The sequence below is a fragment of the Podarcis cretensis genome, assembly GCF_951804945.1.
Source record: "Podarcis cretensis genome assembly, chromosome: 16".
Taxonomy (NCBI): domain Eukaryota; kingdom Metazoa; phylum Chordata; class Lepidosauria; order Squamata; family Lacertidae; genus Podarcis; species Podarcis cretensis.
The window spans coordinates 31226590-31370768 of record NC_137186.1 but is presented as its reverse complement, the minus strand read 5'-3'; the positions used below and the strand labels follow the sequence as shown (position 1 = coordinate 31370768).

General features: G+C 45.7%; 2 protein-coding genes across 4 annotated transcripts in view; both read right to left on the bottom strand.

The window, feature by feature from the left end:
- The window catches only part of SEPTIN5 (septin 5), a gene marked incomplete at its 3' end in the record, with an annotated part of 86307 nt that extends 23328 nt beyond the window's left edge, over positions 1 to 62979 (bottom strand). Inside the window, exons 1-3 of one of the 3 annotated variants that reach the window (XM_079956962.1) lie at positions 62745 to 62979; positions 62528 to 62538; positions 2311 to 2346 (exon numbers count right to left, since the gene is read on the bottom strand). In XM_079956962.1, the coding sequence (XP_079813088.1) occupies positions 2311 to 2346; positions 62528 to 62538; positions 62745 to 62787 (90 nt within the window). In that variant the 5' untranslated portion in view covers positions 62788 to 62979. Of the gene's footprint in view, positions 1 to 2310; positions 2347 to 8401; positions 8643 to 62527; positions 62539 to 62744 lie in introns of those variants that run through there. The other 2 variants (XM_079956963.1, XM_079956961.1) reach the window with 2 other exon arrangements.
- Positions 62980 to 75845: 12866 nt separating this feature from the next.
- Positions 75846 to 136910, bottom strand: LOC307204903 (septin-2). The gene is made up of 13 exons (XM_079957042.1): positions 136778 to 136910; positions 127577 to 127628; positions 126694 to 126793; positions 123179 to 123265; positions 117292 to 117415; positions 111066 to 111200; positions 109662 to 109779; positions 104699 to 104800; positions 104304 to 104449; positions 102821 to 102904; positions 100173 to 100230; positions 87584 to 87675; positions 75846 to 77109 (listed from the first exon to the last, which is right to left on the bottom strand). The coding sequence occupies exons 2-12, from the start codon at positions 127601 to 127603 to the stop codon at positions 87607 to 87609; spliced, it is 1050 nt and encodes a 349-aa protein (XP_079813168.1). The 5' UTR covers positions 127604 to 127628; positions 136778 to 136910; the 3' UTR covers positions 75846 to 77109; positions 87584 to 87606.
- Positions 136911 to 144179: the final 7269 nt, after the last annotated feature.

Sequence of the window (144179 nt, the reverse complement as noted above, 5' to 3'; positions counted from 1 at the left end):
ATCGACCCTGAGCTTCTACAGCTGCCACCCGCCATGAACCACCATTGGCAGGATTGGCAGCAACAGTAGCTGGTACATTATGGTATTTTACTCTCTTGTTAGTTATGCTGTTTTTATTTTATATTTGATTTCCTTTAGTAATGTTTTATTTTGAAATGTTTAAGGTATTTCTTTTGTTAAATGTGCATTCTGTGCAGCAGTCGATCTCCTTTGTAATGCTTTATTTTGAAATCTTCAGGATAACATTTGAGCGTCCTGTTGAATGCTCTGAATGTATACTTTATATCTGTTATATTCTGGATTGTTTTATTTGATGTTTTAATGCATTGTAAACTGCTTTGAGCTTTTTCTTAAAAATGTAAAGTGGTCTTGAAATGAAATTCATGATAAGCTGAGGTCAGGGTTGGGGACTCTCTGTTGAGGCAACTGCCTCATCAGGGATACACCCAGGAGCGGCTGAGAAATGTAGGGCTGATGGACATGCCTTTTCAAAACTTGTAGTTGTATTTTTGACAATGAAGAGTGAGTTTCTCACCCTGGACATTCCTTGCCTGACAAGCGCTGTGTCACATTCCATGAGACCTGGCAGAACATGGTTCTTAGTACTACAGAGATACTGACTTCCTGGATATATTAATTAGAAATATTAATCTACATGATTAATCTACATGATTAAATTTTAAACGCCAGTGAAAATAATTAAAAGGAAGATGGGTCACAGGGCTGGTCATTTCTCAGTGTCTTCCGAAGTAGAACATTAGATGGATGGTGGAAGGACAAGCGCTTTCTTAATGAAATACTCGCTGCACTGCCAAGCTTGGAAGAAAGATGGATTAATCCTGATTCTCTATTTCCACAATAGAATGGTGGCTTGCAGCTGATGAATGAGAAGTTAAAGTGTTTCTTTAAGTAGATGTTTTAAGCGAGTGCAGAGTTTAAAGAAGTCTCCGGGGTCGAGCAAGATGAAAAGTCATTCGCAGAATTGGCAACTGGGTGAATGAGGTTTTTTTTGGGGGGGGGTTGAGGCTGCTATCCAAAGAACTAGATCTGCAAATGAAAGGATGTCCACTTGTGCAATGGCATTTGACTTCCTTCTGCTCTCCCTACACAAGCCCCCCTCCCCAAATATGCTCTAGAGTATTGGGGAACACACACACCCCCAAACAGATTTAGGGGGTGGGCAGCAAGAAGAGAGGGAGGAGAAGTTTGTTTATTTATTTATGAAACCATTTGTAGACTGCTATATCAGAAAAATATACATAAATATACACAAAAAAATATACATAAAAGCATATAGTAAAAGCATAAAACAGTTAAAAATAAAGCAAAACAGTTAAATGGAAATGTCAATAAACCATTGTTGTGTTATTGCACAAAGGCCTTGCACTAGTGGTTCCACACTATTAGATTCTGCCCTAAATTTGAAGATTCAGATCAGGACTACAAAAGGTTAAAGCCCCCTAACCACCCACCCGCCCCCCACATAACACAGCAGGGTCCTGATGTGGGTTACACACACACATTTGTCATTTACATTGTAAAGGCCTTTAATAATACAGTGGTGCCCTGCAAGACGAACGCCTCGCAAGACGGAAAACCCGCTAGACGAAAGGGTTTTCCGTTTTGGAGGCGCTTCGCAAAACGAATTTCCCTATGGGCTTGCTTCGCAAGACGAAAATGTCTTGCGAGTTCCTGCGGGTTTTTTTTCCTCCCCCCCCCCTTTTTCTAAGCCCCTAAGCCGCTTATCAGCTGATCCAATAAGCCGATAAGCCGCTAAAAGCCGCTAATAGCGCTAATCCGCTAAGCCGTCAATGGGCTTGCTTCGCAAGACGAAAAAACCGCTAGACGAAGAGAATCGCGGAACGGATTCTTTTCGTCTTGCGAGGCACCACTGTAGCTGTTTTCCTTTTAAGAATTGCCATCCTACTCATTTCTCCAAACAGATTCAAGACGATTAACCAAACACTACTGAAAAATGACCAAAGCCAACATAATCCCTTTAAAAAGGCCCGGAATGCATTCAAATTAATGTCAACAACGGTTTTACTTTATTTATTTTTTATATCAAGTTTGCCTCATTTTGCCCTTTGTATAAGTTCATATATGGAACACTTTCCCCTTTGTTGGCTCTAAGGATGGATGGACCCAACAAACTATCCTTTGAGGGGGGTGGAGTTTTGGTGATTAAAGTGGCATCATGTGTGGTGCAAATATGGGCTAAAAGTCCTTTTCTGGTTGGGTTTTTAAATGGGAAATCCCAAAAACATCTGCATGGAAACACACTGTTTTTTTAAAAAAAGAAGTACTCACAAGGTGATCCGAGGGTTGTAGGTTGCCTCCATTCCTCTAAAAGTAAAAAAACGAAAAATTCCTTTTAAAACTTCTAAAAATAAAGTGCCCAGCCACCCACAGTCTGAGATGCAAAGACACAGGGCATCCTGCTGCAAATTGCACACACAGCAAGCTCCCCATAGGGACGTGGGACTTGGTACCCTTCCTGCGCTATTAGGAGGAGTTATGAAGAAAAGCAACACTGTCCCACAGTTCCTGCTTCAACAGAAGGAACCCGCTGAGCTAGAACCCAGGCACCCGGTCCTCAAGAGTTTCAGATAACTGGTCTGTGTGGGGAGGGAGCAGGGGTGTGTCCACACAAGTCCGGCCCTCAACATCCCTGCACACACCAGCTCCATGGCAGACCTTTGATTATAGTCAACACTAGTCAACCTGTGCTTCAGAGAGCCTCACACCATCAACATAAGAACAGCTCTGCTGGATCGAGCCAATGGCCCATCTAGACCAGAGTATCCTGTTCTCACAGCAGCCAACCAAACGCTTATTATGGGAGGTCCACACGCTGTACCCAATGCTCAGAGTAGACTCATTGAAACTGATGCACATAACTCTTTTTCTACCCAGAATTCACATTTGGGTTTACTATTTCTTCAGAATATAAGAACGCAAACGAAGACACCAGAGCCAGCTCAAGACATTTTGGCACCACAAAATGGCGCCCCCTGCCTCCTTCCCTGCCAGGGACGAAGGGGTGAGTTAAGATCTACATCAGGAAGAAGAGAGGGGGAATAAAGATCTATGTCGGGAACGAGGGTGGGAGACGTAGGAGCGACTGAGATTCCTTCAGCTCCCCCAATAAAATATCTGAGGGGGCCAAGGCCCCTCAAAGTTGATGGGAATTGCCTTTTAAACGGTGTAGGTGTGTGTTTTGAGATTGATTACTTGGGACGGGGCATACCTCCCACCCCCAATATTTTATTTAAGTTGGCGGGAGGAGGCCTGCAGTGCCTCCTATTCACCAAGAGACTGCTGTAGAGGCAGCTTTGGAGGCAGGATCTGCTGCCTCTGTGGATCTCACCACCCAAAGTAATCCACCCCATCTTGTCTCATGGGTGGCACTGATACATCACCCAGGCCTACTTGTGAGTCCCAGCAACTGGTAATTAGAAGCAATCTGCCTCTGACAGGGCACGAGGGCTAAAATGTGAAGCTCAAACCCACCCAGCCCTCCATGATTACATTGGCTCCAGAACGAGGCAGACCACTTCCTGTTGGCCAGGGGTGACAGGCCAGGAGATTCGTGGGCCTGCTTGTGCCAATGGAATTCCAGCTCTACTCAGCAAGGCACCCTCTGAATACCCCATTCATTGCTCGTGGTAAATCTAAAGAGGTCCTCCCAGCTGCTTTCTGCTCTTGATACACACAGAGGCTTCTTTCTCCCAAGCAGAACCACCTCCATCCTCATTTAAGAACTGCTATTCCAACATCTTCTCAACCCAGTTTTTGCCGTCCATCTTTTCTTCTCCCTCCCTGGTCCCAAAGTTTGAGGAACACAAACAAAGGGACTTGGCAAACAGACACTACAGATGGATCTAACAATTGCATTAAAAAAAAAAAACCCTGAGTCAAAAAGAAGAACCTGTGGAGCCCAGTTGAACCCTTGGCTGTGGGTTAAGAGGCTGCCTAAGGCAGAATCGAAACAGTAGTCCATTAAGGGGCAGGGTAGGTGGCGCTGTGGGTTAAAGCCTCAGCGCCTAGGGCTTGCCGATCGAAAGGTCGGCGGTTCGAATCCCTGCGGCGGGGTGCGGGGTCCCAGCGCCTGCCAACCTAGCAGTTCGAAAGCACCTCCGGGTGCAAGTAGATAAATAGGGACCGCTTACCAGCGGGAAGGTAAACGGCGTTTCCGTGTGCGGCTCTGGCTCGCCAGAGCAGCGATGTCACACTGGCCACGTGACCCGGAAGTGTCTCCGGACAGCGCTGGCCCCTGGCCTCTTGAGTGAGATGGGCGCACAACCCCAGAGTCTGTCAAGACTGGCCCGTACGGGCAGGGGTACCTTTACCTTTACCTTTACCTTTAGAAGGTCCCAGCCTTGATTCCAAGCTAGGAATGCCCCAGGCCTGAAACCCTGGAGAACTGCTGCCAGCCAGTGTGTAGACAATGTGAAGCTAGATGGACCAATAGTCTGGCCTTCCTGTGCTCCTGTCAGCATCTCCAGGATTTCAGCAGGACCCCTTCCCAGGCCTACCGAGAGACACTGGGCATTGAAACCTGGGTCCATTTTGCTTGCGAAACATAATAAATACGGTAATGATAATGGTAATGATAATGATAATGATAAATTTTATTTATACCCCACCCTCCCCAGGCTCAGGGTGGCTAACACCAGTAAAATTACAGTAAAAACATAATGGGGGGGGGACCAATTTAAAATACGGCTTAAAATGCTATTTAAAATGCAGCCTCATTTTAAAAGTGGCCCATAGATCCAAAACCATAAGGAGAGGGAAACGTAAGAGTCAGACTGAGTCCAAACCAAAGGCCAGGCGGAACAGCTCTGTCTTGCAGGTCCTGCGAAAAGATGTCAAGTCCCACAGGGCCCTAGTCTCTTGTGACAGAGCGTTCCACCAAGTCGGGGCCAGTACTGAAAAGGCCCTGGTCCTAGTTGCAACATATACTCTAACATGGGTCTTTTGCTTTTGCTTAGAACATGGGTAGGCAAACTAAGGCCTGGGGGCTGGATCTGGCCCAATCGCCTTCTAAATCTGGTCTGAGGACGGTCCGGGAATCAGTGTGTTTTTACACGAGTAGAATGTGTCCTTTTATTTAAAATGCATCTCTGGGTTATTTGTGGGGCATAGGAATTCGTTCATTCCCCCCCCCCAAAAAAAAAAATAGTCCAGCCCCCCATCAGGTCTGAGGGACAGTGGACCCCAGTAGACAGAGGTCCCCAATCCTGCCCTGTTGCAATCCCTCTAGCCTAATGTGGTTTGATTCAATAGCACCATCAACAGATGTATCACAAATGTATCTGAAGCCCACTAAGAACACATGAGGAGTCCTGCTGGATGAGAGCAAGCAGATCCAGTCCAAACGCTTGTTCCCCATAGTAGACAGAACCAGATGCCTCTGGTACTACTGATGTTGCTCTCCTGCAGTTGGCGTTCAGAGCCATCCCGCCTCTGAACATGGCAGGCATCAGTTGACGTGTTCTCTTCATGAATTTGTCTAATCCGTGGATATCTACTATCAGAAGCAGCGTGCTCCTGCATAAAGCTGTACCTCAGTTCTCGAATGTAATCCATTCCAAAAGACCATTTGAAAACCGAGAGGCAAAGGGCTGTCAGCAAATTCAATTGAGAAAATTGAAAAATTGAAAATTCTGTGTCCAGGGCAGCTGTTTACCAGCTCCATCTGGTACACAGGCTGAGACCCTACCTGCCTGCTGACTGTCTCGCCAGAGTGGTGCATGCTCTAGTTATCTCCTGCTTGCGTCTCCACCCCCATCATCCAGCCCGGACACTGAGGTCCAGCTCCAAGGGCCTTCTGGCGGTTCCCTCACTGCGAGAAGTGAGGTTACAGGGAACCAGGCAGAGGGCCTTCATGGTGGTGGTGCCTGCCCTGTGGAACGCCCTCCCAGCAGATGTCAAGGCAATAAACAACTATTTTACTTTTAAAAGACAACTGTTTAGGGAAGTTTTTAATGTCTCATGCTGTATTGTTTTTAATATTCAGTTGGAAGCTGCCCAGAGTGGCTGGGGAAACCCAGCGAGATGGGCATGGTATAAATTAATTATTATTATTATTATTATTATTATTATTATTATTATTATTATTTTAAAAAATATGCAGCGGAAGCCATTCAACTTCCGAGGCATGTTTGAAAATGGAAGCATTTGCTTCCGGGTTTTTGACGTCCGGGTTCCAAAATGTTCATCAATGAAAACGTTCAAAAACCGAGGTAGTACTGTACCAGTTTTTCTCGAAACTACAGGAGGGCAGAGTGTTCTTGCATTCAGGACCTGCTTACAAGCTTCCCATGGGGGCATCTGCTTGGCCACTATGAGAAAAGGATGCTGGACTAGATAGGCCACTGACTTGATCCAGCAGGTTGTTCTTATGTTCTTCAGAGAGGGAGCTTGTGGCCCTCTAGGTGTTGTTGGACTACAACTGCCATCATCCCTTGCATCACTGACCCTGTTTGCTGAGGCTGATGGGAGATGTAGTCGAAGGACATCTGAGGACCAGAGGCTCCAGGCCCCTTTGAAAGCCTTCTAAGATGAACTGGTGGTTTACCACCAAATCTAGTGGCAGCAAATTCCACAAAATTAATTGCATGTTATAAAAATAAACATAAAAAGGAAGGAGACTCCATAAACTCTCTAGCCACAGCACCACCAAAGAATGCCATAAAACAGTTAGGCGTTAACTTTTATGGGCTTGGAAGGACGGACAGCAGAGGAAAGTTCGTCTCCTGCTGGGACAATACCAGTCAGTGCATAAACTGAATAGGGGGAGGGTCCTAGCTCAGTGGAAGAGCATCTGCTTTGAATGCAGAAGGTCCTGGGTTCAATCCCCAGCATCTCTAGGTAAACCCCTGCTTTAAATCCTGAAGAGCTGCTGCCAGTCAATGTAAAGGTAAAGGTAAAAAAAGAGGTAAAGGACCCCTGGATGGTTAAGTCCAGTCAAAGGTGACGATGGGATGCAGCGTTCATCTTACTTCAGGCTGAAGGAGCCAGCGTTTGTCCACAGACAGCTTTCCGGGTCATGTGACCAGCAGGACTAAACCGCTTCTGGCACAACGGGATACCGTGATGAGTGCCAGAGCGCACAGAAATGCCATTTACCTTCCTGCTGCAGTGGTACCTATTTATCTACTTGCACTGGCGTGCTTTCGGACTGCTGGGTTGGCAGGAGCTGGAACAGAGCAATGGGAGCAGCATGGGGATTCGAACCGCCGACCTTCTGATTGGCAAGCCCAAGAGGCTCAGTGGTTTAGACCACAGCGCTACTCGTGTCCCTGCCAGTCAGGGTAGACGGTACTGAACTAGGTGGACCTGTGGTCTGACTCAGTACAAGCCAGGTCCTGTGAATTAATGCAGGGGATATTAAGGAGCCTTTGCCCCCTTTGTCACACTGCCTACTTCTTCCTTTCTTCTCAAAGCTTTGGACGGCAGGCAATAGAAGAGGAAGCCTTCCCAAGAGGCCCAGAATGCAAATTCTACCTCCCTGCCATCTGTCTCGGACAGGGTACTGTTGGGAGGGGCATCTCCCCTGAAAGGCAAGCTTTGGAAATGAAAATTCAGAAGTAACGAAATAGTAACAGATTGTGGCTCCAGCCTTCGCCTGGGCACTGATCCTCAACTCAGGCCTGACTCTGGCTGGCTCCCTCTGTCGGGCGCAATAGCATCCTAGGCTAAAAAGAAAGGGCAGGAAATTTATTCACTGTCTTCCCCTGAATTCCCTGCCCAAAGCAAAATTGTCTTCATCATGTGCATCTTGCAGTTTGACTCGGCATGACGGAGGACATCCATGTCTAGAGTTAGCATAAAAGCAGACTCCCTGGGCACACGCACCCCAAATGACCCCCTACTGAATCAGAAACTCACACATCACAGTCCCCCAGCTGTCTGCACACCGGAGGTCCAGCGACTGGGCGCTGATCGGTCCAAAGTGGGTCAAACGCTGGGTGCCCAAGACACACATGCAAATGTGTGTTCACGCAAACATATTGTCTGATGAAATGGTACCCTATCCAAGACGTCAGCCCCAAATCAGACACCCCAAAAAAGCAGCATGTGTACATCAGTGTGTTTTCCTTCTGGCCTTCACTGATGTGAGCGGCAGCAATGGGAGAACAGCATAGAAAACAGGCTGGTGTGTTGGTTTTTTTGTGGCTTGCATTTTATATAACCCACCGCAGCCTCTCGCAGATTCTGGCCCCCTCTTCCCCTCCCCTGATCTCTCACACTCTGCCTTCGCCTCCTTACCGGCTTCCTCCTATTCCTCTCTTCTGTGGCTAACTGCTTCTCCTCAGGCACCATTCTTGTGCACCCACCCCCTCCTCCTTCTCTCCAGCTCTCGGCTATTACTATAAATATACCCTTGTACCTTCAGCTTGGCTGAGTGGCTTCGCTGGGTCTGGGTCCTGGGAGAAAGCAGCCGCTCAACTAATCGCTCCTGAATAATGATTGAATCCATAATAACCAACGGCAGGCCAGACCGGGAGTCACCATGGGCCAAGCGGGAGAAAAAGCCCAGCCCATGCACTCCCTCCCAGCGTTGACTAAATCCATAAGGCTGCCACCCCCGCCCACACACGGGGAGAGAGAGAGAGAGAGAGAGAGAGAGAGAGAGAGAGAGAGAGGCAGCCCGAGCCTTTTCTGCAAGGCAACCACCAGCTGGCTAGAATTTCCTGTGTTGCTGTTGCCGCCTTGCTCACAGGAGGGTGGAATAAATATCAGACAACAAAGGCAGTGGCTGCCATGTGGGGAGCAGCAGCTCCGTGGGTGACAGTTTCCTCAGACAGTAGCAGCAGCATGGCGTAATGGTCGGAACAGGTCTGACTCGGTTCTGAGGCAGCGTCCTACCCTGGAGATGAAGAATCCTCTTCATCGCTTCGACTGGTGAACCAGAAGCTCTAAGAAGGAAGGAGGGTGATAGGTTGATGGGCCTCCAAACTTTCTCCCGTGGTGGAACTCAAGGCAGTGAGAGCCACAGCGCTGAGATCAGGAGATAAACATAAGGACATAAGAGCCTGGTGGACCAGGCCAACAGTCCCTGTCGTCCAACGCCCTGTTCTCTCTTCTTTTAATACAAATTTATTTATTTGGTTTTTCAAATTAAAGTTTTGCAGAGATATTTGTTGTTGTTGTTGTTTAGTTGTTTAGTCGTGTCCGACTCTTCGTGACCCCCTGGACCAGAGCACGCCAGGCACTCCTGTCTTCTACTGCCTCCCGCAGTTTGGTCAGACTCATGTTTGTAGCTTCGAGAACACTGTCCAACCGTCTTGTCCATGGGACTCTCAAGAGTCTCCTCCAGCACCATAATGCAAAAGCATCAATTCTTCGGCGATCAGCCTTCTTGATGGTCCAGCTCTCACTTCCATACATCACTACTAGGAAAACTATGGCTTTAACTATACGGACCTTTGTTGGCAAGGTGATGTCTTTGCAGAGATATATCAAACATAAATCATAAAAACAAGATTCCAAGGAATCTCCTGGACTTCCATCTTCCCCTTTGTGGGTCCAATTATTAATCATTTCCTCCCGCATCTTTTATGATAATCCAAATCTTTTACATCTCCAATGTGTCCAGAATTCACCATTAAACTGCAAGCATTATTCCAATCCTACTAACAATTTTAACTGTTTACAATGGTCTTTAAGATAAGTTATAATTTCCCCCATTCCTTATTAAAATTTTGGTCTTCCTGATTTCTGATTCTTCCGGTCATTTTTTGCCATTTCGGCATAATCCATCAACTTGATCTGCCATTCTTCTCTGGTCTGGACTTTATCTTCTTTCCATCTCTGGGCCAATAACATCCTTGCAGCCGTGGTCACATGCATAGTCTTTTCTGCTCCCTTGGGATTTCGGCACCTAAAATCCCTAAAAGGAACACCCTGTTCTCACAGTGGCCAACTAAATGCCCGTGGGAAACTCGCAAGCAAGATTCAAGCACAAGAGCCCTCTTCCCTCCCTTCCAGCAACTTGAATTCAGAAGCATCGTTGCTTCCAACTGCAGAGCGGAGCCATTGTGGCTAGGAGCCATTTTCCTCCATGAATCTGTCTAATCCTCTTTTAAAGCCAACTAAGTTGTGGCCATCACTGCCTCCTGTAGGAGGGACTACCATAAGTTGTGCTGCATGAAATGCTTCCTTTCATCTTTCCTGAATCTTCCAACGTTCAGCTCCATTGGATGCCTTTGAGTGTTATTAGAAATGTTGGCACTGACCTTTTAAGCCCTAAACGGCCTCAGTCCAGTATACCTGAAGGAGCTTCTCCACCTGCATCGTTCTGCCCAGACACTGAGGCCCAGTGCCGAGGGCCTTCTGGCGGTTCCCTCACTGCCAGAAGCCAAGTTACAGGGAACCAGGCAGAGGGCCTTCTCGGTAGTGGCGCCCTCCCTGTGGAACGCCCTCCCACCAGATATCAAAGAGAAGAACAACTACCAGACTTTTAGAAGACATCTGAAGGCAGCCCTGTCTAGGGAAGCTTTTAATGTTTAACAGACCACTGTATTTTAATACTTTGTTGGAAGCAGCCCAGAGTGGCTGGGGAAACCCAGCCAGATGGGCGGGGTATAAATAATAAATTATTATTATTATTATTGTTGTTGTTGTTGTTGTTGTTGTTGTTGTTGTTGTTGAACTTTCTCTAGCCACTTCCTCTATTCCATGCACAACTTCTCTTGTGACCTCTTGCTTGCCTTTAAAGGCATGTCCCCAATGCTGCAGGCTTTCCTCATAAGGGAAGGAAGCTGCAGAGATGTGTTGGCTACTTCCCCATGGCTCGTAGGGTCAGATCTGGCCCACAGCTTAGCTACCCCAGCTTTGAGAAACACTTGCCAGCACAAAGGCAAAGCCAGGAGGTGTTGTCTCAAAGCAGGGAGAGCAGCCCTACAACTTGAGTTCTGCTCAAAGGGAGAGCATCTTGGTTAGGAAACCAAGCACACGCCCTTGAACATTTTGCAAAATGAAAACAAGGGCACGCTTGTTAACGCCCTTAGTCTCATGCTACATACTGTTTTGCAGGCCCCACCCTCTCCATTGCTACATGTCAAAGACTCCTTGCAACATCCCTCCCATTTGCAGTAGCCCCTTTCCTTCCTCCACCAATACAAAAGCCAAGAGAGACATGGTTCCTTAGATTACATGATAACCTGGGAAAATGTCATGGTCCAACAATGTTATCAACGTTTCAAAACATGCCTCAGCACTGCATGGCACATTAGGGTTCCTGTATACACATCTACCAACATCATTCCCTTGATATTCAACATGTTGGTGCTGACCTTTAAAGCCCTAAATGGCCTTGGCCCAGTATACCTGAAGGAGCGTCTCCACCCCCATCGATTAGCCCAGACACTGAGGTCCAGCTCCAAGGGCCTTCTGGCGGTTCCCTCACTGCGAGAAGTGAGGTTACAGGGAACTAGGCAAAGGGCCTTCTCGGTAGTGGCCCCTGCCTGTGGAACGCCCTCCCTTCAGATGTCAAGGAAATAAACAAATATATGACTTTTAGAAAACAGCTAAAGGCAGCCCTGTTTAGGGACGTTTTTAAGGACTGATATTTTTATTATGCTTTTAGATATGTTGTAAGCCACCCAGAGTGGCTGGGGAAACCCAGCCAGATGAGCAGGGTATAAACACTGGCAGAGGAAGAGGAGTGCGGGGAGAGCTCACCGCCCCCGGCAACGCGATCCCGGTGGGGTGCCATCGCAGCTGCCCCCCGCCTGCTCTGGGCGCCACGCCCCCGCATGTGGCACGTCATGCCCCTGGGACGCTTGCCAGACCTGCTCCTGCCTGCTCTCCGCCCCCCGGTGCCAGAGCATGAAGCTCCACCACTGGGTATAAATAATAAAATTGTTGTTGTTGTTGTTGTTACTGACAGGAATAGACTAATCTGTCAGTTTCATTTTCTCTCCGTTTCTCATTTTTCCATTCTTAAATACAGTGGTCCATATTTCCTCATCAGTTTGCAAAGTAAAATAAATACAGAATACAGAACTTTAGTGTGAACTAATATACACATTTTTGCAAAGCAATCCCTCCTTATAGATTTTTGTATACTATTTGAATGCATCTATTCATGTGAATATATGCACCTCTATGCACACTTCCCCCTGGTACATGCATTTCTGTACACATCACTTCGCTGAAGAACTGCATTGCAAAATTCAGAGAAGTTGTGAATCTCATCCACTTTGCTCAATAACTTTTGCGTCCAGATTTTTGCTTTCTGAAATATGGCAGCCCTAAAGAAGCGAACACCAGTGAATTCTGCTCCTGTTTCCATTTTCATCAGGGTTCTGCAACATCTCTAAGAGGAAGCGAGTTTTACACAAAGAAGAAGTCTGTTTGCAAAGCAGGCCAAGGTTAGAGCTGCAACAGCATGCTCACGCCAGAGCAAGAATTTCATTAGGTTATAAATCTAAAAGGGCTCAGGCAGCTGTTCTAATACATCTGTAAATGTCTTTCATCAACTAATCTGCTTTGGGATGTAGTTGTGGACCTCCAAGGCACTTGCCATTTGGCTGATTGGTAACCTGGCCAAATCGCAGCCTGTAAATTCTCCTTGAAATATGACAGGAGCTTTCATAACACCATCTATTGTCCAAAGCAAACAACATAAGCACATCCCCTCCCAGCCTGGCCACACCAACGTATGGAAAAGAGACACAGAGAGGAGGTGAAAAGAGAACAGACTAAATAAGATACACAACCAAACAATGTTAGAAACTGAGATATATAAGGTAAAGGTAAAGGGACCCCTGACCATTAGGGCCAGTCGTGACTGACTCTGGGGTTGCAGCGCTCATCTCGCTTTATTGGCCGAGGCAGCTGGCGTACAGCTTCCGGTCATGTGGCCAGCATGACTAAGCCGCTTCTGGCAAACCAGAGCAGCGCACGGAAACGCCATTTACCTTCCCGTCGGAGCGGTACCTATTTATCTACTTGCACTTTGGCGTGCTTTCAAACTGCTAGGTTGGCAGGAGCAGGGACCGAGCAACGGGAGCTCACCCTGTTGTGGGGATTCGAACTGCCGACCTTCTGATCAGCAAGTCCTAGGCTCTGTGGTTTAACCCACAGCGCCATATAAACTAGGTGCCAAATGGCTCCTTAAACCAGGGTTGCAGCCGCCCAAACAGAATGTTGAGTTGCCATTTTGGGGCCAGACGGCTTGAAATGGCAAAACATGAATTTTTGTTGTTGTTCCTGAAATACATTCTGATTGTGCAGATAAAATATAACTGATAGGATTCCAAGGGACAGGTTGTTAGTATGTGAAAAGAGACAAGATACAAGGAACCCCAGGCAGACACCTTCAGATGGTGGAGATGTCAGGCGCCATCATGGCACCCAGGCACATGCCGAATTTCTGCAACCACTGCAACCAACACTGCAACCAACCACAGGGAGTAATGAATATCCAGCTTGCACTGGTACATTGTGGGAAATAAGAACATGAGAAGAGCTTCCTGGATCAAACCAATGCTCCATCACAGCCTAGCACCCTGTTCTCACAGTGGCCAACCAGATGTCTCTGGGAAGCTTACAAGCAAGACAGCGCTCTCCCACCTGAATTTTCCAGACACAGGTATTCATACGGCCTCCAACAGTGGAGGTAGAAGAAGAGTTTGGACTTGATATCCCGCCTTTCACTCCCCTTAAGGAGTCTCAAAGCGGCTAACAATCTCCTTTCCCTTCTTCCCCCACAACAAACACTCTGTGAGGTGAGTGGGGCTGAGAGACTTCAGAGAAGTGTGACTGGCCCAAGGTCACCCAGCAGCTGCATGTGGAGGAGCGGGGAATCGAACCCGGTTCACCCAGATTACGAGTCTACAGCTCTTAACCACTACACCACGCTGGCTCCCATAAATACATACATATCATGGCTTGTAGGCACTGAGAACCTTGACCTTTATGAATTTGCCGGCTCCTCTTTCAAAGTCACCTAAGATGGTGGCCTCTTGTGGGATCTAGTTCCATATGTGTTGTGCGAATAAGTCCCTCCTTGGGTCTGTCCTGAATCTGCCAACAGAATGGCCAAAGGCTACTGAGCTCTCTGTCCTGCTGTCCCCAAATGCAAAACACAAATCACAAACTCACCTCCTACCCACTGAGGTGAGAGCTTGTTGGGAAAAGCAGGACCCAGTCAGTGGCACCTCTCTGGGGCGCTTGGGGCCAAGCAATGGCCCACTGCTGGTGCGCCATAGACCAAGGACTTTGATGGGGAGTCTGCCCTGGGTATGGTCTAGGTCAGTGTTTCTCAACCTGTGGGTCCCCAGATGTTGTTGGACTACAACTCCCATCATTCCTAGCCAGCATGATCAGTGGTCAGCGATGATGGGAGTTGTAGTCCAACATCTGGGGACCCACAGGCTGAGAACCGCTAGTCTAGGTGCTTTGACAATCAACTCCTCTTCCCAGGGAACTCAGGGAATCGTAGCTCTGTGAGGAGAACCATTCTCTCCTCCCTTAACAAACTGTACTTCCCAAGTTTCTTTGGGAGGACTGACAAAATGGTACAGGGTGCTTTAAATGCAGAGTGTGGGTGTGGGCCTAGTTACTGTATTTTCCACTCTATAGGGCGCACTTTTTCCCCTCCAAAATTTAAGAGGAAATGTGTGTGCGTCCTATGGAGCGAATGCAGGCTCCTTGGCTTCAGCGATGGCAACATGAAGCCTCCAAAGCACAGAGGGAGCGCTCCCTCCGCGCTCCGGAGGCTTCGCGTTGCTTTCGCTGAAGCCTGGAGAGCGAGAGGGGTCAGTGCACACCGACCCCTCTCGCTCTCCAGGCTTCAGGGAGCCTTTGGAGCACAGCGGGAACTCGCACTGCGCTCCAAAGGCTTCAGGTTCCTTTTGCTGAAGCCGGGAGAGCAAGACTCTCCTGGCCTCAGCAGAGAGCTACGCAGCGCTCCTTCAGCAAAGCGGGGGGAGAAATGGAAAGGGCTCCATTTCTCCTGCCACTTCGCTGAAGGAGAGCTGAGCAGAGAGGGGGAGAATTTTTTTTCCCCTGTTCTCCCCCTCCTATGGTCCGGTGCGTCCTATAGAGCGAAAAATACGGTAACTGGTGACCTGACTGAGGATGGGCTGAAGAACACAGCATCTCCTAAGCCAGGTGATCCTATAGCACACTGCAGCAAATCCCAGCTTCCAGGGATTTCTGATACTTGTACAAACTTTAGGATTGAAGCGAATTTCTTGTAATTCAAGCAAGCTGTTTGGTGCTGTGAATCAGGAGAGGGTAATTATGTGATGCAACAGCTGTCATGCAAAAGGAAGTTCCTGTGTCTTGGAACACTTCCCAGCTCCCTTCTCCTTTCCTACTTCTGAACAGCCGCTCTAGCTCCATAAAAAAAGGTCTATTTTTAACCTCCCTGATGATGTGTTGTCAGGAAAGACCATTTTGCCGGCGTTTTGGCTTTCTCTCCTTCCGACGCCTTCGACCCTGTCTCCATTCACAACTTTTGAAATCCGGCTTTCGTAAGAGATGGCTTCCCAGGAGTCGAGAGCGATGGGTCCCTCTAATAGCAAGCGGGGGTGGTGAGTGCCGATGGACATGGAGGCAGAACATGTTTGATGATAAACCAGAGGGCCGTATCAAGCAGGCTGCGAGGGAGGGAGGGAGGGGAAACACCTGAGATCAAAATCAAAACACCAATGATCTCTAAAGCCAGGAGGCAAAACCTCCCCGCTAAAAATAAAAACAGCCCAACAGGACTGAGTATTCTCAAGAGCCACAAGTTGGAAAAGGAAAGTGGAAAAATGGGAGGGTGTAGGAATGGAATATTCTGGGAAAGGGGCATGGCTAGCTGGCTGGCAGAAACCCTGAGCAGGAATACTCCCATAAAGTGTTATGCAATATATCAGAGCATTTCATGTTGGTTTCATTTGTGACATACCCAGAATACTGCAGTTGTTGGCAGTGTCTGGGCAGAAATCAGCAAAAATGGCTGGGAAGATTCGGACGTCGGACGTATGGCAACCCAACTTTGCCCGAAAAAGCTCAACAGCTTTTGTGTACAGATTTTCACTTTTTGAAATACAGTCGTACCTTGGAAGTCGAACGGAATCCATTCCAGAATTCTCTTTGACTTCCAAAACGTTCAGAAACCAAAGTGTGGCTTCTGATTGGCTGTAGGAAGCTCCTGCAGCCAATCGGATGCTGCGGAAGCCCCATCAGACGTTCAGCTTCCAAAAACAGTTCGCAAACCAGAACAGTCACTTACGGGTTTGCAGCATCGGGAGCCAAAACTTTCGAGAAATAAGCTGTTTCAAAACTAAGGGTACGACTGTACGGCAACCCTATGACATCTAAACATCACAACCGCTATGTTCCCAATTTGTGGACAGTGAATTTGGCAGAAACAGTGGCTCTGGTTAATGCTGCTGTCATCAAATCAATATCTAGTGTGGTGGCATCTACACTTTGTAACTCCTTGCCAATTTCTCAATTCAATCAGTTTGAAGACCACTTTATATTTATATTGACATCAGGCTTTTGGGGCACCGGCTTAAAACATTTCTGTTCACACAAGCTTCTCCAGACACATGGTTGTTGGCACATTTTAATCTATTGTTGTTAAAAAAAATTAAATGTTTTTAATTTTTAAAATTGTTTTATTGATAATTTTAATATTTCTTGTAAACCGCTCTGTATCAAAACCTCCAAGCAAAATATAGGTAAAGGTAAAGGGACCCCGGACCATTAGATCGAGTCGCGGACGACTCTGGGGTTGCAGAGCTCATCTTGCTTTATTGGGCGAGGGAGCCGGTGTACAGCTTCCGGGTCATGTGGCCAGCATGACTAAGCCGCTTCTGGCAAAACCAGAGCTGCGCATGGAAACGCCATTTACCTTCCTGCTGGACTGGTACCTATTTATCTACTTGCACTTTGACGTGCTTTTGAACTGCTAGGTTGGCAGGAGCAGGGACCGAGCAACAGGAGCTCACCCCATTGCGGGGATTCGAACCACCGACCTTCTGATCGGCAAGCCGTAGGCTCTGTGGTTTAACCCACAGCACCACCCGCGTCCCATGAAATATAAATTTTGTTAAAGAAAACAAATATGGTTTTCCAGACCTCTCCTTGAAGGGAGGCTCGAAAGGTGGTGACAAAAGAGAGGGCCTTTTAAGTTGTGGCTCCCCATCCACTAGAGACTGCCACCTGTGCTTGCATTCCTCGCCAACCCCATCTGACCCCCACCAAACCCAACACCCCTCCCTTCACATCTCACCCAAGCTCTCTTCCCCTCACTCTCTCTCTTCCCCCTTCCCCCTTCCCCCTTAAAGCCCCCACAGCTTATTCAAGCCCTGCCCCCATGTCCTCACAGTTCATCCCTGTTCATCCTCCATCCCTGATCTATTCGAAACTGTTGTTTAAAACCGCCATTTTAAAGCCTGCCTTCCCACTTTCTCCCCCGCCCAACTTCACACAAATCCCAGATCGTGATGCAGCACTACAAATCCTCCAGTGGGGGGCTATGTGACGACAGCCTTACAGTTTTTTATATATAGGAAGATATGTAGGATAAAGTTTGGAGGTGTTGTAGAAAAATGTTGATGCTTTATGTGCATTTTTCTATGGGATGATGTATTTATGCTTATGGTTTTTAAACGTTAAGTTGCTTGGAAGCCTGTCAGGTAAACAAAGGACTAATAAATTTAATAAATAATTTTGTTAAAAATGTAAAGGGGTAAGATGACTGCACTGCATCTCCCCGAATGACCTTAGGCTACAAAGAACACTGCATTATTTTTATTTTTATTTTTATCCCAGCTGCTTTTGCCCCACTTGGTACCAAGCTGATTCCATCTCGTGCATCAGATAATTCTCTCTAAGGGAGCCCTTTGTCCACCAAGTCAGCAGCTGCCTCAAATGGAGCGGGAACAATCCAGGCATTCTGCCCCAGCTATCTTAAAAGGACATTCACTTCCTTTGAGTGCGAAACAAACCAGTGGGTGTGTCCAGCAGTTATTTTCTTTTCGGTCCGAAGTTATTGGGTTGTAGTCAATGCTAGTCCTACTCAGAGTAGACCCGCTGAAATCAAGGGGCCTAACCTAGTCACGCTCATGACTTTCAGTGGGTCTACTCTGCATAGTCATAAAGACTACGTTGTTCCTCCATGGTTAGAGGCAGTGAGGCTTCTGAGGGAATTACAGGTAGGCAGTGTGCTCTTGTGCCAAGAATTGTAAGTTGGAAGGAATTCAGAGTGTCATCTAATCCAAGGCACTGAAATGCCGGAGTCTATGGTTCTCTGTTCCTATTTTGGCAAAGTAGTAATCATAAATAAATAAGAATAAAAATGTGCACCCCAACCACCGAGACCATTCCATTGTAACTATCCAACCTCCCAAAATTTCAACACCTCTCATGATGGTTTGACCCCTTTCCGTTTTAACAGTACAAATTCTACAAACAGCCTCCATATCTCCTCAAAATCATTTCTCCTGCATATTCCCCATCTTACCTTAATGGCGCATGTCAATTTATCATTCATAGCTATATCCCACCCCTCTTTACACCATTCTTCCATTTGATATTCTGCTTGCCCCTTCCACTTCCTATCTATAACAATTTGTGCAGCTGTCAATAAATTTGTAAGCAAGTCCTCCATAGCCTGCGAACCTTCCACCCCATCATAAATTGATAATAATGCTACCTCTGAACTTTTGGTCAGCTTTAACCCAGTGATTTCTGTTATCTCCTCAAAAACCCTTTGCCAAAATAATTGTACATATTTACATCCCCACCACATGTGAACATAATTCCCTGTTTCCTGGCATTCCCCTCCTCCCTGGTTATGTTATTATACTTATTGTTGAAGATATCGTATACATCCCAGCATACTAAGGGGCTGTTTGTGGTTCTCAACCCTTTTTTGCTTAAAGGTAAAGGTAAAGGGACCCCTGACCATTAGGTCCAGTTGTGGCCGACTCTGGGGTTGAGGTGCTCATCTCGCTTTAATGGCCGAGGGAGCCAGCGTACAGCTTCCGGGTCATGTGGCCAGCATGACTAAGCCGCTTCTGGCGAACAGAAATGCCGTTTACCTTCCCGCCGGAGCGGTACCTATTTATCTACTTGCACTTTGACGTGCTTTCGAACTGCTAGGTTGGCAGGAGCAGGGACCAAGCAACGGGAGCTCACCCCGTTGTGGGGATTCGAATCGCTGACCTTCTAATCGGCAAGTCCTAAGCTCTGTGTTTTAACCCACAGCGCCACCCGAGTCCCAATTTTTTTTATTTATTTTTTTGCTTAACCCCCCCCCCCAAATCTGTTGCAGTAGAACCGCCATCCGCTCTCCCTGCCCCCACACAAAATGAGAAAGAGAAGAGAGGCGAAACTAGTAATTCATTTAACGGTTGCCACATTTCGAATTACAAAACTTCCCAAAGGGAGGTAGAAAACCTCCAGTTTTAAACAGACCAGCTGATGATGAAAGAGAAGATATATAAGCATACAGCACAGGCGTTCTCTGCACAACAACATCTACCAACCAGGAAATTGGATAAGGAAATGACACACTAACCAGGGGCTCACATCAACCACTGGCTGATGACTTCTCAGGCAGACAGGCCTTCTCACCTCCCAAAATGTCACTTTTAATACTAGACTCTGGTGCTCATCCCAAGAAGCAACCAATGAGCTTTAGCCCTGTGCAAATTAAAAACCCTCTCCCTTTTTGCAGAATTCTGTTCTTCCACTAGAGGGGTGCACCGGACTGCAATACAGGCAGCTAACACCTCCCCATCCTTTGTCAATCTTCCGTCTACTAAATTAGCCAGACCTTTGTTTGATTGTTTTCCAGACAGGGTTCTGTGGAAGGCTCCCCAGGATGGTCTGTGAAACATTGTCATTCTGGGTGAAATACTTATTACCACATTTTTCTTCAGTTTCTTGGTTTGCATGGGGCAGGGAGAATAGAGGGCTCAGCTTCTGCAGGATATCATGACCACACAACAAGGGTCCCTTAACCAAAAGAAGAAGAAAAGGGATTGAGAACCAAAACAATACAACTGAATTTTGTTAGCAGGATGTTTGGAATTAATAACTTTGTGGAAGAGCACTTTAGGGAAGAGAAACGTTTGTCCTGGAATATGTCCACAAATGGTGGCAATGAATCTTACTTGCCTTGGATGGCAGAGAGCGGGGCACATGTAAAAACTTCAGAAGGTCACAAGGCTTGAAGGTGACATACTGCACAAAGGCGATATTCACATACCGTCCAACATTTTCAGATCAAAAATCAGGAAGCGCATATTCTGGGATGTACTCTCAGGCAGGTCACGTGACCCACGCCACGATCTCAGCCCCAAAAAGTGCTTTGGGGGGGGCACAATCTCACATGGTACCAGAAACTACACATTTGGGGGTGATTTTGTTTCGACGTGAGAGTTCATGAGATTGTGGAACCCAAAATGGCCACCGCGATCTCGCACGAAAAAAATGGGAAGCCCCCTTTTTCTGGGACACTCATGGCTTCCCTCAAGGGGGTGCAGTTTTTAAGGGTGCTGAGAGTTGTTAGGGAGACAGACCCCTGTGAAGAGGGACTGGGGGGGGGTTAAGCCACTCTGGGAATTGTAGCTCTGAGAGAGGATTAAGGGTCTCTTAACAACTCCCAGCAACCTTAAGCACCCTGAATCCATTGGGCGGAGTCATGACTGTTCAAAGTGGTATCATACTGCTTTATATGGCTAGTGTTGATGAGGCTAAAGAAAATCTGTCGCTCCATCCACTTTCTACCTCAGACTGTAGACTTTGGGCCAAAAATATTCCCCATCCCCGACACATGAGGAGGGGGCATTGCAATCCAATATTGCAGGAACACCAGAAGCCCAGAGTGGCAAGGGCAACCAAGTCAGATTGGCAGGGTGCAAATGAATTATTATTATTATTATTATTATTATTATTATTATTATTATAGCTGCTTTATCCTGAACCAAGCCATTGTTCCATCTAGCCAGGGCCCCCATGAGCCCTTGAAAGATGTTGGTACCCCCCTGTATATCTAATTCAAAATATAAACAATAATAAAATGTAAAAAAAAAATCCTGAAATGAAGCAAAACCTACACCAAAATGGAAAAAAACATTTGTTTTTGTATACTTCCACTTTATTTATATTTGAAAATAAATTCTCCTTCTTTTTCTAATTGCAAAGTCTTTGATCAGATCTTCAAAAGCAGGCTTCCTCAAACTTGGCCCTCCAGATGTTTCGAGATTACAATTCCCATCATCTTTGACCACTGGTCCTGCTAGCTAGGGATCATGGGAGTTGTAGGCCAAAAGCATCTGAAAGGCCAAGTTTGAGGAAGCCTGCTCAAAAGTAATCTTGCATAACACATCTGCATCTATACTTAGTGGAGAGGAAGTAGCCAACCTGCCTTGTTGCATAGTTGTTCTGTTGGGATTTTTAATATACTTCAACTGAGAAAATGAAAGCTCAGCTGAGTGATTTGTGACCATTAATGTTAAAAATCCAGCAACGGGGAATTTCTGCAGTGCCCTCCTTTCCCTGATGCCCAAAGCACATGCTTATTTTGCTTAATGGTTAATCCAGCCTTGCATCTCATCCTATATTATCTATACAGACTGGCAGCAGTTCCCCAGGGTTCCAGACATGGTCCTCTCCCAGGTGGGGATTCAACCTGCGCTCTTTTGCCTGCTTTGCCACTAAACTACAGTGGTGCCCCGCAAGACGAACGCCTCGCAAGACGGAAAACCCGCTAGACGAAAGGGTTTTCCGTTTTGGAGGCGCTTCGCAAAACGAATTTCCCTATGGGCTTGCTTCGCAAGATGAAAATGTCTTGCGAGCTCCTGCGGGTTTCCCCCCCTTTTCCCCCCCTTTTCCTAAGCTGCTAAGCCGCTTAACAGCTGATCGCTAAAAGCCGCTAAACCGCTAATAGCGCTAATCTGCTAAGCTGTCAATGGGCCTGCTTCGCAAGACGAAAAAACCGCTATACGAAGAGCCTCACGGAACGGATTAATTTCGTCTTGCGAGGCACCACTGTACTGCCCTTTCCCCGTAGCTCCTCTGACAGTGGTTCAGTGGCTGGCCCAGTGCTGGGTTTACATACAGTGGTACCCCTGGTTTCGAACGGGATCCGTTCTGGAGCCCCGTTCGCAACCTGAGCAGAACGCAACCCGTGTCTGCGCATCTGCACGTTGGATTTGCCACTTCAGTGCATGCGCATGACGTCATTTTGAGCATCTGTACATGCGCGAGCGGCGCAACCTGGAAGTAACCCTTTCTGATACTACCGGGTCGCCGGGGGACACAACCTGAAAAGATTTAACCCGAAGCGTCTTTAACCCGAGGTATGACTGTATAAGCTAAACAAGCTATAGCTTAGGGCCCCACTCTCTTGGGGGCCCCCAAAAAAGTTAAAGGGGAAAAACTGGATGTACATTTCCAAAATATAAGATAAAAAACAAATAATATTAAACCCACATACAGCAACAGTGTTTTGTGTTGTGTAGGCTCCTATGATGTCAGTAATGGGCCCCGCCTGCTAGCCTGCTCCCTAAAATATCACTGGTAATTATTTCACTATTAATATACTTCTTAATTGTATTTCACTATTAATATACTTCTTCTTAATTGTATTTCAGTTCAACAATTACTTTGATAAAATACATATTTTGTTATGTGCAAATAGCTTTAGATACCTGTTAGGTCCATAAATTACCATATAGCATATATTCAACACAAAAAACAGCAACAATTTGTTGTTGACAAAGGACAGCAGGACATATAAAGGGCCCCATTACCTTCAGTAGCTTAGGGCCTCATCAAACCTAAATCCAGCCCTGGGCTGGCCCAAGGCAAGTCATGTACAGTGGTACCTCTGGTTACGTACTTAAATTGTTCCAGAGGTCCGTACTTAACCTGAAACTGTTCTTAACCTGAAGCACCACTTAAGCTAATGGGGCCTCCTGCTGCCACCGCGCCGCCGGAGCACGATTTCTGTTCTCATCCTGAAGCAAAGTTATTAACCCGGGGTACTATTTCTGGGTTAGCGGAGTCTGTAACCTGAAGCATATGTAACCTGAGGTACCACTGTATTCCAATTTCCACGGTGGAGATGCAAAATAGAGTTGGGTTTTTCCCCCCCTCAAGGACTCTACAAGAGTTGGCCTCCCTCCAGCTGAAGCTGCCCATGACCTCGAGGGGAACAAAATTTTGGTATGAAGTGACAAGTATTATGTTCCTGAGCCAGCAATATCAAAGCAGCCGAACGACAACAAAAAGACATGCACACCGAGGCCCGGACACATAATACAAATGTGGATCCTCCTTTCCGATCCAGGGCAAAATGAAAACAACCGCCCTTTTGTCTTCTATCCTTGGCAGAGTGAAATCAAAGGAGCCTGGAAGCGCTTTGTCTCCATCTGACATGTTGAGTGCAGACATGTTTGGGAGGCAGTTTTATGAAAGGGTGAATTATTTTACCCAAACGAGCCGTCGGTCAGCTGAACTGTACACTTGAGGCCCTCAGTGCTGGGAGCACAAGCCTTATATTGAATCTTTCAGGCTCTTGGGTCCAGGGCAGGGCTGTAGCTCAGTGCCAGAGCACGTCACATTGCACACAGAAGGTCCCAGGTTCAAATCTCGGCATCTCCAGGTAGGGCTGCGAACGTCCTCTGCCTGAACCCCTCAGAGATCTACAATTTCCAGAGTGTTTTATCAGTCAATGCCTCTTCCCAGAGAATTCTGGGATTTGTAGCGCTTTAAGAAGAATAGAGTTTTCCTAACAACTCTCAACACTCTTAAGAAATTACATTTCCCAAAGGGAATAGCTCTGACTGTTTAAAGTGGCATGATGATGCTTCAAATGTATGGTGTGCCATTTTGAATAGCATCATTGTTTTCTAACATAAATCTCTCACGTTTCTTCCGCCATGTACTCGTTGCAGCCCACATGCTCTTAGGGTTAATCAATAAATAAATCTGAACTAGACTGGTGAAAATTTAAGGAACTTTGGAATAGTAAACAGAAGACAATTAAATACAGTCTTTCTGCCATTTTTATGAGAAAGTATGGCATCTTAAAAAGCAGAGACATCACCTTGCCAACAAAGGTCCGTATAGTTAAAGCTATGGTTTTCCCAGTAGTGATGTATGGAAGTGAGAGCTGGACCATAAAGAAGGCTGATCGCCAAAGAATTTATGCTTTTGAATTATGGTGCTGGAGGAGACTCTTGAGAGTCCCGTGGACTGCAAGAAGATCAAACCTCTCCATTCTGAAGGAAATCAGCCCTGAGTGCTCACTGGAAGGACAGATCCTGAAGCTGAGGCTCCAATACCTTGGCCACCTCGTGAGAAGAGAAGACTCCCTGGAAAAGACCCTGATGTTGGGAAAGATTGAGGGCACAAGGAGAAGGGGACGACAGAGGACGAGATGGTTGGACAGTGTTCTCGAAGCTACCAGCATGAGTCTGACCAAACTGCGGGATGCAGTGGAAGACAGGAATGCCTGGCATGCTCTGGTCCATGGGGTCACGAAGAGTCATGAGCGGCTGTGTATCTGAAGAAGTGTGCATGCACACGAAAGCTCATACCAAGAACTAACTTAGTTGGTCTTTAAGGTTGTTTTGACTATGGCAGACCAACACGGCTACCTATCTGTACTTAATATTATTTTAAATGGGATTTAGACAAGGATTTACCCACAGGTTATTTTTAATAACATTATGTTATTCTATTTCCCAGGAGTTGCATTCTCTTAATCTCCAAATGAAATACTTTTTAAAGATAATGATAAAGGCAACCAAAAAGGGGAAGGTCTGTGCCTTCCTTCTTGTCGCACTTAACATACAAAAAAAACCAAACCGACGAGTGTGTCGCTCCCATGGCAACCATTTGCTTGTTCCCAATCTCAGCGTGTGCCTCTTATTTGGCAACCGTGCCTCACACTCCTCCTAAAGAACTAAGCCCTTGACACTGCCAACAGATGTCAAAGGCTTTGGATTGGGCTCCCTCGTTCTGCGTTACACCAGCGACCCTGTTTGCCCTCCAGAAAGGTCCACTGAAGGCTCAAAAGGAAGATGGCACCTGCCACCTCTCCAGAGTCGCCTCAGTGTCAGCATGGCACTGCCAGTTTCCCTGGGTGCTGGGTGGGCATGCTTGGCACACAACTCTAGAGCTAGCAATGACCAGACATAAGCCACATTTGCACCGTATGTTGGACTTCCCCCAAAAGAATTCTGGGAGCTGTAGTTTGTTAAGGGTGCTGAGAGTTGTCAAGAGACCCCTGTATTTCCCTCACAGAGCTACAATTCCAGAGCACCCTCGGAAGAGGGGTTGGTTGTTAAACCATAAGGGTTTGGGGTGAGTCTACGCCAGGGGTCAGCAAACTTTTTCAGCAGGGGGCCGGTCCACTGTCCCTCAGACCTTGTGGGGGGCCAGACTATATTTTGAAGAAAAAAGTATGAACAAATTCCTATGCCCCACAAATAACCCAGAGATGCATTTTAAATAAAAGGGCACATTCTGCTCATGTAAAAACACCAGGCAGGCCCCACAAATAACCAGAGGTGCATTTTAAATAAAAGGGCACATTCTACTCATGTAAAAACAAGCTGATTCCCGGACCATCCACGGGCCGGATTTAGAAGGCAATTGGGCCAGATCCGGCCCCCAGGCCTTAGTTTGCCTACCCATGGTCTACGTCTTCTCCATCTCTTTTTCTTTCTTCGCCTGAGCTGCAACGGAAATCATCCTTCTTTCTCAACGCCAGAATTTCACAACTCTGCCAAGTCTGTTGCTCAAGCCTGCTTCATTTGGGGTCAAGAAAGTTCTCTTTCTCAGTATTCATGGTTCCTCTTTCATCCGAGCATCATCTATGCAAATAGCTATCTGAATTCTCCTCGGGTAACCAAAACAGCAGGGCCCATCCACGGGAGGAAGGTTTCGGCAGGCTTGGGGAACAAGAGCCCAAGGTTTCTAGAAGCACAAAAACTATTTTTCCAGGGGTGGGAGTGCAACTAAGCAGGAAAGCGACTCCTGAACAGCCCAATGGCTGCAGTGCAGGTCCAGTTGGCGTGGAACTGTGACAGACGTTTGGAGTGGTGGAGGCAACGGAATGGAGTATCCTGAAAGAGGGTGGTGACTGACCATTGCAACAGCAGGTCAGGAAATGCAACAGCTGTATACTGTCTGTACTTTGTTATATAATAAAAAAAAAAGTTTGTGAGCAGCCTGAAGGACTTCATTGATCAACAAAAGAGAAATGTCATAAATAATTCTTTCAATTAAATAGGAAAGGGTGTGATCTACAGCCCCCCCCCCAAAAAAAAGTTATTATCAATGGTCTTAGTATTAGATTTGTAAGTTGCTCTGGGTCACTTTTGTGAGTAAAGCAATTAATAAATATTATTGATAATAATAATACCGGAGGCCTTTACAGTCTGTAAAAAAAGGGCTGAAAATGGACTTGATTCCAATACACATATAATTAGTAGAAGAAGAGCTACCAGATGGAACTAGTTTAAGGAAGCTCATTTCCTAACAGCTAAGCAGCCTAGAAATTCCAATTCTTCAATGTACAAATATTCAGCAGAGGCAGAACATAAAAACATCATGGCTGGCAGACAATGATAGCTTTAAACTCCATGAATCTGTCAAATTCTGTTTAGAAGAGCTGTGGTGAATCAGGCCAATGCCGTCTCTAGTCCAACACCCTGTTCTTACAGTGGCCAACCAGATAAGGAGGCCACAAACAGGACTTGGAGGCAGCCCCTCTTGCCCCTCGTGATTCCCAGCAACTGTTAATCAGGGGTCTACTGCCTCCGATAGGGGAGTTGGAACATCGCCGCCCTTGTGGCTGCTAGCTGTCAGTAACCTTCTCCTCCAGGAATTTGTTTCCCCCTTGTTTTGGAAGCCATCCAAGACGGCAGCCACAGTGACATACCGTGGATGCGAATTCCATCATTTAACTCTGCACTGTGTGAAAAGGTCTGTCCTTCTGTCTGTCCCCAGTCTTCCAACGTTTAGGTTCCTTGTATGGCAAGTTCCAGTGATTTGAGAGAGGCGTTTCCAGAATTATAGGGACAGAACTACCAATTTTATTTTATTTTTTGTATATGTATTATTATTATTTTTGTATATTACAGTGGTACCTCAGGTTAAGTACTTAATTCGTTCCGGAGGTCCGTACTTAACCTGATACTGTTCTTAACCTGAAGCACCACTTTAGCTAATGGGGCCTCCTGCTGCTGCTGCACCGCCGGAGCCCGATTTCTGTTCTCATCCTGAAGCAAAGTTCTTAACCTGAAGCACTATTTCTGAGTTAGCCGAGTCTGTAACCTGAAGCGTCTGTAACCTGAAGCGCATGTAACCTGAGGTACCACTGTATATATAATTGTATATATATAATTGTATAGAAATTGTATATATATATATATCATTGTATAGAAACTTATTCATGTATGCAACTACAGCAGCAAGAATGTTACTTGCCCAAAAATGAAAATAAGAAGATGTCTGAGATGTTTTGGTTGGGATGTGAGTGAGGAGAGGAAAAGAATTTGGTTCAGTTCACATTCCAAGGTGAACCTACCTAACAGACCATTTCTGAAACAACACAATCTGAAGCACAGCCATCCTTCAATGTTTGCTCTTCCCTGGATTTGCAGTGCAGTTCTCAACCCAAGTAACGGGTGCAACAATGCATCTACTGGGGTAAATTGTGCCTAAAAAGGCATATATTCATGACAATAACATACAAAAACGTGCTGTGTTAGGGGGAATTGCGTGCAAACAGGAGATTATTGGGGAAAATGCACCTAAAAATGCTGATTAATTTTCATGAGGACCTTTAAAAAAAAAATGCAGACTGATGTGGAAATGTGGAGAATCTCAGATCGCAGACATCCTGCCTCCAGCCCAGCCCATGCAGACAGAGGTTATTATGTGCAAGCAATAAATAAATCTGTATTTAGGCAAGGAGCCTAAATACATGCCTTGAAGCAAAGTATTTCAGAGGAGGCCTGCGACATACCCTCCAACATTTCTCTGAAGAAAATAGGGGCATCCTAAATAATAATCCTAAACGGCATTTCTGTGTGCTGCGCTGGTGCAGGCTCGCCAGAGCAGCTTCGTCACGCTGGCCACATGACCCGGAAGTGTCTTTGGACAGCGCTGGCCCCCGGCCTCTTAAGCGAGATGGGTGCGCAACCCCAGAGTCAGTCACGACTGGCCCGTATGGGCAGGGGTACCTTTACCTTTAAATAATAATAATAATAATAATAATAATAATAATAATAATAATGGTAATAACAATAATATTTATACCCCGCCCATCTGACTGGGTTGCCCCAGCCACTCTGGGCAGCTTCCAATATATATATATAACATAATACAGGGCTGCCATACGTCAAGAATTTCCTGGAAATAGCCGGTATTTGTCTGTTGAAAATAGTGTCTGGTCAGAATTTTCAAAAATCCAGGCATATGGCAGCCCATATTGGAAGTGTTGATTTTTTGGTGAATTTTCCAGAAAAATAGCTTTTAAAAGCGCAACAGGTTTGCGCGCACACACACACACACACAAAGCTTTGGTGTCCGGCCTTTCACTTTTTGAAGCATGGCAACCCTAACATTAAAAAACATTAAGCATTAAAAAACTTCCCTAAACTGGGCTGCCTTCAAATATCTTCTCAAGGTTATATAGTTACTTATCCCCTTGGCTTGGGGGTCGGATATTTGCACACCCCAGATATTGCTCTGATGAAAATAGGGACATCCTAAGGCAAAAACGGACACGGGTGGCGCTGTGGGTTAAACCACAGAGCCTAGGTCTTGCTGATCAGAAGGTCGGCAGTTCAAATCCCTGTGACGGGGTGAGCTCCCGTTGCTCAGTCCCTGCACCTGCCAACCTAGCAGTTCAAAAGCACGCCAGTGCAAGTAGATAAATAGGTACCGCTCTGGTGGGAAGGTAAACGGCGTTTCTGTGCGCTGCTCTGGTTCGCCAGAAGCGGCTTAGTCATGCTGGCCACATGAGCTGTACGCCGGCTCCCTCGGTCAATAAAGCGAGATGAGCGCCGCAACCCCAGAGTCGGCTATGACTGGACCTAATGGTCGGGGGTCCCTTTACCTTTAAGGAAAAAACTGGACATTCCAGGAACAAATCAGAATACTGTTGTGGGCAGAAGGATGCAATGGAATTTCTGGAATCCTGATTTGTAGCCCTCCACTCTGCAATGTTTTGTTGTGGGTCTCACTTGTAAGAATGCAAGAGCAGCTCCACCGGCCCATCTAGTCCAGCATCCTGTTCTCACAGTGGCCAGTTAGATGCTTATGGGATGCCTGAAAGCAGGACCTGGCTGCTACAGCAACTCTTCCCACGTTGCTGGGGATTGCGAGGCATACTGCCTCCGACAGAGCACAGCTACGTTATCCCGTTTCTGTGGGGCAACTGGGGGAGTGGGCTGTTACCTCCACGCTCTGCTTGCCAGTTTCCCAGAAGCATCTGGCTTTCCACTGTGGGAAACAGGATGCGGGACTTAATGGCAATTTGGCGTGGTCCAGCCAGGCTCGTCTAATATTCAAAATTCCTAATGCAAGCTGAGTTGCATGAGAAAGCGAGCTCACCACAGCCTCAAGAGCCCCTCAAGAGTTAGCACATGAATCAATCTTTTCACATCGAGAGAGTGTGGGTGTGAGGACGCATCGGTTTAACACATTTATATCCTGTCGTTCTCCCGTCACAAGTGGGCTCTGCAACAAAATGTTGCAGTATGACAAAATAACAAAAATAAAAACAAACAACAGCAAACACAACAGCAAACAAACAAACAAAACTGTAAATAAAAACAATATCAAATCCATAAAACGGGATTCTCCGAATCCCATGACTTTCCTCCCCTGGTTCCTTAATTTTCTTTTTCAGATGCATATCATTTCTACTCCAAATTATTCTTCTCCCTCACATTTCTTACATTATTTCTAAAATTACAAGTGTTCTTAAAATCCTGCCAGTGTATTAACCCGTTTACAATACTTTTGTAAGTACATAACAAACATTTCCCATTCTTTTTTAAATTTCTTGTCCTCTTCGTTTCTGAGCTTTCCATTTAATTTAGTCCATTTAAAAATAAAAATAAAATGTTGCAGCATGAAGTGCTGAAGTTCTGCATTCTAGGCACTGCATACTATTCCCATACCTCCATTTTAAACTTTTTCTTTCTCCTCCTGCTTAAGCCCCATGAAATCCGCGCTTCCATCTCCATTCCCCCAACAAACACCTCTCAAGGCCCCAAAATATATGATCTGACTGGCGTCAAGAGCATGAACAAAGTCTGCATGCAACTCTGGAAACTCAGAAGTCAAATTTTCTTTAGCGGGCCTTCTAGGTGCAGGAAATTGTCAACAGAGCAGAAGGGAAACATAAGCGCTTGCACACTTTCCAAAGATCTCATGTTGCACAACTTATTTTACCCGTTTTTGCCAAGGAAGAAAAAGAGACCTTTCAGAACGTCGCTTGGTCTGCCTGCTATAATTATTACTTTAATCTGGTTCAGCAAGGCCAGTGAAGTTCATAGCTCCCGGGTTCAGAATACAGATCTGTCCAGCTTGAAACACCCGGTTACATACAGTGTGAACAGAGTGCCATTTTCCTGAAACAGTTCTCCAGTGTCGTGGACTGGCTGGACACAGAGGGATGGTGGAGGCACTAGCTGGGCCACCCCCCGAGGGACGAAGGCTCAGAGCCCGGGGGTTGGTGGTGCGACAAGGATGAGTGGTCAGAGGGAGAAGAGGGAAGGAGAAGACTGGGAGTATCAGAAGTGGCAACAAGGTTTAGTGAGCAGGAAGTGGCTGTGGCAGAGAGACCTCCAGAATCAGAGGCAGAAGTGGAAGCAGAAGAAGAGGGAGGCCAAGAAACAGAGAGGAGTCAGGCTGGTGAAGAAGCCAGGGGGGTCTCCCCCTCCTGCTGCAATCAGCTCCCTTTCCACCAGCCTGCCAGAACCAGAAGAGGTATGAAGAAGGAGGAGCAGTGGCAGGTGCTCTGGCAGAGTCTCAGATTGCTTGGGAAGGACCCAGGAGATGAGGAGGCTTAGGCAGCTGTGGGAAGGTCTGGACCTTCATGTCATGAAATTCTACTTAGTATTGATCCAGAGTAGATTCCAATGTATATTTAGCAGAGTAACAACTTAAACAAGTTGCAGGATTCCCATGTATTTCATCCAGCAGAACTTTACCGCTACTGAAGGCAAATGAGCATAATGGTCACAAACCCAATACATTCAGGATTGGCACTGCCCATAAGAAATCCAGTTGCAGCAGACTTAACTTAAACTTACAATAACTTAAAATAAGTCTAAATCTTAACACTAAGCATACTGTGTACAGAACACCACACCAGAAGGAAAAGAGATAGAAAGAGAACGTGAAACCCAGGCTCCTTCTGGTCCTACTTTTATAGTCAGCATGACCTTGATAACAGAACCAGTTTAAACCAGCTGTACTCGGCTTCTCTGAAGGAATAACCAAAAAATATTGAACCTTCTGCTTGCTTCTTTCACACAGAGAAGCTTCCAGAAACTTCCAGAACCCTCTTGAAATAAGAATAGGAAAGATCTCTACACATCAGATCAATACTTTCTGCACTAAGAAATGCAAACTGACACTTCAGTCCCCACAACTGCCTCATCGGCACAAGATCTTCTGGGAAGAGTTGCTGTGCTCATTCGGCCTGGCACTGCTGAGCAGCTTTGTTTTGCCTAATAAAGAGTTAACACCACATACTCCATGTGATTTATTGCTGGCCGGCCCCTGGCATCCAGCTCAGAACCTCAAAAAAGAATTCATGCCCTGTCCACGTTCAGCAGACACAATGCCCTTTGTAGGTGCAAGTGAAAAAAACATTTGTTAATGCTACCCCCAACTCTCAGTGATCACTGTGTAGACTACAGGAGATGGCTACTTCAGCATTCTCCTCCCCCAAAAAGAAAATGCATCACCAAACAAAAGAGAGCACAGATTTGCCTGTGCTAATGTGGGGAGAGAAATGGACATTTGGAAATAATCAGTGTGATTAATAAAAGGTAAAGGTAAAGAGACCCCTGACCATTAGGTCCAGTCATGACTGACTCTGGGGTTGCGGCGCTCATCTCGCTTTAATGGCCGAGGGAGCTGCCGTACAGCTTCCAGGTCATGTGGCCAGCATGACTAAGCCGCTTCTGGCGAACCAGAGCAGCGCACGGAAACACCATTTACCTTCCCGCCGGAGTGGTAACTATTTATCTACTTGCACTTTGACGTATTTTCGAACTGCTAGGTTGGCAGGAGCAGGGACCGAGAAACGGGAGCTCACCCTGTCGCGGGGATTCGAACCGCCGACCTTCTGATAGGCAAGTCCTAGGCTCTGTGGTTTAATCTACAGTGCCACCCGCATCCCATATAGTGTGATTTATACAGAACTGCAAAACTTATAGTGGGAAATACTACAATAATGGGGAATACTACAATAGTGGGGAAGACTATGTCCAGGTGACCTGCTCAGTCTGCTGACCGGGTGCCGCTTTGGTTAGGGGTCCTCAGGGCTTTTTTTCAGCCAGAACCCACCGGAACTCAGTTTTGGCACCTCTCAGGGGGATACCCTTGCCATTACAGTCGTACCTTGGGTCCCGAATGCCTTGCGAGTCAAATGTTTTGGCTCCCGAATGCCGCAATCCCAGAATGTTTTGGAAGTCGAATGGACTTCCGGAACAGATTCCTTTCGACTTCTGAGGTACCAATGTATAAGAGAACAAGGGAGGTGTCCATGGTGAATTCTAGCACCTCTTTTTCTATAAAAATAGCACTGCAAGTCCCTTATCTTAGATCCACTAGTTTCTAGAAACAACACAATTCTTTGGTTCTTTTACCAGTGTCGCACCTTGCCTGAACCCCCTGCGATATTGACCTTGGACTGCCGCCTGACTTTGTCTGTGGACCACATTTGGACAAGCATATTATCAAGGCAGGGACATGGGTGGCGCTGTGGGTTAAACGACAGAGCCTAGGACTTGCCGATCAGAAGGTCGGCAGTTCAAATCCCCGTGACAGGGTGAGCTCCTGTTGCTCGGTCCCTGCTCCTGCCAACCTAGTAGTTCGAAAGCACGTCAAAGTGCAAGTAGATAAATAGGTACCACTCCAGCGGGAAGGTAAATGGTGTTTCCGTGTGCTGCTCTGGTTCGCCAGAAGAGGCTTAGTCATGCTGGCCACATGACTCGGAAGCTGTATGCCAGCTCCCTCAGCCAATAAAGCGAGATGAGCGGCGCAACCCCAGAGTCGTCTGCGACTGGACTTAAAGATCAGGGGTCCCTTTACCTTTACAGTTATTGTCAAGGCATCTATGGCAACAGCTCGCCTCTCCAAAACAGTATGGGAGAATGTGATGCTAATGGACAATACCAATATGAAGGTCTACCAGGTTTGCGTGCTGAGCATGCTACTTTATAGTAGTGAGATGCAGGCATAATACACCCCCCAGGAGCGATGCCCCAGCCAACATGACCAGTGGCTGAGGATCATGGGAATCAGAGTCCAACAACATCTTGGAGGGCCACAGATAAGCCACATCAGAAGAGGAAACAGCAGAGTTCGTGGAAGGGTCATCTTTGAAATAATTGCTTTTGATTTCCCAAAAAATCTGAAGAAAGACGTTGAACTCGGAACGCCCGGGAGGCGAGGCGACGATTGCATGGCAGAAAAAGGATATGACAGCCACACAAGACAAAGACAAAAGCCACATCCAGCATGAGAGATAGAGAAATAGAGAGGGTGAGATGCAGTCCAAGAAAACGGTGTGTGCCAGATTATGTTTTGCTAAATGGCAGCCCTGATGGGGAAGAGGGAAAGATTCAGAAGTCAGCACACTGCTGGAAGGAACAGCCCCGTAAGTGTGCATAATTAGGGAAAGATCTCTCCATGGCACCTGCGTCAGAGAGACGGTTGTATCCAAAGCGACAGAATCAGGCTAGCTAGGAGGAAATAAAAAGGGCGTCAATCACGGCATGTCAGTTTGGGGCACAATCCTGTAGCAGTTGAGGGGCTTTTTTGCTAACAGGGTGCAAATCACCACTAAGGTTTTTCTTAAAGTTTCTTCATGATACAATATAGGAAACTGATGTAAGTAAAAAATAAAAAACAGCTTCAAAAAGTAAAAAATAAAATAAAAATAGAGTAAGCAGTCCTCTCTTAATGGCAGCTCTCGCCACCCACAGAAGATTGTATCCCCTCGCAGGTCTTATCTGGGATGTTTCCTTTCTCCTCTCAGTCTCTCACCATGGGGGACCAGTATTTTCCTGCCTCCCACTAAGGCCCCTCCATCAGTCATTTACCACCCCCATGAGTGTACAATCCCTAGACCCTAATAAAGGCCCTGAGCAGAAGTCACCAAAGAAAGAAAAGAAGAGGAGGGGGAAAAAAGAAGAAAAAGAAAGAAGCAAGAAATCAGAGAAACTAAAAGAAAAATAAAATTCAAAGCACAATTCAAAGTGTTGGTGCTGACCTTTAAAGCCCTAAACAGCCTTGGCCCAATATACCTGAAGGAGCATCCACCCCCATCATTCAGCCCGGACACTGAGGACCAGCACCAAGGGCCTTCTGGCAGTTCCCTCATTGCGAGAAGTGAGGTTGCAGGGAACCAGGCAGAGGGCATTCTCGGTAGTGGCACCTGCCTTGTGGAACGCTCTCCAATCAGATGTCAAGGAAATGAACAACTATCTGACTTTTAGAAGACATCTGAAGGCAGCCCTGTTTAGGGAAGTTTTTAATGTTTGAAGTTTTATTCTGTTTAATATTCTGTTGGGAGTCAACCAGTGTGACTGGGGGAACCCAGTCTGATGGGTGGGGTATAAATAAATTATTATTATTATTATTATTATTATTATTATTATTAATGATAAAGAAAAAAGCAAAATCTGGGAGTTATAGCTCTGGTAGAGGAACTGGCGATCTCCAAATAACTCCTGGGCTCTTTAACCAACTACAGCTTTGGGTGTTTTAAGTGGGTTGCCACATTCCCAAAAGTGAAAATCCAGACAAAGGGGTTTTTGTTTGTTTGTTTTGTTTTTTGGCAGGGGGAGGAGTTGTTGAGCTGGGGAGGCCCAGCCAGATGGGCAGGGTACAAGTAATAAGTAATAAGTACAAGTAATAAATTATTATTATTATTATTATTATTATTACTATTATTATTATTATTTCTATTAAGGGTTTTTTTGCAGGTGGAGGAGTTGTTGAGCTTTTGTTTGTTTGTTCTTTTGGGAAACATCTCCCAGAAAAATATAAGTTTTGGGGCTTTGGGGGGATTTATAATGCATTTTTAAAAAGAAAAATCACACTCCTTGCCATACGTCCAGGTTTCTCTGGACATTTTGCCGATTCAGCAAAAACCCGCCCAGATGCCCTTTTGCAGCCCAGATGTGTCCGGCAAGACCCAGACGTATAGCATCCCTCGGTATGAGCCCACTTTAAATGTCCAGAGCAGATGGGCCTGTGGGCTGCAGTTTCCCAACCCCATCTTAAACCACCCCTGAGAGATGGAAAATGAAGCCAGCCACACTCCCCACTTCTCCCTTCCTCCCGCCTGCCACAACAAGTCCATAAACAAACATCTCCAAGTCCAAAATGCACATGGCACAACATAGTTTGAGGCAAAACATGCCCGTTCTGAGTGTGTCAAAAGTTTTCCCTGGCTGAGTAACAGAGAAGCCATGTAATGGCTGATGGGTCTAGAGTTTGAGCCTTCTTGGCAAGTGTCAAAACACACACGCCCCTTTGCTATATATTTTGGCTCTCCCCCTACCCAGGATGTAAATGGCTGCGTTCAGATTCAAGTCCACACCCTGGCTGCTGGAACATCTTAAGAAACATTCAGTTTGCCTTCCTTATTGGAAAAACAAAGTTAGCAAGGTGCTGCAGACTTTGAAAGAGTCTTTTCTGTGCCTTTTCCAGCTTTTGTTGATGGATTGGCCAAAACTGTACCAGTATTCCCCATAAGGTTGCACCATAGCTTGTCTCTCCCGCTAAGAGGGAGCTCAGGGTACTGAGTGCCAACAGCTACATAGCTAAGACAGAGCCACAATGCGGAGAGGGAGGCTCAGGCAAGGAGCAAGGTTTGTGTAAGAATTTGAAAAACCGTTGGTAGGGGAAACCTCACAACAGCCCAGTGAGGACCGAGCACTTAAAGCGGTCACATAATGCCACTGCTTTTGGAGGAGGGAGAAATGGGACATCCTGGAAGCTGACGTGGTTGGCATCTCGAACCACAGCACTTCACGCTGCAACATTTTGCTGCAGATCTGACTTGTATTTTACAAGTTCCCTAGCCTGGATTTGCCCAATTGTAGGGGGTCGTTAATTAGAGTTAGGAGTGTCCGCTGGTAGAGTTTTGGGTGGCGTTAGGAGCTTTGAGCACCTCCATGCCGGGGGCGGGAGGGAGGGAGGAGAAATTTGATTGCGTTTGCTTCAAAAGGTAAACCTTCATAATCTGTACTTCTTGGAAAAAATATTTGAGCCAAGAAAAAGCCAAATTTGCAAATCTGAATTTTTGCTGTGCAGTTCTCCAGCCAAGCAATGTGTACACGAACTCAGGTACTAGGATAAAGTGTGCATAAAGGTGCATAAAGGTAAAGGTAAAGGTACCCCTGCCCGTACGGGCCAGTCTTGACAGACTCTGGGGTTGTGCGCCCATCTCACTTAAGAGGCCAGGGGCCAGCGCTGTCCGGAGACACTTCCGGGTCACGTGGCCAGCGTGACATCGCTGCTCTGGCCAGAGCCAGAGCCAGAGCCAGCGCCGCACACGGAAACACCGTTTACCTTCCCGCTGGTAAGCGGTCCCTATTTATCTACTTGCACCCGGAGGTGCTTTCGAACTGCTAGGTTGGCAGGCGCTGGGACCGAGCAGCGGGAGCGCACCCCGCCGCAGGGATTCGAACCGCCGACCTTTCGATCGGCAAGCCCTAGGCGCTGAGGCTTTAACCCACAGCGCCACCTGCGTCTTATAAAGGTGCATATATTTATGCAAATAACATGCAAATATATGTTGCTATTAGGGAGAATTGTAACATGTGTGTATACAGAGCCAGAATGGTGCAGAGGTGTTGGACTAGGACCTGGAAAACCAGGGTTTCAAATCCCCACTCAGCCACGAAACTCACTGCCTCTCAGCTTAACCTACCTCACAGGGTTGTTGTGAGGGTTAAATGGGGAGGAGGAAAGCTATGCATAGCCATCTCAAGAGAAGGTGGGATTGAAATAAAAAAATAAAAATATTAGTCACTTAGAGGCCATTGTGGCATGCGAGCAGTATATGAATCTAACAATTAAAAATGACAGAAGAAGAAATTTGCACTCAGATGCTGTTGCATTTCTGTGGGGACTTTAAAAAATAATAATCTCAAACTGTTACAGACATGCAAAGAACTTAATTTGAGACTAGAAGAATGAGAAACCAAAATGGACTGGCAAGCAGCTCTTCAAGATTTCAGGTAGGTAACATTTCAAGGTGCTGAATCTGGGACTTTCTGAACGCAAGGCAGATGCTCTATCCTTACGGTCTTCAAGCAAAAACATTTTGGAGGTCCCGGGCCACAGAGAGGTTAGGCTGGCCTCAACCAGAGCCAGGGCTTTTTCAGCTGTGGCTCCAATCTGGAAGAATGCTCTGTCACAAGAGACTAGGGCCCTGCGGGACTTGACATCTTTCCGCAGGGCCTGCAAGACAGAGCTGTTCCACCAGGCCTTTGGTCAGGGCACAGCCTGACCCCCTCCTTTGGCAATCCTCACAGAACTCTAGTCCAATGGTTGTCATTAATTTGATTTGTACAGATTTTATAATGAAATGATTTTAGAATGTTGTGTTATTTTACTGTTGTTAGCCGCTCTGAGCCCGGCTTCGGCTGGGGAGGGCGGGATATAAATAAAAAATAATAATAATTATTATTATTATTATTATTATTATTATTATTATTATTATCCCTGGGGTTGCCAGGTGAGGAGCACCCCAGACCTTGAGATTTCAAGCCCAAATCTGAGACCTAGGGGCAGGCCCTGGTGATGTCATGGGGGGGCGGGCCCTGGCAGTTCTTCCTCTGTGCTTCCTCCCACCATTGACCCTGGGAGACGGAGGTTAATTGGGAGAGGAGAGGTATATGCAATACAGGCGTTCCCTCCACTTACGCGTGATCAACTTGTGTGCGACGGCGTATACATGCCGGGAAATAAAGAAACAGTAGATTTAAACCAGGAAATGATAGGAGAGAGCGGCAGAGACCTTGTGAAGAGACCCTCCCCAGAGCCCGAAGAGGACATAAGTGAGGGTGGAGGAACCCCTGAAGAGACTGGAGGTGCACAGGGGCTTTGTTTTCGTTGCTCAGGCTCCCCGTCTAACAACTGACGCATGCAACAGCTGCCACTTTTCTACGAGGCCAGCCCCAGAGCTTCAACTCTAGTTGAGAGGAGAGTAGCATGGAAAAAGATTGGGGGAGAGAGCTGGAGAGCAGGAGACGAGTGTCTAGAGGCTTTCTAGAGTGCTCCCCACTCACGCAATTTTCGCTTATGGTCATGGGGTCCCGAAACATAACCGCTGTGTAAGTCGGAGGGGTGCCTGTAATTTGCAGCCAGCTCCTGCCAGGATGATGCCTGTCAGCTGCATGCATAGTCTTTAATATAAGGAATAATAATAAAGAATAATAATTTATTACTTATACCCTGCCCATCTGGCTAGGCCTCCTCAGCCACTCTGGGTGGCTCCCAACAGAATACTAAAAACACGATAAAACATCAAACATTAAAAACTTCCCAATACAGGGCTGCCTTCAGATGTCTTACAAAAGTCAGTTAGTTCTTTATTTCCTTGACATCTAATGGGACGATGTTCCACAGGGCGGGCGCCACCACCGAGAAGGCCCTCTGCCTGGTTCCCTGCAACATCACTTATCCCAGGGAGGGAACCGCCAGGAGGCCTTCAGAGCTGGATCTCAGTGTCCGGGCTGAACGATGGGGGTGGAGACGCTCCTTCAGGTTTACTGGGCCGAGGCTGTTTAGGGTTTTAAAGGTCAGCACCAACACTTTGAATTGTGTTCGGAAAGGTACTGGGAGCCAATGCAGGTCTTTCAAGACCGGTGTTATGTGGTCTCCCTGCCACCGGGACTGGCAGTCCTAATCACTTAGCTATTTGCCCATCCCTAAGTGGGAATATGTGCCGCCACCCGTAGAGTCTTTTATTCCTCCCATCTATACACAAAGACTTAAAACAGCGCCTGGGCCCACCGCTATAGTTGTTTACCAAGTAAACGATCCCGCTATGTCCTGACATCTCCCCTCGATGGAGCAGCCAGGAAGCATCAGGGGGGAGAGAGGTTTGGAGAAGAGAAAGAGAGAGAGCCCATCAGCAATTCAAATCGAGCCTCGCAATTAAAAGTCCTGGTACTGGCTGGAGCCTGCAAGCAGCTGCCCAAAAGGACAAGGCCTCCAGCCTTAAAACAGGAAAGCCTTTCACTCGCTGCCAGTGTGGGACGGCTTAAAATAATACTGCCACACAGCATCTTGATGGCATGCAGCCCTGCTCAGTGACACACACCGAGCAAGGGGGGGGGGGGAGACAGCCGAAGAGATGAGGAAAGCTGGGATCTTTCTTTCTTTTTTCCTCTACTGGGCTTTGTTTATTTAAACAGTTTTTATATGCGGAGTCAAAGCTCGGGAGCTTTCCCAGAGCCTGAGTGCGCATGGTGGAAGGGCGGAGGTTTCATCAAAGCTGCAGAGGGAGGGAGGGAGGGAGGCTTGTTTTCAAAAGATGACAACATCCCCGCCAGTCTTCCGAAGGCAAAAACAGTGACACGCTCGGAACGCCCTGATCCTCATACTGAGCGTCGCTGCTCAAGCCTCACCCTTCACTGTCCTACACTGCTGAGGGCTCTACCCTGCATTTGTTTAGGGTTCTTTAAGCTATGGCTCCTCCTCTTGAAAAGAAAAAAGGATGAGGATACTAGTCCTCATCGTACTAAGTAAAGGGTAAAATAAATAAACAAAAAGGGACGTGGGTGGCGCTGTGGTGTAAACCACAGAGCCTAGGGCTTGCCGATCGGAAGGTCGGTGGTTCGAATCCCTGCAACAGGGTGAGCTCCTGTTGCTCTGTCCCAGCTCCTGCCAACCTAGCAGTTCGAAAGCACATCAAAATGTAGGTAGATAAATAGGTACCGCTCCGGCGGGAAGGTAAATAACTTTTCCGTGCACTGCTCTGGTTCGCCAGAAGCGGCTTAGTCATGCTAGCCACATGACCCGGAAGCTGTCTGTGGACAAACACCGGCTCTCTCAGCCTATAGAGCGAGATGAGTGTACAACCCCAGAGTCATCTGCGACTGGACCTAATGGTCAGGGGTACCTTTACCTAAATAAACAAAGGGGAGAACATTGCAGTCCAAACTCGTAGGGACATACAGATGTGCGTCACATCACTGGTCCATCTAACCAGGAGACTTACAGACCCTGGGGAGCTGCACGCCCCTGCCTCCCATAAAGGGTAGGGAGGCCAACCTGACCCCATCCATCTGTCAGTGAAAGAGGAGCTGCTTCGCTGCTCGCTTTCCTCTTCCCTCCCCAGTCCTCTTTCCTTTCATGAGTTCTGCATGGGGCTACCCTTTAAGGCAGTCCTGGAACTGCAGGTAGGGCAAAATGCTGCCACCAGAGTATTGGCTGGCATCTTGGTGTGGTGTCATAAAGCACTTATTTTACAGTGTCAGAACTGGCTACCTGTATGCTCCTGGGCCCAATTCAGGGTATTGATGCCCTGAACAATTTAGGACCCAGATACCTGGGGGTGGGCCTTTCCCTGTATCAGCCAGTCCAGGCTTTTAGATCTGCAGAGGGAGTCCTTATTTTTGACCCACTGCTTTGTTTACCATATTTTTCGCTCTATAGGACGCACTTTTTCCCCTCCAAAAATTGAGGGGAAATGTGTGTGCGTCCTATGGAGCGAATGCAGGCTCCTTGGCTTCAGCAATAGCAACGCAAAGCCTCCGAAGCGCAGAGGGAGCGCTCCCTCCTCACTCCGGAGGCTTCGCGTTGCTTTCGCTGAAGCCTGGAGAGCGAGAGGGGTCGGTGCGCACCAACCCCTCTTGCTCTCCAGGCTTCAGGGATAGCCGCCTGAAACCTTTGGAGCGCAGCGGGAACTCACGCTGCGCTCCAAAGGCTTTGGGTTCCTTTTGCTGAAGCTTGGAGAGCAAGACTCTCCTGGCTTCAGCAGAGAGGGAGAGCTGCGCAGCGCCCCTTCAGCCAAGCGGGAGGAGAAATGGAAGGGGCTCCGTTTCTCCTGCCGCTTCGCTGAAGGGGTGCTGAGCAGAGAGGGGGAGAATTTTTTTTTCTTGTTCTCCCCCTCTAAAACAAAGTGCTTCCTATGGTCGGGTGCGTCCTATAGAGCAAAAAATACGGTACTTGCTCAAGTTGTCTCTGAGCAGTTTGAGCATTCCTTCCAGATCTGTTTGCACAAAGCTTACATGGAGGTTAGATTATATCCGGTCTTTACTGAGCCTTCGATCTCATTTTCTTCTGAGGTGCTTGTAGGACAATGAGCATGGCTCCTGATTTTGACTGCGGAGTGTTTATAAAACTTCCCACTTGTCATTTTCCCGTTGCTTTCCAAACTGAGTATTTTCTTAAGAAGTGGCTGTGTTGGGAGAGATCTCTGCTTTGCTCTTGAATTCCTTCCGCCAGATAGTGACAGTTCGGAGACAACTCAAACATTGCTTGCTGGGTGTGAGGACACAAGATTCCCGAGACTCTGGAGATGCTCACAGATGCTTACATTACTGATGAGCTTCCGTCGCTTAATTAAAGCACATCTGTTCTCTCAGGCTTTTGGAGGGCTTAGCTTTCCGAGGGTGGCTTGTGTGATTTATGGGTGATGCCGATTTGTGTCTCAGCTGCCATTTTGTTTTAAACGCTGTGTTTTATTTCTGGGATGGAGACACAGCCCTCTGGTACTCCATCTGCAGTGAATGGCAGCCTACAAAATTTATAACTGCAAGAACATTATAAAAAGGAAGGACATTAAAGTCCGCAGGACTTACAGCCCCTCCAAGTGTCCCTATTTTCCAGGGACAGTCCTAGATTTACAGAAGCCATCCCAGTTTCTCATTTGATCCCGGAATGTCCCACTTTTCCTTAGGACATCCATATTTTCATCAGAGAAATGTTGGAGGGTAGGGAGTTATGCGACCCCTGAGCCAAGGAGATAAGTAACACACAACCTTTAGAAGACAACTGAAGGCAGCCCTTTATTGGGAAGTTTTATAATGTTAAATGTTTTATTATGTTTTTATTTATGTTGGAAGCTGCCCAGAGTGGCTGGGACAACCCAGTGAGATGGATGGGGAATTATTATTACTATTACTATTACTATTACTATTACTATTACTATTACTATTACTATTGAATAGGGTGTCCCTATGTTAATGAGAGAAATGTTAGAGGGTATACATTTACTCTAAGGTAATTGTTGATCGAAAGGTTGGCGGTTCGAATCCCCACAACGGGGTGAGCTCTCGTTGTTCGGTCCCAGCTCCTGCCAGCCTAGCAGTTCAAAAGCACATCAGTGCAAGTAGATAAATAGGTACCACTCTGACAGGAAGGTAAACGGCATTTCCATACACTGCTCTGATTTCACCAGAAGTGGCTTAGTCATGCTGGCCACATGACCCAGAAAATCTATCTGCGGAAACAGACAAACGTTAGCTCCCTCGGCCTTTAAAGCGAGATGAGCGCCGCAACCTCAGAGTTGTTCACGACTGGACTTAATTGTCAGGGGTCCCTTTACCTTTACCTAATTGTGTAGTGAAGGCTATAGCAGGACTCTATACCAAACTTAAAAATGGAAAGCATAATGCATATGGTCAACAAAAGACGTTTAAAGACTCTCTCAAGGCAAATCTAAAAAAAAGTAGTATAAACACCGACAACTGGGAAACACTGGCCTGCGAGCGCTCCAATTGGAGAACAGCCTTTACCAAAGGTGTCATGTTTTTGAAGACGCTCGAACTCAGGACGAAAGGGAAAAACGTGCTATGAGGAAGGTATGCTTGGCAAACCCTCACCGTGATCAACTCGCGCCCGGAAACCTATGTCCTCACTATGGAAGGATGTGTGGATCCAGAATTGGTCTCCACAGTCACTTACGGACTCACTGCTAAGACCGTGTTTATGGAAGACAATCTTACTTGGCTACAAGTGATCGACAAAGAAGAAGAGGAATAGCAGGAATGGGGACACTCAGGCCTAAAGTCCATGTGTGGTCCTCCATATATTTCTATCTGGCCCTCAAGACTCCCCACAGCCGCATCCCTCTTTGTACTCTTCTTGGGTGTTTCTGCCCAGTCAGGATGTGTCCCCAAACTCTGATAATGCAGGATGGTGTGTAGAAACTCGCCAAGCATCCAAAGGCAAAATTTTCACTTGATTTCCCTCCCACCTTTGCCTCTGGCCACCGTTGGTATGTGGCCCCTGCAAGGCTGCCCAGACAGTTGTGTGGCCCTCAGACTGAAGAAGTTTTACCTCCCTCAGAGTAGAGGCTTAATCCATTTGTACTGTTGAGTCCATTTAACAGTTTGGGAGGATTACTTCTATACCTGCTTACAACAGCAGGCACCGGGGCTTACTTCTGAGTAGACATGCCTAGGGTTGTACTGTGCCTCTTTCTGAAGGCATTTTGAAGTAATAATATTAATTCTCACCCAGGTTATATTCCAGCCAGCCCCGAGCCGTTGTAATAGGGTGGGTAGACACTCTCAGAGGCACTACATTTCATTCTCAAAATTTCTGTTTGGAAAAACTGGAATATAATTGCCTGCCTTACCAGTAGAACTGAGTGAGGATTAGCACTCAGCGCTTTAATAACTGCTGATGAAAAGAGGATGTATTATAGTCACCTTCTTCAGAGGCATCATCTCCACCTGTCATCACAAACTTGCCTAAAGCGTGAGCAAGATTAAAATTAAGAGTCAGAGCTGATTCAGTGAATCTGTCCATTTTCATGCCTCACTTTTCCTGTCTGAAATTCAGTTTCTGCATCAGGTTTTTTTAAAGCCCACATGAACATTTTCCTGAATTTTAGGGTACATTTCCCCTAATATATCCATTTTTTCTGCAAGCAACTCCCCCCCCCTCTCTCTCTCTCTCTCAGCATTTACATTTCTATCCCACCTTTCCAATGAGTTCAGGGTGGCATCCATGGTTTTCCTCCTCACCATTTTTATATGCACAACAACCTTGCGAGGTAAGCTTAGGCTGGGAGTCTGTGACTGGTCTGTGACTGGCCCAAGGTCACCAAGCCACTTTTATGGCTGAGTGGAGATTCGAACCCTGGTCTCCCTAGTCCTAGTCCAGCACTTTAAATGCTGCACCACACATAATCCATATCTGTACATTATTTGCACTAGTATGTGCATTTGTGTGTTCACTTTCTCCCAAACAGGGGTGGCAACTGGAATAAAGGATTGTGGGGGTCCAGGTAAGCCCCGCCCTTCTTAATCAATCACATGATGCAGTGCACACACATCCGTTGAATGGCGACGCCCATCAATTTGGGGGTGGGGCCTCAAATACTTTATTGTGGGGGCCAAAGCCAGAGTTCTCTGGTAGGGCTGAGCAATATCTGGTTTTCAACATCACAATATATCACCAGCTAAACATTGTGATATACTGTTATATCAAAATGTCTGAAATCAGGATGGAGCTCTGTAGAAGCATTGGCTGGCATCAAGGTTTTTCCCACATTGCGATTTTATGCATAGAACCAGTGTCGGATTTACATATAAGCTAAACATGCTATAGCTTAGGGCCTCACTCTCTTGGGGGCCCAAAAAAATTTCAAAAGGGAAAAAACCTGGATGTACATTTCCAAAATATAGGATAAAAAACAAATAAAATAAAACCTACATACAGCAACCTATTAGGTCCATAAATTACCATATAGCATATATTCAACACAAAAAACAGCAACAATGTGTTGTTGACAAAAGACAGCTGGACGTGTAAAGGACCCCATTACCGTCAGTACCTTAGGGCCTCATGAAACCTAAATCTGGCCGTGCACAGAACATATACACAGCCATGATTCGCGATACAGTGCCAGGTCGATAATTATGACACCAATAACCCGATATGGATTTCAAAACGGTTTGGGGTGATATATTGCCCAGCCCTATTCCCCGGAGTGGATTGCTAAACCACAGTGAGGATTGGAGAAAACAGTTTCCCTTGAAGTTCAACAGCACGAAACAGAACTCGCCCACCATTCTCTTGAAATTGAAACTCCTTATGGTTCCTGCATGCTTAGCTTTGGAGCATACAGAATTCCTTCTCAGTGTCCTTCTGCAGAGTGACCTTAGGAGCCAATCCTCAGTGGATGATTCACCTCCTTTCATGCTTATTGGCTCCAATCAGGGCAAAGGGGAGGGAGAGACTTTTCAGTGGCTAAAGTGCTCCCTTTTGTGCTAACTTGTGGTTCTAGGATGCTGGACACAGGACCCCTGCTACAGAAATAGTAAGGGGTCTTCAGGCCACTAGAACCCCAAACCACTACACCTTGGATTCCCAGGCCTGACCTAAAGGACCTAAAGGGACCCCTGACCATTAGGTCCAGTTGCGGACAACTCTGGGGTTGCGACACTCATCTTGCTTTACTGGCCCAGGTGGCCTCTGTACAGCTTCCGGGTCATGTGGCCAGCACGACTAAGCCACTTCTGACGAACCAGAGCAGCACATGGAAACGCCCTTTACCTTCCCGCCAGAGTGGTACCTATTTATCTACTTGCACTTTGACGTACTTTTGAATTGCTAGGTTGGCAGGAACAGGGACTGAGCAACGGGAGCTCACCCCATTGAGGGGATTCGAACCGCTGACCTCCTGATCGGCAAGCCCTAGGCTTTGTGGTTTAGACCACAGCGCCACCCGCCTCCCTTAGGCCTGACCTATTATATGTTATTGTGTGAAACCAAACCTTTGCCTCTGGGAAAACTAACCAGTGGAAGAAAAACCAGGAGGACCTCTCTGAACCAAGATTTTGCTGGAATTGTATTTCCACTCCTTTGCCTTAAATTTCTCTTTGGGATGCTTGTTCAGTTCATGCCTTACCTGTTCTACCAGACCTAGAAACTCAGAACAATACTCTTTCAGGCTACAATCACACCCTTCACTTTGTTACTCCCACAAAGTTTCAGGTCACCTCCACACCCAAAATCCATCCCCAAAACAAAGTTTCCTTCAAGTTGGGCAAACAGGGTTTCACCTGCTCTAAAGGCACCATCTAAGCCTTATATAGTTCACTCAACAACCATATATCATTGATTCATTTGGTTTATCCGTCTGCAGTCAGGTTCTCACCCTGGCTAATCAAATCCTTCAGCTTCCAGCTACCCTCTAAGACAGGGATGGGGAAACTGTTCTGGCATCTCATGACTGACAGGTCAAAACCCAGGCACGCAGCTGTCAGGCACGTGGGAATCGCAGCACAAGAAGTATCTCCTCCCCCCCCCATTGCCCACCACAAAAGGATATTCCAAACATTGAGCAAGCATATTCCCCTGGTTATCAGCTGGCCTTTACCAAAGACAGAGCCTTTAGTGTGGCAGGCCCTGCCCTGTGGGACTCCTTGCTACTAGAAGTTTGTCAGGAGTCCTCCCCGTTTTCTCTTAGCTATCTTCTAAAGATTGTTCTGTGAAAATAACTTTTGTAATAGCACGCCAAACGCTGTTGCAGACCTTACTCTGACTGCATAGTTCTGTATCCACTACATGCTTTCTATAACTCAATAAAAAATCATTTACCAAGCAAAAATTGTCCTGCCCACACAGGCCTTTGGATTGTGAAGTTTTATCAGCTGGTGTTATTGTTGTTGTGCTCTGTTGTTTATAAACACAATCAAATCTTGCTTCTCGAACACTTTGGCACACATACATTTCGGTTCCCGAACACCACAAACCCAGAAGTGAGTGTTCCAGTTTGCGAACGTTTTTCGGAAGCCAAACGTCCGACACGGCTTCCGGTTGACTGCAGGAACCTCCTGCAGTCAATTGGAAGCCGCGCCTTGGTTTTTGAATGGTTTCGGGAGTCGAACAGACTCCCAGAACGGATTAAGTTCGAGAACCAAGGTACCACTGTATTTAAATAAATTAAAAAATAGATTTCAAACTCATTTATTTATTTATTTCTACACTGCCCTTCATCCAAGAATCACAGGGCCATCCACAGTATAATAACACAGAAATACATACCATAGTAACAAACAAAAAGAACACCTCTCTCCACCAACAGTTTAAAAGGCTGCAGATTGTTCAATTAGCCCAAGGCCTGGTTGCAGAGGAATATTCTTTCCTGGCACCTAAAGATATGTAGTGAAGGTGCCAGGTGAGCCTCCCTGGGGAGAGCATGCCACAAACAGGGAGCCACCACAGAAAAGGCCCCGCTCTCGTGTTGCCACACTCCAGACTTCTCACAGAGGAGGCACAGGCCCTGAAGAAGGGCCTCAGTTGATGATTGCAGGGCCTGGGTTGGTTTATATGGGGAGAGGTTGTCCTTGAGGTATTGTGGCCCTGAGCTGCTTCATACTGCAAGCTTGAGGGCAGGCAATGGTCATTATTCTTGGTATTTGCAATTGGTGTCTTTTCTTAGCGGCAGGAGCAGGCTAAGTGCTTTAGAGACATTAAAATGTGCCCCAGTTCTATGCAGAGCACAACCCTGAGATCAGCAAAGATAAAATTTATCCTCAGACCCTGAAAATAGCAGAGCCATCGCTGAGACTATGGTTGGGAAGTTGTCAGGAAGCAAGTTAGAGAACCTGACCAGAGGTTTTCAGCTCTCGACGTGCTGAATCTTGCTCTCGTGCCATTAAGATGACAAGCCATGTGAATCGCATTAGGACATCTTTGACAGTTGAGGGACATTTGCAAAACCACCCTTCCAAGAAGAATGTGCAACAGTAAACAGGCAGCACTTTTCTTTCTTTTACTCTCCCTCCCTTTGCTTCGAAGCTAAACATAGTGCTGACATTTTTAAAAAAGCAAAGAACACACAGACCACATTACTGACCACAGGGGAATTACTCTGTGTACTGAGGAACTCCCTGTCAACATGTACACACACACACACACATGCTGATGGGTTTTGAATTGTAGATGTTGGATGGGACCCCAAGGGTCATCTAGTCCAACCCCCCACAATGCAGGATAAACATGAGTTTCTATTTTGTTCTTTTGCAAATTTATAATCCGCACTTAGTACAACGTATAACTATAAAGCCAACGAAAGATTCCCCAAACCTCACCCAGCTGTCAAGTAACTGAGTTCACTGATGTTTTCAACTGACAGGTGGGAGGACAGGGTTCAATCCTGCACTGGCTGTGCGATCTTGATCCCAGCGAAAAACAGGATCCTGAAGCCAAGGCAGCAAGGTTTAATCGCTACTCATCATCTGAGAAGGGATTAAAGCCCTGTGCAAAAGCACCCTTTGAAGCCACTCTCCTGAGAGAGCTACTTCAAAAAAGCTTTAGCAAAGGCTTTGAGACAGCGCCTCTGCTCCCATTTGCTCAAACAGGACTGCGGAAACCGTCTTAAAGCTGGTTGCCAAACCGCTCTCAGAAACAACCTTTCCCCACCCCACCCATTTTAAAAATTGGGGGGAAGTCTCGAGATTTAGAGAAATCTCATTTTACGGATATGTATTTGGTATTGTAATAAATTTATACATGCATCTTAAAAAGCAGAGACATCACCTTGCCAACAAAGGTCTGTATAGTTAAAGCTATGGTTTTCCCAGTAGTGATGTATGGAAGTGAGAGCTGGACCATAAAGAAGGCTGATCGCTGAAGAATTGATGCTTTTGAATTATGGTGCTGGAGGAGACTCTTGAGAGTCCCATGGACTGCAAGAAGATCAAACCTATCCATTCTGAAGGAAACCAGCCCTGAGTGCTCACTGGAAGGACAGATCCTGAAGCTGAGGCTCCAATACTTTGGCCACCTGATGAGAAGAGAAGACTCCTTGGAAAAGATCCTGATGTTGGGAAAGATGGAGGGCACAAGGAGAAGGGGACGACAGAGGACGAGATGGTTGGACAATGTTCTCGAAGCTACCAGCATGAGTTTGACCAAACTGCGTGAGGCAGTGGAAGACAGGAGTGCCTGGCGTGCTCTGGTCCAGGGGGTCACGAAGAGTCGGACATGACTAAATGACTAAACAACAACAAAATCAAATAAAAATGTGTTTGTTTGTTTTTTTAAAAAAAAGGAATAAATGTATAAACGGGCAAGCATTTTGCCTGGACCCACCCTCTTTGAAAGGATGTTTACAAAAGGCTACTTGAAAGTGACAGCAATCACAGCTTCAAATAGATGAATCACTTGACATCACTATGACACCAAGTGACTGACAAATGAGCAGCCCTGCCCACTTGTCCATTTTGGCCCAATAGGGGTGGGGAAGATAAAGATCTCGCCCTCCAGCCAGGAAACAATCCCCACCTCTGAATGTAGACCATACTTTGCTCAATGGACCAATAGTCTGACTCAGTATAAGGCAGAATTCTACGTTCCCCCTAAATGTATGCATCTGAAATTGCTGGAGTGGACAGAACGGGGAGAGGCAAATAATGGAAAATCCAATTAGGGTAAAAAGTACTTAGAGTTTATATTCTGCAAACGGTTGGGTCCCATGTCAACAACACAGGGCATGGACAGAAAGCTTCTTCCCCCTCCCTGCGGGCCGTTTTATCCATTTGTCGGATTAATAATTCAAGTGGCTCCACGATGCTGTTGGCAAGGCTTTGATGAGCAGGCCTCCAGCCGCTGGGACATGCATTTCCTGACCTCCTTTTTGCCACCGACTCAAAGGCAGCAGAGGACAGATATTGTTGAGGTGCATTTTCCACGGGGGGGGGGGGGGGGGAAGCCTTCCCATGTGTCTCGAACAGGCCATCTGGCCAACGACAGGGGCTCCTGCCGCAGAGCCGCTTGGACAGATGTGCAGAAGGAGGTGAAGCTGGCCGAGGCTGAAAACCTTCTGACCTACACCTGACCCAGCCTGGCTAATATCCCAACTGTTGTCTTGTTCTGAGAGGCAGCACAGATAGGCAGGCTGCATTTGGGCACAAGGAAGCCAAACAGGCAGTTTTCCAAGAGAGAAGGAAGATGCATTTTTTCTTTACTTTTTGGTGTTCCTCTCTGACCTAGAAGCAGATGAAGAAGCAGCAGCAGTAGCTTTGAGCTTTGGGAAGGGCCGGTAGCCAAATCGTCTGACCGGGTAGAAGGCAGATTCTTGTGACAGGCTTTTCCCCAGAGCTTTTCAGAGCTAACAGATGACTTCTCTGTGGCCAGAGTCCAAAGACCTACTTCGTACAAATATTCAGGAGTTTTCACAGGCCCGGGCCAAGCAGGGGCTGGAGAGGGCATATGCCCCAAGCAGGTTATGGGGGCAGCAAAACAGCATGTAATATCAAAAGCTGCTAGGAGACTAGACACCCCAAAGTGTCTCTATTTTCCAGGGACAACCCCAGATTTCTAATTTAATCCCGGAATGTCCCACTGTTGCTTAGGACATGCATATTTTCGTCAGAGAAATGTTGGAGGGTATGGAGTTATGTGACGCCCCCAAAGCCAAGGAGATGAGTAAACTATGCAACCTTTAGAAGACACCTGAAGGCAATCCTGTATAGGGAAGTTTTATAATGTTTAATGTTTTATTGAAGACAGGAGTGCCTGGCGTGCTCTGGTCCATGGGATCACAAAGAGTCAGACACACTAAACGACTAAACAACAAACAACAATGTTTTATTATGTTTTTATATATGTTGGAAGTTGCCCAGAGTGGCTGGGGCTACTCAGTCAGATGGGTGGGCTATACATGGAATAATAATAATAATAATAATAATAATAATAATAATAATAATAATAATAGGACATCCCTATTTTTATTCAGTGCCGGATTTACGTATAAGCTAAACAAGCTATAGCTTAGGGCCCTGCTCCCTTGGGGGCCCCCAAAAAAATTAAAGGGGAAAAAACTGGTTGTAAATTTCCAAAATGTAAGATAAAAAAACAAATAAAATAAAACCTACATACAGCAACAGTGCTTTGTGTTGTGTAGGCTCCTATGATGTAAGTAAATGGACAAAAGTATAAAGATTCACAAAATGTTTAGGGGTATGCGTATCCCTGAGGGGACGCAGGTGGCGCTGTGGGTTAAAGCCTCAGCGCCTAGGACTTGCCGATCGAAAGGTCGGCGGTTCGAATCCCTGCGGCGGGGTGCGCTCCCGCTGCTCGGTCCCAGCGCCTGCCAACCTAGCAGTTCTAAAGCACCTCCGGGTGCAAGTAGATAAATAGGGACCGCTTACCAGCGGGAAGGTAAACGGCGTTTCCATGTGCGGCTCTGGCTCGCCAGAGCAGCGATGTCACGCTGGCCACGTGACCCGGAAGTGTCTCCGGACAGCGCTGGCCCCTGGCCTCTTAAGTGAGATGGGCGCACAACCCCAGAGTCTGTCAAGACTGGCCCGTATGGGCAGGGGTACCTTTACCTTTACCTTTATGCGTATCCCTGCATACCCCCAGAAAAAAGCACTGGGTAGATAGATACAACATCATCTAAGCTCCCCACAAACAATTCAGAATGGATGCTCCTTAAACAGTCAACATCATCTAATCTCTTTGCAAACAAATCAGAATAAATGCCCATGGAACAGGTTATCTGGAAGCACCAGTGAAATCAGACGACTTTAACTTCCAGCCTCTACCTCTTCAACCAGCTGCTTCCAAACCTCTAGTCATCTTCTCCTCTGCCGCTAATATTGCCACTAATAATAAATCAAGTTCCTTTGTCTAGTATAAGGGGGGGCAGTTTTCAGTCTCCTTGCATGTAAAGGTTTGTTCCAAGCTGACTTCTGACACCTTCTGACACCTAAACACAACCGTAATCTTTGCCCACTGAAAAGGGAGCAATGTATTTATCACATTACTGGGGAATCCTGAGGTAAACAGTTGGAAGCTTGTCCAAGCACAGCACATCTGTTGTGGCTTTCTGTCTCACATCTGCTGCTTCTAGGCCAGTCACTTGAAGAATGCAGAGTCCAGAGAGAAAAGAAATCCTAATAACTACTTGCCTCTGTGGGGAGGGAAATCGCCACTTGGGGTTGCCACAAAAAATACCCTCTACCCTGGAATACTCTCACCTGCTGCCCAGCGTCTGAGGACAACCAAGAGGGTCCCCCCTCTGCTGATGTTTACACCGAAGAGGATCTGTAGGGAAGGAGGGGATGTTGCAGATATTTGAGGCTTAAGTCATTTAAGGCTTTAAACACTAGTGTGAGTACCTTTAAAAGGTAAAGGGACCCCTTACTGTTAGGTCCAGTCATGGACGACTCTGGGGTTGCGGCGCTCATCTTGCTTTACTGGACAAGGGAGCCGGCGTACAACTTCCAGGTGATGTGGCCAGCATGACTAAGCTGCTTCTGGCGAACCAGAGCAGCGCACGGAAATGCCGTTTACCTTCCCACTGGAGCGGTACCTATTTATCTACTTGCACTTTGACGTGCTTTTGAACTGCTAGGTTGGCAGGAGCTGGGACCGAGCAACGGGAGCTCACCCCGTCATGGGGATTCAAACCACCGACCTTCTGATCAGCAAGCCCTAGGCTCTGTGGTTTAACCCACAGCGCCACCCATGTCCCTTGTGAGTACCTTTAGGGCTGCCATATTTCGAAAAGTAAAAACAAGGACACTTTTTCCGAAGACCCCAATGTTGTTGAGCCAAAAAAACCGTGATTTTTTGATTGACTTGCATAAGATCCAAGACAAAGCACTGCCTTTCAGAAATTTCCCCCTGACATCAATTCCGCTTTTGAAATCCCAGTAATGTCTGGGAAAATCTGTGCGTGTGGCAGCCCTAGTACTTCAGACTGAGCCCCCAAACAAACTGGCAAATGGTAAATATGCGCCCTGGAACACTGTTCCCCTTAGGTTTTTGCACTTCTTTGAATTTCGCAATATATTTCCCAGTTTTAAAATGCACACAAAATCAGCATCGTAGGTTATAATGTGTACAAAAATCACATATTTTAGAATACAATGCATTCCGTTTACTGTTCAGGGCACCACAACTTAAGAAGGATATCGACAAGCTGGTCTGGAAACCAAGAGCTTTATGATGAACAGTTGAAGAAGTTGGGCGCGTTTAGCCTGGAAAGAAGACTAAGAGATGGCCACGATCAACACCTTCAAATATCTGAAGGCCTGCCACATAGACAATGGAGCAAGATTGTTTTCTGCTGCTCTAGATGGGAGGACCCCAACCAATGGATTCCAGTTATAAGAAAGGAGATCGCGAGTAAACATTAGAAAGAACTTTCTGGAAGTCAAAGCTGTTCAACAGTGGAACGGACTACCTCAGAAGGTGATGGACTTTCCTTCTTGGGAGAGGGATTCTTTGGCTGTGATTCCTGGACTGGAGGGGGTTGGACCAGTTTGCCTTGGGTCCCTTCCAACTCTACAATTTTGTGATACAAAACTTGTAAAAAGATATGTTCCAAAACAATGCAAATGTCTGTAGTCTGTAGGCATATGATACATGTGGAAAAAACAACTGGACTGATCTATTCCATTCCTGTTTGAGGCCCAGTCCTCAAGAACAGTTTCACAGCATTTACTCCCAAGGTAGCACACAGGAAGATAGGACCACATGGGATCCACTCAAGGATAAAACTGGCTGGGAATCTTTCTTCTTCTTCTTTTTTACAAAAAGGTAACTCTGAAGTAGGGGAGAAATAAGATTCAGTTTGTCTGTAAATTGAACCTATCTAAATCACACCTAAATCACAACCAGCCTCTTAATTTTTCAAATAATGTGTACTGTAAGTAATGCATACAAAAATACATACAGCATATTGAAGGAAACTGCTTTGCGAAAATGTGCATATTGGGCAAAAATTGCACCAAACATGTATATATATCAGCAGAAATTAGCAGAAATATATTAGCACTAAAGTGCTGGTGAATTTCATGATAACTTTCTCTTTAGAAAAATGCAAACTCAGAGGTGCCTTAAAATGTCCTCCCACCTAATCCTAAATCAAATCCCACTGGGGGTAAAACTCGGAAAGCAATAATATTTAATGACCTTAGAAAAATAAAAAGGTGGTACTTCATTACTCATTCATCATTTTTATAAGTTTTCTCCATGTGTCTAATTGTTCAAAAGTGTGCGCCCTGTTAATTTAGCAAGAGATAAAGCATTTCAATGAGCCACTGATGATATCATTAAATAAAATAAAAAGCAGAAGATAACTACGTTAATATTTACATTAACAGTACTACAATCCAGAAAAACCCAAGGATCGATCCCTGCATTTCTTTAGCCTATAATACCATTCTTGAGATAAGCCATATCACAGACGGTTCCCCAGATGGTCTGTGCAAAAGGCAATCCTTTGATGGCATGAGTCATCGTTACAAAGAGTGGGTAGATCTTGCAAAAAGGGGTGGAAAAGAAGTCTCTCCAAATATAGAGACAGCCCTGTGTCTAATCAGGTGCAGGAAAATGGGACAAGCTGATAGTCAGAAGTTCAAGGCTAATTGGGAAAACGAGATCTACTGCATATTTCAGATGCCCACAAAAGACACACGCCAAGACAACAAAGCTTGTATGGCAGAGATTGTGGAAGCAGACATTGCCTCCTGACAACTCCGAAATTTAAATAAATGTTACTCTCCTTGACATTATTTTCAGTCATTTTTTATACAGTCATACCTCATGTTACGTCTGCTTCATGTTACATTCTTTCAGGATACGTCCTGCGGCGACCCAGAAGTACCAGAAAGGGTTACTTCCGGGTTTTTGCCACTCGCGCATGCGCAAACGCGCAAAATGACATCACGCACATGCGCAGAAGTGGCGAATCGCAACCCACCTGTGCGCAGACACGCCGCTGCAGGTTGCGCTCTTTTCATGTTGCGAACGGGCCTCCAGAACGGATCCCGTTCTCTGCCGAAGCACAACAGACTAGCTGCCCGTTCAAAAAGGAGTGGTGCCCTCTCTGGGCATACCAAAGCCCCATCTGCACTATACATTTAAAGCAGTATCATACCACTCTAAGCAGCCCACCCAAGGAATCCTGGGAAGTGTAGTTTCTTAAGGGCGCTGAGAGGTGTTAAGAGACCCAAATGACCCTTCAGAGAGCGAAAATTCTCAGAGTGGTTTCACAGTCAATCCCTCTTCCCAGAGAAATCTGGGTATTATTGCTCTGTGAGGGGAAGAGGGGGGTCTCCTAACGACTCTCAGCACCCGTAACAAATCACAGTTCCCAGGATTCTCTGGGGGAAGTCAAGACTGTTTAAAGTGGCGGGGTGGTATGGATGAGGCCTTTCTCCGATGCTGTTGATGGGACAGAGTCTTCTGTGGCACTTGAGGGCAAGTCAGCCTGTGGAGGGCAGGGCAGGTGGGACACACAGCTTGGGATGTCCAGCACTTAGCCAAATCTATCTAGATTTATGTCTGTAAGATCAGTGGTGCTTCTTTCAAAGAAAAGGCTTTTAATACTGCAGTGCAGTATCTGAATTTTAATAGACCTGTTTTTTAAAAAAATATTTTATATGGTTTTAATTTTCTTCTATTTCAACAGTGGCATTTTCAGCTATTGTCTTTTATGGGTTTCCAGCGTTCTGTATTTTATCCAGGTTGTCTTAACTTTGGTAAGCCACCTTGAGTTCCAGACTAGGGAAAAGGCAAAATATTATTGATAATAATAATAATAGGATGGTTGTTATTCCAGCCCTTTCAATATCCAGGCACTATGCAGATGATAGATGATAGATAGATAGATGATAGATAGATAGATGATAGATAGATAGATAGATAGATAGATAGATAGATAGATAGATAGATAGACAGATGATAGATGATAGATGATAGATAGATGATAGATAGATGATAGATAGATAGATAGATAGATAGATAGATATAGATGATAGATGATAGAGATAGATAGATAGATAGATAGATGATAGATAGATAGATAGATAGATATAGATAGATATAGAGATAGATAGATAGATAGATAGATAGATAGATAGATAGATAGATAGATAGATAGATAGATAGATAGATAGATAGATAGATATAGATGATAGATAGATAGATAGATAGATAGATAGATAGATAGATAGATAGATAGATATAGATGATAGATAGATGATAGATGATAGAGATAGATAGATAGATAGATAGATAGATAGATAGATAGATAGATGATAGAGAGATAGAGAGATAGATAGAGAGAGAGAGAGAGAGATGATAGATAGATTTGCCTTTAAATGCAAACTGAATCTAATTTCTTCTTCATCCCAGAGGCGCCAACTTGCTCCCAAGACTGAGGGGAGCTAATGGAGTGAAAGCAAGCTATGAATACAATCCAGTTAGGGCAAAATGAGCATTATTATTATTATTATTATTATTATTATTATTATTATTAAATTATTATTATTGTGTGGGTCTGCCCTCCATTTACAGTCTTATTGCACTAAGCCCTCTCTATTTTCTGCCACTCTCTTCTGGTACTAATTGGTCATCCTTTTCCTAAATTATAAAGCTGCAATGCTTTGGGTCCCATACCTTTACCTCTTGCTATGCCTCCTTTAGCTCCTTTATTTCCCCAGGCTACAGGAAGAGGCATAACTTGACTCCAATTGATGGGGACCACAGAGTGGGCTTATGGGTTTCAATAAGGCCTCTCCCTGAACACTGGCGGAGGAAGAGGGGGGCAGTGGGGGCGGATCGCCCCAGGTGCCATCAATGGGGGTGGGTGACAAAATGCAACTCGACGCTTTCCATATCCCGCCCTTGTGGGGGGGGGGACCCTGCCTTGCCTCATGAGCAGCAGCACAGCTTCAAGCGTGGCCACACACACACACAACACTGAAGGGGGTGGCATTAGGCGCACTGCCCTCCTGCCTGTGACTCCCAAGTCTACCCCGGGCCGTCGGGGAAAGGCAGGGAGCTGCACTGCTTTGCCGATGGCCTTCCCCCTTCTTTTTGACAGCTTGGGGGAGGCTTGGGAGTCGCAGGCAGGTGGCGCACCATTGCCCCATGCGCTCCCAGGCTGCTGGAGGGGGGCAGGGCACGGCTTTCTTTGATGGGGGGTTGGAGAGAGGAAGGGGGAATTTCAATGTGGGGTGGAGGTGACAAAGAAATTCTGCCCTGGGTTCCACCTGACCTTACTACACCACTGCCCCTGACTTTTGCCTACGCAATGTGAGCATGGCACATTAATCTGCCCAGCAATTTTGCACAATCTCAGGGTGTGTTCCTATTGCCACTTACTCTGCTTCCAGTCCGACTGGAAAACTGGGCAGAGGAAGCCCTAATTTGAACATACTCTTTAACAGTCACCGCACATGCGCAGATGAGCACACATGCGCAGGTGACAGCTCAGTGAATAGGAGCAGGGAAACCCAGTATGCATGACATTTCAGGGCACCCCTGCCCTCTCTCAGATATGAACAACACCATGCAAATTCAGCTTGAAACGCAGCGGGGGAGAAATGACCTTGCAGCATTTCGAGCTGCTAATATTAACGTGCCGTCATGCTCCCTAATTGCCACACAGACAGGTAGTCACACTTATTATTGTGCACTGTTTCTTCCTTGAAGTGCATCTTGAAAGAGTACAGATGCCGGGTGTTGCCTAGCTACAAGACTGGATGCAGATGCAGAAAAATGCCTTCTGTCTCCAGCAATGCTGCTAAACCTATTCTTATCCCACCAAGGCTTTGTGTTTCTCTGTGACTTACTAGCTCAATCCCATTGTGCGTGCCTAGTTGACAGAGGGCCAGTTCTCAAGTTACACCTGTATAAGCAGAATTAGTGGTGACCTTTCTTTTCTCCCCGAAGGCACACAGGACGGAGGCACACAGGACAGCAGTTCTGAAAAATGCAAGGTCTCCATATTGTTCTGAAAAACAACAGATCTCTCAGCAAAACATCTTGGGGTAATATTGGCATTTGATGTGCTGACCTTTATGGCAGAGTCAGGGAACCTTTCTTCTGTGTAGGACCATTGAGCCAATGGTGTGCAGACATCACAAGATTGTAAAGATCTCTGCAAGCCACACAGTCTCTGTGGGTTTCATGAAATTAAGGTTCTTGTGCAGCCTGTGGGTTGCAGGTTCCTTACCCCATTGGTCAAATCCAACATGGCAGACATATTGAGGGTGTGCCTAACTGAACGTTAGTTGCAAACATAGGTTTCGTTTTCCCCCCCAGGCTTTTGAGGAGGGGGGATTTACAGCAGCGGAGGTCCCAACCCTTTCCCATCCACTATTAACTCTAAGTTGCCCCATCTCAAGAAGTCTCCTTTGCAAAGTTCCCGAAGTGCATTTAGCAAGATACATATGCTTTTGGAAGAAGAAGAAGAGGAGGAGGAGGAGGAGTTTGGATTTGATATCCCGCCTTTCACTCCCTTTAAGGAGTCTCAAAGCAGCTAACATTCTCCTTTCCCTTCCTCCCCCACAACAAACACTCTGTGAGGTGAGTGGGGCTGAGAGACTTCAAAGAAGTGTGACTGACCCAAGCTCACCCAGCAGCTGCATGTGGAGGAGCGGAGATGCGAACCCGGTTCCCCAGATTACGAGTCCACTGCTCTTAACCACTACACCACACTGACTCTCCACTACACCACACTGGAATTCTAATGGAGGGCAGGAGAGAGATTTATGTAGAAGAAGCAATAATGATAGCATCATCAATTGGTTTGTCTGACTCAGAATTGTTTATTCCATGGGTGGCCAACATTATCCCCTTGAGATGTTGATGGACTACAACTCCCATCAACCTCACCCAACATGGCCAATGGTCAGGGGTGAAGGAAACTGTAGTCCAGCAACACCTGGAGGACCACAGGTTCCCCATCCCTGCTCTAAAGCAACCTTCTCCATCCTAGTGTCCTCCATTGACCATGGAGTCCAATGACATCTGAAGGATAGCATGTTGGCTACTCCTGGTATATAGGATAGCTATCTATCTTGGTTGTGCCTAAAATGAAGAAGGCAGTTACTTTGGGAGCATGTGTGCCTTTAATTGACTTATTTATCCCAGCACATAATTTGAGAATTACTGTGCCAAGAACATGGCAGCAGCCCAGCTAGATCAGACAGAAAGGGCCCAACTTGTCCAGCATTCCAATCTCCACTATGGCCAGGTAGTCACTCCTGGGAATATAGGGTGTTGCTATAAAAGGTAAAGGTAAAGGACCCCTGGACAGTTAAGTCCAGTCAAAGGCGACTAGGGGCTTGCGGCACTCATTTTGCTTCAGGCCTAGGGAGCCAGCATTTGTCCACAGACAGCTTTCCGGGTCATGTGGCCAGCAGGACTAAACCACTTCTGGTGCAATGGGACACCGTGACAGAAACCAGAGCGCACGGAAACGCCATTCACCTTCGTGCCACAGTGGTACCTATTTATCTACTTGCACTTTTTGGCATGCTTTCGAACTGCTAGGTTGGCAGGAGCTGGGAGGGAGCAACAGGAGCTCACTCCGTTGCAGGGATTTGAACCACCAACCTTCCAATTGGCAAGCCCAAGAGGCTCAGTGGTTTAGACCACAGCGCCACCCACGTCCCTGGTGTTGCTATATGCCAAGTCAGACTAGTGGGCCACCTATCTCAGTATTGTCTACAACCTTTTTTATTTTTTCATAAGGGCCACGCAAGCTTATAGCAGGTCAGACTATTCATCCACCTAACCCAGTATTATCTACCCTAGTGACAGTCAACGTGTTGTCCTGAAGATGCTTTGGACTACAACTCCCATCATCATCATCATCATCCCTGATCATTGGCCATACTGGCTAGTGCTGGTGGGAACTGTAGTCCAACATCTGGAGAGCACTGCCTACCCCGGTCTACCCTGGCTGACAGTGGCTCTCCGATTCCCCCAGTGGTGCCAGGGATTGGACCCAGCCATAGGAAGCTGCCTTCATACCAAATCAGACATTTGGTCCACGTACTGCAAGAAGATCAAACCTCTCCATTCTGAAGGAAATCAGCCCTGAGTGCTCACTGGAAGGACAGATCCTGAAGCTGAGACTCCAATACTTTGGCCACCTCATGAAAAGAGAAGACTCCCTGGGAAGGACCCTGATGTTGGGAAAGATGGAGGGCACAAGGAGAAGGGGATGACAGAGGACAAGATGGCTGGACAGTGTTCTCAAAGCTAGCAGCATGAGTTTGACCAAACTGTGGGAGGCAGTGGAAGACAGGAGTCCCTGGCGTGCTCTGGTCCAGGGGGTCACGGAGAGTCGGACATGACTAAATGACTAAACAACAACAACAACAACAAGCTCAGCATTCTTCACCAGGCATGGACAACCTGTTCCCCCACCCAGATATGGTTATACTCCAGCTTCCATGATCCTTGGCCATTGGCCATGCTGCGTGAAACTGATGGGAGTTGGAGTCCAGAAAGACCAGGAATTCCAGATCTTGATATCGATCATGCTGGAAGAACCTCAGGCCTCTCTATCCAGTCCCTCAGGCTTCTCCCCTGGCCATCTTCCTTGGGCTGTGCCCTCCACAACAGCTGGTTCTGGTGCCTGCAAGCCATGCCTTCAGTGAAGATCTTCCTTTGCAGCTTGAGTTCAAGCCAAGCCGCAAAGGAAGAAATGAAAAAAGGGGAGAATGCACGGTCAGGATTCTTTCCTTTGAAGTCAGGTCCCCGAAGACCAGGGTCACAGCTCCTCTGGTTGGTTCCAAAATCAACTGCTCTAAAGCAGAGTCATTTAGCATCTCTTAGAAAGTTCGCCTCTTGACTGGAACAAGCGATTGCCCCAGTCTAGGAGAAGGGAATTGAAGTCACCCCTTTCTCTGCCCCCTAGATTTCATCCTCCTTCTCTCAAGAAAGTGCAATGGCTCAGTGGCTCAGCACACAGAAAGTCCCAGATTCAATGAGCATCAGCAAAGCCACCACTTCAAGTCTGCACTTATCTGCTGTCAGAAATGATTAATAACCAGGAGAGTTGAAGCATCACCCCATTCACTCCCTAGGCCAATTGTGACGGTAATTGCAGAATAAACTATCTTCTCTCTCTCTCTCTCTCTCTCTCTCTCTCTGTGTGTGTGTGTGTGTGTGTGTGTGTGTGTGACACACACAGTCCGGTTTGTAATACCAAATACAAGCTTTTCTTTTCTTGCAATTCCTTTAACCTCTGGATTTTCTGTCCCACCAAACCTTGAACACCAAGCCAAGAGACATTAATTCAACTCTTCCTGTATCTCCATTGAGAATGATTCATGATACTGGAAGGCCAAGCCAGTCTCAGTTCACTCCCTGGGCTGATGCTAAAGCTTAATCACCAGGAACAAAAAAATCTTTCTCATTAAATACACAGAGAGACACACTCCCAGGCTTCGGTTCATCCTAGAACGCCGAATAACAAACCCACATTTTAAAAGGCATGCAGATAGATCAGCCACACACACCAAACACACACATACACCATTTTCTGCTAGATGCTAGAAATACAAAGGCGCAAACGAAATCACAGATAAACAAGTCTTCCTCAGTGGCGTAACGTGGGGGGTGCAGGGGGGGCCGGCCGCACCAGGCGCAACATCTGGGGGTTAGGGTTAGGGGGCGCAAATCCACGGGTTAGGGGGCGCAAATTACTTGTCTTGCCCCGGGTGCTCACAACCCACGCTACGCCACTGGTCTTCCTTGATGCATTCTGGTTACATCAGCCCTTCCAAGCTCATGCAAACAGGCACACATCTCCAGAGAGATGTGTGCCAAAAGGATGCTGAAGAGGTGTGGACCACAGCAAGGAAGGGAAGTATCAAAAAGAAAAGCAACAACAGCATGCTTTTAATGTCAAAAGAAGGATCCCAGAGAAACGTGGGCTGACTGTGACATCTCCACCTGCCTGGCCTGTGGTCCTAAGTCTAGATGCATTCCAGTCCCATCATCCCTGGCCAATTGGCATGATGGTGGATGGAGCCCAAAAACATGCTGGAGAGGTCACAGATTTCCCAATCGTGCCCTAAAGCACCACGAGGTCAACCAAGTGAGGTTGTCTGACCATCCACTGGGTGTGGAGCCTTGCTTCAAAACACACGAAACCCACAACGCCATCGCCAGCATCACACAGAGAGTGGATGCCACCAGAATCCATCATGGGATTTTTCTTCCAGCCATTAAAGAGGAAACAGAGCTCCTTTTTCTCCTCCCTGCCTTCCCCAGTGTCAGCTACCGACACAGGCAGACTGGTAGCAAAATACACACACAAACACGTACAATGAACCTTCCACAAGTCCCTCAAGATTAGGGGCTGACAAAGAGGATGAAGGGGGTGGGGGAGGGGTGGAGAATAGGTTCTTCATTAAAGCAGCAAAGAAAAGGGATGCGCCTCTTTTTCGGGGGAGGCGCCCTGATTTGATACCATCATTTGGGGACAAAAAGAGCCACAACCGAGAAAATAAAATAATAATAATAAAATCAGCCTCACCTGTTTTTCTTCTGCAAAGGGACACGTTGGGAAGCGGCAAGAGATGTCCAGGAGGGGATCGGAGAGGAGGGGAATAAAACGGGAAGGCATTAGCAACGTCCAGCATCAGTCCCAGTAATAATTAATAATAATAATAATAATAATAATAATAATAATAATAATAATAATAATAATAATATAGATGCATGAATGCAAACGCACCCATTAGGAGCCTTACCTGGGTTGACCAGCTTGCTTTTGTATCGTATGGCCGTGCTCATCTTTTCTCTCCTAAGGGATCAGAGGGGATTGCACCAGATGTAGCTTCCTCCGGAGAGGCGAGCCACCCTCTTTTCCGATCTGCTGCTCTCCGTCCGGTCCTCCCTCCTGACTACAAAAAGGTCTCTCTCTCTCTCTCTCTCTCTCTATCTGCATGCGCCTGTCAGCCAGAATCTGCTGCTGCCGCCGCTGCTGCTGCTGCATTAGAGAGGCTGGCCGAGGGAGAAAAATTAAAAAAGGAAGGCGGGGCAGGATGCGGCCCAGCCCTGCCCACAGCCCTCAGCCAATCAGAGCCTCGCCCTGAGCCACCCTATCTGCATCCTCCGCCTCCTTTTCCAGCCTGCAAGCGAGTGGCCAGGGCTGGCCGTGTCTAGAGCATCCTCCGTTCTCCCTTCTGTTATTAGTATTACTCTTTCGCAGACATCAGATGGAAAAGGAGGGGGGGTAAGCGAGGAGCATGGCTCTGGGCCTCCCTTCCAAGTTGGAAGCCCTCAAGCAGCTCGCAAGGAAACAGGTCTTCTGCATGTGTGCGTGTCTAGATGTTGGGTGGTGATAGATAATAAAGTGTGTGTCTGCGTTATATGTGTTTTTATGACACATACATGCATGCCAGTGTGGAGTAATGGTTAAAGTGCTAGGACATTGGGACGCGGGTGGCGCTGTGGGTTAAACCACAGAGCCTAGGGCTTGCCGATCAGAAGGTTGGCGGTTCGAATCCCCACGACAGGGTGAGCTCCCGTTGCTCAGTGCCTGCTCCTGCCAGCCTAGCAGTTCAAAAGCACATCAAAGTGCAAGTAGATAAACAGGTACCGCTCCAGCGGGAAGGTAAACAGTGTTTCCCTGCGCTGCTCTGGTTCGCCAGAAGTGGCTTAGTCCTGCTGGCCACATGACCCAGAAGCTGTACACCGGCTCCCTCGGCCAATAAAGTGAGATGAGTGCTGCAACCCCTGAGTTGTCTGCGACTGGACCTAATGATCAGGGGTCCCTTTACCTTTATCTAGGACATTGAGAGGTTGGGGTTCAAATTCGCAGCCAGCCACGAAGCCCACTGGGTGACTTTTGGGTCAGTTACCCTTGCACAGCCCGAACTGCCTCACAAGGTTGTTGTGAGGGTAAAATGAAGAGGGAGAGAAGTGTGCATACCACCTTGGCCTCTCTGGAGTGGATAGGCTGGATATAAATGTAAGAATAAACAAATAAACTGCTTTTTGGTAAACCGCTCTGAGGTTGTTTCTACAATTGAGCGGTATATGGATTTTATTAAGTAAAAAAAAAGGCAGTGTAAGCCTGTGCACGATTTTTAAAGCATCGCAAGTCTGTTCTGAATGTTTGAGAGATGATGTGTCAGTCACTAAAACCATCTATTTACTACAGTGACAGACAAAGCAGACATTATGGTCTTGAAGGCAGAAGCCGAGGCTTTAATATCTCTGTTTTGCTAGTCATTGTAATTCTCTCTCTCTCTCTCTCTCTCTCTCTCTCTCTCTCTCTCTGTGTGTGTGTGTGTGTGTGTGTGTACAAGAACTCAAGATACACAGAAATGTATGGAAGTTTATTTTGAGGGGGGAAATATTGATATTAGAATATAAGAGGATCAGTAAACGAGTAAAGAAACTAACTGATTGCAACAGCCTTATGTAGCAGGGTTGCCTGGGAGTAAGTTTCTCTGAATTCAATGAGGCTTACTTCAAAGTAGACATAAAAATGCTCACAGTGTTTGCATATTAATATGATTATTAAAGTTAATTCATCAATTGCCTTTTAAACCACTGTTTCAAGGTGATTTGCATCTCTCTCCTTTCTTTGGCGATCCCTCGTAGCCGAGTAAGATTATCATGAACACGGTCTTACCTATGAGTCCATAAGTGACTGTGGAGGCCTATTCTGGATCTACACATCCTTCCACAGTGGGGACATAGGTTTTTCAGGTGGGAGTTTATCACGGTAAGGGTTTTCCAAATGTGCCTTCCTGTTAGCACCTTTCTCCCTTTCGTCCTGAGTTCAAGCATCTTCAAAGCCCATGACACCTTTGGTAAAGGCTGTTATCCAATTGGAGCGCTCGCAGGCCAGTGTTTCCCAGTTGTCGGTGTCTACACTACATTTTTGAAGATTTGCCTTTAAACCTCTTTTGTTGGCCACCAGCATTACACTTTCCATTTTTAAGTTTGGAATAGAGTACAGTAGTTGCTTTGGAAGACGATAATCAGGCATCCGCACAACATGACCAGTTGATGCTGAAGAATCATTGCTTCGACACTGGTGCTAAAAGGCTCTCCTAGTCACTGAAGACACCTGTTCCTCCAGTGACAGAGTTGCATCTAAGAGCATCTCCTCACTACACACCTGGCAGAGTGTGACCCCATCCAAGGTCACTTACCTTCCTCTGACCAGTACAACATGCTTGCTGGACAGCAGCACTAAAACAGCCCTAGAAGACCAATGTGTGTAACCTAGATGAGTTGTAGGTGACATTTTCAAAGAAAAAATACATGCTTGAGACTAAGTCATAGAGTTGACCCATTGAAATTAATGAAACTGAGTTAGTCACACTCATCAGTTTCAATGGGTCTACTCTGAGTAGGACTAGCATTGGATACAACTCAGAGGTGCCTGAACTTGTTAGGAAGTGGAACAGAGCCTTTATGGGCATCCACATTGGAAATAAAACTATTTCCCCCTGGAAATAAACTATTTTCCCCAACCAAACCCTCCATCAAATTAGCAAGGGTTGGTTTCTCCACCTTGGGCAATCTTGCAAATGGCCTATTGGGTTTCAATTGCTTGCATAGGAAAGGGAGATTCTGGCAAAAGAAAAGTATATTTGGAAAGGGACTCGACTGGCGAGCTTGCTCCTAGGACAAGTCTTGAAGATTTAATATTCCCACACACCCCCACTCCGGTGTAACAAGAGTGGAGGCTGGGAATCCAGCATCCCTGTACAACTGTGCTCTCCTGGACACATGGCATGCCAAGTCTATTTTTAAGGCTGGCAGCTTAATCATTTCTAAATCTCAAGCTTGGAAAGGAATTTGCCGCCTCCTCCTCAAACCTGTATTTGCCGAGTGTCGGCAGTGTTGACTGGAGCCGTACAGAACAGCGGGTCTTTTGTACAATTCACCTTGTGGGGGGCGGGTGTTTGACAGCCCACAGCACAGGTTGGGTCGAAGTTTACATCAGCGATCTGTTGGTAGATCATCTGGGTACCTGCAGGAGATCACCAGGGGTTGCTGTTTCAGCAATAGCAACAAATCCACTCTCCTGCACCTAAATTAGATTTCTGAAATGAAGAAGGCTTGCGGGTAACCAGGAGAGGATATTTGTGTGTCTGCATTTTTAAGGACTGTGAGCTCAGCTCTGGTACTGAAAATGAGATTGCTAGGCTCAAGATGTGCTCAGAAGCACCCTGTTCTTTAATTCTAACCAGTGGGGACCAGAGCTGATTGGGAATCGTAGGGCAGATGTCCGGGTGCCTGTTAGTGGGTGGAGCCAAGGAAATGGGGGGTGGAGCCAACTAATTCTGGTTTTGTCCCTATCCTCTCTGCTGAGTTCTATAAAGGCGAACCTGAGACCAAGGAGAATTCCCTAATGCAGGGGTAGGCAACCTAAGGCCCAGGGGCCGGATGCGGCCCAATCGCCTTCTCAATCCGGCCCACGAACAGTCTGGGAATCAGTGTGTTTTTACATGTGTCCTTTTATTTAAAATGCATCTCTGGGTTATTTGTAGGGCCTGCCTGGAGTTTTTACATGAGTAGAATGTGTGCTTTTATTTCAAATGCATCTCTGGGTTATTTGTGGAGCATAGGAATTCGTTCATTTCCCCCCACAAAAAATATAGTCCGGCCCACCACATGGTCTGAGGGATGGTGGACCGGCCCACAGCTGAAAAAGGTTGCTGACCCCTGCCCTAATGGATTGACCTCTACTGATTCTAGCTGACTTCCTTTTGCAGTCCTCTCTGATTGGTAGGTCTTGGAGCTGTAGTAAAAAGGGAAAAGGAAAGTAGATCTACGAAACCTGTGGTGTGCACATCCCTGGCCTGCAGGACTCAGCCAGCCAGTTCTGCGTTTTAAAACTGGATAGTGCTGTTTTCTGTTTATGAAAACAAGGGTAGGCCTGGGATAGCTCAGTCGATAAAGCATGAGACTCTAAATCACAGGGTTGTGGGTTCAAACCTCAAGCTGGGCTAAAGATTCCTGACCCTAATGGTCCCTTCCCACTATATGATTCTATCAGGCACTCAGAACACTTTCCAAGTCACATGTAGGCGCCATGACCCTCAAACCAGAACTAATAACAGTTCCAGGGGAGGGTGGAAAATGAACTGGTCACATCATGGAGAATCCTGTCAGCCTATTTTGAATCTAAGGCTGCTGCAGTTCTGCACATGCTTGCCAAGGAGGAAGCCCTACGGAAGAAGAAGAAGAAGAAGAAGAAGAAGAAGAAGAAGAAGAAGAAGAAGAGTCCCAAATCAAGAGCCGAGCACTTTGCTTTGCATGCAAAAGGTCCCAGTTCAATCTCCAGGAAAGACTGGGAAGGAGCCCTGTCCAAAACCCTAACAATAATTGAGCTTCTTGGGTCGCAGCTCAGCGGCAGGGCATCTGATTTTCACAACAGAATCATCACAGAATTGTAGAGTTGGAAGGGACCCCGAGGGTCATCTAGTCCAACCCCCTGAACCCACAACCCTGAGATTAAGAGTCTGGTGCTCTATCAGCTGAGCTATTTTCATGCAGAAGATCCCTCAGCATCTCCGGGAAGGGCAGGGAGAGAGACACCTGTCTGAAACCCTGAAGAGTCACTGTCGGTCAGTGTAGACAATATTGAGCTGGATGGACTGACTCTGAATCAGACAGCATCACAGGGACCTAAATACCTGAATGATTTATTATAATTATGCGTTTTCTGAGTTCTGACCCAGAAGACCTTTGTGAAAGGGCAAGGCTGAATAAGTTGGGATGCGGGTGGCGCTGTGGGTTAAACCACAGAGCCTAGGACTTGCCAATCAGAAGGTCAGCGGTTCGAATCCCCACGACAGGTGAGCTCCCATTGTTCGGTCCCAGCTCCTGCCCACCTAACAGTTTGAAAGCACATCAGAGTGCAAGTAGATAAATAGGTACCACTCAGGTGGGAAGGTAAACGGCGTTTCCGTGCGCTGCTCTGGTCTGCCAGAAGCGGCTTAGTCATGCTGGCCACATGACCTGGAAGCTGTACGCCGGCTCCCTCGGCAAATAAAACGAGATGAGCGCCACAACCCCAGAGTCGGCCACGACTGGACCTAATGGTCAGGGGTCCCTTTACCTTAGGCTGAATAATCAACTGTTACTTAAAAGAAATTAAAAAAAGGGTTTGGGGGTGTTAGGGGAGGGTAGTACCTCTGGTGGGTGACATGTCCTGCTCCTTCTATGGTACTTTGTCCACCTTTGGTCCCCACCCTGCACTCAGATCTCACCTGTGGCTCCTACAAGCTGTAAACACACAACAGTGGCCACACCCTAGGAATGGCTTTGACTGGCCGGCTAAATCAGGTGAGGGTAACCCTCAGTGAGTTAGGGATTTCCCCAGCATGCAAAGACAGGCTCCAGTACGTTTCCGAGCACAATTCAAAGCGTTGGTGCTGACCTTTAAAGACCTAAACAGCCTCGGTCTAGTATACCTGAAGGAGCATCTCCACCTCCATCATTCTGCCTGGACACTGAGGTCCAGCGCCGAGGGCCTTCTGGCGGTTCCCTCGCTGCAAGAAGCAAAGCTACAGGGAACCAGGCAGAGGGCCTTCTTGGCAGTGGCACCCGCCCTGTGGAACGCCCTCCCATCAGATGTCAGAGATAAACAACTATCTAACATTTAGAAGACATCTGAAGGCAGCCCTGTTCAGGGAAGGTTTTAATGTGTGACATTTTAATGTATTTTTAATCTTTGTTGGAAGCTGCCCAGAGTGGCTGGGGAAACCCAGCCAGATGGGCGGGGCACAAATAATAAATTATTATTATTATTATTATTATTATTATTATTATTATTATATACTTATATTCATGCAGGATATTCATGGTGTGTTCGAGTGGTTGTTGCCATAATCAAATACCACCTTTTTGAAGTGATGCAGTGATTACCGCAGGCCTTCTTCCGTCACCTCTTCCACATAAAATGCTTCCCTCACGACGACGCAAAGAAGAAAAGCTCAGAAAGTTGGCCACTGGCCTGTCGCAACAAATGCATGTAACCAAAGCTGCTTGGAAACCTCTCGAGTTCTCGGTTCAACTCAGTCAATGGGGGAGGGGTGGGAAAGAAGAAATGGAGTCTATATCGGCATGATTTTTTAAAGGCCAGACAACCGCAAAGCCGTTTGAGTCTCTGCTGCGCAACAAAAGGCAACCTCACCGAGTCAGATCCATACATTGTTTGACAGCCTGCCACCAAAAATTTAAGTCGGATACAGACTACATGGATAATTCAAAGCTTGTTCAGGAGACTGTGTCATGGTGGGTTTCCTCCTAGCAAAACACCACAGAAAAAGAGGCCTGCTGCCTGGATCCAACCAAGGGTTCCTCTAGTACAGGCATGGCCAAACATGGCCCTCCAGCTGTTTTGGGACTACAACTCCCATCATCCCAAGCCAACAGGACCAGTGGTCAGGGATGATGGGAATTGTAGTCCCAAAACAGCTGGAGGGCCAAGTTTGGACATTCCTGCTCTAGTACGGGACAGGTAAAGATAATGGGACCCCTGACCGTTAAGTCCAGTCACGGACGACTCTAGGGTTGCGGCGCTCATCTCGCTTCATTGGCCGAGGGAGCCGGCGTACAGCTTCCAGGTCATGTGGCCAGCATGACTAAGCCGCTTCTGGCGAACCAGAGCAGCGCACGGAAACGCCGTTTACCTTCCCGCCAGAGTGGTACCTATTTATCTACTTGCATTTTGACGTGCTTTTGAACTGCTAGGTTGGCAGGAGCTGGGACCGAGCAACAGGAGCTCACCCCGTTGCGGGGATTCGAACCGTCGACCTTCTGATTGGCAAGCCCTAGACGCTGTGATTTGGACCACAGTGCCACCCGCTCTAGTACAGGACAGAGGGAGAGGTAATTTGCAGCTCTTGACTTAATCTCAGAAGACGTCTGCAAGAGATCATTTCAGAGCTATCCTTCCCTCTCTTGGCAGCCTGCTAGATGGGGAGTGGGAGGGCTAAAAGAGAGGGAGAAAGGGATTGTCCCACCCACTTTTTTCTCTAGTCCCACCCACTTTGGCTTTGGTCCTGCCCACTGCTGGTTTTAGTCCCGCCCACCACTAGCATGTGTCTCCAGAGAGAGAGAAAGGCTCCTCCTCCACCACCAGATGCTGGTGAAGCAGATGCTCCCAGGATGCTTTGGGGGAAGTCATGTGACATGGACTGGCTGGATGCAGAGGAGTGGTGGACGTGGGAGGCACCAGCTGGGAGCCCCCAAGGGAAGACAGCTCCGAGTCGGGGGGGGGGGTTGGATGGCGATGAGTGGTCAGTGGGATCAGACTGGGAACAGGTGGTGTCAGAAGGTGAAGAGGCAACAGGAATGAACAGGAAGAGGCTGGGGCAGAGAGCAAGCCAGAATCAGAGGATGGTCAAGAGGCGGAGTGGAGGCTGGCTGCTGAAGAAGACAGGGAATCTCCCCCTCCTGCTGTGACCAGCTCCCCTCTCCACTGGTCTCCCAGAACACACAGAGAGATGAAGAGGGCGGAGCAACGAGAGACAAGACAAAGGAGCTTCAGATTGCTGGGGAAGGACCTGGGCATGGAGCCTTAGAGAGCAGTGAGAAGGCAGGGACCTTCAGTCCTTGCAACTGCCTCATTGGGGCAAGATCAGGCTTCCTCAACCTCGGCCCTCCAGATGTTTTTGGCCTACAACTCCCATGATCCCTAGCTAGCAGGACCAGTGGTCAGGGATGGTGGGAATTGTAGTCTCAAAACATCTGGAGGGCCAAGGTTGAGGAAGCCTGGGCAAGACCTACTGGGAAGATTTGCTGCGATCACTAGGTCTGTTTGGGGTTCTTTGAGTTCACTGACACTAGAAATTTTATTGCTGACCTGCCCCTGACTCCAGCTCCTGACATGCTTTTTTAAAGTGCTATGATACTGCTCTGAATGCATAGTGTGGATGTGGGCCTTCAGATAGAGGCTGCAAATCCTGTGAGTTAGACCTGGGCTACATTTGCACTGGCTCAGCAGTGCCTGGGCTATTTCACCACCAACGGCACAACGGGGGAAGAAAATCTCATCCCCTTCTCTCTTCCCTGCCAACACCACCAGCACCAAGCAGAATCAGAGCACTCAGGAAACAAGTCTATGGGAAGCTTAGAAGAGTTTACATTACTGTGAAGAAAATGACAGCTCATTTCCTCATCAGTGATAGTCCACGGTTTTAATCTACATATCTTTCTTGCCTTTATGGACCCTTTTGATTCAGACCCTGGCTGAAGTTCTTCCCTTATAAGGCTGCAGGCACGCCATACATTTAAAGCACATCCCTCCTCCCCGAAGAACTGCGGGAACTATAGTTTACCCCTCACAGAGGCTACAATCCCCAACACCCTTAAGAAATTACTGTCCTGTTTTCTTTGCAGGAGGGGAATGTGCTTTGAATGTATGGTGCATATGCAACCTAAGAAATGGATTCCCCATTGACATTCCCTGGGATTTTAGGGAACTATTTGTATGCTCAGTGTTTAGGTAATCAAAGACAGTGACTTGTTTATTTTCCCATCAGCAATCCATGCCGAAGATCAACCCAAACTACCACATCAGTTTCAATTTCTAGATGGAGCCAACACCCTGCAAGGGTTTCCCCCATGAAAACACAGTAAGACAACTGTATTCCTTATGCACATTTATTTGGGAGAAAGCTCTGGTGAATACAGACTTGCTCCAGAACACGGGATTGGGCTGCAGCAAAACTACAGAAGGGTGCCATCACTTCCAAAATGAGCAGGGGAGAGCAATTGCCTTGCATATCCCATTTCCAGGGATGGCTGGTGCCCATTTGGACTGGTGGGAAGCAAGGCCAGGGAGCCCAATGGCAGGTGGAGCAAGAGGCAGAGCCAACCATTTCTGGTTTTGGCCCCATATTCCTCCTCTTTGCTGAGTTCTACAACGCTGAGACTTTAGAGGAAGAAGCAACCCTCTGGGCAGGTTGTAAGGAAGGTGGCAAGACAGGTGGGGGCTGGCTGAGGTGGGTGGGGCAGAGCCCAATTTGCCTCAAGGACCAGCCCCAGCTGCCTACTTCTAGACTTCCTAGAGGCATCTGCTTGGCCAGTTGTAGGGGGAGACGATGCTGGACTAGCTTAAGGTTACCAGATTTCTTTCAATGAATCCGGGGACACTTTAAATACAGTGGTACCTCAGGTTAAGTACTTAATTCGTTCCGGATGTTCGTACTTAACCTGAAACTGTTCTTAACCTGAAGCACCACTTTAGCTAATGGGGCCTCCTGCTGCGGCCGCGCCACTGGAGCCCGATTTCTGTTCTTATCCTGAAGCAAAATTCTTAACCTGAAGCACTATTTCTGGGTTAGCGGAGTCTGTAACCTGAAGCGTATGTAACCCGAGGTACCACTGTAAAGACATACATACATACATACATACATACATACATACATACTTCACATTCCGGACATTGATGCTGCAGCGATGGTGGTGGCAGAGGGGTGGCTCATACCTCCTTTCTCCATGAGCCTGGGCAGCCCCTGAGTTATTGGTTCTTTGGTGGTGGTGGTGGGGAAGCGGTGCGCGGCGGATCAGGCATGGAAGGCCGAGGAGGGCCGAGAGCGGCGGCGGCAGCGAGGCTCGGGCAGCGCAATGCCTCCCTTCCCATCAGAGCAGCCCCAATCCCATTCCTACCTTTGTGCAAGCAGGAGGGGGCGGAGATCCCTCAGCTGGGAAGGGAGGCTTCCCATTGCCTAACGGAGAGATCCCTGCCCCTTCTGCTTGCACGCAAGCTCCGATAGGCAGCGTGAAGCCTCCCTTCACAGCTGAGAGATCCCTGCCCCACTCCTGCTTGCACACAAGTAGGAGTTCGGAGGCTGCTCCGATAGGCAGCATGAAGCCTCCATTCACTGCTTAGTTGCTGGGGTCAGGGAAGGTGGAGGCAGCCCAGAAGCTGCATCTTAGAACCCCTGAACCACCATCATATGGGGTCTTCTGAGCAGCTCCTGAAGCCAGCCAGAGCCAACTGCTCCGGGCTGCTGAGACTGCTGCTGCTATGTTTCCCGGGGACATTGGATGAAATCTGGGAACATTCCGGGGATGGAATTTGTCCAGGGACTTATTTGCAAATCTGGGGACTGTCCCCGGGAGACGGGGACATCTGCTAAAACTAAACTAGATTGACACTTAGCCTGATCCAGCCAAGTTCTTATACGAATCAGTCCCAGTGACTTTCAAGTCAGAATTAGGTTGCTGCAAAGCTGCACAGGAGTCTCTTTCTTGCGATTATATAAGAATGATAATAGGATTTAAGGTGGGTTTGTTTTTACACATTTGTGTTTTATTTTGATCAAGGTTCACCAACGTTTTTGCTAACCGGTGAAAGAGTTGTGGATGCCATACACACAACTGTGCATACTTGGGGGATGCGGGTGGCACTGTGGTCTAAACCACTGAGGCTTTTGGGCTTGCCGATTAGAAGGTCAGCAGTTTGAATCCACGCGATGGAGTGAGCTTCCATTGCTCTGTCCCAGCTCCTGCCAACCTAGCAGTTCAAAAGCATGCCAGTGCAAGTAGATAAATAGGTACTGCTGCGGGGGGAAGGTAAATGGCATTTCCGTGCGCTCTGGTTTCCGTCATGGTGTCCCATTGTGCCAGAAGCAGTTTAGTCCTGCTGGCCACATATCCCGGAAAGCTGTCTGTGGACAAACGCCAGCTCCCTCAGCCTGAAAGCAAGATGAGTGCCACAACCCCATAGTTGCCTTTGACTGAACTTAACCATCCATGGGTCCCTTAAAAAGGTAAAGGTAAAGGACCCCTGACAATTAAGTCCAGTCACAAACAACTCTGGGGTTGCAGCGCTCATCTCGCTTTACAGGCCGAGGGAGCTGGCATTTGTCTGCAGACAGTTTTTCTGGGTCATGTGGCCAGCATGACTACACCGCTTCTGGGGCATTGGAACACCAAAACCAGAGCAGAGCACGGAAACGCCGTTCACCTTCCTGCCAGAGCTGTACCTATTTATCTACTTGCACTTTTTGGCGTGCTTTCGTTTTGTGTTTTTTTTTTTTAATGATTTTTATTCGTTTTTCAAACAGATAACAAAAACAATACAAAACAATATAATTTCCAACCCATCGTTTCGTACCCTTCTTTCTTTTGACTTCCCCATACCTCCCCATCCCTGCATCCTTGTTTAATGGTTCTTTAGCAACCCTTAGGTCCATTATCTTAATTCCTTTTCATAAAAGTTCCTTTAGTTTTTTTGATTACTGCTGCGATTCTTTACCTCTTACCCCCTGACATCTTAACATTCCTCAATTTTACAATTATTTTTAAGGTATATTTTAAATTTCTTCCAGTCCTCTTCCACTGTCTCTTTCCCCTGGTCACGGATTCTGCCCGTCATCTTGGCCAGTCCCATAAAGTCAATCACCTTTGTTTGCCATTCTTCCAGAGTAGGTAGTTCTTGCGTCTTCCAATACTTTGCCAGTAGAATTCTTGCTGCTATAGTGGCGTACATAAAAAAAATCCTATCCTTCCTTAACACCACTTGGCCAACCATGCCCAAAAGAAAAGCCTCTGGTTTCTTAGGAAAAGTCCACTTAAGGACCTTCTTAATTTCATTATAGATCATTTCCCAGAAAGCTTTAACCTTTGGGCAGGTCCACCAAAGGTGGTAGAAAGTGCCTTCAGACTCATTACATTTCCAACACTTATTATTAGGCAAATGGTAAATTTTTGCAAGCTTGACTGGGGTCATGTACCACCGATAGATCATTTTCATAATATTTTCTTTTAAAGCATTACATGCAGTAAATTTGATACCGGTGGTCCATAACTGTTCCCAGTCAGCAAACATAATATCATGACCAATATCTTGTGCCCATTTAATCATTGCTGATTTCACCGTTTCATCCTGTGTATTCCATTTCAACAGCAAGTTGTACATTTTTGATAAGTTCTTAGTATTGGATTCCAACAGTTCTGTTTCTAATTTTGACTTCTCTTTCTGAAATCCTATTTTCCTGTCCTGTTTAAATGTCTCATTTATCTGATGGTAATGCAACCAATCTCGAACCTTAGGCTTTAGTTTCTCATAACTCTGAAGTTTCACCCTTTCACCATCATATTCTAGAATCTCATGATATTTTGGCCATTTAGAGTCCATATTAAGCTTTTTTACTTCCCTAGCTTCCATTGGTGACACCCACCTAGGGGTTTTACTTTCCAGCAGATTTTTTGGCGTGCTTTCAAACTGCTAGGTTGGCAGGAGCTGGGACAGAGCAATGGGAGCTCACCCCGTTGCGGGGATTTGAACCACTGACCTTCCGATCGGCAAGCCCAAGAGGCTCAGTGGTTTAGACCACAGCACCACCAGCATCCCTAGGGGTCGCTTTGATACTTGAACACCCCACACTCATGCCTAACCAGTTCCTGGAAACTGCAGGAGAGGAGAGTACAGTACTCTTGTGTTTGGGTCCTGCTTGCACGTTCCCCACAGTCATCTGATTGGCCGCTGTAAGAACAGCATCCTGGCCTAGATGGGCCATTCTCCAGCAGGCTCTTCTTATGTTTTTACTAGCATTGTGTTTTCATTCTCCACCCCCACCCCACCAACCAAATTTTGGGGGAGCAGGGTCAGTGACTTTCCTGGAGACTGCGGCTGGAGAGGGAAGAGGGGTAGGTATCCTGTGGTCCTCCAGATGTGGCTAAACTTCAACACCCATCTGCCCCAGCCAACATGGACAGTGGTCAGGGGTGATGGGAGTTGTACTCCAACCACAACTGGAGGGCTACAGGTCCCCCATCCCCGGGTCTTTACAGATACAGCCGACGTATTTTGTTTAGTGAACCAAAATAGAAGGATTTTAAAAAACCACACGCTTTACCTCCCCTCGTGTCTGTTCAATTTATTACAAAACTGCAAAGGGGCGTTTAGTGTCATGATACAATATAAAATAACTGTGAAAATACCGTTGTTCTTTCAACCGAGGACAAACAAAACCTGTTCCGATAGAAAAGGTTGCTAAATTAGTACCTGAAAAATTCAAGGCGGATCTTCTAGGAGGCCTCTGAGAATATTTGGCATGTTAAGACATTTGCATGATTTTAAGGCATCGCGGGTAAAAGGATGGCTCATCCTCGCCCATCACTTTAGTGTTTTGTACCGTTTATTTGTATTTTTATAATAATAATAATAATAATAAAACCAGGAAGCACCAAGGGGAATTCTACCCCAGAGAGCCAAAGCACAGGTGACAACACAGCCTTCACTGACCTAGCGCCTGCCAGATGTTTTGCACTACAATTCCCACTAACCCATTGGCTCGGGCTGGTGGAAACTGTACGCCAACACATCTGGAGGGTGTTAGGTTGGCAAAGACTGGCTTACAGAGACAGACATCTTTTTTAGTGAGAGAAGAATCTTGGTCCCATATGCACTTAAAGTAGCATCATTCCATTTTAAACAGTCATGAGTCCCCCCAAAGAATCCTGGGAACTGCGGTTTGTTAAGGGGACCAAGAGTTATTAGGAGACTCCTATTCTCAGCACTCTTAACAAACTACACATCCCAGCATTCTTTGGAGGAAGCCGTGACTGTTTAAAAGTGGGGTGGTACTGCTTTAAACATACAGTGCGGACGGGGCTGTTGTAAACTAGCAACAAATTACACAATGGTTACACAAAGCCTAAACAAAATGTAGTTAGGAGACTGCAGACATTTATGGTAAACAGGTCACCGTGTCTTTTAGTAAGAAAGTTGCCACACACAAAAAAAAAGGTATCATGTTAGCCTAGCTAAACAAAATGAAACATGGTTCATCAACCTACTCTCAAAGCCTACAGCATATAAGATGGCATATTTGCTTTTGAATTAAAAAAAAAGGAGAAAGGGAAAGATAAGGAAAAGTAAGTCCCACATTATAAGCACGAGCATATTATTACCAACAGGGTGATATAAGCAACATGATTAAGGAGAGGTATATATATATGTATACGGGGAGAAGAGAAGCTGATTTCCAATATGATCTTCAAGACCGCCAGCTGCTCCTTGTAGCATCCAGCCCTGCGTCCAGGCATGATCCATTGGCGTTTCACTAGTGTCACCGTTCAGTTTCAGATAAAGCACTGACCCATTTTAAGAGCATTGAGTAGCCACTGTAAGAAAAAGAAGAAAAGGCCATAGACTTCCTTCCACAGGTAGATCACCCTGTGTAAACGAACACAGCACAGATCCATTCTATTGAAAGAAACAGAAAACTTTCCCATGGACACAATTCCCTGGTATTGGCTTTCGTGCTCTCAATGCAGGACATGCCCTCCCCGCTGAAATATTAGAGCTCCCATCAACCAGTGTTGGCATGCCGCCGGCTTCAGAAGACTCACCTGTTTACTCAAGCATTTCCCTGAACAGAACCTGCAATTTTACGGTTTTGACAGTTTAAACATTTTTTTTTATTTTTACTCTTTGTTTTATTGTAATTTTAATTAAGGATAGGTTAATCCCCTGATGGATTTGTAATTGTGTATTTTAATTATGTGTTGACTTAATTATGTATTGATTTGATTGTGCAATGATTTCATAGTTGCAAACTACTTAGCAGCCATTCTGGCATCTGAATTAAATAATAATAGCAGTTACTAAACATCCGAGCAGTTCAAACATACAAAGTTTTGCACATGCTGTCTGCCTCCAAATCATGCGAATGATACCAGTGTGTGTGTGGTGTTTTGTGTGTGGGTATGCGTAAGCTGTCTTGAGTCCCAGTCTGGGAAAAAGGCAGGATATTATCTGTTATTGTTATTATATTGTCAATTTAGCCCTTTCAAGAGTTAGGCACCACACACGTTTTTATTTTTATTTTAAGAAGGGGAGGAACCTGGAAAAAAAACCCTATCCTGCAAATTTCCTGGAAGCAGACTAAAATTAAGGGAATGCTACCTAAATTTGCTCCAGGGCAGATTACATTTTATTAGACACAATCCAGAAGCAGCAGCATCTTGTTTTTCCAGTTTCTTTGAGAAAGTGCCAGTTGTGCTGGGTTAGGCACTGTGTCCTAATTGAAAAACAGGGCAAGAGCAAAATGGGAAACGAGGAATCTGAGTCCAGAGATCTTTGGCAAGGGAATTAGGCCAGGGAGGGTCTGAAGAACCGTAAAAAGAGAGGGCAGGGCTGCAGACCCACCCTCCCCTCACCCCGGGACTATCTCAGGTTTCCACTTTGAATTCCCAGATTTGAAAACGTCAGCCTTTTTATCCTTCTACTTGGGGAGATATTTTTTTTTTAAAAGCAGGCTGGCCATATTCTGCTAAATTACTCACAAAGGCATAGTGCAGTTAGAGAACTTTAAGCCAGGGGTGGGGAATGTCAGGCCCAGGGCCCAAATGCAGCCATCCAGGCCGTAGAGCTTTAACCAAGCCATACCCTGTTTCCCCCAGACCCTCAATGGCCCTGCTTCACACATTCTGGGGGTGATGAGCATTTTAGTCTGCAACATCTGGACTGCACGCTCCTACCCCTGACCTAAACCACTGCTGTTGCTGTTTCGAAGGACCTTTGCAACAGTACACTGTGGGCTCAGCAGCTGCAACCAGCTCTAAATTCTGCTCACTGTTAATGTTGCAGTCCTGCCTTGACACAGTTGGTTTCCTCGGAAAAGTCATATTTTTAAATCAGACGTTATACACTGACAGATAAGTGCTGGAACGGCAAAGTTAACAGGTTGACAACTGAACACGCCTTTATTTATTGCAGAGGGCATAAAAGGACAGGAAGCAGCTGTCAAGCTCTGCTCCTCCATGCCTGGATCCAGCCCCAGTTTAGACTCCTCCTAGCTACCAATTGCCATGGCGGAGGTAATCAGAGGGAGAAGCTGTAGCAGCCCCTCCACGGTGCTTACTTCCAGACCCCATGACCTGCTGAATTACTGCCTGCCGTAATTCAGGGGAGGGATTTGGGGAAACAAAGTTGAGATAGGCTAACGACCATCCCTGAAAGAGTGCGCTGTTTGAATTCCATATTTTGATGTTAGAACAAAGTTTGTGAGGCATCGCAGCATGCAAAAGAAAGTGCTGGAGGTGGGTAGTCTTAAGGGCTAGGCCAGTGTTTCCCAAACTTGGGTCTCCAGCTGTTTTTGGACTACAACTCCCATCATCCCTAGCTAGCAAGACCAGTGGCCAGGGATGATGGGAACTGTAGTCCAAAAACAGCTGGAGACCCAAGTTTGGGGGGAAACTCAACTAGACACTTCAGTTCAGTTGAACCTGCAGTTAGGCCCTGCTTAAGTTAGGGGCTTCCTGTAGGAATTTGGCTGGCCACTGTGAGAACAGAGTGCTGGACTAGGATGGGCCTTTGGCCTAATCCAGCAGGATTTTTCTGTTCTCATCTACTGAACTGCAGCCACAAGCCTTGCAGTTACTCCAAATAGGTTTCACATTCAGATGAACACCAGGACATTTACTGATCTGAAAGCCCTGGGCTTCTCCGTTCCTAACAGGTTAACAGCTACCCCATCTGGCATCTCCACTAAAGCAAAATAAAACGGCTTTCTTCAACCTAGTGCCTCTCCAGAAGTTCTGGACTATAACTCCCACCAGGCCCAGCCAGCAGGGCCATGCTGACTAGGCCTGGCAGGAGTTGCATTCCAAAATACCTGGAGGGCACCAGCATGGGGAAGTCTGCTTGCCCTGCTTCGATCCAAATCCATTAAGCTGTTTTATAACGTGACTGAATTGCAGAATTCTGGCAGGAGGCCACTTCATACCCTCGTATATTTATGCAGCTGTGCTGGGAACATAGTTGAGCAGTCCAGGTAAGAGCAGAGGAAGATGCAAAAATATTTGGGACATTCGCCTCAGAGGCAGGATTGACAGAAAACCAGGGGCTTACATCACCAGGAGAACAGCAGGTGCAAGGGTTTGTCACGAATCTCTCAAGACCTAGCACAAGAGGCCAAAACAAAACCCTTGGTCCACTGCAACTGAGTATTATGAATGTAAATGTCATAAGAAGCCCTTGGGATAGAAAAGCATACTTGCAGGAAGCGGTGTAAAGGTAAAGGTAAAGGTACCCCTGCCCGTACGGGCCAGTCTTGACAGACTCTGGGGTTGTGCGCCCATCTCACTCAAGAGGCCGGGGGCCAGCGCTGTCCGGAGACACTTCCGGGTCACGTGGCCAGCGTGACATCGCTGCTCTAGCCAGAGCCAGAGCCGCACACGGAAACGCCGTTTACCTTCCCGCTGGTAAGCGGTCCCTATTTATCTACTTGCACCCAGAGGTGCTTTCAAACTGCTAGGTTGGCAGGCGCTGGGACCGAGCAGCGGGAGCGCACCCCGCCGCAGGGATTCGAACCGCCGACCTTTCGATCGGCAAGCCCTAGGCGCTGAGGCTTTAACCCACAGCGCCACCTGCGTCCCCACAGCAGGAAGCGGTGTAGATCAAGCTAAATTGGCTGCCTCTTCGTTGATGAGCAAGGGTTAAATCCTGCTCTGTTCAGCACTCTTTCAGGCTAACCTCCTATTGATTCAGGAAGCTGTTTGCTACCACAATCCCCTGCTAAAACTGATTCCACCATCGCCCCCCATTATTTTAGTAGACCAGTCCATGCAAACCTGCATGGGATCCCCTGCTAAAACAATGGAAAGCTCTCTTTTAGCAAGGGATTCCAAAGCCCACCCAGCCCTGAATCACAAAAAGGAAGGCATCGGAATCTCTTGCCAGAACAGAGGGGGTTTTTTAACCTGCTAAAATGAGGGAAGAACCTTTCCCTTTTCACAGAACCATGCAAGGTGCTTTGAAGCCCTGACTTTGGGATTTGCCATTATGATGCCATTATGGCACCATGTTTTTGACAGGTGGGGAACCCCACCCACCTTCTGAATTTGGCTGGTGAGTCCAATTCTAATTAGGCTCTGGCGCATGGAGTCAAAAAGCTTCCGCACTCCTGGCCTAACCTCTCTCACAAGGTTGTTGTTCCAGCTGTCGAACCCCACTCCCTTGCCTCAGAGAACATCAGTCAAAGCTGTTGTCTGGTAGGGAGAAGCAGAAGGGGAACGTAAGGGTGGAACACAGATGAGGATAGCAAATGAATAAATCCTGGCGCCATGGGGGACACCATGTTGTTTCTGTCCCCAATACCAGAATGGGGCTCTTTTTTTGTGATAATCATTCATAAGCTACTTTGATCACCTCTCAGGGTTACAAAGCAGGATATATTAATCTAGATCAGCGGTTCTCAACCTGTGGGTCCCCAGATGTTGTTGAACTACAGCTCCCATCATCCCTGAGCTCTGGCCTTGCTTGCTAAGGGTGATGGGATTTGTAGTTCAACAACATCTGGGGACCCACAGGTTGAGAAAGGCTGATCTGAATGAATGAATGAATAAATGAATAAAATATTTTGTAAGGATAAAGTGCAGAGGCCGTGGGGTGGGTGGGACTACAATCATGTACATCACCTTGAGATCCTTGGCGGAAAGATGGGTTAGAAAAGAAATTGATGGGTTAATGAATAAATAAAATGATAAGATTGCCACTTCCCCCAGCCTCCTGTTTGTTTACCAACACAATTCTCCACGTGGGTTGCTGGTGTGCCATCAAGAGAAAATGTGAAATCCGGAAACATTCCCTTTGTACTGAACACATCAGTGACGCTGATTGATGTATTTCAATCAGTCACCAACATTCCAGGTACTTTCACTTCTTTGCATTTACAAAATCAAAAAAGGGAATTTGTGGGGTGAAGCTTACAGAAGTCAAAAGGATACACCACAACTCTGTCTGAAAAGATCACTGACAAAAATTGTGAAATGACACTAACACCAAAAGGATTAGAGGAGACGAAGAAGCCACGTGGAGCCAGACTTTCACAATTATTTAAAAACTGGCAGCATGAGGAGAAATAAAACATGGATCACTAGTCATAGGATATTACTTGTTTGGGCTCTTTCTTTTTTTTAAGCACTCCTACTTGAACGGTTTGTGTTCTCTCTTACCTCAAGGATTAAAAGCTTAATACAAATCCCAAATCCTCTTTTAGCACAATATTAGTTATTGTACATTTAAAATCATACAGCACCTTCCTCCCCCCCACTAGCAATGCAAAGATGTTAAGAACACTAACACATGGACCACAAATCTGGAGCATCGTTTCAGCTTCCTGAAGTATCAGAATGCAACCCTCCAATCTTTAAATGGAAAGAAGCAGGTTCCTAGTCTTCATGATTATGATACAGTGATAAAACTGATGAAAGGACAAAAATCCAATGATTAAAAGGGATTTCAGGGCTCTGGGAGGGAAACCGTTTACGCCCTAGATGATTCCCTGCCTTTTTCTACACGGATGCTAACTGTCTCCTATGACTCCTACTGCTACCCCCACCATCAAGGTGGCATTGAGAGAAACAGAACAGAAAGAACAGAGATAGGGGAGGTTATCCTCCCCATTTCCTTTACTCCTCCCTTTCATACTGCACCACTTGCCCTCCCGATGAGCAACCAGCGAAACACTACTCATGAGCTCCACCAGAAACTCCATCCCAACAGTATTTCATGCTTCCCAAAATACTGTTCAACAGTGTTACTTGTTGTCAGTGCCTGTGGGTTAAAGGGATACAGCACAATCTTCCCCAGAATCTATTCTCTGGGTTCTTCATTATCTTCTGAGCTTGGGCAGGTGGCTACTGGCAAGAGGGCCTTCTCCCCAAACAAACCACAAGTGGTTTGTTGTTTGTTAGAAATAAACCATGAGCCACAAGTCGGGCCAACGAGAAGAGCCTCATGGTTTGTTGCTCCCAGTGAGAGGTGGGTAGGAGCAAATTGTGGGATTTTGAGCAGCATGCACTGCTTGTTCGTATTAAAATATAGTTAGGCTATAGAATAAGGAAGCTGTAGAGTTGGAAGGGACCCAAGGGTCATCTAGACCAACCCCCTGCAATGCAGTGCAGGAATATGCAGCTGTTCTATAAGGGGATACAACATGCAACCTTGGCGTTTATCAGCACCATGCTCTAACTAACTGAGCTATCTAAGACCTGAGATTTATATCAGGGGAAACCCACTCAGCCATAAAACTCAATGGGTAGCCTTGGTGAAGTTGACACTCTCTGTCTCTGTCTGTCTCTCTCTCTGCCAAGCCTACCTCACAGGGTCGCTGAGAATATGAGAGTGCAACATACTGAGCCTCATGCTCCATGGAGGAAAGGCAGGATGCACACAAGATTAATGAGTTAAGGAGAAAAAGGGTTGCTCCCACCTCACCGGAGCATGCAATGACCTCATGTTAAGGAAGATCATTACCATGTGAGCGTAATCCACAGATCCAAGCAACCACAAAACACCCAGAAAAATCCTCCCTCTTTAAAAGCCACAAATCTCTAGGTCTTCACAAAGCATAAAAAGAACCGGGATTTTTCATTATTTCAGCATTACCCTTCAAAAAGACGGAAGAAGCTTCAAGCAGCAAGTGAACCTCATCGGAGCAAATCCCAACACATTTTCTGCAGACGCAAGAAAGCAGACGGGCCGGCGTGACTCACGGCGAGGCAGGGGAGCCAGAGCATTGGGGCAGCTCACCCAGCCTTGGTTAGCAAAACACCCCGCAGGCTACAAGGTGGTTGCTCCAAAAAGGCTAGAATTCTGCCTAAGCTTCACATTCCAGGCATCAGAAGCTACAGACAGAAATACATCCTTCCTCCCCCACTAACCCCCCGAGATGACTTTTCTCATCACATCAGTTTGGCACCGGACCATGATTAAAGTCTGGTTGCTAGGGCGACGCCACACATATTTTTCTTTTAGAACCCCACGTATCCATTATTGTAGGGAGTGGGCTGTTTTTTCAGTTCTTTGCAATGTGCCTGTCAGGAGCATGACTAATGGTTTTAAAAGCAAGATAAACCGCATGTTGTGATAATACGGTCAAGTTAGGCTAGGCGAAAGTAGCTCAGGACTCCCCCACCCCCTTAAAAAAAAGCCAAACACAATAAACTCTTCCATCGTTATGCAGGAACATTACAAGATAGGTGGGATGAGTTAATTGTCGCAGTCTTTTCCAGAGTTTAAATTCTTGACTCTGGCCCAAAGACACCCCAGTTGCTATGTTAAATCAGCCTTCCTCAACCTGATGTCTCGGACAACAACTTCCATCATCCTTGACTGCTAGAAATGCTGGCTGGGGCTGATGGGACTTGGAGTCCAACAACATTGGGAGGGCAACAAGTTAAGGCAGGCTGCCCTAAACGAACTGAGCAGAATATGAAGGCGACCCAACCTTGCAAGTTTTTAGTTTAGTGATGGGAGATTATTCTTTGCCAAAAAAAATTGGAGGGGGAGGCAGATTTATGTTGCTAATTCTCATTTCCAGAAAGAAAAACAGAAAGCCATCTCTATCACCTTACCGCAGCTATTTCGGCAACACAGGCAGATTGAGATGCCATGAGTTATAAAAATAATATAAAGCACTGGTCTAATTTTGAAAACTCAAAAAAGAAAAAAAAAAAAGGCTTGGGATTGTTTTATTGGAGCCTGCTGCCAAAAAAAAGGGAAGCCTGCAGAGTTGAGAAAGATGGAAATCCATCAGCCGACAGCGTGATTCTCTGCTGTGCTGTGCAGACAGGACTGTGCTTTCTGGGCTGGAGGTTGGGCTCCCAGATCCCAGATCCAGTGTGCCAGGAGACATTCCCAATCTTGCTTGCACTGGTGCTGATGTGCTCATCCACACCCACTCCCAGTGCTCCTATCAGCTCAAAAGAAGTCTGTCTAAACGGCAAGTGGTAACAGACTAGACCGAGGGAACAAGAAGAGTAAAAGCACATCTCAGGCAGTCTGAAAACAACATTCCGGCAGGAGTGGGGAATCTTTTCCATCCCAGGGATGGAAAGCCTGGCTTTAGATGACAAAGACACCCACAGAAGGGCCTCTACATCAGTGTTTCCCAACCTTAGATCTCCAGCTGTTTTTGGACTACAACTCCCATGATCCCTAGCTAGCAAGATGATGGGAATTGTAGTCTGAAAACAGCTGGAGACCAAAGGTTGGGAAACACTGCTCTACATCCTCACATACAGGCGGGCACATTCGAGTGATGCTTCAACTCTACTGACCCTAAGCAGGGAAGGGCTTTTCCAAGTCAAAACCAGCACTCTGAATTGAGCCCCCAAAAAGACAGAGCCAGTGCAATAGGCATTAGTACCAGCTGCTGAGAAAAACTCCCTGCCCCAAACCCTAGTTGACAGCGCTGAGCTAGGTGGGCCAATGGAATGACTTGGTGTAAGGCAGCTATCTATGTTCCCGCTTGCCATCTGTGTTAAACAATTCAGTAGCCTGTAGGCTGCAGTTGGGCCTGGAATGCTAAGCACCCCCCTAGAACAGGGATGGGGAACAGATATTGCTGAACTCCAACTCCCATCAGCCTCAGCCCACAGATGCCGGCTCCGTGGGGTCCTGAGCACCCACAAAATTCCCCATGAAGTGCCCAGGCTCCCACAAATTTTGGTGCCAGGGCCATTCATGCTGCATGGCACCCACGGCCCAGGGCACCCACAGTCGTGGGGCCAAGCAGGCACTCCTGCCTCAGCCAGGGTGGTCAATGGTCAGGGATGATGGGGAGCTGTAGTCCAACAGCATCTGGAGAGCCAGAGGTTTCCCATCCCTGCTCTAGAAGAACACAAGCTAAGGTGTGGCCATGGATAACCCTTATCCAGGCTTCCTGCTACAAATTCTGAAGGGTGAATGGTTTCACACATTCAGCTGTGTGTGTGTGTGTGTGTGTGTGTGTGTGTGTGTGTCTGGCTGTCTGTTTGTGGATACTCTCACAGTCACACAATTCGGTAAACATTTCAGTAAGGTTTTGAACAGACATCTCAAAAGTGCACTACCAATTATTAGAAGTGGGCTTCTGAACACGGGGGGGGCAAGGCTTTCTGAATACTTTCTTCCACTGAATAGTTTCGAAAGGAGTAGCTGTCTTAATCTGCCGGGGGGGGGGGCACAGGAAGGAGTCTTGTGGCACCTTATTATGATGGCATAAGCTTTTGTGGACTAGAATCCACCTTATCATGCAGTAGCATCTCACCCACAAACGCTTATGAAAGCGTAAATTTATTAGTCTTTTCTAAGCTCCTCCGATTTTCTTTTTCTTCCAGTAAAAACACTCCTAAGAATTCTGAAATAGCTTGCAACTTGTTAAGAGTCCAGGTTCTTAACAATGCTACATGTTTTTTGGTCTTTTGAATACACACGAAACCCCTGTTGTCTTTTTTAACCTTCAGTGTATACTAGTCAGAAAGAAGCAAGTCAACTTTGAAAACAGGCTTCCTTTTGCTGGAAAATAGGCCACATAAGGAGGTGGACAAGGCTTGGACTGTATGCTTGAATCGCTTTTTCAGAATGCCAAATGCTGTGGCGTTTAGACCTCTGATAGCATCAGTGTTGTCTTAAACAGAATTCCAGCTGGTCCTTAACCACTTCCTGGCTGCCATTGTAAGCAGATGGGTTTGATTTTACAAGGTAGCGGGGTTTTGTTTTGTTTTTTGTTTTTAAAGAGTCTTCCTTTATATTCAAAAGCAAGTTTGTGCTCCCCATGTTTTCATATTTTAAATGTAAAAGCAAATGCAATCTGCAAATAGCTCTGAGACTGGAAGGATTCATGAAGGTCCATTCAAGACCAGGTGGACAAATGCTTCCAATCCTCTTATGTTCATTCATGAAGCCCAGCACCGCCTCCCTTGCCTTCACTTGTTCCATGAATCCTATTTCTCTCCCCGCAACCCCCCTCAGTTACCATAATTATCTTGGCGTTTGGGGAAATTGTGCAGGTGCCGTTTTGGTAAAGGACAGTATTACCATTGCTGCTGAAAGCCTAACTTTGTTCCTGTCCAGTAATTTGAACAAAAAAAAAACCCTAAGTGTTCTTAAACCACATCATCTGTTTAGCTTCTTGGTGAAATGGCAGAACAGGCTTCCTGAATTGTGGAAAGTGGTTTGTAGCTAGCTAAGATGTCTACAACAACGTAGAAGGGCTGTGTGCGTGTGCTTTTAATGCAAACAGGAAAAGCAAAGGTTCAAGTAGAGGCAACAAAAAACTCCTTATTTAAGGGCTGGAATGTTGGCAGCTTGTCACGCGGTCATAAGGTAGAATATAAACCATTTTTACTCAGGCTTTACATTCCAGAGGACCAGCAAACCAAAGCTGGGTGTCTTAAAACTTGAGCATTCAGCAACAGTAGCAACAAACTTCGTGCGCTTTCCCCCCTATGTTTTCGATTTCCATAGTTTAGGGGAAAAACATGAGAAATGTACCTACCTTTCTGAAGCCAGAAGAGGCCTCCAGGCAGGGCTCATTCCTGCCAAGCTGTGCAACGTAGCCCAATGGCCCCTCGAGGACCAAAGGAACCATATACACAAATCCATTTATTACAGAAAGCTGGAATTTAATCTGATCGTACTGCTTTGCATTTTCTCGTCGACACAAAACTGCCAGCCTAGTCATTCCTCCGTGTGCTTACGGTTGTTGCTCTTTTATTTTCCAAGGAGCTGTACCCCCACCCCCACTGTTTTTTCATTGCTGCTGCTGAAAATTGACCTGCATGCACTTTTACAGCCAAGGCCTCCAAAATGTGAAGCGCCACCTACCGTCGGCAGCCTGGTGAACCGTCTCACTCGTCGCCAGGCTTCAGCCTCATCTGGGCTTGCATGTGAGCAATCATCTCCTGCATACGACGCAACTGTATGGAAGAAGGAAAGAGAATTCTAAATGCCCAGCACAATTTAAACAAGTTCCTAGCACAGTTAAAACAAATGCCATGAAAACCTATCTTGCAGGGTTTGATTTGGCCAGGGTGTTTGGTTTGCCTCTGCTTTGTCAACTAAGGCCCTGGTTTTCAACTAGCTTACGGGTGGGGGTAACCTGTAGCCCTCCAAATGTTGTTGGGACACCAGTTCCCCAAGCCCACCAACCACACCCCAGCAGGGCCAGTACAGAATCAAGAGGGGCCGCAGGCTCATCACCTCTGAACTGGTGGGTTAGCCAGCCAGTGAGTTGCCGCCTGACCTAAGGCATGTCATAACAGAAGCCCTAAGGCAGAGAGGTAGCAGTTGCGTTGCCTTATCCTGCTGCAGCCGCTTCTTGAATTTTATCATGATGGATCTTAAAAAATACTAACACTTAAAGGAGCTGTAATTCCTTGTTTTATTATTTTCATAAGCTACCTTAACCGTAATTCATCAGAGATCAGGGATATAAAGACATTAAAAATACAAATAGTCAGTAGGGAAAGGAGTTCATGGGACAAAAGGCAAAGATGTTTATAGGAACAGGAAATAGGGAAGGCACCCTGCACATCAAATCAATAGGACTGCCAGCCGTTTTACATATATAATATTAAATCGGGGCTATCAGGAGCACCTGGCATTCTCAGAAAGCTGCCACAGTTTCATCAGGGCATAAAACTAACATGAATAGTTAAGTAAGTAGCACATGAGACTCTTAATCTCACATTGGGCGAAAGATTCCTGCATGGCAAAGCTTGTTTAACCTGGAGGTAGGCTGTCTGACTTGTGCATTGCTTTGTAACGATATGTTGGGTCTCTGGACCGTAATAAAGATTGATTGATTGATTGATTGATTGATTGATTCCTGCATTGCAGGAGGTTGGGCTAGAGAACCCTCATGTTCCCTTCCAACTCTACAATTCAATGATTCTATGTTCTCTAAGACAGTGTTTCCCAACCTTGGGCCTCCAGCTGTTTTTGGACTACAATTCCCATCATCCCTGACCACTGGTCTTGCTAGCTAGGGATGATGAGAGTTGTAGTCCAAAAACAGCTGGAGGCCCAAGGTTGGGAAACACTGCTCTAAGACACTTTTTTAACAACAGCAACCACAACAACCCTTTTCAGGCAGCTGGGTTTAGCTGCCATTCAAGTTTCCCAAAAGGCTCCAAAACCACAATACTGGGTCATTGTGGGAAATGAAAATGGCAGTTAGTCTCAGTCGCCTAGCATTGCTGCGACTCACCACTACCACATACATTTTTTCCAGGGCACTCGGGCAGAGGAAGGCACCTCCTCAAACCTGGAGCTGGCCGTAGTCAAAGCCCCGCCTCCTTCCTCGAAGGGCATCAAGGCCAGTGGATATGGTCTTTGCCTGCCTGGCAGGAGCTGGTGGGAGTTGTAGTTCAGAACACTGAGAAGGCACCAGGCTGGTGGATAAGACTGCTGCATGTATTTATAAAAAGGTAAAGGTACCCCTGCCCGTACGGGCCAGTCTTGACAGACTCTGGGGTTGTGCGCCCATCTCACTTAAGAGGCCAGGGGCCAGCGCTGTCCGGAGACACTTCCGGGTCACGTGGCCAGCGTGACATCGCTGCTCTGGCGAGCCAGAGCCGCACACGGAAACGCCGTTTACCTTCCCGCTAGTAAGCGGTCCCTATTTATCTACTTGCACCTGGAGGTGCTTTCGAACTGCTAGGTTGGCAGGCGCTGGGACCGAGCAGCGGGAGCGCACCCCGCCGCAGGGATTCGAACCGCCGACCTTTCGATCGGCAAGTCCTAGGCGCTGTATTTATACACAAGACTTAATTTCAGTGACCCCTAACAAGGTTGCATTGAATGCACCCTCTTGGGGGTGGGGGGACACATTCCCTTTGGGAATGAGCAATTGTTTTCAACACTCTAAACTGACAGTATCATTAAAAACCCATCTGCTCAGCGGTGCCTTCAGGAGCTTTTCAAGGCAGACTGCTCATCCTACGTTCCATGTAAAGAACTGAAATGATCTGGCCTCGTGACATTTACCTTTGCGAGGAAGAAACAAAGAGCCTCTCATAAATATTCAGGGCTGAAAATGAGCTCCCTTTCCCTTCTCTCCCTGCGAGTGTGTGTGTGTGTGTGCGCGCGCACTCATGCTCATGCTGCTGGCGGAAAGTAAAAGCAGCAAGCTCAGCCATCCATAGGAAAGGATGTCTGCTTCAAGTGATTTGAAAAACAGGCCGAGGAAAGAGCACATGAGCAGCCAGGATTCAGAGCCCATGTCAAGGCCCTGCTCAGGGCATCTCCACCAAATGAGAAAGAGGCAGGTGATTAGTGGTGGACTGATGGCTCTGCTGATGGGGTCCAAAGGAAAGGAAAGCAATATATTCGGCACGAGCTTGGCTGCAGGAATAGCTGGGAGGAGGCGTACAAGGCATTATCCAAGAGTCTTAGGGACTCTACTCTGGATTTGTGGATTTGGGTTTAATCCTTCACCTTTTCTCCCCCAAAAAATATCCCACAAAGCAGCGGAGGTGTAGGATCAGGGCTTTCCTTCTCCTAGATCAGCAGTTCTCAACCTGTGGGTCCCCAGATGTTGTTGGACTACAACTCCCATCATCCCGGAGCCCTGGCCTTGCTAGCTAGGGGTGATGGGAGTTGTAGTTCAACATCTGGGGACCCACAGGTTGAGAAAGGCTGTCCTTCCCAGGTTGATGAGCCTCATCTGCCCCTCACTTCCCTTTACAGCACATGCAGAAACAGCTTTCTTGACCCTTGGACCCACAATCTGCCGGGGCCTGTCTTCGCTTGCAGGGGAAGCCCTTAACTCACTGAGGGTTTGAGACCCATCAACTATCCTCACCTGGTTTAACTGGCTAGCTGAAGCCATTCCTGGGGTGTAGCCACTGTCACATGCTGACAGCTTCTAGAAGCCACAGGTGAGAACTGAGTGCAAGGCACCTCCATTGTTCTGCCCGGACACTGAGGTCCAGATGGGCGGGGTATAAATAATAAATTATTATTATTATTATTATTATTATTAGGCAGACAAACTAACCCAGGAGCGCCCCCCCACCAGGGGTACCACCCCTCCCCTAACACCCCAATAATGGGACTATATGGTGTATACAGTGGTACCTCGGGTTAAGTACTTAATTCGTTCCGGAGGTCCGTTCTTAACCTGAAACTGTTCTTAACCTGAATCACCACTTTAGCTAATGGGGCCTCCTGCTGCTGCCACCGCGCCGCTGGAGCACAATTTCTGTTCTCATCCTGAAGCAAAGTTCTTAACCTGAAGCACTATTTCTGGGTTAGCAGAGTCTGTAACCTGAAGCGTATGTAACCTGAAGCATATGTACCCCGAGGTACCACTGTATTATAAAATATTCAAATAAACTGCATGCATTTCTAGTCTTATACATCATGGGTACAAGCGGCTATTTATCTGATGGAGGGCATGTTTTGACTAGTTGTCCAGCACAACTGAGCCACAGAGATTCCTCCAGTAGATCATACTAGGCCCTACTATGGACAAAAGGTAAGGAAAAAAATAGGAGACAACCAGGACCGCTGCGGAGCCTGTCAGCCGTTTAGCCAACTAAAACTGAAAGAGACAGAAATAGCCACCTCTTAACTAATAAAACCCAGCAGAGGATTGTAGGGTGAAGGACCAAGAGAAGTTCCAGGGCCATGGAGAAGCAAATAACAGGAAGACGTTCCCACGATGCTAAATGCACTCTTTGGTATTGAAGGTATTTTAAACTAGCCACTAATCTCGCTGCGCACAGGCCAAAAAACCCACACACATTCAGAAGCCAGTCTTAATGCTTATTTTTTTCAAGTCTCCCGCGGGAAACTTTTTTTTTCCATGGGACTTCTTTGGGCATCATAAAAGAGACATTCTTCAAGTGTGACAAGCTGCTGCGCCCTTGCTATTTATGGACAACAGTTCCCCCCCCCCTTGTATTTAGAAGAAGTTGAACAATAAAGGACACAAAATTATTGTCGTTTCCCCCCCCCCCAAATGAACAAGAATTTAGAAAACCTGAAAATAAGCCTTCTGTGGGGCAAGGCAGGGGGAATCTAAGAACTTTGAACAGACAACTCAGGAAAGTCCCTTGCTACATGAGAACCAATGCAGAGATTGGAAGTTTTTGCCCTGCACCATCACGTATGAAAGACAGCAGGCCACCAAAGACTCACTGAAGCCAGTGTACTCATGTCCTATTTTGGGCTTCCCAGAGGCAACTCAATGGCCACTGTGGAACAAGGGTGGTTAACCCCACCCTCCAAAAGGGCTTGGAACTGCACACAGGTCCAGCTCCAAGGGCCTTCTGGAGGTTCCCTCACTGCGAGATGCAACGTGACAGGGAACCAGGCAGAGGGCCTTCTCGGTGGTGGCGCCCGCCCTGTGGAACGTCCTCCCATCAGGTGTCAAGGAAATAAGCAACTATCTGACTTTTGGAAGACATCTGAAGGCAGCCCTTCTTAGGGAAGTTTTTAATATCTGATGTTTCATTCTGTTTTTAATCTGTTGGGAACCGCCCAGAGCGGCTGGGGAAACACATCCAGATGGGCAGGGTATAAATAATAAATTATTATTATTATTATTATTACTGCTGCTGCTGCTGCTGCTATTGATATGACAACAAGGAATATTTTCATTTTGTGAAATAAGCACAGTGCTCATGTGGGCACCTGTCTATTCAGCCCAGTTCTGTAACAGGGACAGAAATTTTCCCCACCCTGGTAATCTACATGGATCGGCTAAGGAGGAAGCGTGTGGATGGGCATGGGGAGCTCACACCCAATCTGGGCCATACCCAAGTAGCCCCCGAAGGGCTTGGCCAAGGATGAATGCGGCCCTTGGGCCAAAAAAAAAAAAAGGTTAGCCACCCCTGCACTATAAGACAGACAAATGAGAAGCCAAAGGAAGAGGACTTGCTACGGTCCATCCTCCCACACTGACAACTTTTAAGCATATCTGGATCTTGCTAATGATAAGCCTTGTCCGTGCATTCTTTGAACGCTTGCAAACACAGCGTGTGTTCGGGAGCAGATGTGCAGGCGCCACCCTCCCCCCCAGTATGGATGTTGGTGAATTCTGATGAAAACAGAAACGGGAGAGGAAATTACCAGCGGGTTGCTTATTTGTCCCGTCTGGAACAGTAATAATCTACCCAGCAAACGCAATTGGTATTTGCTGTTGCGTTTGCTTCAGTCCACAAACATAAATAATTGCATAAATCAGCCACATAATTTCACCATGGAAGACGATTAACATGGGTTTTGGTGGAAGATGAATTGCAGCAGAACGGAAACAGCGCTGCATGTGATGACTACAAGGCAGAACAGAAAACGGTGCCTTCCTACATCCCTGTCCCCTCTGCCCCAAGAGGACACCTTCAGACTGGGAAATAACTTTGGAGTGCAGCAGGCACAACAACCAAGGTGTGTCTGTTCCTCCTACACACTTTATGCCCACACCCTATCTTTTGAACTCATGGAAAGGGCTACAGTCTGCCAGGACTGGGGAGCCCCATAGCTTCTAATCACCAGGTTCTGATTTGCATGCATTTCTCAGAATTAGCAAGGTTATCTTCTTGACCCCACATCCTAAGCAGCAGAATCAAATCAACATCTCTCATTCATGCAAACGAGAGAAGAGAGTTTCATTGCACCTCAAAGACTAACAGATCAACTGTGGTATGAATGCTTTGTGCAACTGTAAATGTAATAATCAACTGCATTCCAGCAGAGTCATAACTGTACCTTGGAGATCTTGTTGTAACAGACTAACACAGTTAACTCCTCTGTTATTCATCTTCCATCAGTGCTAATTTCTCCAAGGGTGAATAATTTCACTTCACATTGAACTTTTATATTTGTGCCCCTGCTCTGCTTACTGCTTCGTGTTAAATATTATCTTCTGGCTTTCCCAAATTCCTACATTATCTACTTATTTATCAGCCCTTGGGGAGTTGACAGCAGTCAAGTCTGTACCACATTACGCCCCCTTGTGGCTTCCTTAAGTACAGGCTTGCGTTTGTTTTGGTTTAATAATCTGCAATATCAAAAAAGCAACATTTCTAGAAATAGGATATATAGTGAGGCCAAAGAGGGAAAATAGAAGTTGACGTGCACATAGTACAGCCATGCGTGTTAAATTACAGAATATGTTTACTGCTAACTAAGCACTGTTTCTTTATGAGCTGCTCTGCATTGGTTTAGAATGTTGGTTGTTTTCCAGAACGAAGACCGCTTTAAGAAGCTAATGCAGCACAGAGCAAAAGAAATGATTTAAGCCAGAGGTATAAATGTTGAGCAAGAGACATAAGGTCAGTCTTCAGATAGGAGTGCTATAGGATACCTTCCAGCAGTGGCCTTTGAGACTTTCTGTTCTAGTTCAGTGGTAGCCAAAATGGGCCCTCCAGATGTTCTTATACCACAACTCAATCACTGGCCATTTGACATGCTGAGGTGGGTTGATGCAAATTACTCAAGAACATCCAGAGAACACCACGCTGGCTACACCTCTGTCCTAGTTCAACCTTCTCCCGATGTTCTTGGACTACAATTTCCATCACCACCCCTGACCACTGGCCTTACCAGCTGCAGCTGCTGGGAGATGGAGTGCAAACACCTGGAAGGCACCAGCTTGGGGAAAGCTCACCTAACAAGTGTATGATCTAACAGGTGAACATGCCAACATGCGTGGTGCCATGGTGGGCGCACACAAACACACACCAAAAAAATGTTGGTAGGACTTCATCTACAAGAGTTGCTCTGTCTCTGGTAATGTGGATGAAGAGACCATTTGAAGCACATCTGTACTGGGCCTAAAGGCACGGGGAGAGAAGCACTGATGTGGAAAGTCTCCCTACAAAAGGTGCAGATCCAAACAGCGGTAAAGTGGAACCTTAGAGAAGCCATGGGAGTGGCCAACACACACAAGCATTTTCAACACTCTTAATGTTCAACCAGACATAAACAAACAACCCTATTAATTTTTTGTTGGGGGTGGGGGAATAGACTAATTGTAACACACAAGGAGGCTAATTGTTTGTAACACAAGGACAGTAGACTAACTGTTTGTAAGACACAAGGACAGTAGACATAGCATCCTATGGCACAGTGAAGACTAACAGGTCTACAGTAACAGAAGCTTTTGTGGACTGGCATCCACACTGATGGAGGCGCGGATCAAAACAAACATTGGTGACATCTCATGGTTAGCAGTGGAGGCTAGTCCATAGGGTGACTGGGGCACTGCACCACTAACCTTAGTCTGCCCTCAGTACGCCAACACCTGTTTCCTCCTCCTCCTTAGTCTCAGCCCTTGTAGAACTCAGCATTGAGGTAGATGACAACAAAACCAGAATGAGTTGGCTCTGCTTGTCATTAACTCTAGCTACACCCATTCATGCTCTGGTTCCTCCTACTGTTGGCCACCCTGCCAGTCCCAAATAGGCACCAGCCACCACTGGTGACCACTGAGGAGCCATCTTAACTCTGAGAACTGGACTTTATAAAGCCAATCTTTGGCTTAGCTAAACCTAGCAGTAAGGAGGTCCAGGGGGAAACTCCACTTGTGTGCACTTGCTAAACCAGGATTTGGCCTACTGTGTCATGCAAAGTAGCTCAGTATGTATATATAGAATAAGATTGTAAACAGGCCATGAAATGCAAAAAACACAGCATGTCGTATTTCTATTTGAAGCTCAAATATCCTTCCTAAAGTGACCAAAGGAGGATAGCAGAAATGTGCTTGATGGTACCTTGAGATCCGCAGAAGGGTAGTCACACTACCAAGTCTCCCTATGAATATCCTTCTTTGCAGACACAACTAGTTTTGTATCTGGAGAAAAGGCATAAAAAAGGCAGTTCCGAAAACAAAAGCTAGCTGCCGGTGGGAGGGCAAAAAATAAATCTACACATGTCCAAAATGATCTTGCAACATGGTCGAAGAAAGCAGGCAAGAGATTAATGGCTCCAACCAGCCAAGCATAGTGTCCTTTGATAAAATCCATGATTATTTAGCAGAAGTGATGTCTTGATAATGGTGGACCTGGCACCTGCCCAAGACTTCATCCCCCCCCCACCCCCACCCCCCCACCCCGAGGTTATGTAAACCTTGCAAATCTGTAAATAGAACTTCAAGCATCATTACTGCTCAGAATGTAAAAACAGAAAGGGAAATTGATGTTTGTGTTCTCAGCAAAGGCCTAAGAATGTAAGCCCATTTCCTCTGGTTTGCCCCCTAACCCCCCAGTCCTCCCCCAACTCGACTCCTCAGCAGACTGCTTTGGAGATAAAGAGATTTCGTGCCACCTTATCTACACAAGACTAAGCAAAGCCTCTTCAGTCCTTAACAGAAATGACAGACAACAGGAATTCAACAAACATTTGTTTTCTTGCACTATCTGTCCAATCCTTCCCAACTTTAAAACGGCAGCTGTTTAGGGCAGGCCTATCTCACAAGGAGCTCACCCTCCAAATACAGCCAAAAGCCTTCAATGTATATTTGTTTATAAATTCAAAACTAAGGCACAGAGGAGGTCACTTAATCCCTTCCGAAAAGAAACATTAAAATGCACTGGCCTCATTCCTGCAACGGAATCCTGGCTTAATAAGGCAGGATATACATGAGTATCATGCACCCATATGCCACTCCATTGCTGTCACTCTGCTTGAGCAGCAAACACACCACAAAGCAGCAGCTGACCACGGTTTCCCATTACGCGCAGATTGGAAACCATGGTTAATGGCTTCCTAACAATTCCAGAATTCAAGAGCCAACTTCACTACTTACACTGATCTTTCTGGGTACCCAGATGAGTGCCTACCTGCCAGTTTAGGACAACTGTTCACGAAGTGGACTTGTGCGACAAGACTTGGTCTGCTTCAATCCAGTGTTTGCAACCAAGGTTAGGAACAGAAGTAGTGTTAGCCACCAACCAGGCAAATTAACCAAATAGGGAACTAGACAAATCCTATGGAAAAGAAGGCTATCAGGAGCTACTAGCCATTATAGCTATGTTCTACCTCCACTGTCAGAAGCAAATAGCCTCTAAATATTGCTGGGAATCACAAGTGGGGAGAGCGAAGTCGAGCTTGGGTCCCTTAGGCATCTGAATGGCCACTGGGCATTCAGGATGCTGGACCTGATCCAGTCATGATGTTCTTCAGCTTCCAAAAGCTTTCACCACAATAAATTTGCTAGTCCCTTAAAGGTACTGCAAGATTCTTTGCGGGCTTTGATACTTCACTGCTTGCATAGTGCACGGCACTATGCAAAAATGGGTCACCTCATGTCACAATTGACAGGCAAGCAGACCTGCTTACCTATCAAACTTGTGTGAGTAATACAGATCCAGGGTGCTGCCCAGATCCAGTTCTCCAGCCCCGATTTGTCCGCACACAACTATACATGACATTCCAACCATAAGGTCTAGAAGTCTGCTTGCTTTCAGTTTTAGTTTTCATAATGAGACTTTCGGGACGAAAGTGGGTGTTGTGCCTATTAACACAAGAATGGGAGACCTGTAACCCTCCAGATCTTGCTAGACCAGCACTCCCATCGTTCCTGACCATTGGCCATGCTAGATGGAGTTGATGAAAAGATGGCAGCCCAGCAACATTAGGAGGGCCACAGATTCTCCACCCATGTGGGGAATCCGCTCACTGTCTGCACTAGTGGGTAGCTGTAGAAACAGGATAAGGGAGCCGTTCATCTCATCAAAAGTCCTCCCATTCTTCATTTGCACATTAAATGTGCATTCTTAATATGCTCATCATATTTCATTGTACATTGTATATTTATACAACAAAGAGGCTTGGAAATACATTCGGGAGAGTTCAAGAGGGGAAAAGGACGGGTGGTTTGCTTCTCTGTTGTTTTGCTGACAGTTGCCAAATACCCTGGAACAGGAAAACTCAGCAGGAAAGAGGAGAGTCAACATCAATATTATCACGGCATCTTGCATGGTAGGTTAAGCTAACAGCTGCTACGTTCAGCCAAGTTAAAGACTCAAACTCCACTCAGAAGTCAAAGTCTTGGCAAAGACTTTTCAAGAAATCCACCCAAGGAAAAAGCTTCTAGCCTCCTCCACATTTCAGAAGCAGCCCTGATGCCCCTATGTGTGGACAGCCGAAGTGGTGTGATGGTTAGTGTTGGACTGGAACTGGAGATACTCAGGTTCAGCGCCTCTGCCGGCCGTGAAGTTCACTAGGTCACCTTGGGCCAATCTTGGTCTAATCTACCCCACAGGGCTGCTGTGCAGACAGAGGGGGAGGGAAGGAAGAACCATCTGCATCACCCCAAGCAACTCTGAGGAATGGTGGGATTAAATCTGATACAAACAAACATTACATTGTTCAGGGGAAGCTATCAGGCTCAAAAGAAAATAAGAGCCAACGCTCTTCCAGTTTACAAAGGCGTCCTCCTACAAGACCTCCTTGACAAAATCCTGCTCCGTAAACTACGCAAGAAGCCAAGCTTCCAAGAAATTTGGACTGCAGTTTTGGAACTAATACCTACACAGCCAGAAGCAGTGGGAGGGACAATGCAGGGAGGGAAATGTCTCCAATGTAATAATGGTTGTTCATCTGGGACCCCTAAACGGCACTAACTCTTATCTGAGCATGCAAGCCTGACACATCAAACAACGGACAACCAAAATGGAAAAGCCGTGATTAAAAAGGGAGGGGGACACACACTCACAAGGGCTGAGGGAGGTAGAGAAACTGGGAGGCGGACAGGTAATAAGGGACTGCAATATTTTATTGTAACAATGTGAAAATCCTAATCAACTACAGTGGTATCTCGGGTTAAGTACTTAATTCATTCCGGAGGTCCGTTCTTAACCTGAAACTGTTCTTAACCTGCAGCACTTTAGCTAATGGGGCCTCCCGCTGCCGCCGCACCACCAGAGCACGAATTCTGTTCTCACCCTGAAGCAAAGTTCTTAACCCGAGGTACTATTTTGGGTTAGCGGAGCCTGTAACCTGAAGCGTATGTAACCTGAAGTATATGTAACCCAAGGTATCACTGTATAGATAAAACAAAGGCTTCCCCACTGATTAACTGGAGGCCAACTTCACCCATACATAGCTATTAGCAAATTTGTCTTAGGCCTCATTCTCAAACCTGAATCTAGGCTTAACCACTTCACCCTGATAAAATGTTCCCGCATCTTGTTGGGGGTCAGGGGTGGGGAGAAAGGGGAGGATTCCTACAGGGGGGAAACCAGCATGTCAAAAATTAATCTGGACTGCAAGCCTTGTTCTCTGCTGACACGCTAGCTTTCCGATGTGGAAGGATTTCCTTATTTGAAGTAAGGCAGGGAACAGATAAGATGGCTGTGACAAGTAGAAGCAGCCAGCAGTGGGCGCCAGATGCTTAGCTATCAAACAGAAGTGGAATAATATACAATGGGCCACACTTTTGGAGCGGGCAAGGATATGGGATACCGTGCACAGTTCTGGTGGCTGCACCACGAAAAGCGCATCATAGAGATGGAAAAGGTGCCGCAAAGGACAACCAAAATGATTGGGAGGTTGCAGCTCCCTTATGAAAAAAGAGGTGCAACATTTGCGGCTTTTCATATTAGAAAAAAGGCTGAATAAGGTGCAGGGAGGCGGACGTAACACAGGTGTGTTAAAATAGGAGTGGTGTGAAGAAAGCAGGTAGGCCCTCACTCACAATACTAAAATTAGGGGATGATCCAATAAAGCAGAAGAGAGGGCACTTCAGGACAGGCAACAGGAAGAACGTCTTCACAGAGCACATACCGTACTTTTTGCTCTATAAGACACACCAGACCACAAGACACACCTAGTTTTTGGAGGAGGAAAACAAGAAAAAAAATATTATGAATCTCAGAAGCCAAAACAGCAAGAGGGATCGCTGCGCAGTGAAAGAAGCAATGCCTCTTGCTGTTCTGGCTTCTGGGATAGCTGCACAGCCTGCATTCACTCCATAAGACGCACACACATTTCCCCTTACTTTTTAGGAGGGAAAAAGTGAGTCTTATAGAGCAAAAAATACAGTAGTTGTAACTGGGTGGTTCACTTCCACAAGGTGTGTCAATGGCCACCAACCTGGATGGCTTTAAAAGGGCAGGAGACAAATTCATTCATTTGTATGTGCTTGTGTGTGACTTTTTATATCATGCTGTTTTACTGGTTTCAGGTTGTGCTTTGGTTTTTTGTGATATATACTTTCTTTTTTTAGACTGTACGCCTCTTAGTGTTATTCAAAGTATTAAGCGTATATAAATGCTTTTAAGTAAATAATGTGCCTCTGAATAGCAGTTGAAAGAGAACTATGCTGCTCAAGTTCTGTTTCTGGACCTCCCAGAAGCATCTGGTTGGCCACTATGACAACAGGATGCTAGACCAAGATGCCATTAACTCAGCCGAGCGCCTCGCTGCTAATGAGATGTTAACTTAGTTTTGCTCGCAAGCTTACCTCCGCCTCCTTCTGCTGAAGGATCCTGTCTTTGTCCACAACTTCTTCTTCAACAGGCCTGCAGGTACAAGAAATGTACATGAGCATCACAAGCGCTAAAGGACAAGGGTTCAGATCTTGAGCAGAAACATAATGCAGCCAATTAGACAAATTGGTTTTATTAAAAATAATTTGTTCAGCTGGAAAAGAAACCTAGCTCCTTTAATCAGACAGATTTTTTAAAAAAACACACACGTGTTTTCAACGCAAGTTCTTGCAAATATGCAGGTGGCAAAAACCGTCTTAGAAGAGATATTTCTTCCTTTACAGCTGGGAACGTCTCTTCTGGGATTAAGCCCTGCATTATCTAAAAACAGGGATGTTGTTAGACTATAACTTTCAACATCCCAGATCACTAGCCATGCTGGTTGAGGTTGATGCAAGTTGGGAGTCTGGCAACATCTGATCTAAAAGCAAATAAATATGCTTTTTTGCTTCAGGACAACTTTACCGACTGCTGTAGATGTAACCAATTAGAATTCAGCCAATGATTTGACCCGAGTTTCCATACTGTAACCCTTCTCCAAAAATGCAAAGGAGGAATTGCCTTTCTGCAGTTTTCTCAAGCCCAGGCAGCCTTGCAGCTGTCACCTTCTCATTCTTCACTCTTGTTTTGTATAAGGAATTTCCTGGATTTTTACACCCTAATTCTGTCCTACATTTCAGTGGAGCCATTTCCTCTGCCTACCCCCCTACCCACACCCTATGGCACCAAGTTATAAAACAAAGAACCAGCCCAGACACACACAGTCATTTCCTTAACTAGAAATATTTCTGCACTCTCGCGCCGAGCGATATCAAAGAGAAACAAGCTTTTTTGTCAGGAAAGGCACAACACGAACAGAAAAGATTCACACACTAAAAACAGAATGGTCAAGGGCACAATATTCACACAGAGGGACTGAAGTGAGTTTAGAGTGGCATCAGGAAGAGGAATTAAGACATTTTTTAGCCAAGATAATTTGCCTGGTTATATAAAATTAACACAGAGAGAAGGAAGCTGGGACATTCTCAATCAAGAATCGTTGGACTACAGTGGTACCTCTGGTTACATACTTAATTCGTTCCGGAGGTCCGTTCTTAACCTGAAACTGTTCTTAACCTGAAGAACAGGTTAAGCTAATGGGGCCTCCTGCTGCTGCCGCGCCGCTGGAGCACGATTTCTGTTCTCATCCTGAAGCAAAGTTCTTAACCCAAGGTACTATTTCTGGGTTAGCAGAGTCTGTAACCTGAAGCGTATGTAACCCAAGGTACCACTGTACATTTCTGAAGGTTGAAGAGTCAAGCCTCACAGGCATGAACACCACTTGACTGATTCCTCGGCACTCAACAAGCCACAGCTGAATTAGTGAGTTATTACAGCATTAAACACACTGCATTTGAGAGGGCATTTAAAAGTTCTGCCCATATGGTGTTTGATTTGGTTTGGGGATGGTTCATTCAGGCACACAGATCTCAACTTCACATCAATAGATGAACATGTGTGAAAACATCCCTTTGCCTTTCCAGTGCAGTCTGCAAATGGGGACTCTGAACGCAGTCCACTGTGACCATCTGTGCATGCTGTTTTAAAATATACGAGATATGTGCAAGACGTATAGGAATTGCTGTGAGATCTACGCATGAGACAGGGAAGGGGCCACAGCATTGCATGCAAAAGGCTCAGTTCCTAAAATATTTAGTTTAAAACACTAGAAGCAGTCTTATACCAGGTCAGATTAATTGTCACCTATTGTCTACAATGGCAACAGTTCTCTAGGAACTCGGGCTTTCCCATATCCAGCTACCCAATCCATTTTAACTGGAGATTCCAGTGGCTGAGCCTGGGACTCTCTGTATGAAAAGCATGTGCTGTACTACAGAGCTACGGGGTGTCACAATCGTAGATTATGGATCTCAGGGAGTAGCATTGGGAGAAGATTTTGGTCTGGAAAGCTGCTGCCGGACAGAACAGGAATAATACGGCTAGATGAACAAACAGCCTGACGTAGTATAAGGCAGATTTCAATGTTTGTATGCATATTCCCCATATCTATCTAAACGGCCCAAGTCAGATGGGCAACATAAGAATAAAGGGTTGCATCCAACAAGGTCAACCCATTTGCACATACCTAAAGACACCTCCAGAGGATCGGGGGAATCCCCAGGACAGATCTGGGGGGTGCATGGGAGTGGACTCTCCATTGAGCAAGAGGCAGGTCTTGCGGAAACAAGAAAAGTTTGGATACAACCCAAAGATTACATCAATTACTGAATGAATACTGGGTGGGGGAGAGAGATGTGATATTTCACAAAGCCCTTAGCTGGTATACTTTCTGGAGCTTGCATGCGCGCGCACACACACACACACACACACACACACACACACCATCCTAGCTGGATCAGTGGTTTCTTCCCGTTAATTAACACAGAGGAAGCAATTTAAAACAGGAGCCCCTTCCCCTTGGTTTCCGTGTGTGTTTTCAGGCTAGGAAAAGGAAGGGAGAGGTTACCAGAATGAGATTAGCAGATACAGGAGTTGGGGAGGGGGTTGTTTCTGAAGCTACTTTTAAGAGCAAGGCTGGGCAGAGTCATAAGGGAGAAAAGCACAACTCAAGAGAGAGACTCACTTGCCGGTGCGTTTTAGCCTCTCTGACCGGAAGTTTTCGTAGTGCAAATCTTGAGTCACTTCTTGAAGATCCTGCATGTGGGTCCTGAAATGAGAAATGCAGCTTTTAACTTCCTTTGCCAGGAGCTGCTGAGTCAAATTTTATTAAGTTAGGTTCATCTCTTAACTGGATACAGACATGATTCATGCAAGTGCTTTTTTTCATGCCATGAATGAATGGTTTTCTCCATTTTTACTAACCCATAGTAACTGAAATGCTATATTTTCTGTCTTTTCAATGACAAGATCCATAAGCTTAATTTAAATTTTAACCGATTCCAAACTTCAAGTAAAAACAGACAGTATTCTGTTCCTACAACCCACATCCTCAACAATTCTCTACTGCGGTGCTACATATTCGTAAGCTTCACACAGGTCCAAGCGCTTTAGAAAAATATCTATCTGGGATGTTTTCTTAAATGTGGTGCTAAGAGGAACTTCCTAGCCTGGAAAGTGTCATATGTGAAGGAAGATGGGAATGTGGGGGACCACTTGACCTAAAGACACAATAAAATACAGAATCTGAACCTCCACCTTACTTGCAGAAATAGTCTTCACTATCACTGTGGCTTCAAAGGTGAAAGTCACATGTGACATGGAAACAATCCAGCAGGGGGAAATCTTTGACTGAAACTTTACCAAGCCAAGGATGTATAATGGAATCAAATGCCACAGAATTGCTGTAACCCACAAAGCCTGATTAATGGAATTACCCTAGGAGGAATAACTCAGACATTATTAAGAGTCACACAGCTAAGTAGCACTTTTTGGATTATCAACCCTAACATATTCCTGGAATTTTACTATATTTAGTTTCTCAGCACTTGCTGCAAGGAATGCTCCGCTTGACTTGTTTCAAATCTTTTTTGGTACAATTGCATTGTTAGAGGAGATAACATGCATTAGTCGAGGTGCGTGTGCATGTACGGAAGGGTGAGAGAGAGAAATCTATACACTGACAATGAAGCTATAACATAACTTGTGGCTATGATTCAGAACAGATACACATTGCAGAATAAAACTAAAATCAACTTCAATCTCTTGCAAAAGCAAATATTGAAATAACTCAGATTCCAAGAATCCCCCTTGCCAATCAGAGCAGCAACATGATCAAGATGAATTCTGAAACATCCTGACATTTCAAATTTAAATTCCTTTAAGGATTTCTGCTTCAAAAATGGTACAGTACATTCCAATTAAAGCAAGCCAGATTTTAAGCAAGCCACCTATTTCCTAACAACATATTTTTATTGATTATTTAGCCAAGAAACAAAAGACAAAAGCAGTTTCAGTATAAAGAAAGAAGCAGAGTTCTCACGTAAACCTTGCAGCTAAACAGGCGAACATGTTTTTGCGGACAGTATGTACAAGAGGGATTTCTCTCTAACAAACACATTTTGTTAGAGATGCCTGTAGTTTAAGACTAAATAAGGGACTCTACTTACACCAGCATGGTGCGTAACTTCAGGAAATCATTGTGCTCCGGATTCTCGACTTCCACCACTCCCCAGGGATACAGGCGACCTCTGATCTTTTTCCCTTTCACTTCAATAAGTTGGTTGGACCCAATCACAGCAAAAGGAATGCTAGCCTAGATGAGTCAATAAATTCCATTTTATAAGATCATCAATGAATAATGACAATGGTATGAGTCAACTTGCCACTCAATACCCAGAAACTGGAGTTGTGAGATGTTGGCAAGGGTATTATTTCAACTGCAAAAGTGGGAAGTAAATATGCCTTCCTATATGCAATAATTATAGCAAAACTAACACCTACATGAGGAATACATTTAAATTAGACAAATGCCTAATTTAGCACCTGTTGATGTTGAACCCACCTTCAGAACTCGGGTCTGTTCTTTGAATTCCTCGTCCTCATCAGAATCTGCATCAGGTAATTGGTAAATCCTTATGCCATGTTCAGAAATCTCATCTAAAACCTATGGGTGCAGGCAAGCAAGAGACAAAACGCAGGTGCGATGTTTAGTTACATTCTAGAGCCTGCGGTGGTGCAGTGTGTTGAGACTTGGATCTGGGAGACCAGGGTTCAAATCCTTGCCCAGGTATGAATCTCCCTGGGTTACCTTGGGCCAGTCACTCACTCTCAGTCTAACCTATCTCAAGGTGTTGTTTTTGGGATTACCGTATTTTTCGCTCCATAAGATGCACTTTTTTCTTCCTAAAAAGTAAGGGGAAATGTCTGTTCATCTTATGGAGCGAATGTGTGGTCCTTGGAGCCGAATTGCCCAGGGGCAAAAAGCAGATCATGCTTTTCTTTTGAAAGCGGGAAATGGGTGTTGAAACAAAGCCGTTGATCGTTTGCCGATCGGGGAGAGAGATATGGGACGCTAGAGATAAAGGAGGCTGCCTAGGAGGGGAGAGGTAAAGACAGCAAACTTGCAAAGGGGGGAAACAAGAAAACTAAAGCAAAATCACGCCCCCACTGTTGCGTGGGGCCGCAATGGCGCAAAAACGTGGTTACAAAGCACGGATCCACAAGGATCCTCAGGATTTTTGCATTGGGTTACCCCAAATCACCATCAGATCACATGTCTGTGGCCACAGCATGAACCACAAAAATCATACATCCACTGTTTCGTTCAGAATATTTTTTTTCTTGTTTTCCTCCTCTAAAAACTAGGTGCGTCTTATGGAGCGAAAAATACAGTAAATTAGAAGAGGGGAAACCGTGTACATCACCTTGAGCTCCTTGGAGGGAAAGTTGTGACATAAATGAAATGATTACCATTAATAATAAATTGTATTCTTATGTTGTTGCCACTCAAACCCCAGAGCTTGCATTATTTCAGCTATTAAGGGATTTGTTCCTAAAGCACTGACCTATTCTTCCATTTTTCTTACACTCCTTCGTGATGATTAAATTAAATTGATTGCTTCCACTAGCAAATGCCACTAGATTGCAATATGAAGTTACTGTTTAAACACTATCCCTAGACAGAAGAATAGTTAAGAGTTATTAATTATTTAGCTTGTTATTGTGGAGCGGGGAGTGTTTGGTAAAAGAAAAAGAAAAAATAATTTTGCAACAGGGAATGAATCTGTTTAGCACTGCAAAATTCAGCTGTTATTTGGGAGGGGAAGCAATCGTGACACACTTTGAAGCTTAACAAAATTATGAATTGGCATTTCCTCCCGCACAGAACCCAAAAGACGAAGATAATTTTCAATTGTGTAAAATCCAGCAAGCCTCCCAAAGGCATGATTTTGAAGCAACTGGGCTTCTGGAGAGAAAACCCAAGACATCCAGAGAAAATCCTGACTTGTGAAAGGCAAGTAGTTCTTGTTCAGACAACGCTAAAAGGTAAAGGTACCCCTGACCATTAGGTCCAGTTGCAGACAACTCTGGGGTTGAGCCAGCGTTTGTCCGTAGACAGCTTCCGGGTCATGTGGCCAGCATAACTAAGCCGCCTCTGGTGAACCAGATCAGCAAGCCCTAGGCTCTGTGGCTTAGACCAAATCGCTACTCGTGTCCCTCAGACAACGCTACCTTGAATTAATAAGCCATTATTTACTAAGCTGAGAACAAGTAGCCTGTCCACATACTCCCTGCTGCATACCAGCATGGTGTTGTTTCTATTGTGGTTTGTGCAAACCACAGTTTCCAGAATCTCTGGTTTAATTTTGACTTACTAACTGGGATCAGATTCTAGATATACAGTGGTACCTCGGGTTAAGTACTTAATTCGTTCCGGAGGTCCGTTCTTAACCTGAAACTGTTCTTAACCTGAAGCACCACTTTAGCTAATGGGGCCTCCTGCTGCTGCCGTGCCACCGGAGCATGATTTCTGTTCTCATCCTTGACGCAAAGTTCTTAACCTGAAGTACTATTTCTGGGTTAGCGGAGTCTGTAACCCGAGGTACCACTGTATATCCCTGATTAGTAATCAGAGATTAAGCCAGTTTCCTGGTTCGAATGGGAAACTGTGGTTTAAATGCACCACGACAGAAGCATCAACGCCAGTGCACAGGTAAAGAGATGAAGCAGGGGTGATGGGCCGAATATGGTACATCTGATGCTGTGAACCAGCCCATTCGGCCAGAATGGGGTATGAAGAATGGAAGGGGTCAGTGGTCAATCTGAGCACTGAAAATGTTCCCCAAGAAAGACTTCACAGAAAGGGAAAGCAATGGAGTTGCTCTACGGCCTTCCGCACCGTCAATCATTAAATGAGATAAATAGCCAACAACAAATAGCCCAGTCCACCAAAAAACCCAACACACTGGAGAAGGAAATGTATTCTCTATGCAAATCTCGGTACTTCCTTAAGGAAGCATGCCTGACACAGCTTGGTTTTAAAGGCACAGCATCTCTAGCATTTGCTACACAACAGAAAGTCAGTCCCAATGCAGAGGAGCAGGGTGGCATTGCAGCTCGCCTTTCACCAGAGGCACGGAACAAGAAAGCCCATTTCTCTGGGCAGAGATCTTAGCGATAAAAGAGGAACAATGGCGGGAAAAACCCAACAAGGGTGCTGGAATAATATATCACAGCTGTTCAGCCAAGTGCTTTCCTGAAAGGGGAAAGGGGGGGAGCAAATCTCAAGGAAAAACAAACTGCTTTTCATATTCCCAACAATGAAGCAACATTTTGCTGCTTCGGACATCGGTTTTATTGGCCCCAGGAGGTTCTGTGGTTCCTAAAGATTAGCATTCCCCAGGGAAATGTGTTAAGAAGTCAAAATCCAAGGTCCCCCCCCCAAAAAAAAATCCCCATTCTCATGTAATCATTCTTTTGAGCAGATTTCCTCTTGCGGCTTTGCAGCACACAGCTTGTGAAACTGCCCTCCAATTCTTCTCACTCAAAAGAAGGGTGTTTTTATATTAAAAATGAAAAACGAAGTTCAAATTCCACAGAGTCAAAACAGGAATTACACCAAGCTGGGTTTCCTTGACAGAAGCCCCACAACTAAGCTTTCTGCTTATTCCAAAAAAAAAACAAAAAAAAAAAACCTCTCCACAATTCAGGACAAAAAACAAAGCCCCAAAACTCCCTCGCATTACCTTAGATTGATTGCCAAATGGCAGAGACATCTAAAAAAAAACCTAGCAAAGGCTTCAAAGCTCCATCAGGAGAGGCAGATCCTGATCCCCTGCCTTGATTACAGATTTTGAATACAGAGATGTTTTTTGAGTTAGAAAAATATACAGTAGCTAAGCTTTCAAAGCTCTGGATCAACATTAAAAGCATTCAATGCTGGTTAAGCTGCTGGTAACAATGGCTGACCCAAGCGGACCAAAGGGCTAAGATGTTTATATTTATTTGTCCTTTAAGTGCTCCTTATTAGGCAACGGTTTTGTTGCAGCTGGTGTTCATTTAAAGCAGCGGTGAGGAACCTCAGGCTGGGGGGGGGGGCAATGCAGCTGTTGAACTCTCCACCAGCCCTGCTTCACACCCCAAGTGTTTTGGCGTGGCTGGAATGCATTCTCAAACTCTGATCAATCCTCTTGCTTGTCTGGAGGACAGAGGGGGACGCATGCAAGTGTGTGTAGAAACCAACCTACAAAGGTAAAATCTGCATTCATTGCTCCGCCCACGTCTGCCTCTGGTCCTGCCTGCCCCCCCTCCCTGCATGTCCCCACCCACACCGGCTGCCCAGAAATGCATGCTGGCTGAGTAAGGTTCTCCATCTCTGATTTAAAGCAAAATAAATAGCAAACGTTAATAATAATAATTTATTATTTATACACCACCCATCTGGCTGAGTTTCCCCAGCCACTCTGGGCGGCTTCCAATCAAGTGTTAAAAACAATACAACATTAAATTTACAAGTGTGCATTGTTAAATCTAGACTAAGAGGAATAGTTTCAGCGCATTTGCATTATCAGACAGCAGCCTGGAAAGAGCTCTAGCACATTATACTTTTTGCAACTAATTGCTTAATTAACTAATAAGGAACAGGCAGTTCCATCAATCAAAATGCTACTTTTTGAATGAAATGACTTGCATAAAATGAGTTTGATTCCCACCCACCCCATGATTGTGAAGATCAACAGTCCTTTTCTCCCTTTTAATGCAAGGGAATTTAATTGAAGAGTGGTGTGTAAATACTCATGATAAGGAAAACAAACAGCCTGCTTTGGTTGTGTTTATTCCTTCCTCCTCGCCCCCTGATTTATTCATTACCTTTTTGAAAAATCAAGAGCAGTTAAAAATAACGCTCAATCCTGCCCATTTGACAGACTAAAACGTGCTGTCCGATTAGCAGGAGAACAGATTGAACAAAAACATTTTTTAAAAAATACAAAACACAAAAGATGCAGGTTTCAAGTGCCATGTTAGAAGAGGCACACCCTCTTCTGCACCAGAAATTAAAGAGAACATCTAAAATGATGCCCATTATAACTGAATTGTGTCATCTGAAAACACAGAGAAAGTATACTCCCCCCTCCTCCTTTAGAACAGGTGTTTGTCAGCTGCCTCCCTACTTATGCCAGCCACCCTGTAAATTTAATTGATGGGCAGCATGAATGAAATTCATTATGGAATAAAGGTGGACTGCATACACTCTTAATATAATGCAAACAACCTTCTACTCGGCATTTGCTCAGGAACTGCATTAAACAAAAACAGAAAAATCAGTGCAGTTTTCATTCCACTATCTTGATTCAAAATGGTGTCCAATCCTAATATATATATAAAAGTGATATCAGGAACTATAATTTGGTTATGGGATATTAAGAGGTGTCCAAATGCATAGCAAACAGATACACAACTTTCTAAGGCATATACTCATCAGAAAAGGGAAGTGGGATTTCGTTTTAAAGCTTATACATACATACCCTTCTTTTCAGTCTCTCTCTCTCCTTCAGTGTCAAAGTGTCTGCCTTGGCAATCACAGGGACAATGTTGACTTTCCCATGAAGTGCTTTCATGAATTCTACATCCAAGGGCTTCAGCCTGTGTATCAATTATTGGGGGGGGGGGGAGGGAGGAAACCTCAATAATTATTAATGGAGTCCTGAGTGAAGATATCCTTGGCAGCATCTTATGGATCATCTGTTATGTATCTAAAGTCAAAAAGATCCAAACAAGCAGCAGGGCCTTTGCAAATGCAGCCCTGGAACTCCAGAACACCCTTTCATGGGTGGTTCATTTATCTCCCTCTTTAATTCCACAAACAGAATTAGTCCTCTGCTCTTGTGTTTAGTCCTGCTGCTGATATTGTTTTGATAACCACTGGGGGGGGTCTGGAGAGGATCGCCAAACGTTGCTGGACCACAACTTCCATCGCCCCTGACCTGCTTATATACTCAGTAGCTTCTTAAGCTAATGTTTTCAATATCATTGAGTAATTTTTAAAATGAACATTTCTCCCATTGAACTGCAATCTCCCAAATTTAGATCTTGGTCTCTAACACTCATCTGCCATCACATCAATACAGTTGTACCTTGGTTGCCAAACCCCTTGGAACTCATACGTTTCGGTTCCTGAACGATCGGAAACAAGAAGTGAGTGTTCCAGTTTTTGAATGATTTTCGGAAGTCGAACATCCAGCGCGGCTTCCATGGCTTCTGATTGGCTGCAGGACGCTCCTGTAGCCAATCGGAAGCCGTGTCTTTGTTTCTGAACAGTTCCGGAAGTCGAAAGGACTCCTGGAACACATTCTGTTTGAGAATCAAGGTACGACTGTATAGCCAGCTGACTGGAACTGATGAGAGTTGGTGTCTAGCAACTTTTAGAGGGCCACAGGTGCCCCCATCATTGTTTTAGAATGTTCAATATTTTCAATATTGTTATTTCAGTTGGCGGCAGGAGGGCGTACACCATTTTTAGAGTTTAAGCTGAAGTATAACTCTTGTAAGTTAAAGAAAGTTCTACTTTTGCTGGGAACAAACAGAACTTCCAAGACCCAGGTGAAAAGTAAAACTACTTACTTCAAATGTGGGTGGCTGACATGCTTAATTAAACTTTCCATTTACACATATGAAAAGACATAGTTATTACAACTTTTAAGTTTCTAGATAGTCATCCATTTTTAATATGTGCCTCTGACAAGTTTTAATAGCAAATCCTCTCTGAAATGGAGGTCATTAATCCCAAAGATGATTTTAATTGAGTTGGCCGACTGACAACAAAGAAACTTGCTTTGCTCATAAGGTGGTTAAATCTCTTTGCTGGAATTTCCCCAGTGGCTGCTTAATGGTGAAAAAAAGTTTACCCTAGAATGCAAATCTTTTCTTACCCATGTCCAAAGGGGGATATGAAGTAAAAGCAGCAATGAACTCTGTTGTCTACAATATGGCGCCTGTTGAGGCCGCTCTCGTCATGAAGGTACCTTTCAAACTGATTGTCAATGTAGTGGATGATGGTCTTGAAACTGCAGTGAGAGAAAAGGGAAAAGGAGGAACTTGTGATGAGACAGGTTTGCATCCACTTGTGAACTATTTAGCTTCTACTTCTTACTGCTTCTTCTCTAGAAGCCCTAACCTTCAAGGCATTCAGAGCATGCTTCCTCACACTCTGTGCCTCCCATTTTTTCTTCACAACCATTAGTGGTGACTGGTGCCCACTTGGACGGGGGCAGGAAGCCCAACAATAAGTTGAGCGTGAGCCGATGGGATGTGGAACCAATTCAACCTAGTTTTGTCCCCCTTCTTCTTCCAGCGATTCCCCTCACAGAGCTACACTTCCCAGAGTGGTTTAACAAATGGCTCCTCCTTCCCAGGGAACCCTGGAAACTGTAGCTCTGAGTGGGGAATAGGTAAAGGTAAAGGGACCCCTAACCATTAGGTCCAGTCGTGGCCGACTCTGGGGTTGTGGCGCTCATCTCGCTTTATTGGCCGAGGGAGCCGGCGTACAGTTTCCAGGTCATGTGGCCAGCATGACTAAGCCGCTTCTGGCAAACCAGAGCAGCGCACGGAAATGCCGTTTACCTTCCCGCCGGAGCGGTACCTATTTATCTACTTGCACTTTGACGTGCTTTCGAACTGCTAGGTTGGTAGGAGCAGGGACTGAGCAACGGGAGCTCACCCCGTCACAGGGATTTGAACTGCTGACCTTCTGATCGGCAAGCCCTAGGCTCTGTGGCTTAACCCACAGCGCCACCCGCGTCCCTCTGGAGCGGGGAATAGGGGTCTGCTAACAACTCTGAGCCCCTTTAAACTACAGTTCCCAGGATTCTGGGGAGAAGCCATGACTGTTTAAAGTGGTATGACGATGCTTTATATGTATTGTGCAGAAGGGGTCTAGTTCTGCCTTTGTTCCTATTCTCCTCTTTGCTGAATTCCACAAAGGTAATACTGACACTAAGGAGGAGGGGGGAGGTGGCTGACAGCCAGTGCCAATCACCTAGACTGGTTTAAAGTACTGTAATGAGGTAAGCATGTGGGGGCTGACTCAAGGCAGACTGATCTGGGGGGGGCTGCCACATTATGGACCAACATAAAGCATGTTTACAGCACAACACGCAGCATGACTTGGACACGCGACAGTCAAATGCCAGCAGAATTAAGTACAAGTGAAAAAAGGAAGCCACCCGCCCAAAGCAGGAACACTTTCAAAAGGCTGACTAATTCTGAGTCACCTCTTTCACAGCCCTTTCCCTTCCCTCCTTTCTCATGCTTTCCTTTAGGACTAGAGTTATTAGGGTTACAAACCTCATGAAGCGTCATACCTGATGTTTCTCTCCCTGCCAACTCTCAAACCCACCGCAATGTTGGTTCCGAACCTCAGGGTTTTCCACCTGAACTTTTTACAACCCAAACATAACCAAGCTGAAAGCTGAGAAGGGCAGTGTACACAATATTTTGCAAGTACGTGTGTGTGTGTGTGTGTTTATTTGTTGCTTGCATTTTGATCCCACCTATTTCTCCAAGAAACTCAAGGTGATATACTTGATTCTCCCCCTCATTTAATGCCCAATACAACCCTCTGGGGTAGGTGAGGTTGAAGAAGAGAAGAAGAAGAGTTTGGATTTGATATCCCGCTTTATCACTACCCGAAGGAGTCTCAAAGCGGCTAACATTCTCCTTTCCCTTCCTCCCCCACAACAAACACTCTGTGAGGTGAGTGGGGCTGAGAGACTTCAGAGAAGTGTAACTGGCCCAAGGTCACCCAGCAGCTGCATGTGGAGGAGCGGAGACGCGAACCCGGTTCACCAGATTACGAGTCCACCACTCTTAACCACTATATCACACTGGCAGTGAATGGCCCAAGGTCACCCAGTGAGCTTCACAGCCGAGTGGGGATCTGAACCCTGAGTCTCTAGGTCATGCTATGACCTAACACTCTAACCGCTACACCACACTGGCTCTCTGAATGGGTACCAAGAATTGCTTGAAGTGTAGGACTGTTAAGGGAAGGGGGGACTCCTGAAGGGCAAAATGCTGGGGAAGGAAGAGTTAGGATTTAAAATGCAGACGGTGGGTTTAGGATCAGGATAGAGCAGGCTTCCTCAACCTCAGCCTCCAGATTGTTTTGAGACTACAGTTCCCATCACCCCTGACCAGTGGTCCTGCTGGCTAGGGATCATGGGAGTTTTAGGCCAAAAACATCTGGAGGGCTGAGGTTGAGGAAGCCTGGGGTAGAGGGTGGATATGGTTCTTAGGTAATGGGCAGAGAGGACCTTTTCAGTGGTGGCATTCCAGTTGCAGAATGCCGTTCTCAGAGAGACTTGCCTGGTATCTACATTATGGCCTCTTTGGCACCAGATGAAAACCTTAATAATTTTCCATGGTGTTTCAAATTCTTAAGAACATCTGGTGCTTTTTAATACTGTTTTATATGACTGACTGGTGGTGTTATATCTACTTTTATTGTGATTAACTTTTATTGTGATTAACTGCATACAGTGGTACCTCGGGTTACATACACTTGAGGTTATATACGCTTCAGGTTACAGACTCTGCTAACCCAGAAATAGTGCTTCAGGTTAAGAACTTTGCTTCAGGATGAGATCAGAAATCGGGCTCCAGTGGAGCGGCAGCAGCAGGAGGCCCCATTAGCTAAAGTGGTGCTTCAGGTTAAGTACAGACCTCTGGACCAAACTAAGTACTTAACCCAAGGTACCACTGTATTTTTACACCATTTTACAAAACATTGTTCACTGCCCAGAACATATCAGTTATTAAAGGTATTCAAATAATGTATTATTTTATTTTACTGTATTATATTATTTTACTGTTGTTAGCCGTCTGAGCCCGGCTTTGGCTGGGAGAGGGCGGGATATAAATAAAATTTTATTATTTTTATTATTATTATGTAAATAAATGGAAGTTTCCTATTTTGGGAGTTTCTGTGTAAATAGAATAGTTCTTTTGAAAGTTCTACTACAGTACAAGCAATACTGCACTCACCTACAAACTGAGATTATTTGTCTTCAGTTCCCATATGACTAAAAACTGTTAAATTAGCAAATCCTGTTCTGCCTCCCACAGAAGTCACATCCAAACACCCACCCCCAAAGCAAAGGGTTCATGCTGAGACGGTGATAGTACACACGTATACCAAGCTTCCTCAATTTTTCTACCTCCACAGGAATTACAAAAAAGTTTGGCAATTCAAGGGAAGTGGGGCTGATGAAATATGATCAGGAGGGAAAACCTCAGCGTGTTGTGCCAGAAAAACTCTACTTAGCGCTTCTCTGTCACTGTAATTTGCTTACGTGCTGCTTTGAAGTCCTCACTGCTGTTCCGTTTTTCTGTAAGGGTAAGTCAGCAGTGAATTGTACATTCTACCTTCCGGGAAGCACCTGCTTTCCACCACAACAGTATCATTAGTTAAACAACTCCATATCCTGTACTATGCATTACAACAGCAAACAAAGCAATCTTTTTTTTTCCATAGGGGAAAAAATGGTTTTTGAGAAAATGAAATAAACCGAATGTTGCCAAAACACACGCCCTCCTTCCACCTAACAAGGCAGCAGCCCAGAAAGACTGGTCTTGTTGTAGTGGAACAAAAGGTTCAGAACAGAGGAAATATCACCTGACACCTTTTATTTAACACAGAGCCACATGACAGGTTTAATATAGCCGCTAGAGTCCTAGAACGGCAAAGGCATTTTTAAAAAGTATATATCACTTTTCTTACATACTCATAGTACGTCACATTATATTATTCCTCCTATCCTTAATGACAAACCCATAAAATAAGCCGGTATTATACTGTATGACAGATGAGCTGGGCAAATGAGGCCTGAGACTAAGGAAACAATGTTTGATCACAGCTTCCTGGTGAGTATATAGCTGGAATGTCCCCCAATCTCATCATTCTACTACGCTAACTCTCAGTTGGGACATAGCAATGACGCTGTAGGCAGAATATCAGTCTTCCATTGGATCCTGCCTGAGGGATTATTCACGGGAAAGTAGTCAAGATCGACTAGCAGAAGAGGGTTCAAGTGGTAAGACAAAACAAGAAGTGGCACGGAAGACTGGTCTTCAACAGTGGGTCACACCCTGAGCTCAGCTAAGTTGTGCCAGGCAGCCAACATTTTCAGGGGCATGCTGTGTAAATATGTGATATATTGCTTTCTTAAAAGTATAAATACCGTTGAGAAGATAGTTTTTACAAACTCTAGAACATTCTTATTCACTGTGGAAAGAAAGGGAATTGAAGCCTCCAACGTAGGGAGATGGGAGAAATAATAGTTTCTACATAGCCCTTGTAATCCTATTCTGCAAATTTCTCTGTTGCAATAATTCAACAACAACAATAATTCTCTGTTGCAAATTCAACAACAGTAATGCAATGATGGACCGTAACACCATCTTGCTGCCTGCCGCTTGCTCGGCCTCCCTGCCGGAAAAAGTGGGTGGGGATTCAAACTCGCAGGATTCGCAAGAAACATTTCCAAAGAATAAACACGGCATCAGAACACAATCAACAGGAAGTCCTACTTGCAACACAATAGCCAAGCTAAAGGGGCTTGGAGATCCCACAGAAGGAAATTCTAAGTCAACTATTGCAGAAAATGTTAAAAGCGATCCTGTGCAGAAAGACTAGAAAGATCACTCGAGGAAAGCAAAATTATTTAACAATACTGTGTAGGCCAAAGCAGCAGGATACGTAGCATCTGCTTGAAATATTGTTTTTCAACCCATCATAAAAGTCAGTTGCTCCCAGTTTACAGCATTTATTGGAGTGAACCTCTACAGAGGCATTGAACTAGGGCTGCTATGCGTACGGAAAATCCTGGACATCGCCGGGATTTCACTTCCAAAAATGGTGTCTGGGCAGAATATTGAAATTTCCGTTTGAAATGTCCAGGAACACCTGGATATATGGCAACTCATGTCTCCAGCCAGTCACCCCCATGAGCACACGGGACGGATCCACACCAAAGCGCTCCACAATGCACTCAAAAGTATACGTGTTTGGCTTCCCAATTACCATTGCTTTGCACCCAGATGCTGTTTCAACTGCAACAGTGAGACTCCCTGTCCCTGGGGTGCGCTGCTCGCTGTGGGAGAAGCGGTGCTCCAGCTTGGGCACCGAGCAGCAGCTGTTGTTGGAGACGAGGAGGGTGGCCTTCTCATTGTGGCACTCGATCGCCTCCCCCAGAAAATAGGTCAATTGTTTTGTCTGGGTTTTCACTTTCTGAAATATGGCAATGCTACATTGAACTCCCTATGCCAGTGGTTTTCAACCAATGCCTTGAATGATGGTCAGGGGTGCCGCGGGCAACACTGGCCTTTGTCCCTCTTTCCTTCCTTCCCTCCCTCCCTCTGATGCCCTCTCACGTCTCTGCCTCCCAAAGGCTTGCACAGCTGTTTGTTGCAGCCCTGGCTACAAACTCCACAAGCGAATGGTGCCTCTGGGGCTGGCCAGAGAGTGCTGGTTGCCAGGAGCTGAGGCAGCCCTTTGCTGTTGGGAATGGACAGACAAGTCACAGGCCCTTGTGGGGAAGTGTGAGGAGGTACCTCTCTTGGGGGCAGGGGGGCAGTTCAGAGACCATGGGTGGCGGCTGTGGCTGCCCAGAGGACTCCCAAGGGGAGGGGAGGGGAGGCTGAGGGGAACACTCCACAAGGGAGCGTGTTCGAAAAAGCGTGAGCGGGGGCCAAGTCTGCAGGCAAGGGGTGAAATAACTGGGCTCCTGAGCCCCACAGGGGTGCCGCAGAAAGAATGTAGTTGGTCAAGGCAGCCGTGGATTCAGAAAGATTGAAAACCTCTGCCCTATGCATCACCTGATGTGGGGGGGGGTGTTCAATCAAGCTTTCTTCAAGCTTCGGGGAGTTTGGGAACTGACTGGTGCACCCAAGCAGGACTGAACTTCCCACACATCATCTGATGCATGGGGAGGCTCAATCCTGCTTTTTGAAGCTGTGTCTCTGCTGCCTAATCCCCAGCACCAATAGGAAGACATGAGAGTTAAAACAGTTTAAAACATCACCAAAGCTGTATACAACAGAATTGGAGCCTGGGACAGATATGAAGAGTCAGCATCACAACCTGAGGAAATAACATACCAGTCTTGGCTATTAATGGCATCTCCATATCCTGGAGTGTCGACTACCGTAAGACGGAGTTTCACCCCTCGCTCCTCTATTTCTACGGTGGAAGCTTCAATCTGGACCGTTCTCTCTATTTTCTCTAAAAGAGAAATGTCATATAATGTTAAAAGTTTCCTGGCCAACAAAGCAGTAAAATGTTATTCAAACTACTGAGGGAGGGAGGGAATATATAATAGAAATTAGGCTGGAAATGACATCCCACACAAAAGAAATGCTTCCTATGGCCAGTCTGAATCCCCAAGGATTCCTGTGTATCCAATGCATGTGCCCAGCCTTTACTGAGAATTCCTCAGTGGTTGCCCTCAAAGAACTCAAAAGTAGCATGAGGATTTTGACGATTCTGTTGTAGCCACAGAGACCACACTGTTCCATGTCTCGCCACCACCTGATGGTGCAGAGGGTGAGAATGAAGAACAAGGCCTTCTCCCTGACAGCTCCCTGGTTATGGAAACCCTTGTCCCATGAAACCCAGGTGATGCCATTCCTTTTCACAGTCAGGAATCAGGCTAAGGCAATGCTATACAGAAGTGTGTTTCATCAGGCTCCTCATTAATCTGTTTCAGTTTCAGTTTGGCTGCTGTGTTTTTAGGTCACAAAGCACTCTTAGGCCACTTTGACAGTCACGGAGAATCCTGGGAACTGTAGTGCCCACCTCACAGAGGTACAGTTCCTTGCACTCTTAACAAACTACAGTTTCCGAGATTCTCTATGACTGTCAGAGCGGTCTAAGAGTGCTTTAAATATGTGGGGTGGATATGATAGCATTGCTGCTGTTTGCAATTTGGCAATCCTACAAGCCTATTTGGGAGTTCAACCCAGCTCTATAATCACGTAGTGCAGGAAAGTGGGGAAAACCAAAAGGCTCATTGAGAACGCATGTCTGTATAGGGCAGCCTGCTTTAAGTACTCAGGTTGCCTCCCTATGACTTAGAACTCTGGGCAGTCAGGGTTCTAAATCACAGGGGTAACCTAAGGGCAGGTCTCTCCCTCTATAGAGGAACACCCCCCCCCCCCATGCATGGATGACTGCCTGGGGGTGGGGCTGGTAGGACTCAGGATGGGGTTAGGGCCAGGAAGGATAGTCATGATGTCCCACTTCCACATAATAGCACTCACATGGAGTGAACACCCAAATAGAGTAATTGTGTTATGGTTAATGGTTGCTTTACTGCCACTTTTATGGTTTTCTGGTGGCTGTTAGTTGTCCTGTGGTGTCTCAGTTGGGGTGAAACAGTTCAGAAAGCAAGAATGAAGCTGCCTTGGACACGCAGAACACAGTGAGTGGCCCTTGAGGATCCTGTCAACGGGCTAGTTTATGGCACTTCATTCCAAAAAGCTTGAAGCTTTTTCTTCTTCTTCTTTTAAGTCATTCCTTAAAGGATAGATAGGAAGAACACTGTGGGAAATTAGAAGGCAACCAAGGTAGACAATATAACGATTTCAGCGACAAGTGAGAAGCACTTTGAAGTCAAACAACAGAAGCAGTGATGCGAAAAAGAACATGGGACAAAAGGCAGCAAAGGAACCAAGTTGAATGGGATAAGGAACAATTTGCAACATGCTCCTTATATAATGATGTACGAAAGGTGCAAGCCTGAATATACATTTATTAGGACTGCAATATTAATTGAGCCAATCAGTCCATGAAAAATCTTGGGCTCAGTTAATTGAGTTTTGTATCCATGTCAATCCTCCATACCCACCTGTTGCACTTATAATCTCTCACTGTCTTTCCCTCTGTCTTAGAAGGAGGCAGAGATCCCTTGTCTTTCTACAAGCTCCAGCAGATGACAAGGGAACTCTGCTTCATGCTAAGCTGGGAAGATGAAAAACAGTAACTTCCACCTCAATAGTGGGCTAATATTAGCATGTATACTATTCAATCAAGCACTCCTGCACCCTGGAGCACTTTGAGGATTAACTGGATGTATTAGCGCATGTGTTAGGCTAAATCATTTGCAACTGCATTCAGAAGCATAATAGTCCTTCTAATGGCAAACTCAGATGGCAAGTGCCAACAAAACTTTGAGAGGAACCATGTATATTGCCATCCCACTGGCTTTTGAAGATGTACCTGAACCTTCTGTTTTAATTTCTCCGATGTTTTATTCTCTATTTTAAGTAACAATGTTTGTATAACTGGTTTTTCTAATTCATAAACCCCTTACAATCTTATTTTGGCATAAAGTAGTATAAATAATAGCCAAAAACAGACCACTGAGAAACAAAAGAGAGGTATCTACATGCAGAAATATGAAAGTTACAGATAGGTAGCCGTGTTGGTCTGCCATAGTCAAAACAAAATAAAAAAATTTAAAAAAATCCTTCCAGTAGCACCTAAAAGACCAACTAAGTTAGTTCTTGGTATGAGCTTTCGTGTGCATGCACACTTCTTCAGATACACTGAAACAGAAGTCACCAGACCCTTCTATATAGTGAGAAGGTGGGGAGGGGTATTACTCAGAAGGGTGGTGGGATTGGGTGATTGGCAGATAGCTGTGATGAGCCTGTTGACGACTCTTAACGACTGCAATAGGTCTTACAGGAAAAAGCAAGGGGTGAGAAGGTGAAAAATGGCTTTGTCATGTATAATGAGATAAGAATCCAATGTCTTTGTTCAGACCAGGTCTCTCCATGGTTTTAAGTTTGGTAATAAGTTGCAATTCAGCAGCTTCTCTTTCCAGTCTATTTCTGAAATTCCTTTGTAATAGAACAGCTACTTTGAGATCTTGTATAGAATGTCCTGGGAGATTGAAGTGTTCTCCTACTGGTTTCTCTGTCTTGTGGTTCCTGATGTCAGATGTCCGTTTATTCTTTGGTGTAAGGTTTGGCCTGTTTGTCCAATATAGAGAGCTGAAGGACACTGTTGGCATTTGATGGCATACACAATGTTAGACGATGAGCAATTAAATAGTCCCGAGATGGTATGTGTGATGTTGTTGGGGCCAGTAATGGTGTTGTCCGGGTGTATGTGGCAGCAAAGTTGGCATCTGGGTTTATTGCAGGCTCTGGTGCCAGTGTCCGTGTTAAGTCTGGTTGTAGTATTATTGTGGGTTAGGAGTTGTTTAAGATTGGGTGGCTGTCTGTAGGCAATGAAAGGTCTTCCTCCCAGAGCTTGAGAAAGAGAACTGTCATTGTCCAGGAGAGGTTGTAGATCTCTGATGATGCGTTGTACTGTTTTAACTTGGGAACTGTATGTGATGACTAGAGGTGTTCTGTTATTTTCTTTTTTGGGTCTGTCTTGCAGCAAGTTCTCTCTGGGTATCAGTCTGGCTCTGTTGATCTGTTGTCTAACTTCATCTGCTGGGTATTTTAGTTCTAAAAAAGTTTGCTGTAGATCTCTTAGGTGAGAGTCTCTGTCTGTAGAATTGGAACAGATGCGACTGTAACGTAGTGCCTGGCTATATACAATGGACTGTTTGGTATGTTTGGGATGGTAGCTAGAGGCATGTAGATATGTTTGTCGGTCAGGTGGTTTATGGTATAAGGTGGTGTCTATGCGCCCATCCTGTATTTTTATAGTAGTGTCCAAAAAATGTATTTCTTGCATAGATTGATTCATTGTTAGGTTGATTTGTCCTTACCCACAACAACTTCAAATTCGGTGATGACCTGTTCCTTCAGATCAGCGGCACAGCAATGGGCACCCGCATGGCCCCACAGTATGCCAACATCTTCATGGCAGATTTAGAACAACGTTTCCTAAACTCCTACCCACTCAAACCTCTCTTGTACCTGCGATACATTGACAATATTTTTATCATCTGGACACATGGTCAACAGACCCTGGACACCTTCCGCCAGAAATTCAATGATTTTCACCCCACAATCAACCTAACAATGAATCAATCTACGTTACAGTCGCATCTGTTCCAATTCTACAGACAGAGACTCTCACCTAAGAGATCTACAGCAAACCTTTTTAGAACTAAAATACCCAGCAGATGAAGTTAGACAACAGATCAACAGAGTCAGACTGATACCCAGAGAGAACTTGCTGCAAGACAGACCCAAAAAAGAAAATAACAGAACACCTCTAGTCATCACATACAGCTCCCAATTTAAAACAGTACAACGCATCATCAGAGATCTACAACCTCTCCTGGACAATGACAGTTCTCTTTCTCAAGCTCTGGGAGGAAGACCTTTCATTGCCTACAGACAGCCACCCAATCTTAAACAACTCCAATAATACTACAACCAGACTTAACACGGACACTGGCACCAGAGCCTGCAATAAACCCAGATGCCAACTTTGCTGCCACATACACCCGGACAACACCATTACTGGCCCCAACAACATCACACATACCATCTCGGGACTATTTAATTGCTCATCGTCTAACATTGTGTATGCCATCAAATGCCAACAGTGTCCTTCAGCTCTCTATATTGGACAAACAGGCCAAACCTTACACCAAAGAATAAACGGACATCTGACATCAGGAACCACAAGACAGAGAAACCAGTAGGAGAACACTTCAATCTCCCAGGACATTCTATACAAGATCTCAAAGTAGCTGTTCTATTACAAAGGAATTTCAGAAATAGACTGGAAAGAGAAGCTGCTGAATTGCAACTTATTACCAAACTTAAAACCATGGAGAGACCTGGTCTGAACAAAGACATTGGATTCTTATCTCATTATACATGACAAAGCCATTTTTCACCTTCTCACCCCTTGCTTTTTCCTGTAAGACCTATTGCAGTCGTTAAGAGTCGTCAACAGGCTCATCACAGCTATCTGCCAATCACCCAATCCCACCACCCTTCTGAGTAATACCCCTCCCCACCTTCTCACTATATAGAAGGGTCTGGTGACTTCTGTTTCAGTGTATCTGAAGAAGTGTGCATGCACACGAAAGCTCATACCAAGAACTAACTTAGTTGGTCTTTTAGGTGCTACTGGAAGGAATTTTTTAAATTTTTTTATTTTGTTTAGAAATATGAAAATGTAAGAAGGCCACACACACGAAAACCACCCACAATTGTTTACCATTAAGAGTGTTTACAATTTTTTACAGTTAAGAATTCACAAGAGTGAATTAAGAGTGCTATAACCCCAATATCTGCTTTTTAGGTTCTACGTGTGTTATAAGCCACTTGGAGACCTTTGCACAACAAGCAACTAATAATAATGTTGAATAGCAGTTGGAAAAGAAAAGAGCAGGAAGCTGGGGAGAGCAGGATCTTCTGCCTGAGCCTCAGACCCAATGGGCCAAATGCAGAATGTGGCCCTCCAGCCCTCTCTACCCAGCCCTTGAAACTCTCCCAAGGCTGCCCTCCTTCCCTAGGCCACTCCACACACCCTTTCTGCCTAGCTGGTATGCATCTTGGTGAAGGTGCTTCTCACCTGCCCAGGTGGAAGTAGGCTGCACATGGGAGTGTAGAAGCCTCTGACTTTTGAGAGGCTAGAATGTAGCCTACCGTGCAGAAGTTAGTGTCACAGTTATGCCCCACCCACTTTTGCCTCTGGCCTGGCCCATTACTGGCATGCAGCCTGTGGAAGGTGCTCCAACCCTGGTTCATAGTATCAGGGTAGGTAAGCAGGAGAGAAGTGGCTTCCCAGCTAGCATGAACCCCAAACAGACACACTCCTACTAGGAAGTGCAGTTATTCTTCCATCAGAGGTCTTCCGTTTTATACACCTTAATCACTTAATTTATTGATTAAATCTACAGTTGGTTGTTGGTTGTTGCTTTTTAATGAAGCTACAGCCCTGATATTTATGAAAAGAAGTCTATCATCATCAGTACATAAGAAAAGCCTTGTGCAAGCAAAATATCAGAGGAAGCAAAGCATGTGAAATCAGAAAGTGAGCATTAAGAACAAACCGATTTACCTGCAGCTCCAGGAATGTAACGTTCAGGATAGAGATCGGTCAGAAATAAACTGTTGATTAAAGTGGATTTTCCCAAGCCAGATTCACCTGTAAATAAGATGGATGTTTAATTACTAGAATAATTCCACCCCCCACTTTCATGCAAGCCACAGGTTTATCTCTTACGGCCAGTATCCACCCTGGTTTTATAAGATAACAACATCAAAGGCTTTCCTAAGCTTAGCTAAAGTAAACAGGAAAAACAAGCCTGAGGAAAGTGAGCCATGCGAATTCTAAATTTAATCCACCTATTTTCATAATGCAACCCATAAGGCTAAATTAAGTGCTCTAATCAAATACCTACAAGACAAGCATCTTTCCAGCACTTTCTCTTCAGTTCCTGTATTTATTTGATTCACATTTATCTCTCGATATCAAGTTAAGTTAATGCATCACCACCACCCCACACTCGAAAAAGCAAAAGTTGGGGTGAATGGCTATGGAGGAAATTTGGTCTCCTAAAATCAATCACACAGCATTAGTCCATTCATTTCTGAGGTGGTAGCCATCAAAGATGGCTCAAGGTATTTGGGTTGCCTTGAATGAAGGGCAAGGTGTCACACTCCCTTTTACACATTCAGAAGCTAGCTGAATGTGGAGCGAGTCTTCAAAGCTGGTGGCAAGACAGCATCCTCCATTGCACATGAATGGGGGCTAGCTAGCAGAAGGGGTACTGGACACGCCACACACAACTGTGTCCACCCCAACAGCTCACTGCCACCGTTGCCCCACAGACACAGAAGGAGATATTTTGGCAAGCCTATCTCCACCCTGGGGGAAAAAAACTGGAGCCATTTCCCTCTGCCTTCTGTGTGACCCTGGCAGCTCTTTCGACATATGAAGGTTCTGACTAGGGATGGAAGAATTTGCCAGTTTTGGTCCTCTCAGTTTCCCATCTTAAATTCAGTTCCCCACATTTCTGCAGCAATTTGTGGTTTTCGTTTATTTTATAAAAAATCCTCACAAAAATTCTTCAACATTTCAGTGCAAACTTCTCCACACATTATTGTGTACATTTTTTTACTTAATATACACATTTTTGCAAGCAGCTTCTCTTAACATAATGCATTTCCGTATGTTATTTATGCATGCTTTTACCTAATATATCTATTTTTGGAAGCATTGTTTGGTCAGAGAACCACCCCACAAAATTTGGTTTAAGTGTGAATTTCAAACCATGACTGTGTTTCAGTTCTCATATTCTTTCAGAAAGTGCAAATTTGATAGATTTGGCTTTAATTTTTATTTTATTTTTTTAAATGCAAACCAAATCAAATTTCTCCCCCATTCCACAACTGTGTCTTGAAAGAATTTTGACAGTTCTTGTAAGCTTCCCAAGTGCCCTCATAGACAACTTAGAGGAAGTGAGTCAGACGGAGTTTTGGTGGTGTTAAAACCTAACCGCAGTCAATGTTGGTACAAATGACTTTCCAATAATAGTCTAGGTTCAGTGTCTTAATAACATAATCTCTAACCGCAAGAAAATGTTCTCTCGCTAGCAGCTTCCCTAAACAGACCAAAGTGGACAGCACTTGTGAAATAATACACGTATGTACAAACATTTATCGGCCTAGTTGAGACGTAAGTCACCAAACCACATCTAGGAGATTGGGTGCAACTCGCAAACTTGGTCACTTTCATCTCCCTCAGGCACCAATTTCCTCCAACTTCTCTTTTTGGATCCAACTAGGGTACATTTGTATCTGCCCACAACTAGACACGGTCCACTTAAATGCAACCAAAGTTAGGAACAGAAGCAGCGATGGCCACCGGTTTCGACGGCATTAAAAGAGGATTTGACAAAATTCATGTAGGATGAAGCTATCAATGGCTACACCTACAAAAAGGAAAGCAGGGGTAGGAAGGAAGAGCTCACAAGCTTGATGGTCCTTTCAACTATGGTTTGGGTAGCTGCTGGAAGATTACATCTGCATTGGGCCTCATTTTCAAGTTTCCATTCATGGTGCCCCCCAACTGCCTGCATTTTGCAGGAGCAATTTCAACACAAACCAGATGTTTAGGTTTGCGTAAGTGAAGTGGAATAAAGCAGTCTGTCATGATACACATGCATACACACAAACCCTGGACTTTCTGCAGTTTGGAAATTGATGGGGAAATGCACTGAAAAGCGTGGGATGGAGGAATGACTAACCAGAAGACATGAAAACACTCTGCAAGCATACTGTATTAAAAAGGAATGCAAAATGAATTATCATTGTTGTATAACGGGGTGGGGAGCCTCCAGCCCAAGGGCAAATGCAGCCCTCAAGGCCTCTCCATCTGACCCTCATGACTCTCCGCAGGTTACATCCTCTCTTCCCAAGTCACATCCCTCACTGACCCTCATCACACCCCAATTGTTCCTCCCAGGCTGGAATGTCTACTTAAATTGGAGGAAAACTCAGTCGGTAGAACATGAGACTCTTAATCTCAGGGTTGTGGGTTGAAGCTCAACCTTGCGCAAAAGATTTCTGCATTGCAGGGTGTTGGACTAGATGAGCCTTGTAATCCCTTCCTACTCTAACGATTTTATGATTTATGGACTCCGGTAATGCCTCTTGCTTGCCTGGTTGGAGGATGGAGAGGGATGAAGGTCGGCGATTCAAATCCCCACGATGGGGTGAGCTCCCATTGCTCGGTCCCTGCTCCTGCCAACCTAGCAGTTCAAAAGCACGTCAAAGTGCAAGTAGATAAATAGGTACCGCTCCGGCAGGAAGGTAAATGGCGTTTCCGTGCGCTGCTCTGGTTTGCCAGAAGCAGCTTAGTCATGCTGGCCACATGACCCGGAAGCTGTACGCCAGCTCCCTCGGCCAGTAAAGCGAGATGAGCACCACAAACCCAGAGTCGGCCATGACTGGACCTAATGGTCAGGGGTCCCTTTACCTATGTTTTTATATATGTTGGAAGCTGGGGCAATCCAGTCAGATGGGTGGGGTACTAATAATACTAATACAAATAAATAATAATAATAATAATAATAATAATAATAATATTCATTGCTCTGCCCACTATTGCACCTTGCATCATAGGCCCTCAGAAAGTTGCCCAGAAGAGAACTGCCCTTTGGGCTGAAAAGGGTTCCCTTCCCCTGTCATATAACCTTCCTGCAAGCAAATCCCTATTTGCAAATGGTAGAGGTTGAAACTGGGGTCTTTTTCATGCAAAGCAACTGTCCTGCCACCGAGCTATTTCCCTTCCTTCACCAGCAATGGCAGGAAGGCTGTGCCTCTTTAGTGAGATACTAACTTCAGTGCTCTTTACCTCGTCTCTTTCCCCACCCCCCAAGAACAGGGACAGACAATTCACAGGAAGAAATCCAGACTGAACTAGCTTCCATATGACAGTTTCAACAATAGATTTCCACACAAAAAGGAGGAAGAACTGATGGAGAGACACACACAAAAGGTAGATATATATTTAACAGCCTAAAATAGTCTAATAATGAAGTGCTTATAAAAAAGGGGGGGAGCACCTACCAACCACCATGAGGGTGAACTCAAAACCTTTCTTGACAGACTTCCTGTGGACTTGGTTGGGGAGATTGGCAAAGCCTACATATCCCGCCGAGTCAGAAAACTGAGGAGACGGAGAAAAACAATAAAAGTTGTGAACTGGACATGGAAGTCGGTTGTAACAAAAGCACAGGGGTTTTATGACAAAAGCACACAAAATGAACCAAGAAAGAATCAACACAAATCGGCAGGACCACAGGGTTGGGTGTTTTGACAGAAGTGGAACAGCAAGAACAATAACTCATGTTTCCTCTTTTCCTGGGTCTCATGTAAATGTTTCATGGGAGGAAATGTTCGTGTCATCCCCAAATTTGGAGAACGTGCCCTCTACACATGGAGTGCAGACATCCTGCCCTCACACAGACTTAGCCACACTTCCTCTTTCACCACTTCCCGTGTGTGTCGGAAGTGGCACAAAGTTCTCTTAATAACCAAATTACTGCTTAATAACCCAACTCATGTTTGAGAATTGTGTGGTTTATACCAACTGCTGAAAATGCAACAAAGGATGGCTGCTGGAGGGCTAACCTTCTGCTCAAATCAATGTCATATAGGACTGTACAGAGGGGGGGGGTAACCCTTTCTGGCTAGTGGGCCAGATCACTATATCTCCACCCCAGGCAGGCCAAATTTGGCAGCTGACCACCTGGCAATCACACAATGTCACAGTAATGTCAGATGATGCTGTGCTTTGAAGCCTAGGTTGTCGGGGCTTCAAAGAGCAGCACAGGGGCTGTTTTGAAAGTCCTTAACATGCAGCCCTACGCTCACAAGTCAGAACACACATACAAGCAATGTTGCTAGCACAGTGTTCTGGTAAGGTCTGCCACAAACCCATTCTACTTACCTTCACTTTCTCACCAGATTGAGACATGTTCTCACACTCCAAATTTCAGAGCCTGGATTGGGGTGGGAGGAAGAGAATAGGAACAAAGTCTGTGTTAAATGGGAAAGCCAAGAATTCATCTCATCATTTTTACTGCTATGGCACAGGGAACCAAACAGATGCAGACCCTCACCCACCTCTGGCTATGGAAATATGTGTTAGGGGAAAGGACTGTTCTGTCCATTATTTGGTATCATTTATTTTATTATCTGTAGAGTGATAGCAACAGGTTCAATTTAAGCTTTTTGAGTCCCATTGATAAGTTACCGCATTTTTCGCTCCATAACACGCACCTGACCATAACACGCATGTAGTTTTTAGAGGAGGAAAACAAGAAAAAAAAATATTCTAAACGAAACAGTGGATGTATGATTTTTGTGGTTCATGCTGTGGCCACAGACATGTGATCTGACGGTGAGTTTGGGGTAGCCCAATGCAAAAATCCTGAGGATCTATGTGGATCCATGCTTTGTAACCATGTTTTTGCGCCATTGCGGCCCCATGAAACAGTGGGTGCGTGGGTGTTTTTTGGTGCAGGCTGTAGCCATGGACATGCTATGTGATCTGATGGTGAATCTGGGGTGACCCAGTGCAAAAATCCTGAGGATCCATGTGGATCCGTGCTTTGTAATCATGTTTTAAGTGGGGAGGGAAGGAAAAGCACTCAAGGGACAAGGAGCATGTGTGGGGTGTGTGGAGAAGGATGCTGTTAATAATGCAGGAGAGGGGTTTAAGGGGAGAAGGAACACCCGTGGGGGGTGTGGAGAAGGATGCTGCTAATAATGCAGAAGAGGGGTATAAGGGGAGAAGACTCCTAGAAAGTTGCGGGGTTGGTTTTAGTGCTGATTTGTCATTATGTGCTTTGTTTTTAATGTTGCTTATTCTGTTGTACGTCTCCTAGAGTGTATTTTATTGGGTGACTCACAAATTATAAATACTGTAAACAAATTTACTATAACCAAGTTGGAAGCAGCAAACAAAGAAAACATCATTTTGCAAATGAGACAAGAGCGTGGCTCTTCAAGCAGTAGCTTCTGACTCTCAGCTAAGTTGCAATCTGATCGAAGGAGAAAAGAGCTCACATGTGAGCTTCTTGCTCAAAGCTCAACCACATTGCTCTCAGAAGCCACTCTTGAGTTCCTATATCAATAATTTAGGAATTTTCACCACTGTAACTAAGCGAGGACTAGCAGGTTCTTATGTTTCTGGATTTCCAATATACTTGTCGTGCAGTTGAGTATAAAAAAAATGAAGCCAACTGCTCCTTTATTCAGAAATTATACAGAAACAAAGGAGGAGAGACTCAAGAAGTTTAATCACTGGCCTTCTTGACAAACACATTTTGTGGCCTGAAAAGAAGGAAGTGACCTACAGACAGACACCTGTGACTTCTGGATGCAGATGCTTTCCTGTTGCTTACTAATGTTCAGTGTTGCTGGCAGGATGCAACACCAAGTTGTAATAGAATGCAAGAGGACTGCTAAATGTTTGCATCGAAAAAATGGTTAGAAAATTAGTTGGAGGGAGGGGAATCTTCAGCTTTTCCCCATTGCTCCCCAGCAAATATACAGATCACAAATACATAGATCAACCATTCACAGTGCTGGTTCACAGCGCTTGCCTGTTTGCTAAAGTTCCCCACAGCGTTTTTAGTATATTATTATTACCCACGATTCCCCAGCATGTCCCAGGGCAGGTCACAACAATCTGAAACTCAGTATTAAAAAGTTAAAACAAGTTACAGCCACAGGAATAGGGTGGGTCCTGAAAACACACAACTCAGATGTCTGGAAACCAAGACTGATGAGGAACAGTTGAGAGAGTTGGGTATGTTTAGCCTGGAAAAGAAGAGGCTGAGAGGAGATAGGATAGCCATCTTCAAATATCTAAAGAGCTGTCACATGAAGGATGGAGCAAGCTTGTTTTCTGCTGCTCCAGTGACTAGGACCTGAAGCAATGGATTCAATTTACAAGAAAGGAGATTTCAACTAAACATCAGGAAAGAGCTGTTCGACAGTGGAACCGACTCCCTTGGAAGGTGGTGAACTCTCCCTCACTAGAGGCTTTTAGGCATATGGTCATCTGTCATGGATGCTTTAGTTTGACTAGATGCCCCTTGCGATCCCTTCCAACTCTACAATACTATGATTCTATGAAAGACCAGGGTAAAGATGTGCATCTTCAGTACAGGTTATCCGCACACAAAGGAAAAGGAAAAGCTGGATATGACAAACACTGGCTATGACAGCAAAGCCCCAAACTCTGCAATCAGTCTTAAGTGGTGTTGACTGGTGCCCATTGGGACTGGTACGGCAAAATGCAGGAAGCCAAAACAGCAGGTGGAGCCAGAACCAACAAGAGGGAGAACCAATTAACTATCATTTTGGCCCCATCCTCCTCCTTGCTGAATTCTAGAAGGACAAAACTAAGACCAAGGAGGAGGCAGCTTACAGCCAGTACCACCCCCAGGATTGGTTGTTAAGTAGGAAGGTGGGGAGCTGGAGACTGGCTAAGGGCAGATTGAGCGTGATAGGGCAGTTCCCCTTCATCCTAACAGACCAGCTCCAGCTGCTCTAAACAGTGCAAGAGGTACTGCAGAGATGTGCATCATACCCAAATACACATTTACTCAGAAGTTAATTCTCACTGCATTCGTTCGGTGGCACTTGGCTTTCTTTAAGCATGCATAGAACTGCCACCCTCATTAGGTTAGATCAGAAATAGGGAACCTGGTGGCAGGACTGGAATGCAGCTCCTATCATCCCTGACTACTGGCTGCACTGGCTGGGGGTGATGGGAGCTGGGAGTTCAATGGCAGATGTTGGCTAACCCTGCTTTAGATGATATGTCTGGCAGCTGGCATCTGTTGGAAGAAGCATTTTCTCTTGGACAACAGAGATGAGAGTAGATGGGATCACGTTTGCCATCTGATGTTTAGATAAAACAGTATTTAAAATTTTAAAAAAAATCAGCTGCCTAATTACTAGTCATTAAAAAATAATAATCACCAAACATGTTTTTAAACAATAGTCTCAACGCAACTCCGTTACTCGTTTTGTTAAGGACCTCCCCATCCCCCAAAAAGCAATGCAGCTGTACAAACAGAGCTTTCAGTAGTGTTTGGACTAATGCCCAGGCATCTTTCGTAGAGGTCAGCTGATAGCCGAAGCTGGACTAAGTACCAACGTCCAATAAACTTGTAGCATTCTCAGCCCTCTTTGCAAGCAAAATATCCAAAACCCATCCTCATATCTTTGTAGGTATGTTTGCAGCCAACCTATGCTACAAGCATCACAGCTGTAGCCTTAAATAAGCTTCATACAGGAGGCCCAAAAAATAATTAATCCTAAGAGACTAAATGTGGGGGGGGGGTTCCCCTGCTGGGCGGTGCTTTCTACCTAGTACACCAACATAGTAAGAACAGACCTCTTAGTCTCTCCTCTGTCAGTCCGATTGGTTTCCATATTCATGGAGGGACAGGCTTGTCATCCTCCACTGACAGCATGGAAACAAAATGGGCTTGCAGAGGAAGGAAGAAGCAATCCATCCTGCAGGGATGTGGGGAGCAGAGCCCTCTTCTGACAAACACTCCCACCCCCTAACTGCTTTGCTATTAGTTAAAACTACACATGGCAGTGTGGAAGCAAACGCAGTCTTGCTTAAGGAACATCTCAACTAAGCAAAGGCAGACCTGATTCACAAAACTGATCAGCAATCGATACAGAAGCAAATTTCCATACTCAAGGTACCACTGCACTTGACCACATGTGGTTTAACAATTTCTAGACACACACAAAACTGTACAATATTTTTTTAAAAAAAAAAATCAGTACTGGGCATATTTTGATGTTGTATAACTTGGTAAGCCACCATTCATCAAAGTTGATTTCAGAAGGACACATACTGTACCAATAACATTTCCGATCTCACGGGAGCGCAGGCTTTTGAAAATTACACTCAAAGTGTACAGAGATCCACGTCAGTTGGACATGACAATCAAACACTAGCGTCCAAAGTATGTTGTCATCCCAAAAGTCCATTACGAGATGAGGCCCCTTCTGGAAGAGGCAGGAAGGAACCCAGGTCATTTCCTTTGTAACTTTGGGATGCAAAAAGTAAACTTAGTAGCTGGCATCTGAGGACTTCACTCTCCAGTCACAACAAAATGAAAACATTGTATAAAGTTTTCAGGTTTGCAGTACACCCACCCAAAAATTAGCCAATGATTTATCATCATGGTTATAAGAGCATGTGTGTATATAAAAACAATTCATTGTTTATATCCTGCTGCTCTTGGTATCCGGAGTGATTTTCTATTTTTTTCCATAGTAAGCTGATTTTGTAATTGGCATTAAAACTTCTTAAAGACTAGAATACTTATTGTGCCATCAGTTTAGGGCCCTTAAAAATGAATCCATAAAAAAATAGGGTAACATTCCCAAGTTTGCAGAAATGTCTATCATTGTGAGAGTAGCCATCGTGTGATGGTGTCTCTTTTAGCTTTTGTAATTCTGAAGTGATTACAAACCAGCTCAGACATCCATCTCTTATTCTTTCAAATCCTGCATGTCTGGCATGTGGAGCAGTGATTATGTCTGTAGATGGTTTTAACTGAGTAAGCAGCCTGATGCATTTTTAATACCAAAACCAAAAACATTTTACAGCCTTCCAAGGGAAGAATAGTTGGATGAAAGCCACAAAAGAGCTTTTCCATCTCTCCATTTATTTTTTTAAAAAGGAAAGGGATATATGCAAGAATGAACAAAAAAACACCCAACTCTTGAGCAGTATTTTGAAGATCAGGTTTTGCTGCCAGGATCTATACCCAATAGCTTACACCAGACGCTCTGGGTGGGGATGGAAGCAGGAAGTACTGGATCCATGTGGCATTCCTAAAATGCTTTCAGAATTGCAAAGCCAAGCACAAATCTGGAGCTTATGAGCACAGAGAAAGAAACAGGGGTTAAGATGGAGAAATCCTAAGTATTTAGCTGTATAACTAGATAAAGCTGTCAAAACAAAATAAAAAAATTCCTTCCAGTAGCACCTTAAAGACCAACTAGGTTAGTACTTGGTATGAGCTTTCGTGTGCATGCACACTTCTTCAGATACCACACGAAAAGCTCATACCAAGTACTAACCTAGTTGGTCTTTAAGGTGCTACTGGAAGGAATTTTTTTATTTTGTTTTGACTATGGCAGACCAACACGGCTACCTATCTGTAACTAGATAAAGCTGTATAACTGTATAAAGCCATTCAGTGATAAATGGATGTGCATGTCTGACACTTAGCTCACTCAGAGATGCAATTATGTTTTCTAGTTTAGGGAAACAATATATATTGCTTGCGTGTCATACTTACAGCTTCTCCCGTGTGCGGCTTCGTTGCAATTTTGTAGCAGCCTGCACGCATGTCCTTAACCCTCACCACTGCTGTTATTCCTCACTTCCCAATACAACAGTGCAAGCATGCGTGGCTTTAAAAACCCACACAAAGGATTAGAAAAACAGCTCTATGAATGGCTGCCAAATAGGGCAGGACATAATCAGAAGCCACTTTCCTTCTTGCCAAAGCAGCAAGCAATGAATGGATTTCCCATCTGCGACCTGCAACACCTATGCACATATGGACAGGCACATGAAGCTTTTAAGTATTTTAGCATTGGAAAATGCTCCCCACGCCAACAGAAAATTAAATTAAATTTTGATGCAGCTAAATGCAGCTTGCCTTACTTTTTTAACATTTCCAAACACACAGGTCTTCCTTTCCTCAAGCTGCCAGTTCCAGCTGGGGATTTACACTACAAAAAAATAATAATTAAAAATGCCCAGGCAGCTCTCAGAGCCAGCACTGCACATATTTCCCTCTTTCCACTTCAGAAGTGAGTTAACAGGGCATTCCTAGGAAGAGGGAGGAAGATACTAGGGGTGCTAATTTTTAGATTAAAACAAGCATTTAGCATTCCAATGAACTACTGCTTGATGCAAACATGGGGGAGGGGGGGAGTAGCTCCAGGTTCCCATGATTACTTTTAAAGCTGTATAATAGGTCAAAATTAACTGCATTCCCCATCATCCCTGCTTGGACCTATATTGCCTGCTTATTTTTATTTTTGCACCCAGCAAAGACACAGGAGCCCAGCCAGGGACAGGGTTGGCTTTCAAATATGTGTGATAAGCAAAAATGCACAATGTGTAACTTTACAGAGAGAGAGAGATGGACTATCATCTAATGTGGAATTTTGCTGATAGCAGCTTGGGGCTCCATCAGGAAATCCCGAGAGTAGATTTTAAATGTCTGCAACAGGCAAAATATCACCAGGTGATGCTTTCCACCACTAACTATCCCACCCATCCTGCATATCTGTTCCAGCAGAAAACCATTTGTTGATTTTTACTATTTTTTGACTGATACAGGAGCCCTGCCAGAAAAAAAAACACAGGAAGCTGCCTTATATCAAGTCAAACACTTTGTCCACCAAGCCCAATAGCTGCAGCACTGTGTCTCAAAAAGTAGTTCAGAGTTCAAGGTTCTTGTGTTAATTTGCAAGGGCCTTAACGACTTTAGTACAGGATAGCTTAAGGACCACCTGACTCCTTATATTGCTGCCTCATCACTGAGGTCTTCAGGGGAGTCAGTTAGTGGCCCCTCATGGCTTGGATGCACAGCTCATACTTAGGGTTCTTTGAGCCTTTGGCGAGGAGCTGTATGAAATAAATCATTTTACCTCATGCCTGGAAGGGAAGCTTCTTCCATGTTTGATCTTGCCATGACAGCAGCATAGCGCCGTCACACTCCTATACATCATACACTCCATAGACTGACAGGAGATTTTTGTGCCCCCAGCGGGGGCCGGTTTCACCAACCTCTGACTGTTGGCCCAATTCTGTAGAATTCCCTCCCAGCTTAGACCAGACAAGCCTCCTCCCTGTTGAACTTCCAGCACTTTTTTATTTATTTCAGCAAGCATTTCAAGTACGTTCTCTGGTTTTATGGTTAGTTTTAACCAATTTTATCTTTTTTTCTATCTTTTTATCCTTACTTTACATCACTTAAGAGACTATGGTGCTAAGAAGTATATACATAGTTAAAAAACTGAAATGTTTATTATGGTCAAGCCCCATTAAATTAAGTACAAAATACAAAGCAATACAAAAACACAACAGAACTAATTGTTTGTTTTTCAACGTGACAAAATCTTCCCAAAAAGAATAAACACCCCTTATCCTTGGGAGCGGGGAGCATTATCAGGGAGAATGAATCACACTAGGATATTCTGCATGCAAAGTCTATGCTCTACCCACAAAACAACAGGCCCTTCTACCTTCCCCGCCAAGAGAGACTGCCACTACTCATTCCTGGGAACAAAAGCATTCAGGTTGTGTTTAATAACATTGACCTGGGGAGCTTCTGCATGCAAAACAGCAGTCATTTTCTTGGTTTTGCTGTTTTATCTCTTGGCAAATCACTTTGATGTCCCCTTCCAACCTAGCAGTGTATAAATTTTATGAAGATAAAAATAAAGCAAATAAAATGAATGAATCATGAGCCAAGTCACAGCCCACCCACCCCCTGCAAAAAAAACACAACCAACCAGTTGCCCCTCATTCAAGTAGGGATGTCTTCCGGGGGTGGGGAGAGACAGTAAATTAAGCTGTCTGTCTTCTAGCTCAGTTGGTCAAGTATGAGACTCTTAGCTGTCAGTTCCTGCACTGTGGAGGGTTGGACTAGATAACCCTCAGGGTCCCTTCCAGATCTACAATTCTATGATTTTTATACATGCCAACTGGAATAAAATATTTGGGGGGCCCAGGTAAGCCCTGCCCTGCCTAACTGATCACATGACACAGCACCCAACCACCATTTGAATGGCAATGCCCATCAACTGGGGGGGCAGCCCCCTCAAATATTTTACTGGGGGGGTGGATGGGCCCAAAGGGGTTGGCTCCTATGAACTGAGTTAACAGTCTGCCCTTTCCCCCCCAAAACAGCCACTCCTTGGTCCAGTTCGGGAGCTGAAGGAAGCATTCAAAGGAGGGAGGGAGGGAAGTTAAGTTAGCCTGTGTCAGGGTGGATTTGATTTAAATCAAATCGATTTAAATCACTAGTCAGTAAGACTTGATTTAAATCATTTTTTTAACAGAAAGACTCATTCTTGCATATTTACAACTAGATGAAGGTTTCATTTTTGGAATGATAAATTTTTAGAGTAGTTTTTACAGTTATAGCAAAAATTTCTGATCTGGTTATACTTTAGAAATACATAAACAGATAATTATGAAATTGTGAGGTTTAATAAGTTTTATATTTGGACAGCTTTTCTGCCGTACTTTATTGGAAGGAGAAAAATAACAATTTAAACAATTTATTTAACTAAAACAGTAACATTATAGCATATGTATCCATGTTTGTTAACTGATGTGGTTAAACGACTAAAAAAAAAGCTTTTGAGTTTTAGCACACATGAAAAACTTAAAACTAATCCTTATTTCCTGATGAATAGCCTTTGGAGTATAATGTAACTTAAACAGAAAACCATCTTTAGAAAGATTTTTCCTCCTTTTTAAAAATCCGATTTAATTTTTTTTTTTAAAAAAAACGATTTTAATTTTTTAAAAATCCGATTTTTAAATTAAAAAAAAAAATCATTGATCCACCCTGGCCTGCATGCAAAGTGCTCTTGCAGTGGCCCACAGCACTTTCTCTGCTCACCCCCACGCCCCCAAACCCCCATTACTGGGCACCCTTTCATTCCCGGATGGATGCCAACCACAGCAGCCTTTCCTCCTCAGCGGGTGCACCAGGGGGGGGGGGGGCAACTTAAAACAAAATATTAGGGGGGGTCACTTGGAGAACACACAGAGACGCCATTTGAATGGCAGTGCTCATTTACTGGGGGGGGAGGGCCCTCAAATATTTTATGGGGGGGCAGGAAAAGGGACCTCGGCCCTTAGGAAAAGGGGGGGGCACCACCTGCAACGCCCCAGTGGAAGAAGCTGAGGGGCAGCGACCCCTCTCGCCCCCCCCCACTCCAGGGGGGCTGTCAAGTCAGTCAGTCCCCTCAGTCCCCTCCCCTAGACTGGGCTGTGGGGAAGGAGGGAAGCGGGTAGGCCTCAAACTCGGGAAGCCGGAGGAGCAGCCGCCGCCGCCTCGCCCCTTACCTCGTCCAAAAAACCCTCCTCAGGCACCGCAGTCGGCAGCCAGGCCCGGAGTAAGAGGCAGCGCTGGGGGAGGGGAGGAGGCGGGAGACTTCCTCGTCCTGAAGCTCCGCCCGCATCCCACAAGCCTCGGCGGCCCGCTCTAGCCCTGCGCTCTCTGTGTCGGCCTGGCTGCCGTCGCCTGCTTTTGAAATCGAAGGGGGAGAGAGAGGGAGGGAGCAGTCGAGGAGAAAGTCCTAGAATGTATCTCTCTTTTTTGTTATCTTCCCCCCCCCCCGCCCCACCCTCAGATTCCGCTGAAGGGATTCTTTTCTTGCCCTTGTCAAAACAAAATAAAAAAATTCCTTCCAGTAGCACCTTAAAGACCAACTAAGTTAGTTCTTGGTATGAGCTTTCGTGTGCATGCACACTTCTTCAGATACACTGAAACAGAAGTCACCAGACCCTTCTATATAGTGAGAAGGTGGGGAGGGGTATTACTCAGAAGGGTGGTGGGATTGGGTGATTGGCAGATAGCTGTGATGAGCCTGTTGACGACTCTTAACGACTGCAATAGGTCTTACAGGAAAAAGCAAGGGGTGAGAAGGTGAAAAATGGCTTTGTCATGCATAATGAGATAAGAATCCAATGTCTTTGTTCAGACCAGGTCTCTCCATGGTTTTAAGTTTGGTGATAAGTTGCAGTTCATACCAAGAACTAACTTAGTTGGTCTTTAAGGTGCTACTGGAAGGAATTTTTTTATTTTGTTTTGACTATGGCAGACCAACACGGCTACCTATCTGTAACTTTTCTTGCCCTTGACAGGGATGGGGAGGGAGGAGGCATTTGGTTTAATCCTCGTCCCTCGTCCACGTCCTCGTTTCAAATCCAGGAAATATATATATCTGTGTGTGTATACACATACAACAATTGCAACAATATATTATGTGTTCTCTCTCTCTCTATATATATATATAGAAAACATGGTATATTGTTGCAATTCTTATTATATTTTATTTTTAATATAAATTTCACTGGCTTTCGTGTGACAAGCATATAGCAATAACATCTCTAACCTCTTTCTCTCTGCCCCCACTACTCCTTAGGTATCAGGTTGTATATACATTAAGGTAACTGTTTTTTTCTATTGTTTTATGCTTTAATCAATCCGTACAGATTCTCCAAACGCCAAGCATGTGAAGTCCTGGGGACAGCAGCACAGAAATCGTCTTATCTGTCATAGACGGCAATAATAATAATGTGTGCAGTTCAGACCGTGCTGTTTGCACTAGCAACGATGCTCTGAAGAGTTTGTCTTTTAAGACCATTATCATTTGCATATTGAATAAATGGCCATGTTGCAAAAGAAAATAAATAAATAGCAACAATATATAATGTTATATATACAGGGGTACCTTGGTTCTCGAACTTAATCCGTTCCGGAAGTCCGTTCCAAAACCAAGGTGTGCTTTCCCATAGAAAGTAACTCAAAATGGATTAATCCGTTCCAGACTTTTAAAAACAAACCCCAAAAACAGTAATTTAACATGACTTTTACTATCTAACAAGACCATTGTTCCATAAAATGAAAGCAATAAACAATGTACTGCAGTCCCACAGTCAATCAGTAGCTGAACTGGGTTCCACACAGTCACACACAAAAAAACAGCCGCAAAAACAAAAACGCAAAATTAATAGCAAAAACAGACAGACCTCAGCTTAACACTCAAAACTGAAGTGTGGCACTCAAATCGAAAATGTAACGATACCTCTGCAATCAATAGAGACTCTACAGGACAGCTTCCAAGAGGATTGGGCCCATAACTTTCACATTTTTATACACTGCCTTGGGAAATGATGTTGGCAGGACAAAAAAAAGGGGGGGGGTTATGGCTGTACAGCTAAGTTCTAACCTTTGAAAACGTGACTGCCGGGACAATTGTCCCCTGATCTCCCCAACAGTAGCCTATTACAACAATAATGTTTAGATAAGTGAAGGTCATGTATGCTTACTCACTAAACGAATCCAGTGCATGTATTCAGTTTTTAACTGTTTCCAGCTTGATCAGAAATGTAGACAGAATCTTCTTTGTTGGGGTGTTTCGGGGATCTCCTTCTTGTTAAAATTCTCTGGGACCATCTGCACTATGCATTTAAAGCAGTATCATACCACTGGAAACAGTTGTGTCTTCCCGGAGAGAATCCTGGGAAGTGTAGTCATGGGGAAGAGGAATTAAGTCAGGTCCTCCAAGTGTCCTTATTTTCCAAGGACGTCCCTGGTTTAGAGAAGCCATCCTGGTTTCTGATTTGATCTCAGGATGTCCCATTTTCCCTTTAGATGTCCCTATTTTCATTGGAGAAATGTTGGAGGCTATGGAGTTATCCAACCCCCAAGCCGTCTGAAGGCAATCCTGTATAGGGAAGCTTTATGAACGTTTTATTACTGGGGCAACTCAGTAAGATGTGTGGGGTATAAACCATATAACACCGGTCTTGAAAGACCTACAGTGGCTCCCAGTAACTACCAAACTTTTAGAAGACATCTGAAGGCAGCCCTGTTTAGGGAAGCTTTTAATGTTTAATCGGTTATTGTATTTTAGTGTTTTGTTGGAAGCTGCCCAGAGTGGCTGGGGAATCCCAGCCAGAAGGGCAGGGTATAAATAATAAATTAGTAGTAGTAGTAGTAGTAGTAAAATTATCATTATGGAATGGGACTCCTCTATTCTTGTTGGAGAAATGTTGGGCAGTATGTTAACTGTTAAAACACTCTGAGAATTGTAGTGCAGGTAGAATTCAAGAAGCTCCCTCAGCCCTAGAGCAAGCACATGAGGCAGCTATTCTACATGCTACTGAACTTTATGCCAGGTCCCCTATCAGAGCAGTTCAACTCTGTCCTGGAGGACCACCCCCTGGTCTTGGAGTCCAAGCTGCCTGGCTCCATGGAGTTCCTGGGGAAGTGTGATGCCCTGGAGAAGAAGACATCAAGACCATCGGCTGTGTGTTTAACATGGAGGTGGAGGTGGTGTCGCTGACAGACCATGACACCTATAGCCCACAGCACCAGCTGGTCCAGAAGAAGATAGAGGCACTCAACAGTAAGGTCTGTGTTAGTTTGCACAAACTCCCTTGCTCCTGGCCATCCCTGGGGATGCTTAGTGTAAAGTCCCCTGCAGGACACTCCTACATTGGAAGTTTTTAAGCAAAGGTTGGGTGGCCATTTGTCAGGTATGCTTTAGTGATGAAGCAATGATTCTTCAACATCAACGTAGTTGGACTGAACATGTTGTGCGGATGCCTGATTATCTTCTTCCAAAGCAACTACAGTGGTACCTTGGGTTACAGACGCTTCAGGTTACAGAATCCGCTAACCCAGAAATAGTACCTCAGGTTAAGAACTTTGCTTCAGGATGAGAACAGAAATCGTGCTCCGGCGGCACAGCAGCAGCAGGAGGCCCCATTAGCTAAAGTGGTGCTTCAGGTTAAGAACAGTTTCAGGTTAAGAACGGACCTCCGGAACGAATTAAGTTCTTAACCCGAGGTACCACTGTACTCTATTTCGAACTTAAAAATGGAAAGTGTAATGCTGGTGGTCAACAAAGGAGGTTTAAAGACTGTCTCAAGGCGAATCTAAAAAAATGTAGTATGAACACCAACAATTGGGAAACACTGGCCTGCAAGCGCTCCAATTGGAGAACAACCTTTACCAAAGGTGTCACGGGACACTCAAACTCAGGACGGAAGGGAGAAATGTGCTAAGAGGAAGGCACGCTTGGCAAATCCACACCGTGATCAACTCCCACCCGGAAACCAATGTCCCCACTGTGGAAGGACGTGTAGATCCAGAATTGGCCTCCACAGTCACTTACGGACTCACAGTTAAGACCATGTTCATGGAAGACAATCTTACTCGGCTACAAAGGATCGCCAAAGAAGAATTTGGATTCCTGCATTGCAGGGCGTTGGAATAGATGACACTTGGGGTCCCTTCCACCTCTACATTTCTCCGATTCTCTTTCTTACTGTGCATGTTGGAAGGGAGGCAGGACAACTACGTGACAAATGTCACCTCTAGTTTAGCCCTAACAGCTCATTTATTTTGAAGGAGCAGAAACTTCCCTAGTTATAAACAAACTCACCCGGAGACACAGATTTTTTTAGTAACACGTCAAACTTGCACAAAGAATGATTGTTGCTTTTCATAGACAAAGATCACCTTTCCAGGATGCTAATTAAACAACATCTCAAGAAAATGGCACTAATGAGGCAGAGAGAGAAAAAAAAAATCTCTGGATACCCATAACCTTGAGATCATAAATAGCTTAATCGCCTCTGCCAGGAACAGCCCTGCTCTGCAGTGTAATCAAAATAATTAAGGAAAATTAGGGTGGCTTCACCTTTGCACATGGATTCCTTTGCTGGAAGCAATGTTTTTCTCTTCCTTATATAACCACAGTGGAAAGATAACACAGTTCACTCCTAAAAAAAATAGATGATGCAGATACATCAGAGTGTGAGAGAGAATGTGGGATTTTCATGTTTGTTTGTTTTTAAATGTAGTTTGCTTATATTGACACACAGTTGCAGAACTCATATTGACCTTGCTGTTGCAAAAATCAGATTGTACTGTCACCAATATTGTTGATGTGCCTAAAACTAGAATTGGGGACCTGGAGAAATCCAAAACATTAACCACAGCAGTGTTCTTCAGTGTTGGTTCTCCAGATTTTGGACTACAAATTTCATCATCCAGCTTAGTCAGTGTCCAGGAATGATGGGAGTTGTAGTCCATCAACATTTGGGGAGCCAAGGTTGAAGAACCCTAGTCCAATGTGTTAAGATATGATGAAATTATTATTGTTGCACACCATCCCAATGGCCATGTGTCCAACTTTACATAGGAAAGTCCTATGTTTAAAGGGTCATCTGGTTCAAGTCCAGTTTAAATATAATGAAGTCAAAGAAGGATGAGATTTAAAGTTGCCCATCAGCAAACTGAACAAGCACACAAATCACTTGGTCAGTCTTCCCTACTTTAGTTGTATGTATTGCATTGCATTTCTATTACAGGGACTGTTCCTAAATTTGCATTTGGAGATATAAGTTAGCATATGCAAATTGTATGCAAATCAGTGCCCTCTTTGTGATGCAGAGGTGCACAAGTGGCCATTGTTGTAAACCTGGGACGGTGTGATGGTCTGGGATTCGGACTTGGAGGCTGAACCTGAGGAATCCCTGCCTGCACAGGTTTCCCCGCCTCCAGAACCAGCTGAGCCGGGGCTGCGGCTTGAGCCTGAAGGGTCCTCACCTGTGCTGGATCCTCAGGTGCAGGCACCAGCTGAGTCTGCTCTGGCTCCTGAGGTGATGGAGGACCCATTGCCTGCAGGTGCTCCACTCTCAGCCCCGTCAGGGGAAGCTGAGGTTGCCTCTGGGTCCAGTAACCCTCCAGCCTCTCCTGAGCTGCAGAGGCTCAGGGCAGAGAGGCGGAGGGAGCTAAGTTCCCACAGGAGGAGTGCTTGCCTCCAGGCCAGGAGAGGAGAGTCACCTGAGGACCGGGGCCGCCCTATGCCTCAGGGCAGATAAAAGCCAACCAGCCCCAGTCCCAGGTTGCGGGAGCAACATTGTTGGTAGTCAGTTCCTGCCTGCACTCTGTCGGGCCGGAGCTCCTGACCTCACCCAACTCCCTGCCTTGGATCCAGCTTCAGCTTTGTCGGCCTGCTTCCATACTGCACCCTCGACCTCGGACTGGACTCGCACCTCGCCTCACGGTGAACCCACGGGACCAGCACCGATGGGGAACCAATGGCCATTCAGACATTGTTGGACAACACTTCCCATCAGCTCTATCAAGCTGCCAGAATCTCCATTGCCCCCAAATGGAAAACCTTACAGGACTTGTGGCTCTCAGTTTGGTACGAAAGATGTGGTGTTTAGCATTAGTTGAAAAAATAAATCAAAAATTACATGTTGCCAAAGGTTCAGAGGACCCTGAAAAATATGTGTTTGGTGGGACCTTATCTCATATACAATAAATACATACAAGACTCCACAATACAATGTGAAACTTGGCTTTCCAAATGGTCTTAAATACTATTAACTACCTGATATTTATTATTATTATTATTATTATTATTATTATTATTATTATTATTATTATTTATTATCTGGGCGGATTACAGTAGAATCTGAAAACATAGTAAAATGTAAAATGTTAAACACTGCTATTTTGTAGTTGTATTTCTATTATTCTTATTGTGTTTTATGTGTTGGATTTATTTCAATAAATATCTATTTTTAAGTGCAAAATTGAGGAACGAGCAGCTCTTGATGCTATTACATTTCTTCAGAATTACATTATCCATTCATGTGAACCTGAAAGAAGAAGTGAAAGTAAGGGAAGAGGAATGCTGACAAAGGGTCTGGCAGAAAAAAAGAAACTCATGAAACCTTAATGCTGTCTGGGGGGAAAATGAAGAAAGGTTAGGAGCCCTAGTTTTCTAAACTTCTCCTGCTTATACAGATTGCTGGCCTCTGGCAGTAGAGTCAAAACATAACCATTGTGGCTAGTAGCTCTTGATAGCTTTATCTTCCATTACAGTAATCCAATACCCCCCCCCCCAAAAAAACCCCACATTTTAAAAGGCCATAGGATGTCAATCAAATCAACCAAAGGCCTGGTTAAAAAGGAATGTTTTTTCCTGGTGCCTAAAGGTAGCGCTGTGGGTTAAAGCCTCAGCGCCTAGGGCTTGCCGATCGAAAGGTCGGCGGTTCGAATCCCTGCGGCGGGGTGCGCTCCCACTGCTCGGTCCCAGCGCCTGCCAACCTAGCAGTTCGAAAGCACCTCCGGGTGCAAGTAGATAAATAGGGACCGCTTACCAGCGGCAAGGTAAACGGCGTTTCCGTGTGCGGCTCTGGCTCGCCAGAGCAGCGATGTCACGCTGGCCACGTGACCCGGAAGTGTCTCCGGACAGCGCTGGCCCCTGGCCTCTTAAGTGAGATGGGCGCACAACCCCAGAGTCTGTCAAGACTGGCCCTTACAGGCAGGGGTACCTTTACCTTTACCTTAAAGGGATATAATAAAGGCACCAAGCAAACTTCCCTGGGGAGAGCATTCCACAGATGGGGAGCCACTGAAGAAAAGGCCCTTTCTCGTGTTGCCACCTTCCGGACCTCTTGAGGAGGAGGCATGCGAAGAAGGGCCTCAGAAGATCATCTCAGGGTCTGGGTAGGTTCATAAGGAAGGAGGTGGTCTTTGAGGTATTGTGATCCTGAGCCATTTAAGGCTTTATAGATCAAAACCAGTACTTTGAATTGGGCCAGGAAACTAATTGCTAGCCAGTGCAGTTGGACCAAGATTGGTGTAATATGCTCAAACCATCTTGCTCCAGTGAGCAACCTGACCACTGAATTCTGCACCAGCTGAAGTTTC

Coding starts and splice junctions, on each gene's coding strand:
- LOC307204903 (XM_079957042.1), bottom strand. CDS start 127,603: ATGTCTCAATCTGGTGAGAAAGTGAAG. Junction 123,266..126,693: donor GTTCACCCTCATGGTGGTTG/GTAGGTGCTCCC, acceptor TCTTATTTACAG/GTGAATCTGGCTTGGGAAAA. Junction 109,780..111,065: donor ATATCCCCCTTTGGACATGG/GTAAGAAAAGAT, acceptor ATTGATACACAG/GCTGAAGCCCTTGGATGTAG.